This window comes from Coregonus lavaretus (assembly GCF_964263955.1).
Source record: "Coregonus lavaretus genome assembly, chromosome: 1".
Taxonomy (NCBI): domain Eukaryota; kingdom Metazoa; phylum Chordata; class Actinopteri; order Salmoniformes; family Salmonidae; genus Coregonus; species Coregonus lavaretus.
The window spans coordinates 61361711-61505889 of NC_139988.1; the positions used below are offsets into that span (position 1 = coordinate 61361711).

Sequence of the window (144179 nt, forward strand, 5' to 3'; positions counted from 1 at the left end):
TACTTCCTAAATAGAGTGGACACGACTCATTAATCTAGGTAACATATTTATATCTGAATGTTATACAATGTTGTGACCTGCTGAACGTGCCCAGTGTACATAGTCCCGTCTGTCCTTTGATCTTCCAGTGATGAGGCAGTACAGCTCTCTCTGTCAGCAGAGCTTACAGTCACGTCCTCTATAGACTAAGACATCCATGCAGTAGTTTATAGTCTAGAGGGTAGAGTGTGCTGTAGTGTGATGATTGTGGCTGCTACTGAATAATTCCTCAGTAAGAGTATGGTATAAACAGTTGTAGGCATCCTCCTGTAGCTCAGTTGGTAGAGCATGGTACTTGCCATGCCAGGGTTGTGGGTTCGTTTCCCACGGGGGGCCAGTATGAAAAATGTACGCACTCACTAAAAACTGTAAGTCGCTCTGGATGAGAGCATCTGCTAAAATGTAAAAATGTACTTACTTATAGCTTTAGTGATGTCACAGTATTGGGCTTGCCCTGCGTATTCACTATTACTGAGGTAATATTGTCAAAGTTGGAATCTCGGAAACCAGAAACAAATCTTGCAAGAGACTACAGTTGGTTTGGAGTATTCATTACGCCTTAGTTCCAGTAAGGTGCTGTATAGTTAAATACCAGTGCTGAGGTGCCATGTCACATTGAGAGTGCTGAGTACTGAGCCCTCACCACCACTGCTGTTAGTCTCAGTTCACTGCCACTGTGATCTAACACCTTTGTCATTTAGGGATAACCACAGCTCCGTTGGTAATCACATTGGGGACATGAGGGAGACAGACCCCCTCCCTCCTTTCTCCCTCTCTCCTGTCTATCTCTCTCTTTGTCTCTCTTTTGTTCTCTCTCCCTCTCTCTCTCTCTTCCTCTCCCACTCTCTCTCTCTCTCTCTCTCTCTCCCTCCCTCCCTCCCTCCCTCCCTCCCTCCCTCCCTCCCTCCCTCCCTCCCTCTGCCCATGCTCAATCGCTCCTTTCTTTCTCCTTCATTTCTAATCTCATCTCATCTCCTAAACCATGAATGGGTGTGATCTCGCTCTTGCAAAGTCATCCCCACCACTTTCAATTCAGATCCCGACCCACCTTGAATAGGTTTCTGTCGAGTCATGAATATTCCTGAAGTGTGTTGTAGCATATGAAACAAAGGCTTACAGTGGCTTTGTGACATTTCATTTGGGGATGGATCAGACAGCATTTGCTAAATATTTTCCCTCATCAGAAACTGAAGGAAAAGTGAATATGTTTGCTCAAGGTTTGCTGAAGGTGTTCCTTTGTCAGAAACAATTGAATGTGAAGGGTGGAGGTGTGTTGTGTTTCTCTAAGTGATTCCTATCTGTTGTGATAGTTCCCTGGCTTATTACACAGAGAGAATGCCTGGTACTTTATCCTGCAGGTATAAGTAAGGGATAAACGCTGACGTTCTGTACATTACTGTAGCAGAGTAAATTTTTCCAAGGTAATGTACAGAACAGAGGCGTTTATCCCGCTTATACCACATTTGCCAAATAAAACAATATGAAAGCATACATTTACCGGTAGAAATATATATATATTTTACTTTTATATTTTACTTTTATAAGCAAATTCATACTTTCTCATCTTTTGGTTGCTAGAGACTCGACCCATAGTCGTTAGTTCTTTATGTTCCGTTGCCATGTTCGCTGGCAACATTCTTATCCCTCGCTTGTTAACTATCCAGATAGCTATGGCTAACACAGTCACGACCTCTGCAGACAGAATAAGAGCAAAGTAGCTGTTTTCTATTGACATTCATTTGGATATATCCATATCAATGAGCTGATAATGCCCAATTTTGCCTGGTATAGCTAGAAAGGTTTGCCTTCTCGTCAGGACACTCATCAACACTGACTGTTAATCACGAGGAGATCGCATTCCATATCAAACACTAGGCTAGAAACCTGCCAATATGACAACCAAATTCAAAAACATCAGTTGCTGAAAACAGCTGGTCAAACTAGAAACGTGGGAGGATTTGACAACTTTACCGGCAGAGGGGACCGGAGAAATTCATGTTCATCACTCACCACGTTAGGTCATCAGATGCAAAAAAAATATGTTTTATCTGCAAAGACAAATCAATGCTAGCTAGCTAGCTAACTAAGTTTTTTCTTTGTTGGACCTGTGTTTACAATGTATCCAATTTCAGCTTGTGTAGCTGTTGGTTTAGCTTTCTGTAACTTTGTAGCATGTACGGTCTGCATGTGTAGGCACATATTGCGTCATGATTGCAAGGTGTCCCAATATCTTTTCCAACCCTTCCGATATCTTTTCCAACTGTCCCGTTATCTGGTTTTAATGTCCATTCTAGAATGCCCTTCTCGCCAATCAGAAACGAGTATTCAACAATGCTGTGGTATAATGCTTTTTAATTTGGTATAAGCATGTATGAGCCTTTATATAATCTTATAATAAGGCTAATTATATGTTTTGCCTCTCTATGTATTAACATTTAAACTGACTCAAATTGCTGTTATTTAGTCAGGATCATTATGAGATGACTAAAATACATTAAAGAGGGGGCATACATGTTTAGGACGGCATCATAATACATTAAACCTGACGGCTGTAAAGTGTAACTGAATATTTTGGTAAAAGGTATGGTCTCCATATTAGGACAACTTCAAGCAGGATGTGATATGGACACTGTAAAAGAAGAAGTCACACCATCTGTCGAGGTAGAACAATGTCATTAATAATCCAAAGTGTCCCACTTTTGCAGCAGACGATCGATTTGTCATGATGCTATTCCTGTAGCCTCAGTAATGTATTTAGTTAGTGTTTCACTCTAATGGTCCATTGCGGGGCAGACAGAGGCAAAGTGTGTGTGTGTGTGTGTGTGTGTGTGTGTGTGTGTGTGTGTGTGCGTGTGTGCGTGTGTGTGTGTGTGTGTGTGTGTGTGTGTGTGTGTGTGTGTGTGCGTGTGTGTGTGTGAATGTGTGCGCTCAAGTGTGCGTGTGTGTTTACATACAGGGCTTCTTTTATGTTACTGCTGTGTGTGTGCTGTTCTTTTCGCTGTCATGGTTTCTCAGCAGTTGGTCATTATCCATGACCCACATGGAGATACAGATAGAGTGCCTCTGCCTGCTCATCTACCCACATCGTAGGGCAAAAGCTACAGCTTACTAATGATTAACATATTTCTATTTCATAGGGAAGGTTTTCCAGACATTGATTGAGCCTAGTCTAGGGCTGGGCGATATATTGCCTAAAAATCATATCTAGGTTTTTTCAAATGTATGGGCAATTCACCATATATATCTCGGTTTTCTTTAACGTTTTCTTTAAATAACTTTTGTTGCACAATTAAAGGTCAATACACTGCATTTCAAACAGTCAGGAATAATCTAATGAATTCAGGGCTTGTAAAATTATACCAAGGCTAAATATAAGGCTTCCACAACCATAAGATCCACTAATAATTTAATTATTTTATCAAAATAGTTTAACCTGCTTTTTTGCAATAATAACTGATATGGCTTTCAAGTCTGTCAATGAAAATACCCTTTTTGTTGCATATTTAACCAGATCCATGCACAATACACTAATAATGACCAACTTCTGGTAGCAGGCATTATAGAAAATTAACACAGGTCTCATAAACAATCTCTCAAGCACATGCTAGTGAGTAGCCAGCTAATCTTTATATTTAAAGTCTAGCCAACTTGGATCTATTTGCTTGCTAACAAGGTAGAACAGTTTAATTGTTATGAATACACCGTTCTGTCTGTCTCCAACTGTTTGAACAAAATAGCCTGTTCACTTTGTTTAGATTGTTGAAATCAAGTGGCTACCTGGATAAGAACATGCTTATTTCTCAGAATTAGTATTTTAATGCTCATTGCACATTTATAAAACATAGACTAGACAGCTAGCACATAACAGTATGTGGCTAAAATGCTGCTAGCAGTACTAGGTACTGCAATGCCGCATGCGAAAGAAACGGAGCATACATTTTCTACTATCATGTTCATTGATACTCCCGTTTTAGTATGGTCTGCTCTAAATTTGGGGAGTTGAGACATAAAAAGGCCATCGTTAGAAAGTGAATCGACCAATTCTGTTGAACCAAACCTCAAATGCAAATAGTGAGTTAAAATTTTATTCGGCACATGCTTCGTAAATAACAGGTGTGGACTAACAGTGAAATGCTTACTTACGGGCCCTTGCCAACAATGCAGAGAGAAAGAAAATGGAGAAATAATAGAAAGAAACACGTAATAATAACTTGGCTATATACAAGGGGTACCAGTACCAAGTCGATGTGCAGGGATATGAGGTAATTGAGGTAGATATGTACATATAACTAAGAATAAAGTGACAGATAGTTAACAGTAGCAGCAGCGTATGTGATGAGTAAAAAAAAGTTAGTGCAAAAAAAGAGTCAATGCAGTGTAACTATTCGGTTAACTATTTAACTAACTATTTAGCAGTCTTATGGCTTGGGGGTAGAAGCTATTCAGGGTCTTGTAGGTTCCAGACTTGGTGCATTGGTACCACTTGCTGTGCGGTAGCAGAGAGAACAGTCTATGACTTGTGGCTGGAGTCTTTGACAATTTGTAGGGCCTTCCTCTGACACCGCCTAGTATAGAGGTCCTGGATGGCAGGGAGCTTGGCCCCAGTGATGTACTGGGCCGTCCGCACTACCGGTCAGATGCCAAGCAGTTGCCATACCAAGCGATGATGCAGCCAGTCAAGATGCTCTCAATGGTGCAGCTGTAGAACTTTTTGAGGATATGAGGGCCCATGCCAAATCTTCCCATAGATGTGAATGGGGGTGTGTTCAGCCCTCCGTTTCCTCTAGTCCATGATCAGCTCCCTTGTCTTGCTGACGTTGAGGGAGAGGTTGTTGTCCTGGCACCACACTGCCAGGTCTCTGACCTCCGTATAGGCTGTCTCATCGTCGACGGTGATCAGGCCTATCACCGTTGCGTCGTCTGCAAACTTAATGATGGTGTTGGAGTCGTGTGTGGACACGCAGTCTTGGGTGAATGGGTAGTACAGGAGAGGACTAAGCACGCACCCCTGAGGGGCCCCCGTGTTGAGGGTCAGCGTGGCAGATGTGTTGTTGCCTACCCTCATCACCTGGGGGCGTCCCGTCAGGAAGTCCAGGATCCTGTGGATCTGTTGGGATGGTATGCGAATTGGAGTGGGTCCAGGGTTTCTGGGATAATGGTGTTGATGTGAGCCATGACCAGCCTTTCAAAGCATTTCATGGTTACAGATGTGAGTGCTACGGGGCAATAGTCATTTAAACAGGTTACTTTGGAGTTCTTGAGTTGAAACTGCTTGTTGTCAGAGAGGAAGAAGTGTTCTTTCATCTTTGTTGTGAGTGGCAGGTGGAGGGGTGTCTGTGTGTGAGTGGGAAGGTGCACAGTGTAAACAGCACAGAAGGAGAGAAGGAGACAAGACCAAAAAACAGAAAATAAATGTAAACCTTGATTCTTGCGATACAGGCATTTGGAACATCGCACCAAAACATACATTCAAATTAATCTAATTAATTTGATATATCGCCCAGCCCTAGCCTAGTCCAGGGCTCGTATTCATAAAGCATGTCATAGTAGGAGTGCTAATGTAGGATCAGTTTAGCCTTTTAGATCATTGCACTTTTAGCACTCTGAGATGCTTTATGCGCATAGACTAAAAATCAGTATAGATGGAGAATCTCCATTAGGAATGCTTCTAAATCTAAGTCTAGGATTAATCTGTGTACAGGAAACCAGACCTATAATGTGTGTAATTATAGTGGTTCATGTCTATCTCTGTTCTATTCTAGTGGCACATGCGCAGGACACACACCATTCCAATGAGAAGCCTCTGATTCAGTGCTACAAGTGTGGGGAGCCATGTAAGGGTGAGGTGCTGCGGGTGAAGTCCAAGCACTTCCACCTGAAGTGCTTCACCTGTAAAGGTAAGTACAGAACCAAACCCTGGAGATCATTTGAGGGTGATGCTATGACCTTTGCTCATCATGGAGTAGAGTAACGGGGGACTCAGATTTTGAGCGATAATCAGCAATCAAGTCATTGAGCTCTCCCAGGGTGGGTGTAGCCTTCAAACAGCATGCATGATGGCAGTTTAGTTGTTAGCCAATAGTGCTGAGTGATAAGTGCTTTTTGAGTTCGGTTCGGTTTCGGTTCAATTATTTAAAAAATCATTTTTTTTTTTTAAACATGAACATGAAATGCACTATGCATTATGTGGGTTGAATGCTGTAACATAATAAATAAAACAATTAATAAAAGTCCCATGATGGTAGTGAATGCCCATTACTGCTAATCAATTTATTCACATACTTTATGCTGCGTTTAGATGGTACGATGTAGACGGTAGACGGCAAACCAGATGTCATTGTTTTCAATGAGAGCACGACGGTAAATGCTGTTGAGGCTGGCGGTGAAGGCCTTCAGCCGCCACGGTAGACGGGACTTGCCGCCAGAGTTCAAATAGTTAAACTTTTGCTGTCTGCCGTAGCGTTGTTTTCTACCGGATGTTGATTTGCACTGTTTGTTTACTGAAATCCCCATAGTAATGCATACCGTCGCGCTGGCTTGGTTTTGCCATCACCCTCTTTCTTGCTTTCTTGTCCTGCTTTACCGACTGGTATGAAGTTTTTTGCGTCCCTCGTCTAGACACAGCATTACCTTAATAAAATATTACAGTTGTGTATATTACATTTGTTTTATTTGATTACTTTATTATTTAATTCCAAGTCATCATCTCATCTTAATAGAGCTGCTGCCTATGCTGTCTGACAAAATCACTATTTTAGTAGTTTTTCAAAGTAAAAAAGGCATACTTTTATGACTGTTGAATACCAACTATCAATCAAATAGATCATGTATTTTCAGGTAGAGAAACCTCGAGCAGCAACTGATCTCTATCCCTCTTGATCCTGCATTCTTCTGTCTCTTTTATGTAGCAGGCGTAAAATAAAAACAGACCGGACAAGTAGGCGCGCAATGGATTATGGTCATTGTAGTTAATTACCACGTTTTCTGCGCTAAACTATGTAGAATATTGGCCCATTGGAAACTACAACTCCTTACTAGATCACACAGTTTGGGCTTGATCTGATTTACCTCTAGAGAAACTATGCATTGAGCTCACAAAAAAATAAAAAAATAAAATTCAATTTAAATAGTGAACCGATGTCGGTGAATTACTTGTTTAAGAACCAACAATTATCGCTCAGCACTATTAGCCAATGTCAAAGCTAGCTAGCACAAGCTTCCTCTCCCGATCGAAATTGTCTGGTCACTGATTACAGCCCCAAGTGTGAGCCCAGTGCAAGTGAAGTGACTAAAACCTGTTCCCAATGGATCACAGTGTGTTCTTGTTCACCCAAGGCCCAGAGGACTATAGTGTGTGATGGCCTGTTTGTCTCATGTTGTACCTTGATGTGAATCTGATACTAAACAGATTGAACATCCAATTAGTTAGTCTCTTCCCACAGCTGCTGTATATCATCTCAGACTGGGGATGGAGCACACTGAGTCTGGCAAGCGAGACTACCAATTAGTTAGTTAGCTAGTTAGCTAGCCAGGTCATCAGAATCTACTTGAAGGCAATTACTGTGGCATTCAGAGCCACATAGCTATAATATAATTTCAACAGTATGAACTGGCAGTGGTTACAGTAAGTCTGTTCATTTATCTTATTTCAGATAAACCTCCAGTTGCCTTGGCCACCCACAGAGGTGCCAGCCAGCCTACAGATTGACTGTGTTGGCTGAACCTCTACTGTTGAGGTTGTTAAGGCTAATCTCTGACGCGGCAACTGTTTTAGATTTGGCTTCGCTCACCACTGCCTCAAAGTACAGTTGCCTCACACACCGAGATTAGGCCCTACATCTGTCCCTGTCAAGTGTTGTTGGTGCGTGTGTGCGTGTGTGGGTGGGTGGGCTGGCAGCTGTCAAAGCATACATTAGAGCTTTCCTCTTAAAAAGTGAAAGAGCAACTGTCAAATCATGTAGCACTTTTGTTGATTCGGTTCCCTTAGCCCGCATCCCAAATTATACCCTATTCCCTTTACAGTGCACTACTTTTGACCAGAGCTATATGAGCCTTAGTCAAAAGTAGTGTACTGTATAGGGTACCATTTGGGACGCCAACTTTAACTTAATTTGCATTGTTGTTGCAACATGCTCCCTCCTACACGTACAGTGGGGAGAACAAGTATTTGATACACTGCCGATTTTGCAGGTTTTCCTACTTACAAAGCATGTAGAGGTCTGTAATTTTTTATCATAGGTACACATTTACATTTTAGTCATTTAGCAGACGCTCTTATCCAGAGCGACTTACAGTGCATACATTATTTATTTTTCATACCCCCTGTGGGAAACGAACCCACAACCCTGGCGTTGCAAACACCATGCTCTATCAACTGAGATACATCCCTGCAGGCCATTCCCTCCCTTACCCTGGACGACGCTGGGCCAATTGCGCGCCGCCCCATGGGTCTCCCGGTCGTGGCCGGCTACGACAGAGCCTGGATTCTAACCAGGATGTCTAGTGGCACAGCTAGCACTGTGCTGCAGTGCCTTAGACCACTGCGCCACTCGGGAGACGGTATGCACTTCAACTGTGAGAGACGGAATCTAAAACAAAAACCCAGAAAATCACATTGTATGATTTTTAAGTAATTAATTTGCATTTTATTGCATGACATAATTATTTGATACATCAGAAAAGCAGAATTTAATATTTGGTACAGAAACCTTTGTTTGCAATTACAGAGATCATACGTTTCCTGTAGGTCTTGACCAGGTTTGCACACACTGCAGCAGGGATTTTGGCTCACTCCTCCATACAGACCTTCTCCAGATCCTTCAGGTTTTGGGGCTGTCGCTGGGCAATACAGACTTTCAGCTCCCTCCAAATATTTTCTATTGGGTTCAGGTCTGGAGACTGGCTAGGCCACTCCAGGACCTTGAGATGCTTCTTACGGAGCCACTCCTTTGTTGCCCTGGCTGTGTGTTTCGGGTCGTTGTCATGCTGGAAGACTCAGCCACGACCCATCTTCAATGCTCTTACTGAGGGAAGGAGGTTGTTGGCCAAGATCTCGCGATACATGGCCCCATCCATCCTCCCCTCAATACGGTGCAGTCGTCCTGTCCCCTTTGCAGAAAAGCATCCCCAAAGAATGATGTTTCCACCTCCATGCTTCACGGTTGGGATGGTGTTCTTGGGGTTGTACTCATCCTTCTTCTTCCTCCGAACACGGCGAGTGGAGTTTAGACCAAAAAGCTCTATTGTTGTCTCATCAGACCACATGACCTTCTCCCATTCCTCCTCTGGATCATCCAGATGGTCATTGGCAAACTTCAGACGGGCCTGGACATGCGCTGGCTTGAGCAGGGGGACCTTGCGTGCGCTGCAGGATTTTAATCCAAGACGGCGTAGTGTGTTACTAATGGTTTTCTTTGAGACTGTGGTCCCAGCTCTCTTCAGGTCATTGACCAGGTCCTGCCGTGTAGTTCTGGGCTGATCCCTCACCTTCCTCATGATCATTGATGCCCCACGACGTGAGATCTTGCATGGAGCCTCAGACCGAGGGTGATTGACCGTCATCTTGAACTTTTTCCATTTTCTAATAATTGCGCCAACAGTTGTTGCCTTCTCACCAAGCTGCTTGCCTATTGTCCTGTAGCCCATCCCAGCCTTGTGCAGGTCTACAATTGTATCCCTGATGTCCTTACACAGCTCTCTGGTCTTGGCCATTGTGGAGAGGTTGGAGTCTGTTTGATTGAGTGTGTGGACAGGTGTCTTTTATACAGGTAACAAGTTCAAACAGGTGCAGTTAATACAGGTAATGAGTGGAGAACAGGAGGGCTTCTTAAAGAAAAACTAACAGGTCTGTGAGAGCCGGAATTCTTACTGGTTGGTAGGTGATCAAATACTTATGTCATGCAATAAAATGCAAATTATTTACTTAAAGATCATACAATGTGATTTTCTGGATTTTTGTTTTAGATTCCGTCTCTCACAGTTGAAGTGTACCTATGATAAAAATTACAGACCTCTACATGCTTTGTAAGTAGGAAAACCTGCAAAATTGGCAGTGTATCAAATACTTGTTCTCCCCACTGTATGTATATAGTTAGGAACATACGCCCACATACAAATACTGTTCACATACACAAACCCCAGATGATATCTGTGCGTGACTGTCTATTACATTTACATTTTAGTCATTTAGCAGACGCTCTTATCCAGAGCAACTTACAGTTAGTGAGTGCATACATTTTCATACTGGCCCCCCGTGGGATTCGAACCCCCAACCCTGGCGTTGCAAATGCCATGCTCTACCAACTGAGCTACACGGAACCCATTGCATGCTACGCTCAGAGAAAAGCTCACCTTGGCACTGTCTATGCATTTCACTTTCAATTACGAATGGCTTTGTTATAGCCCGCAGCCTCTCACATAGGGAGACAAACACAAGCCATGACAACACCAAACACCGTTACCTGGCATGCAAACCAGCCTGGCTTGTGTGGCCTAAACCTACTTTAGATGAGGTGGTCTGAGGACCAGTCAAATATAGATTCATCCCAAATGGCACCATATTCCCTACATAGTGCACCAATTTTGACCAGATTCTAGTCAAAAGTAGTGCACTAGAGAATAGGGTGCCATTTGGCACACGCATATATACTGTACCTCTGGCTGATGGTTCTCGCTCAATTCGATTTGGTAAAGAACTAATCTTGTCACACCCGCAACTCTGAGCCTTAATCCAATTAAACGTTATTCTTTCTCTCTCTGTCCTATTCATCCCTGGGATTGAATGTGGATTGTTGCATAAGGACGATTAGACCTAGTTATCTCAAGCATCAAACCGTCCCAGGCTTCTAGCCCTCAGCTCTCTGGCTTTTTCCAATACTGTAGGACTTTTGTATTTGCACAATGTATCGTACATCACTCATATGGTAATTGTATGGCTATGATTGTCACGTCTCCTCCCGTTGCCCCCCCCCCCCCCCCCCCCGGCTCTCTGATTCGCCGGTCTACTGAGCCACCGGTCTGAGCGCACCACCTCGGCAACACCGGAATGGAAACCCAACGCACCCTAATCACCTCCAGCTCACCTGCACCTCATCATCTTATCACCACCCCTATATAGCCCTGGACTGTTCAGTGTTGTGTTGTGTGTGATTGTTAGTGTCTTGTCGTGTACTCACTCTTTGTTCTCTTGCTCAGTGTTAAGTAAACCTTTACATTGTTGATTCCTGCGTCTGCGTCCTGCCTCTCCGTATACTCAGTACTCATCACAATGATTAAGTTGTCTCTGACCTGCCAAAACACTCTCTCTTTAAACTGAAAGAGTGTTATTAAACACAAACTGTTTTTCTGTCACATGTTCATTTATACAACTCAACCTCTCTGCATACTAATGCCATATGCAAAACAAAGTGTAATATAAAGTGTACTCTAATAGGTGAGACAAAGCCCACATAATATTGTGACATAATAACAGATCAGTGATCTTCAAGTTGAGGATAACAGGGTGTTGACCCATGATGGGATATAGGTCAATGGTAATTGATCAGATCCTACAACAGATAGAAATACAACAGCACCATATGTCCTCTCAGACCACTGTGGTTGGACCATTTAAAGGGGAAGTTCAGGATTTTACAACTTGATGTTAGGTGGTTCCTTAACCTAAAAGTAGTCTATGGGCCAAGAGAAACTGTAAACAACCACTACAAACTTCAGATAACTTTAGCCACCGCTAGCTAAAAATCTATGGGAGTGATAGGGGCAATTGAACTTCCTCTTTGAAATCATCCATCCAAACCTACTGACTAAAGCCATTTAATGATATCTGGGTATAGGTGCTGGTAGAGAGTAGCCTTGCATGCAGTCTCAGACCATGCTGCTTTAAGACGTCTGTTGGAAAGAGACTAGTTGGAGAGCTATGGATGATCTAGGCCCCACACGTTCAGTTTTTACCACTGATGTACACTGCATTTGATGCAACTGTTTTCATTAAACAGAGAGTTTGTCTGCACAATAATAATTACATAAACGTTGTGGAGACAGCACATAATGGTTGTTTAAAGATTTTTATGAAGACCTACTCTCCATTGTATCAAAAAAATATATGTTGTTTCACAACCATTGTGTCAAAGGTGTTGTACATCAGTTTTACAACCTGAGTGTGTTCGGGGCCATTCACACTGTTGACGACCAGCAGGCTGTATTGACTCTAGAGGTCTTGGCTGTGCTGACTGACTGAGAACTAACAAGACATGGTAAATCCCCAGCCACAGACAGAGAGAGCCTATTTTGAGTCTGCAGAGCTGCTGGTCCAATATAAATACTTTGAGGTTTAACTGTCATTCAATAAGTGAATGGCAGTTGTTGTGACTCTCCTAGTCGGAGATAACCTCATCCCCAGGCTCAATTCCCACTGGGCACACACTGGTTGAATCAACGTTATTTCAACATAATTTGTCAATGTATTGTGATGTGGAATCAACATGGAAAATACATTGGATTTGAAAAAAGTAATCAACCAGTACTGTTTTCATCTAATTTCAACCATTGTTGTAAACATTGAAATGAGGGTAAAACTTTAACTTAAATACATTGACTTAAATGTAGACTCAGCTATATGGCATAGATGCAGAAAGTAAACAGCATAGTGGATCAATTTCAGCAACAACTAAGACCGTTGAAGCATGACGCTTAACTTCTCTGCTGTTTTGGTCGCGTGGCTATCAAGCTGGGAACAGCTTGAAGCAAACCCCTGTACATGGGCAGATACTGTGTGACTGTGTGAGAGCGAAGTCTTGCATCTCGCTCATCTCAATATCTGTTGTGGCAACGTCATTTTGCTGAGTCTTCCTTTAACTTGACTAACAGGTTGTTACATCAATATAATTTCAACATAATCATCAGAACTATGTATCTGTTGAAATTGCGTTGAAAATTCCACATAGAAACGTAAAAAATATGTTTCATTCTATATTCAATTGGATGGTTGAAATTATGTTGAATTTTAGATTTAATTAGACATTTTATTTTACCTTGTTTCAATGTTGATAGTAAAATGGTATGTTTGAATCAACATCATACTATCAACCTAAATATAGAGGTATATTGAAATAGAATGCCTGAACAGTGCCTCCTACTGGTATATGAGGGATAATGCACTTCATTGAGAACAAGTCTACCATCCAGGTACCTACCTCTATTTATGCTGCTTAGCTTTGGAAACAAGCTGTGTTCATTTCAGCTGAGCTATCAGGTCAACACATTTAGACATTGATCAGTGTCCATACTCATTTGTGTAGACTACCTAAATAACATTGAGTAGATGAAAGTAACTAACTTTACACAAGCTGTATGTGAAAGTAAATTCGGAGTGAGGTTGTGTTTATGTAGGCTACATTGACATGGGCCCTGGTCAAAAATAGTGCACTGAATAAGGAGTCCAGTTGGAATGCAGACTTAGAGTTTTCCAATTACAAATACAATGAGCAATATCTGTAAATTGTCAGCGAAGGAACCTTGATGTTCTGGAATTAACTTTGCTCATATGGGAAATATTTGGATTAAGATTCAGATTATTGACACTTTGTTTTCAGTATAGCATAGTACAATATAGGGTTGAGCGATGTCAACCTTTGTCCTATCGTGATTATGTACTCAGAAAACATTGTGATATACGATGGTATCGCCCCTTACTGGCCAACCGCCCCCTCCCCCCCCCAAAAAAAAGTGTTAAGAAAATTAAATAAATAAAAAACTCTGCTAAAAGCACTGTTGGGCTATAGCGCGAAATCGCATGCTACAACTGGACGAATCATGACGAAAGATGATGTCTTTACTATTAGGCCCATAAAACATTTTGTGTAGGCGCGTGCACACATAGGAGGTCCCGTTAAAAACATAAAGACCCCCGAATGTCAAGGTACAGTGTATTCGGAAAGTATTCAGACTCCTTCATAAAAATATTTAATCCATTTTAGAATAAGGCTGTAACGTAACAAAATGTTTTTAGGCTATTCAAACTACTTTTTGAGATGGAACTCCAGATTAATTAATTGTTCGATAGGGAGCCATGCCTGCATAAAACGATGAAAGTATATAGCCCCAAATTATAGTCAAAACCTATCGAAGGGAGTGAGAAGGGAATATAGCCACTGTTTTTTGAAACAGCTAGACACAAGATAGTTAGGAAGTGTCCGTTATAAAAAAAATGAATAGGTTTAGAATATAAGGCCAGAGAGAGAGATAGAGAGAGAATATTTTCTGACTGGACATTTTGCGCTGCTTTGGTGGAATTCTCCGCTCTGTCTAGACTACATTCCTCTTTTGCATTCTGTTTACCATATTTATTAAAATAGGCAATAGCAAATAGGAATATTAAAATTACTCGGAATGTCATCTGTGTGCTGCCTGCTGACCGACTCCATTCTTGCCTGCCATCATCTGTTACATCACGATGTCGTCACCATCGACGATGTCAATCATCGACGATAGCCTATTATCATAATATCGACCAACCCTAGTACAGTAAGGTAACTCTGAGTACATAACAATGACATACTATATGCATTGGTTGAAGGTCAATGTTAATGTTAGGCCAATATGACACCAATGTCGATTAAAATGTGCAAATCAATTGGAGGTACACAACACACTCCCCGCCTCTCGTCATGATCGCTCTGGCCGTTACCGATAACCACTATACCTGATTTTTTTGACAGGGTCGTTATCATTAGAGTCGTCAGACAATTTTTTGCCCAAACCTAGCTCAAATTCTAGATGTCAGATTAAAACGAGGCTACAGCGTCCATAAGGTGACAATTAGACTTGGATCCATTTGGACTGAATACGTTTGTAGGTGCAACAGTTTTGATTACATTCATAATTTATCTATCTCACGTGCACATTTCCGTCCATTAAGAACCAATAATGTGCTACCTTTTTGTTGCATGTCTGACAATGCTAACATATTTTCAGCTGAATCTCAGAGTTCTAAAACCGGACCAAAGCACTTGGGTTGCACAGCAACAGTGCTAGTAGCTAGCTAACACCAGTCGGATGAGTAGGTTTATTTGAACAGTGAGAGACAGAATAACAGCAAAATAATCCAGAAAAACGCATGTCAAAAATGTTATGAATTGATTTGCATTTTAATGAGGGAAATAAGTATTTGACCCCTCTGCAAAACATGACTTAGTACTTGGTGGCAAAACCCTTGTTGGCAATCACAGAGGTCAGACGTTTCTTGTAGTTGGCCACCAGGTTTGCACACATCTCAGGAGGGATTTTGTCCCACTCGTCTTTGCAGATCTTCTCCAAGTCATTAAGGTTTCGAGCCTGATGTTTGGCAACTCGAACCTTCAGCTCCCTCCACAGATTTTCTATGGGATTAAGGTCTGGAGACTGGCTAGGCCACTCCAGGACCTTAATGTGCTTCTTCTTGAGCCACTCCTTTGTTGCCTTGGCTGTGTGTTTTGGGTCATTGTCATGCTGGAATACCCATCCACGACCCATTTTCAATGCCCTGGCTGAGGGAAGGAGGTTCTCACCCAAGATTTGACGGTACATGGCCCCGTCCATTGTCCCTTTGATGCGTTGAAGTTGTCCTGTCCCCTTAGCAGAAAAACACCCCCAAAGCATAATGTTTCCACCTCCATGTTTGACAGTGGGGATGGTGTTCTTGGGGTCATAGGCAGCATTCCTCCTCCTCCAAACACAGCGAGTTGAGTTGATGCCAAAGAGCTCGATTTTGGTCTCATCTGACCACAACACTTTCACCCAGTTCACCTCTGAATCATTCAGATGTTCATTGGCAAACTTCAGACGGGCCTGTATATGTGCTTTCTTGAGCAGGGGGACCTTGCGGGCGCTGCAGGATTTCAGTCCTTCACGGCGTAGTGTGTTACCAATTGTTTTCTTGGTGACTGTGGTCCCAGCTGCCTTGAGATCATTAACAAGATCCTCCCGTGTAGTTCTGGGCTGATTCCTCACCGTTCTCATGATCATTGCAACTCCACGAGGTGAGATCTTGCATGGAGCCCCAGGCCGAGGGAGATTGACTGTTCTTTTGTGTTTCTTCCATTTGCGAATAATCGCACCAACTGTTGTCACCTTCTCACCAAGCTGCTTGGCGATGGTCTTGTAGCCCATTCCAGCCATGTGTAGGTCTACAATCTTGTCCCTGACATCCTTGGAGAGCTCTTTGGTCTTGGCCATGGTGGAGAGTTTGGAATCTGATTGATTGATTGCTTCTGTGGACAGGTGTCTTTTATACAGGTAACAAACTGAGATTAGGAGCACTCCCTTTAAGAGTGTGCTCCTAATCTCAGCTCGTTACCTGTATAAAAGACACCTGGAAGCCAGAAATCTTTCTGATTGAGAGGGGGTGAAATACTTATTTCCCTCATTAAAATGCAAATCAATTTATAACATTTTTGACATGCGTTTTTCTGGATTTTTTTGTTGTTATTCTGTCACTCACTGTTCAAATAAACCTACCATTAAAATTATAGACTGATCATTTCTTTGTCAGTGGGCAAATACTTTTTTCCCTCACTGTATATAGACAAGTGATGACAGAGCGGCATGGACTAAGATATGCCGTCCTTGATGATCTTTTTGGCCTTCCTGTGACATCGGGTGTTGTAGGTGTCCTGGAGGGCGGGTAGTTTTCCCCCAGTAATGTGTTTGGTAGACCGCACCAACCTCTGGAGAGCCCTGCGGTTGCGGGCGGTGCAGTTGCCATACCAGGCGGTGATACAGCCAGACAGGATGCTCTCAATTGTGCATCTGTAAAAGTTTGTGAGGGTTTTAGGTGCCAAGCCAAATTTCTTCAGCCTCCTGAGGTTGAAGGGGCTCTGTTGCGCCTTCTCCTCATGGCTGAAATCATCTGTGTAAACTGTTGGCCTTGACACTTGACACCTGCGTGTAATAACCACAAATAAGATACGTCCTTGCCTGCTATTGCCAGTTAAATAGCCAACTAACGTTAGCCAGTAAGGACACTGTCTACCGTTGTCCTAGCTAGCAAGCTACCTACTGGTGTTGTCGCCCCCGTCTTCTCTTCTGTGGGGTATAAAGGCGGTTGGCATCCAACATTGCATTACCACCACCTATTGCACTGGAGTGCTCCTGCCTGTGTACCTAGCTTAAAAAGTCCTAACTTAAAAATTGACCAATAGAAGTATAAAGAGGGGTTCCTAGGTTTATTATTATTATTTTTATTTTTTTCCTTTATTTAACCAGGTAGGCCAGTTGAGAACAAGTTCTCATTTACAACTGCGACCTGGCCAAGATAAAGCAAAGCAGTGCGATAAAAACAACAACAACACAGAGTTAACAAAAACGTACAGTCAATAACACAATAGAAAATTAGAAAATCTATATACAGTGTGTGCAAATGTAGTAAGTTATGGAGGTAAGGCAATAAATAGGCCATAGTGCAAAATAATTACAATTTAGTATTAACGCTGGAGTGATAGATGTGCAGAAGATGATGTGAAAATAGAGATACTGGGGGTGCAAATTAGCAAAATATATAACAATATAGGGATGAAGTAGTTGGGTGGGCTAATTACAGATGTGCTGTGTACAGGTGCTGTGATCGGTAAGTTGCTCTGACAACTGATGCTTAAAGTTAGTGAGGGAGATAAGAGTCTCCAGCTTCAGAGATTTTTACAGTTCGTTCCAGTCATTGGCAGCAGAGAACTGGAAGGAATGGCGGCCAAAGGAGGTGTTGGCTTTGGGGATGACCAGTGAGATATACCTGCTGGAGCGCATACTACGGGTGGGTGTTGCTTTGGTGACCAATGAGCTAAGATAAGGCAGGGATTTGCCTAGCAGTGATTTATAGATGACCTGGAGCCAGTGGGTTTGGCGAAGAATATGTAGTGAGGGCCAGCCAACAAGAGCGTACAGGTCACAATGGTGGGTAGTATATGGGGCTTTGGTGACAAAACGGATGGCACTGTGATAGACTACATCCAATTTGCTGAGTAGAGTGTTGGAGGCTATTTTGTAAATGACATCGCCGAAGTCAAGGATTGGTAGGATAGTCAGTTTTACGGGGGCATGTTTGGCAGCATGAGTGAAGGAAGCTTTGTTGCAAAATAAGATTTAACTTTGGATTGGAGATGCTTAATGTGAGTCTGGAAGGAGAGTTTACGGTCTAACCAGACACCTAGGTATTTGTAGTTGTCCACATATTCTAGTCGGGCGGGCGGGTGCAATCAGCGTTCGATTGAAGAGCATGCATTTAGTTTTACTAGCGTTTAAGAGCAGTTAGAGGCTATGGAAGGAGTGTTGTATTGCATTGAAGCTCGTTTGGAGGTTTGTTAACACAGTGTCCAATGAAGGGCCAGATGTATACAAAATGGTGTCATCTGCGTAGAGGTGGATCTGAGAGTCACCAGCAGCAAGAGCGACATCATTGATATACACAGAGAATAGAGTCAGCCAGAGAATTGAACCCTGTGGCACCCCCATAGAGACTGCCAGAGGTCCAGACAACAGGCCCTCCTATTTGACACATTGAACTCTATCTGAGAAGTAGTTGGTGAACCAGGCGAGGCAGTCATTTGAGAAACCAAAGCTAATTAGTCTGCCAATAAGAATGCGGCGATTGACAGAGTCGAAAGCCTTGGCCAGGTCGATGAAGACGGCTGCACAGAACTGTCTTTTATCGATCATGGTTATAATATCATTTAGGACCTTGAGCATGGCTGAGGTGCACCCATGACCAGCTCGGAAACCAGATTGCATAGCGGAGAAGGTACGGTGGGATTCTAAATGGTCGGTGATCTGTTTGTTAACTTGGCTTTCAAATACTTTCGAAAGGCAGGGCAGGATTGATATAGGTCTGTAACAGTTTGGATCTAGAGTGTCACCCCCTTTGAAGAGGGGGATGACTGCGGCAGCTTTCCAATCTCTGGGGATCTCAGACGATACGAAAAGCCTGGTGGAAAGCATGGCCAGCCGTAGCAAAATGCTTGTTGAAATTCTCGATTATCGTAGATTTATCGTTGGTAACAGTGTTTCCTAGCCTCAGTGCAGTGGGCAACTGGGAGGAGGTGCTCTTATTCTCCATGGACTTTACAGTGTCCCAAAACTTTTTGGAGTTAGTGCTACAGGATGCACATTTCTGTTTGAAAAAGCTAGCCTGTGCTTTCATAAGTTATTGTGTATATTGGTTCCTGACTTCCCTGAAAAGTTGCATATCGTGGGGGCTGTTCTACGCTAATGCAGTATGCCACAGGATGTTTTTGTGCTGGTGAAGGGCAGTCAAGTCTGGGGAGCTATATCTGTTCTTAGTTCAGAATTTTTTGAATGGGGCATGTTTATCTAAGATGGAGAGGAAAGCACTTTTAAAGAACAACCAGGCATCCTCTACTGACGGAATGAGGTCAATATCCATCAAGGATACCCGGGCCAGGTCAATTAGAAAGGCCTGCTCGCTGAAGTGTTTTAGGGAGCGTTTGACAGTGATGAGGGGTTGTCGTTTGACCGCGGACCCATTACGGACGCAGGCAATGAGGCAGTGATCACTGAGATCCTGGTTGAAGACAGCGGAGGTGTATTTAGATGGTAAATTAGTCAGGATGATATCTATGTGGGTGCCCATGTTTACGGATTTAGGGTTGTACCTGGTATGTTCCTTGATAACTTGTGTGAGATTGAGGGCATCTAGTTTAGATTGTAGGATGGCCGGGGTGTTAAGCATATCCCAGTTTAAGTCACCAAGCAATACAAACTCTGAGGATAGATGGGGGGCAAGCAATTCACATATGGTGTCCAGGGCACAACTGGGGGCTGAGGGGGGTCTGTAGCAAGTGGCAACAATGAGAGACTTATTTCTGGAAGATTGGAATTTTAGAAGTAGAAGCTCAAACTGTTTGGAAACAGACCTGGATAGTATGATAGAGTTCTGCAGGCTATCTCTACAGTAGATTGCAACTCCGCCCCCTTTGGCAGTTCAATCTAGACGTAAAATGTTGTAGTTTGGGATGGACATTTCTGAATTTTTGGTGGCCTTCCTAAGCCAGGATTCAGACACTACTAGAACATCATGGTTGGCGGAGTGTGCTAACGCAGTAAATAACTCAAACTTAGGGAGGAGGCTTCTGATGTTAACATGCAAGAAACCAAGGCTTTTACGGTTACAGAAGTCAACAAATGATAGCGCTTGTGGAGTAGGAGTAATACTGGGGGCTGCAGGGCCTGGGTTAACCTCTACATCACCAGAGGAACAGAGGAGGAGTAGAATAAGGATACGGCTAAAGGCTTTAAGAACTGGTCTTCTAGTGTGTTGGGTACAGAGAATAAAAGGGGCAGATTTCCGGGCGTTGTAGAATACATTCAGGGCATTATGTACAGACAAGGATATGGAAGGATATGAGTACAGTGGAGGTAAACCTAAGCGTTGGGTAACGATCAAAGAGATAGCATCACTGGAGGCACCAATTGAGCCGGTCTCCGCATGTATGGGGGGTGGGACAAAGGAGCTATCAGAGGCAGGTTGAGCAGGACTGGGGGCTCTACAGTGAAATAGTACAATAAGAACTAACCGAAACAGCAATGGGCAAGGCATATTGACATGGGAGAGAGGCATAAAGCAATCACAGGTGTTATTCGAGAGAGCTAAGACAACAGCTGGTAATGGCGACGAAAGTTTGGGCTGAGGCTAAACAGATAAACAGGATGGGTTACCGTATAAAGGAACAGTCCAGCAGACATCAGCTGAATAGCTGAGTGATCATAAGGTCCAGTGAACAGCAATAGGTGAGTCCGGGAGCAGTTCGGTGGCTGCTACAGCACAGGCGAGCAGGAGGCACGGCTGTTGATTGCGTATTGCTAGCGGGCCGGGGCTAGCAGATGGATCCTCGTGGTCGTTGCAATGGGAAGCCCGTTGAAACCACATCAGACGATTACGTCGGCAGACCAGTCGTGATGGATCGGCGGGGCTCCGTGTCAACACTAGGAGGTCCCGTCCGGTTGACAGAGAGGTAGATAGCCGCGGGATGGACCTGCCTCGAGGCTAGCTCAAGGCTAACTGGTGCTTGCTTCGGGACAGTGGTGATTAGCGAACAACAACAACAGCCATTCGGTTACAGCTAGCTAGTTGCAATGATCCAGGGTTAAGGTCCAGTGATTCAGTGATTCCGGTAGAAAATTCGATATGCTCTGGGTCGATAGCGCGCTGTGCAGACTGTGCAGACTGGCCGATAATTGTCCAGGCTAGAGCTGGCTGGTAGGTAGTGCAGGCCATGGACAATGGTGAAGACCGCTAACGGTGGCTAATAGCAAGTAGCTAGTTAGCTGGCTAGCTGGCTCGTTTCAGCCGGAGGTTCTAGATAAAAAGGTATAAAGAAATAATAGAATCCGTTCCACATTGGGTGAGGCGGGTCGCAGGAAAGTATATTTAGGTAAAGGATGGAAAGTGAGATTGAGAAATATATACGAAAAAGAAAAAAGAAAGAAAAAAAACAGGCGATTTACATGAGGACACTACAGCATACACGACCGCACTGCTATTCCATCTTAGTAGGTCAAAGCTGTGTGCAGGAATGCCCACATACAGCATTGCCATGAATTGCGGGCCGCAATTACACCCTTCTCCATCTTGCTACTACGGAGGAGAGAACGGTGGAGACTGGAGAGACCGACTCTCAACTCTCAAGGAATACATCATTGCCCTCATCCGTCAGGTCCTGGGAAACATTTGGATGACCACCACTAAATCCACTCATCTGCAGCACCAGTGCGTCACCTTGGTTTATTCTAAGTCGTTTCCACCGAGGTGGATGACGAGGATGTCAGGGGGAGAAGTAGCACAGGCCCTCTGCTGGCAGAGCTTGCTCGATTGTCTTGTTAAAAAAGATCAGGGATTTTTTTGTCCAGTTTACTCTATATTGGCTTAGATGGGTTTCGCTTCCCTATTAAATAAATACTAATAACTACATTATTTCTGTTGCCATAGGTCATTATTGTGTATTTTTACTTGTCACGATCGTTTACGGATGAGACGGACCAAGCCGCAGCGTGATAAGCGTACATATTTATTAACGTACTGAACACGAACAAAACAACAAACAAATGATACGTGAAGGCCAAGGTAGACTAATAACATACCTATACGGAACAAGATCCCACACAGACTGGTGCCAAACGGCTGCCTAAGTATGGTCCTCAATCAGAGACAACGAACTACAGCTGCCTCTGATTGGGAACCACCCTGGCCAACATAGATCTACACGATCTAGAAACTCAAGCATAGAAAACTAAACATAGAAACTACACACCCTGGCTCAACATTTAAGAGTCCCCAGAGCCAGGGCGTGACAGTACACCCCCCCCCCAAAGGTGCGGACTCCGACCGCGCCCCATAAACATAACAGGGTAGGGGCCGGGTGGGCATTCCGCCTCAGAGGCGGATCCGGCTCCGGGCGTAACCACCACCTTCTCTCCACCTCCCTGTTGCGCCCCTGGTCTGGTCTGGCACCGCTGACTGGAGCTGGACCCGACGACGGTGGAACGAACTGTACAGGCTCCGGACTGGAGCCGCTGGCCGGAGCTGGACTGGGCACCGGTGGAGCGGATTGCTCTGGCTCCGGAGTGGAGCAGCTGACCGGTGCCGGACCAGGCACCGGTGGAACAGGCACGGGCCCTGCCGGACTGGACACACGCACCACTGGCTTGGTGCGGGGAGCAGGAACGGGCCGGACCGAGCTGACAATGCGCACCACTGGCTTCGTGCGGGGAGCAGGAACGGGCCGGACCGGGCTGACGACGCGCACCACTGGCTTGGTGCGGGGAGCAGGAACGGGCCGGACCGGGCTGACGACGCGCACCACTGGCTTGGTGCGGGGAGCAGAAACGGGCCGGACCGGGCTGACGACGCGTACCACTGGCTTGGTGCGGGGAGCAGGAACGGGCCGGACCGGGCTGACGACGCGCACCACTGGCTTGGTGCGGGGAGCAGAAACGGGCCGGACCGGGCTGACGACGCGCACCACTGGCTTGGTGCGGGGAGCAGGAACGGGCCGGACCGGGCTGGCGACGCACACCACTGGCTTGGTGCGGGGAGCAGGAACGGGCCGGGCCGGACTGGGAACATGCACCACTGGCTTGGTGCGGGGAGCAGGCATGGGCCGGACCGGGCTGACGACGCGCACCACTGGCTTGGTGCGGGGAGCAGGAACGGGCCGGGCCGGGCCGGACTGGGAACACGCACCACTGGCTTGGTGCGGGGAGCAGGAACGGGCCGGACCGGGCTGACGACGCGCACCACTGGCTTGGTGCGGGGAGCAGGAACGGGCCGGACTGTACTGGGAACACACACCACTGGCCTTGTGCAGGAAGCAGGAATGGGTCGGGCCGTACTGGGAACACGTACCACTGGCTTAGTGCGGGGATCAGGAACGGGCCGGACCGGACTGGCGACACACACCACTTGCTTGGTGCGAGGAGCGGGACTGGGTTCCCTTATAAACCCCCGCTCCTTCTGCTGCCTAACCAGCTCCTCTCGCCGTGCCTCTACACTCTCCTTCTCCCTTATCGCCTCCTGTAGCTCCTCCCTCTGACCAATTAACTCCTGCTCCCTCTGGACCAATAGCCCCCGTAACCTGGTGGCCTCCTCTCCTAGTCTGCAGATTCGCCCTGTCGCTGCCTCCTGCTGCCTCGTCGTCCACGCCGTGTGCCCCCCCAAAAAAATTACTTGGGGTTGCCTCTCGGGTGTCCGTCGTAGGCACGGTTGGCACCGTTTCTCCTCTCCTGCCTGGGCATTTACCTTCGCCCATGGCCCTTTCCCCGTGAATATCTCCTCCCATGACCACTATTTGCCCACCTGAGACATCGCTATTCTCTCTTCCTGGACACGCTGCTTGGTCCTCATTTGGTGGGATCTTCTGTCACGATCGTTTACGGATGAGACGGACCAAGGCGCAGCGTGATAAGCGTACATATTTATTAACGTACTGAACACGAACAAAACAACAAACAAACGATACGTGAAGTCCAAGGTAGACTAATAACATACCTATACGGAACAAGATCCCACACAGACTGGTGCCAAACGGCTGCCTAAGTATTGTCCCCAATCAGAGACAACGAACTACAGCTGCCTCTGATTGGGAAACACCCTGGCCAACATAGATCTACACGATCTAGAAACTCAAACATAGAAAACTAAACATAGAAACTACACACCCTGGCTAAACATTTAAGAGTCCCCAGAGCCAGGGCGTGACATTACTTTACTTCTATTGCTGTGTTATACTGTATTATAATGTTGTATAATAATGTTGCATAATCACCTTCCAGTGTAAGAAATAAAGGAAATTGACATGAGCGCCACAATGCTTACTCCACCCATGCTCTACCAAGGTTTACCTTTTTTATAAAAAAAATGTTTTGCTTACTAACCAGGCCACAAGTATATATTTTTTTATCCCGTTTTCTCCCTGAATTTGGTCCGCTGGCTCATCTCTGCAACTCCTCAGTGGGCCAATTGTGCGCCATCCTATGGGGCTCCCGGTCGGTTGTGACACAGCTTTGGATTGAACCCCAGGCTGTAGTAGTGCCTCTGCATTGCAGTGCAATGCTTTTGACCGCTGCGCCACCCAGGACCCAAAGGTTTTCCAGCACACAGCTTTGACCTACTACAGTAGCTATGTTGGCCTATTGTGCTTCAAACAATGTCTATCAGACCAATGCCTACATCTCACGTAATGACCTTTTACTACAGTGGGATAAATCAGGGTCACACAGTGATTCTACAAATCTGTACTTTGAAACAAAAGTATACACCTCACACATATGGTTATGGGCTTAAGAAAAAGAACACACCTGTACCTTGTCAGATATAGAGTTGAAATGTATGACATTTTTAGTTTGCATACCAATATTACACTTTAAATACATCACAGAAGACTGAAATATAACAAAACAGTTTGACATAGAAACACCGGATATTCGTCAGTTTTAATTACGGAATTATGAAAAATATAAATAACAAAAGAGGGCGCTTTTGGTCATTGACTGCAGGAAAGGGCTACAACATCGTTTTTTGTTTTTAATAGACACTATATACAGCCCAAAACATACAGCATACATGTGGAAAAATACGTATATTATTTACAACTGCCAAATACAGCAGTGCTAGCAATCCCATAGGGGAAGATCCCAGGAGGGGCCTTCTTAATAATTTATTTATATTCCATATCTCTATTGAAGGTGGAATATATTGTTCTTGTCTCTGGAAACACAATCAATACTTAACCTTACATATCCACAGAGGCATTGGCATTTTACTGTTGCCGTACCCTTTGTCAAAGTGACATACAGTAACCTAATCTAATGGACACACAAACACACATTTCTACACTCGTACACTTGGAAGATCAACAAATGGATGCAAAGGGATAGATGACTAGCATGACTAATTTACTTCTGTTGTGTCCCTGCAGTGTGTGGCTGTGACCTGGCTCAGGGAGGCTTCTTCATGAAGAATGGAGACTACCTGTGTACCCTGGACTACCAGCGAATGCACGGTACACGCTGCAACAGCTGTCGGGACTTTGTGGAGGGAGAGGTGGTCACTGCCCTAGGCAAGACCTACCACCCTGCCTGCTTCGTCTGCACCATCTGCAAGTAAGAATCTCTTTTTCAAAGGAGCCCTGGTCAAGAGCTAGCAGCATTACTCATTATCCATCTCAGTACTCTTATTGTTCACATTCATTATACTCTTCTTATCATCCTGCCTGCATTCACTTGTCTGCATAGATTGCTTTGGTCTTGAAAGGGGTCAATCGGCTCACTCCAACAATGCTGACACACATTCACCTCATCATACACTGTTAATCAATACACTAAATATTCCCAACCTGATGTACCCTAATGTGACCTGTGCTACACATCTGTCTGTATCCGTCTTGTGTCTGATTATTAGTCCATGCCTCTTTCTGTCTCTCCCACAGACGACCATTTCCTGCAGGGGATAGGGTCACCTTCAATGGCAAAGACTGTCTGTGTCAGTACTGTGTCCAGCCCACGTCCCCAGGACCTGGCAAAGACCTCATGGACTCCAACTGTAAGTAGCCTCTGCCACCACTATACTTACAGTACTGTATGTGGGTTAGTTACATTGAACTAATACTCAAACTCAAATACTAAAAAAATTACTAGGGCCAACCAATTTTTTTGAGATCATATGATGTGTGTAACCCATTGTCTGTGATAAACACCAGAACTCTGTAAACAATTCGTAACCAATATAAAGTATTCAGTAATAAGCACAGTAATATTACATATATACTGCAGCTCAGCCATTGCTTGGTCCTAGATCTGTTTGTGCTGTGTAGCCAAATCTGGGACCAGTTTAGCTGAGAAATATTTTCACAATCATTATACTCTAACCCAGTTCTACAGTACATGTTAACTGAGAGGGGAGGAGAAAGGAGGAGAGATCACTCAGACTCTCCCTCCCTCCCATCCTTTCCCCTCCCTTTCCTTCCTTTCTCTCCTCCCTCCCCAGGCTCCAGTAGGAATAGCCATATTTCTTTATGAATAACACAAAGACAGGCAACTGGTAAATTATGCATGACCATGCATTTCCTCTAGTAGAGCAGGGAATCTACTGCAGCTCCTGCATGGTTCCATTCCTGGGTTGTGTTCATTAAGGCAAGCCACATAAATCATTTTAAAGGCCCAGTGCAGTCAAAAACGTGATTTTCCTGTGTTGAATATATATTTCCACACTATGAGGTTGGAATAATACTGTGAAATTGTGAAAATTGTGATAATGCCCTTTTAGTGTAAGAGCTATTTGAAAAGACAGCCTGAAATTTCAGCCTGTTTTGGTGGACTTGAGTTTTGGTAAATAGAAAGAGAGTTACAAACCTCTCTGCCAATAACATCTAGTTTTCAGTTTTCCCCTCCACACTCAGACCACTCCCAGACAGTCCTAGCAAAATTCTTGCTTGAGAAATTGCTCTTTGCAAAGAAGCTATTTTTGTTTGTTTTAAATTAAAATTGTCAAAATAATCAGAGTAAGGTACTTAATTCCATTTATGCACGCTCACCTCCACTTTTAAGCTCCGCCAGCCCAACAACTTCCTGTGTAGTGCCTGTTTCAATCTTCTGTACTGACAGCTGTCAAAACACAGTAAACACAAAATGTATTTCTACACCTATTGCCTTCTTGACCTCCCCCCTATATCGTGGAAAACTCAGTTGTTGCTTCAAAATGAAAAGAAAAATGGATTTACGATGTACATATCGAGTTACATCGACAACTACGAGGGTGGGTATTCTCAACTAGCTAGCTACCATATATCCCAACGCACCATATTTCAGCCGGCACATTTCAGCCTGCACAAACCATTTGATAAGTGTTAGCCAATTTAACTTTTACTGCAGTGGGCTAAACCAGGGTCACACAGATGATGTTGATGTTAAGATGTGTCTGTGACTTGAACTCTGTGAAGCATTTATTTGGGCTGCAATTTCTGAGGCTGGTAACTCTAATGAACTTATCCTCTGCAACAGAGGTAAATCTGGGTCTTCCATTCCTGTGGCGGTCCTCATGAGAGCCTGTTTCATCATAGCGCTTGATGGTTTTTGCGACTGCACTTGAAGAAACTTTAAAAGTTCTTGAAATGTTCCATATTGACTGAACTTCATGTTGAAGCTGGTTGAGCGATTGCCAAGAGTGTGTAAAGCTGTCATCAAGGCAAAGGGTGGCTATTTGAAGAATCTCAAATATAAAATATATTTGATTTGTTAAACACTTTTTTGGTTACTACATGATTCCATATGTGTTATTTCATAGTTTTGATGTCTTCACTATTCTGCAATGTAGAAAATAGTAAAAATAAAGAAAACCCCTGGAATGAGTAGGTGTGTCCAAACTTTTGACTGGTACTGTACATCACAGAATACTGAAATATAACAAAACCGTTTGACATAGAAACATGATTTTTGGCAGTAAAAAATAAAATAAATCTTTATTAATTATGAAAAATATGAATAACATTCCACCCATGAGGTCAAAGAGGGCGATTTGGTCATTTGACTGCAGGAAACGGCTACAACCGACCTCCTCATTGACACAACTGCAATAAATGGCCCTGAAGTCTGATCCCCAGACCCAATGGCAAAAACTAGTTCACAAACACTAGTTCACATCAAAAAATACTTTAAATTGTTAAATCAATTAGGAGTGCATTTGACAATGGGTCAATGACTTTAACCATCAATAAAAAAAATAACATTAATAAACAGTTATGGTTAAACTTGTGGATAGTAATTTGTTTTGCCAAATTGTAAGCCTATTAGGCTTGGTTGAATAATGGTTTATAAATGCACTTAAAATTATTTCATAATGTAACCTTGCAAGGGTTTCACTGTTGAGGAACATTCTTCTAAATTTTGAATAGGATGCATTGATTCAATTATGTATTTATCCTAGGAATTAAGGCATCATGTCAAGATCCACCCATCTGCGCATCACGCTTGAAATAACGACAACCTTGAACGGGCCCACATTTGTTGACACTGAGGTCACGTGACAGTGCGCGAAGAACGGGTTGAGAAGAAGGTCAGTGTGCAAAATCCAGACATGGGAGATTGCCACGAAAGAAACAAAGTGTTGTAGACAAGATAAAAACGTCAACACAGGAGATAGAAAGTACGTTTTCCATGCAATTTGTTTTGCTTTTTTGTATAAATGAATTCTGCTGGATGACATAGCATAGGTAGTGAGCTAGCTAGAAAGCGTTGCCAGCTAGCTAGCCTAGTGTTTGTATTTGTATTTATTATGGATCCCCATTAGACCCCATTGGGGTCCAGCAAAACTAAGGCAGTTATACCATTTTAAAAAATATTACAATACATTCACAGATTTCACAAAACACTGTATGCCCTCAGGCCCCAACTCCACCACTGCTACATATCTACAATACAAAATCCATGTGTGTGTATAGTGCGTATGTTATCGTGTGTGTGTATGCATGTGTCTGTGTCGATGTTGTGTTGGGGACTGTGAAGAGACCTCTTGTGGGGTATGCATGGGTGTCCGATCTGTGCGCCAGTAGTTCAAACAGACAGCTCGGTGCATTCAACATGTCAATACCTCTCACAAATACAAATAGTGATGAAGTCAATCTCTCCTCCACTTTGAGCCAGGCGAGATTGACATGCATATTATTAATGTTAGCTCTCTGTGTACATCTAAGGGCCAGCCGTGCTGCCCTGTTCTGAGCCAATTGCCACTTTTTGTGGCACCTGACCACACGACTGAACATTAGTCCAGGTGCGATAAAACTAGGGCCTGTAGGACCTGCCTTGTTGATAGTGCTGTTAAGAAGGTAGAGCAGGGCTTTATTATGGACAGACTTCTCCACATCTTAGCTACTGTTGTATCAATATGTTTTGGCCATGACAGTTTACAATCCAGGGTTACTCATTTATCTTTGTTTCATAGTGTAGTTTCTTCTTCTTTTTATTCAGTTTAGTCACATGATTTCTCAATTTGCAATACGTTTGCAAATCAGTTGTGCAGCCAGACTTATTTGCCATTCCTTTTGCCTCATCCCTCTCAACCATACAATTTTTCAATTCGTCATCAATCCATGGGGATTTAACAGTTTTTACAGTCATTTTCTTAATGGGTGCATGCTTATTAGTAACTGGAATAAGCAATTTCATAAATGTGTCAAGTGCATTGTCTGTTTGCTCCTCATTACACATCATAGACCAACAAATATTCTTTACATCAACAACATAGGAATCACTACAAAACATATTGTTTGAGGTCTTATACACTATATTATATTTGTATATTTGTAACAAGCATGGATCTGGATACTGCTTTCAAGCACATTTCTGCAGCATTAGTAAAGATTTGATCAATACATGTTGATGATTTCATTCCTGTGCTGTTTGTAACTACCCTGGGAGGTTGACTGATAACCTGAACCAGGTTGCAGGCACTGGTTAGTTTGAAGCCTTTTCTTGAGTGGGCAGCTTGATGAAAGCCAGTCAATATTTAAATCACCCAGAAAATATACATCTCTGTTGATATCACATACATTATCAAACATTTCACACGTTATCCAGATACTGACTGTTAGCACTTGGTGGTCTATAGCAGCTTCCCACAAGAATGGGCTTTAGGTGAGGCAGATGAACCTGTAGCCATATTACCTCAACAGTATTTAACATGCGATCCTCTCTAAGCTTTACAGGAATGTCGTTGTGAATATAAACAGCAACACCTCCACCACTGGCATTTCTGTATTTTCTGTAAATGTTATAACCTTGTATTGCTACGACTGTATCATCAAATGTATTATCTAAGTGAGTTTCAGAGATAGACAGAATATGAATGTCATCTGTTACTAGCAAATTATTGATTTCACAAACCTTGTTTCTTAAGCAACATATGTTAACGTGGGCTATTTTGAGCACTTTTCTGGAATGCTTACTTGTTTTCATTGCTTTACTGGGAAGCTTAGCACAAGTAGATATGCTCATGTTATTTATGTTAGTGCAGGGTGAGCTTCACACAGTGGACTTCCTACTAGGGCACACCGCCTCAGTGCTAACAGTATAAATCTGGTTCATAGGCACATGATTACTGCATACAATAGCTGTAGGATCAGCAGAGGCATTCAGGGAAGTTAGCGGGACATTAATTAGGTTACTTACATTGTGTCTACCAACGCCCCTGGTACAGTGAGGGAAAAAGTATTTGATCCCCTGCTGATTTTGTACGTTTGCCCACTGACAAAGACATGATCAGTCTATAATTGTAATGGTAGGTTTATTTGAACAGTGAGAGAAAGAATAACAACAAAAAAATCCAGAAAAACGCATGTCAAAAATGTTATAAATTGATTTGCATTTTAATGAGAAAAGTAAATATTTGACCCCTCTGCAAAACATGACTTAGTACTTGGTGGCAAAACCCTTGTTGGCAATCACAGAAGTCAGACGTTTCTTGTAGTTGGTCACCAGGTTTGCACACATCTCAGGAGGGATTTTGTCCCACTCCTCTTTGCAGATCTTCTCCAAGTCATTAAGGTTTCAAGGCTGACGTTTGGCAACTTGAACCTTCAGCTCCCTCCACAGATTTCTATGGGATTAAGGTCTGGAGACTGGCTAGGCCACTCCAGGACCTTAATGTGCTTCTTCTTGAGCCACTCCTTTGTTGCCTTGGCTGTGTGTTTTGGGTCACTGTCATGCTGGAATACCCATCCACGACCCATTTTCAATGCCCTGGCTGAGGGAAGGAGGTTCTCACCCAAGATTTGACGATACATGGCCCTGTCCATCATCCCTTTGATGCGTTGAAGTTGTCCTGTCCCCTTAGCAGAAAAACACCCCCAAAGCATAATGTTTCCACCTCCATGTTTGACGGTGGGGATGGTGTTCTTGGGGTCATAGGCAGCATTCCTCCTCCTCCAAACACGGCGAGTTTAGTTGATGCCAAAGAGCTCCATTTTGGTCTCATCTGACCACAACACTTTCACCCAGTTCTCCTCTGAATCATTCAGATGTTCATTGGCAAACTTCAGACGGGCATGTATATGTGCTTTCTTGAGCAGGGGGACCTTGCGGGCGCTGCAGGATTTCAGTCCTTTACGGCATAGTGTGTTACCAATTGTTTTCTTGGTGACTATGGTCCCAGCTGCCTTGAGATCATTGACAAGATCCTCCCGTGTAGTTCTGGGCTGATTCCTCACCGTTCTCATGATCATTGCAACTCCACGAGGTGAGATCTTGCATGGAGCCCCAGGCCGAGGGAGATTGACAGTTATTTTGTGTTTCTTCCATTTGCAAATAATCACACCAACTGTTGTCACCTTCTCACCAAGCTGCTTGGCGATGGTCTTGTAGCCCATTCCAGCCTTGTGTAGGTCTACAATCTTGTCCCTGACATCCTTGGAGAGCTCTTTGGTCTTGGCCATGGTGGAGAGTTTGGAATCTGATTGATTAATTGCTTCTGTGGACAGGTGTCTTTTATACAGGTGACAAGCTGAGATTAGGAGCACTCCCTTTAAGAGTATGCTCCTAATTTCAGCTCGTTACCTGTATAAAAGACACCTGGGAGCCATAAATCTTTCTGATTGAGAGGGGGTCAAATACTTATTTCCCTCATTAAAATGCAAATCAATTCATAACATTTTTGACATGCATTTTTCTGGATTTGTTTGTTGTTATTCTGTCTCTCACTGTTCAAATAAACCTACCATTAAAATTATAGACTGATCATTTCTTTGTCAGTGGGCAAATGTACAAAATCAGCAGGGGATCAAATACTTTTTTCCCTCGCTGTATAATGTACATTTGCTGAAGCATTATGACTACTCAGCGTCACAATGGTAGGGATTAACTGAGTTGGGCTTGGGTCATTGATAAGTCATTTTCTCAATGTTGGCAAGCTAGTTAACTGTAGCTAGCTAATGTTAGCTTTTCTGGTGTTTTTGTTAGGCCTACCAACTAGGCTAGCTAGCTAGTTACCATCTACAGAATAGACTTTCCATGCAATTTGTTGAGTTTTTTGTAATAGCTAGTACGCTTGCTAGCTAGTTTTCTAACCTTTACTAGCTAGCTATGCCATGGTCGCTACTCACTAGGCTAGCTAACTAGCTAGCTAAAGTTAGCAGGGCTCGATGGTCTAATCTTCCCTGAACCTTGTTTTCATAGTATCGGTACCCCAAGGTATTATGTGAGACACACCCAGCATGTTAACGTTAGTTAGCTAGCTAGCGCTTGTGTCAAAACACTATGAGGAACATTTGTTCCTTTTCAATCTAGCTAAACACTAGCTAACTTATTAGTGTTAGTAAGCACTATTATTGGTAGCTGGATAACACAACTAGTTAGGTAGGAGGTCTAAACTATAGAAATCATGATGATGATAACTAGTATAGGGTAATGTAAATTGTCATAGCTACATTGTTCTTCTCTACCGCAGATTAGGTCTTACTCCAGGATGGGAAAATGCTTATGAGAAAAAAACAGATAAAGACAGAGACAGAGTTGTTGATTTCCATTGTTACTTGTAATGTTAAAAGGGAAGAAAAAGACAATCCCATTTTTTCTAAATTAGCTATCTAGGCTACTGCACACTACCACTAGAATAGTTGTTTTTATGTTATCGAGTAGGCCTTTATCTTTGTTTAATCAAATTGTTAATCTAACAATAAAAATCCTTGTAATTTTGTAAGAAATGTAAGGTGTTTTTACGTGTTGCAATAAAGTATACCCTTGGGGTACCTACACCACTAAAAGAGAAGCTCATCTTTTGTTTGTATGTATTTTTACTTGGGAAAGGGGATACTTCAACCAAAATGTGTCTTCCGCATTTAACCCAACCCCTTTGTATCGGAGAGGTTGTGGGGGGCTGCCTTAATCGAAGTCCACAGCGCCCAGGGAGCAGTTGGGGGTTAACTGCCTTGCTCACGGGCAGAACAGCAGACTATTTCACCTTGGGGATTCAAACCAGCTACCTTTTGGTTACTGGCCCAACGCTCTTAACTGCTAGGCTATCTGCCACCTTACTTACTACTTGTATAGAAATTGCTCATAGGTAACAAAAAGTTACACTTAACTTTAAATAGCAAAATCCTGTGTTACAACTAGCGACGACCTTGTACTTATGCCAATATTACAGATATGTACTCTGGTGTATTAGTGTGATTATTTTCTCTCTTGGATTGCGCTGTCAGAAGCTGACGATTAGATTGTCAGGATGGTAGGTACACAATAATTACAAGTAAGTATCCCTCAAGATACACTTCATTTTAACTAGCTAAATCCTGTGTAACACCTAGTAATTACAATGTAGGTATGCGGATATTAAATGTACTCTGTGGTGTACTAGTGTGTTTATTTTCTCACTAGGATGGTGCCTTCAGAAGCTTTGCAATTGGGGTCAGGTTATAAGGATTGGTAATTAACTATATCAGTACACATTGATTACAAGTATCCCTCAAGATACACTTCATTTTAACTAGCTTAATCCTAGTTTATCCTTCCACTTGGAGGGTGCTTCCGGAAGCCTTAAAATAAGGGCCAGGTTCTCAGGATGGGTAATGTACTATATAAGTATACACTAATTACAAGTAAGTACCCTTCAAGATACACTTAATTTTAACTCGCTAAATCCTGTGTAACACCTAGTAATTACATTGTACTTATGCAGATTTTACATGTACTCTGTGGTGTACTTGTGTGTTTATCCTCCCACTTGAGGATGACACCTGTATGGTAGACCACAGTCAGTGAGGTTGACGTATATATCTTATCTGTTTTTGTAAACTCAACCAAGTCAACTCAGATGGTACACTTTTTGGGGGCAAGTGCTAGCTACAAGATTGAGTGGACATTTTGAGGTGTGTGCATTCACGGATAGGTAATTAGAGACTATGTAATCTCGGGACACCCAGCGCATCTGTCCACAACAGATTACAACCTTGTGATAGTTATTACTGAATTGAATGCAGCTGAGAAGAAACTAAAATCTGGTGAATTAATGGAAATTTGCCCATTTGTAACAAGCATGGTATCAGTTATTCGTTGTTACAACTCTGTAACTACAGACTGCAATTACCACCAGTTACATGTTATTACAGAGAAAGTATGAGTTAATACAATTAACTACAATGCTTCACCTGCCACCTGCTAATTACACATGTAATTACAATGTAATAAAGACTCCTTAAAATGAAGCGTTACCGCAATTTATCTTGCTAGCTATTTTTATTTTATTTATTTCACCTTTATTTAACCAGGTAAACCAGTTGAGAACAAGTTCTCATTTACAACTGCGACCTGGCCAAGATAAAGCAAAGCAGTGCGATAAAAACAACAACACAGAGTTACATATGGGGTAAAACAAAACAAAGTCAAAAATACAACAGAAATACATATAATATACAGTGTGTGCAAATTTAGCAAGTTATGGAGGTAAGGCAATAAAATAGGCTATAGTGCAAAATAATTACAATTAGTATTAACACTGGAATGATAGATGTGCAAGAGATGATGTGCAAATAGAGATACTGGGGTACAAATGAGCAAAATAAATAACAATATAGGGATGAGGTAGTTGGGCGGGCTAATTTCAGATGGGCTGTGTACAGGTGCAGTGATCGGTAAGGTGCTCTGACAACTGATGCTTAAAGTTAGTGAGGGAGATAAGTGTCTCCAGCTTCAGAGATTTTTGCAATTTGTTCCAGTCATTGGCAGCAGAGAACTGGAAGGAATTGCGGCCAAAGGAGGTGTTGGCTTTGGGGATGACCAGTGAGATATACCCGCTGGAGCGCAGACTACGGGTGGGTGTTGCTATGGTGACCAATGAGCTAAGATAAGGCGGGGATTTGCCTAGCAGTGATTTATAGATGGCCTGGAGCCAGTGGGTTTGGCGACGAATATGTAGTGAGGACCAGCCAACAAGAGCGTACAGGTCACAGTGGTGGGTATTATATGGGGCTTTGGAGACAAAACGGATGGCACTGTGATAGACTACATCCAATTTGCTGAGTAGAGTGTTGGAGGCTATTTTGTAAATGACATCGACGAAGTCAAGGATCGGTAGGATAGTCAGTTTTACGAGGGCATGTTTGGCAGCATGAGTGAAGGAGGCTTTGTTGCGAAATAGGAAACCGATTCTAGATTTAACTTTGGATTGGAGATTCTTAATGTGAGTCTGGAAGGAGAGTTTACAGTCTAACCAGACACCTAGATATTTGTAGTTGTCCACATACTCTAGGTCAGACCCGTCGAGAGTAGTGATTCTAGTCGGGTGGGCGGGTGCAAGCAGCGTTCGGTTGAAGAGCATGCATTTAGTTTTACTAGTGTTTAAGAGCAGTTGGAGGCTACTGAAGGAGTGTTGTATGGAATTGAAGCTCGTTTGGAGGTTTGTTAACACAGTGTCCAATGAAGGGCCAGATGTATACAAAATGGTGTCGTCTGCGTAGAGGTGGATCTGAGAGTCACCAGCAGCAAGAGCGACGTCATTGATATACACAGAGAAAAGAGTCGGCCCAAGATTTGAACCCTGTGGCACCCCCATAGAGACTGCCATAGGTCCAGACAACAGGCCCTCCGATTTGACACATTGAACTCTATCTGAGAAGTAGTTGGTGAACCAGGCGAGGCAGTCATTTGAGAAACCAAGGCTATTTAGTCTGCCAATAAGAATGCGGTGGTTGACAGAGTCGAAAGCCTTGGCCAGGTCAATGAAAACGGCTGCACAGTACTGTCTATTATCGATCGCGGTTATAATATCGTTTAGGACCTTGAGCGTGGCTGAAGTGCACCCATGACCAGCTCGGAAACCGGATTGCATAGCGGAGAAGGTACGGTGGGATTCGAAATGGTCGGTGATCTGTTTGTTGACTTGGCTTTCAAAAACTTTTGAAAGGCAGGGCAGGATGGATATGGGTCTGTAACAGTTTGGATCTAGAGTGTCACCCCCTTTGAAGAGGGGGATGACCGCGGCAGCTTTCCAATCTCTGGGGATCTCAGACGTTACGAAAGAGAGGTTGAACAGGCTAGTAATAGGGGTTGCGACAATTTCGGCGGCTAGTTTTAGAAAGAAAGGATCCAGATTGTCTAGCCCAGATGATTTGTAGGGGTCCAGATTTTGCAGCTTTTTTAGAACATCAGCTGTCTGGATTTGTGTGAAGGAGAAGCGGGGGGGGGGTTATGGGCAAGTTGCAGCGGAGGGTGCAGAGCTGGTGGCCGGGGTAGTGGTAGCCAGGTGGAAAGCATGGCCAGCCGTAGCAAAATGCTTGTTGAAATTCTCGATTATTGTAGATTTATCGGTGGTGATAGTGTTTCCTAGCCTCAGTGCAGTGGGCAGCTGGGATAAAGTGCTCTTATTTTCCATGGACTTTACAGTGTCCCAAAACTTTTTGGAGTTAGTGCTACAGGATGCAAATTTCTGTTTGAAAAAGTTAGCCTTTGCTTTCCTAACTGCTTGTGTATATTGGTTCCTAACTTCCCTGAAAAGTTGCATATCGCAGGGGCTATTTGATGCTAATGCAGTACGCCACAGGATGTTTTTGTGCTGGTCAAGGGCAGTCAAGTCTGAGGAGAACCAGGGGCTATATCTGTTCTTAGTTCTGTATTTTTTGAATGGGGCATGTCTATTTAAGATTGAGAGGAAATTACTTTTAAAGAACAACCAGGCATCCTCTACTGACGGAATGAGATCTATATCCATCCAGGATACCTGGGCCAGGTCAATTAGGAAGGCCTGCTCGCTGAAGTGTTTTTGGGAGCGTTTGACAGTGATGAGGGGTGGTCGTTTGACCGCGGACCCGTTACGGACGCAGGCAATAAGGCAGTGATCGCTGAGATCCTGGTTGAAGACAGCGGAGGTGTATTTAGAGAGTAAGTTAGTCAGGATGATATCTATGAGGGTACCCATGTTTACGGATTTAGGGTTGTACCTGGTAGGTTCGTTGATAATTTGTGTGAGATTGAGGGCATCTAGTTTAGATTGTAGGATGGCCGGGGTGTTAAGCATATCCCAATTTAGGTCACCAAGCAGTACGAACTCTGAGGATAGATGGGGGCCAATCAATTCACATATGGTGTCCAGGGCACAGCTGGGGGCTGAGGGGGGTCTGTAGCAAGCGGCAACAGTGAGAGATTTATTTCTGGAAAGGTGGATTTTTAGAAGTAGAAGCTCAAACTGTTTGGGCACAGACCTGGATAGTATGATGGAGCTCTGCAGGCTATCTCTACAGTAGATTGCAACTCCACCCCCTTTGGCAGTTCTATCTAGACGGAAAATGTTATAGTTGGGGATGGAAATTTCAGAATTTTTGGTGGCCTTCCTAAGCCAGGATTCAGACACTGCTAGAACATCAGGGTTGGCGGAGTGTGCTAACGCAGTGAATAACTCAAACTTAGGAAGGAGGCTTCTGATATTTATGTGCAGAAAACCAATACTTTTACAGTTACAGAAGTCAACAAATGATAGCTCCTGGGGAGTAGGAGTGATACTGGGGGCTGCAGGGCCTGGGTTAACCTCTACATCACCAGAGGAACAGAGGAGGACTAGAATAAGGATACGACTAAAGGCTTTAAGAACTGGTCTTCTAGTGCGTTGGGTACATAGAATAAAGGGGGCAGTTCTCCGGGCGTTGTAGAAAAGATTCAGGGCATTATGTACAGAAAAGGATATGGAAGGATATGAGTACAGTTCAGGTAACCCTAAGCGTTGGGTAACAATGAAAGAGATAGCGTCATTGGAGGCACCAATTGAGCCGGTCTCGGCGTGTATGGGGGGTGGAACAAAGGAACTATATGAGGCAGTTTGAGAGGGACTAGGGGTTCTACAGTGAAATTGTATAATAAGAACTAACCCAAACAGCAATAGGCAAGGCATAATTGACATGGGAGAGAGGCATAAAGCAGTCACAGGTGTTATTAGAGAGAGCTAAGACACAACTGGAAATAGCGATAACGTTTGGGCTAAGACTAAACAGAATATACAGGACAGGGTACCGTGTAAAGGAACAGTCCAGCAGGCATCAGCTGTGCAGCTGAGTGATCATAAGGTCCAGTGAACAGCAATATGTGAGTCCGAGAGCAGTTCAAATTGGTGCTTCAGCACAGCTAGCAGGGAGCACAGTTGTAGTTTGCGTGTGCTAGCGGGCCGGGGCTGGCAGATGGATCTTCGTGGTCATCGCAACGGGAAACCTGTTGAAACCACATCAGACTATTTCGTCGGCAAACCAGTCGTGTTGGATCGGCGGGGCTCAGTGTCAACACTAGGAGGTCCCGTCCGGTTGACAGAGAGGTAGATAGCCGGGAGATGGGCCTGAGGCTAGCTCAAGGCTAACTGGTGCTTGCTATAGGGCAATGGTAATCAGCCAACAACAGGTTGCAGCTAGCTAGCTGGTTGTGATGATCCGGCGCTAGGGTCCAGTGATTCCGGCAGAAAGTCCAATAAGCTCTGGGTCGATAGCACGCTGGGTCGATAGCACGCTGTGCAGACTGGCCGACGAATTGTCCAGGCTAGAGCTAGAGCTGGCTGGTGGATAGTGTAGGCCACAGACAGTGGTGAAGACGCTAACGGTGACTAATAGCAGGTAGCCATTCAGATTGCAGCTACACTAGTTTCAGCTTACGGTTCTTGATGAAAGTTATAAAGAAATAATAGAATCCTTTCCACGTTGGGTGAGGCGGGTTGCAGGAAAGTATATTTAGTTAAAGAATGAAAGTAAATATTGAGAAATATATACAAAATAGACCAAAAAAAACAAGAAACGGGATATTTACACAGGACGATGAAATAAAAGCGACCGCACTGCTACGCCATCTTGGATTCTATACTTTACATCATATTCTTAGTTATCTTTCTAGCTGGCTTAACTACCTGTTTGTTATTAGGTCAGTTCCCCTTGATTCTGATATTGATATTGATATGCAGTAATGTTTTAAAAAGCATAAATTCTAATTATTTGTATTTCTCAGTTTTCAATAAAGATCAGGTGACAGGTGAGATCAGCATGAGGGTGACTTGTTACAGGTCAATAAGGAAATCCAAGAGTCCACACAGTTTGACAGTAGGATGAATATAGCAAGCACAAAGTTTTACTGTTCTGGTTGTTATAAACAAGTTTGTGGGTATTTATAAGTGTCTAAAAAATTATGGCATGCTTAGGCTACTTGGAAATTGATTAGATAGTGTAGTCAACATAGTACAGTTTAACAGTCATATTCAAAATAATTCACTGATGTGAGAATTTAGGATAGGCTCCCCAGAAACTAGTTTAAGGATTGGTTTGTTGACATTTGAAAGCACTGTTATTGGATAGAATTGTTGTTTTATCCGTTCATTATCTTCACAGATTGTGTTAAAGGACTCACTCCCTGCCATCCTAGCCCACTGCCACAGCTCCTGTGTTGTTGGGCCTACTTTGTGCAACCACACAGTTGCACTGCTCTACTAGACAGCACATTACTCTCAATTTGGGATTGGTGCGGTTCCCCCTATACATAGCTGCACCGAGAGTGAGAAGAGGTGGCACAAGCCAAGAAAAATGGTACGGCTGTGTGGATGGTTATTGAAGGCTAATATGAATAATATAAATTAGTAATGTGATTGTGATGATCTAAGTGCCCCTTGGTATTCCTAGGGTGTGAAGCCAGGCACTGTTAACAGGATGGTGGTCCTATCAGCAAGACCCAAAGAGAGGAGACTGGTTGAGGGAGTGAGGTAAAATGTTGAGCATTTATCATAATCTGAGCTAATCTTAGACAACTGCTTTACAAATAAATAAATAAATTAGATTGTGTAGCCAATATGCCTCTGTTACAAGAGCTACATGAGATTATGCCAAACCAGAAACAATCCCTAGTGGTCCCTACACTCTAGACACTTGTGTAGATCCAAAAGAGATAGGTAAAAGGAAGATGGCAACAATTCCACCCAGCCAATCAATGGGCAAGGTGGCGTTATTACCAACTTGCTTTTACCCATATCCAATCCTTTTGACTCTACACAAGTGTCAAGGGAGTAGGAACTAGGTGTTGTTTCCTGATAGGGTCTATAACTGACATACTTTTTTGTCTATCACATGATTACGGAGACAAATGTCCGGAGACATTTGAAACCCCACCTCTTTAAGGAATACCTGGGATAGGATAAAGTAATCCTTCTACCCCCCCCCCCCCCCTAAAAAATAATAATAATAAAAATAAAAAATTTGTAAAGTGGTTATCCCACTGGCTATAGGGTGAATGCACCAATTTGTAAGTCGCTCTGGATAAGAGCGTCTGCTAAATGACGTAAATGTAAATGTAAATGTAATTACCTTCTATAGAGGTGTAACCGGGGAGCTGCCTGACCTCTGTCCTACAAGTGGCAGAGGTGTACAGGGACTTTACCAATGCTACAGCCCCTTTGGTCACTACAATGGACATGTCCAGTTAGAGGATTCTGCCATTGGTGAAGTCCAGGCAGGCTGCTGCTACAACAGCTATCAACATCACTTCGCATGAAGATGCCCCCCCTCCACCACTTCTGCCACTTGATGGTTACAGCCTTAACCCATCTGTGTGCTCATTTGTCCATAGAGAGCATGAATTTATACACATGAGCTCACTGGCAACTACATTGGAAACGGCCCACAAAGTTGACAGTGCTACGAAAGAACAGAGCTTATTGCTGGAGCGGCATCACCTTCGCAAGCCACGCATAACATCCTCCTGCTTCAGAGATGTCTGTCATGTGAGGGAGCAGAGTTCTGCAGAACACCTGGCTGACAGAATCCTCAGTGGAACTCGTCAGTCTGCAGAGATGAAGAGAGGTCTGCAGATGAAGTCTGCTGCTGTGGAGGAATACTATGTTCTCCGGAATGTCAGCTATTACCCCTGTGAATTTATTATCCACCCAGATGCCCCTTGGCTTGGGGCATCACTACTTTGTAGTGTATGCCCTGGAGGACATGCTGATCCAGCGCATCCACAGAGACCGCCAAGTTTGGGAAGCAATCAACGAGAAGGCTGACCATTAATTTTTTTCCTCTTACTTGCAGAAATACCTAATGATCTCCTAGGTCAAATGTTAAAAGATTTAAAAAATATTCGCTATATCTGCGATCATTTCTAGCTTCTTTCTATGAAAGATAGCACAGTGGTTAACTGTTTTATCCCCTGAATCCAACAATGTTAGATATTACTGCACTGTCGGAGCTAGAAGCACAAGCGTTTCGCTACAACCGCAATAACATCTGCTAAACACGTGTATGTGACAAATAACATTTGATTTGACTTGATTTGATGTAGATAAAATTATCGTGACGTCAAATGTTTTGGGGAAACATGTTGATTTGTTAGTGAGAACACTGGACAAAATAGTGGAGTGCAGGCCCACATAATGGAATTTATTTTCAAGAGAGGGTCTGAATGTAGCTGTTAAACACAGGCTGTTGACTTGCAACACTGAACATACAGTGCATTCGGAAAGTATTCAGACCCCTTCACTTTTTCCACATTTTGCTACATTACAGCCTTATTCTAAAATTGATAAAATTATTTTTTCCCCTCATCAATCTACCCACAATACCCCATAATTACAAATAAAAAACAGAAATACCTTATTTACATAAGTATTCAGACCCTTTGCTATGAGACTCGAAATTGAGCTCAGGTGCATCCTGTTTCCATTGATCATCCTTGAGATGTTTCTACGATTTCATTGGGGTCCACCTGTGGTAAATTCAATTGATTGGACATTATTTGGAAGTCGCTCACCTGTCTATATAAGGTCCCACAGTTGACAGTACATGTCGAAGCAAAAACCAAGCCATGAGGTCAAAGGAATTGTCTGTAAAACTCAGAGACGGGATTGAGTCGAGGCACAGAACTGGTGAAGGGTACCAAAAAATGTCCGCAGCATTGATGGTCCCCAAGAACACAGTGGCTTCCATCATTCTTAAATGGAAGAAGTTTGGAACTGTCACGCTCTGGCTCCGGGACTGTGTAGTTTGAGCCAGGGTGTATTCATTTGGTTGTGTTGGGTATAGGGTGTGTTCATTTGGTTGTGTTTGGTTTTGGTTGTAGTGTCTTGTCTCGTCATGTGACTCCCAATCGGAGGTAACGAGTGTCAGCTGTCGGCTCGTTATCTCTGATTGGGAGCCATATTTAAACTGTCAGTGTTCACCTTAGGGTTGTGGGTTTTTGTTCCATGTTTCAGTCTGTGTACTGAGGACTTCACTATCCGTCATTGTTTATTGTTTTCTCGTTCGTGCACTTTAACTTTAATAAAGTCATGTTCGCTACAAACGCTGCGCTTTGGTCCACTCCTTCCGTAGACGGCCGTGACAGAAAAACCCACCAAAAAAGGACCAAGCAGCGTGTCCAGGAGCAAGGAGACTGGACATGGGAGGAAGCGCCGGGTAAGGAGATCGAGAGGCTGGCGATGGCCCAGGTGGGCAAATCGTGGTCCTGGGAGGACATGCTCGGGGGCAAGGGACCTTGGGGGAGGATCAAGGCCCTGGCGAGAGAGGAGCAACGGCGTCAGCAGGGCCATCGTCGGAAGGACGAGAGGCAACCCCAAAAAGTTTTTTGGGGGGGGCACATGGCTTGGGCGGCTGGGCAGCAGGAGGCTGCCACAGGGAGACGTGGAGAGAAGGCTACCAGATTACGGGAGCCATTGGCGAGTAGAGGGAGGGAAGTAGTGGAGGCACGGCGTGAGAGACTGAGGTGTGTTACCAGTCCGGTCCGGCCCGTTCCTGATCCCCGGTTAAGGCCAGTGGTGTGTGTTCCCAGTATGGACCGGCCTGTTCCTGCTCCACGTACCAGACCTACGGTGTGCGTCGCCAGCCCAGCCCGGCCTGTTCCTGCTCCACGCACTAAACCTACGGTGTGCGTCGCCAGCCCAGCCCGGCCTGTTCCTGCTCCACGTACCAGACCTACGGTGTGCGTCGCCAGCCCAGCCCGGCCTGCTCCTGCTCCACGCACTAAACCTACAGTGTGCGTCGCCAGCCCAGCCCGGCCTGTTCCTGCTCCACGCACTAAACCTACGGTGTGCGTCGCCAGCCCAGCCCGGCCTGTTCCTGCTCCACGCACTAAACCTACGGTGTGCGTCGCCAGCCCAGCCCAGCCCGGCCTGTTCCTGCCACCCGCACCAAGTCTACGGTGCGCGTCGCCAGCCCGACCCGGCCTGTTCCTGCCACTCGCACCAAACCTACGGTGCGCGTCGCCAGCCCGGTCCGGCCTGTTTCTGCCACCCGCACCAAGTGTACGGTGTGCGTCGCCAGCCCGACCCGGCCTGTTCCTGCCACTCGCACCAAACCTACGGTGCGCGTCGCCAGCCCGGTCCGGCCTGTTCCTGCCACCCGCACCAAGTCTACGGTGCGCGTCGCCAGCCCGACCCGGCCTGTTCCTGCCACTCGCACCAAACCTACGGTGCGCGTCGCCAGCCCGGTCCGGCCTGTTCCTGCCACTCGCACCAAGCCAAGGGTGCGAGTCGTCAGCCTGGTCCAGCCCGTTCCTGCTACTCGCACCAAGCCAGGGGTACGAGTCGTCGGCCTAGTCCAGCCCGTTCCTGCTACTCGCACCAAGCCAAGGGTGCGAGTCGTCAGCCTGGTTCAGCTCGTCCCTGCTACTCGCACCAAGCCAAGGGTGCGAGCCGTCAGCCTGATCCAGCCCATTCCTGCTACTCGCACCAAGCCAGGGATGCGAGTCTTCAGCCTGGTGAGGCCTGTTCCGGCTCCACGCACCAGGCAAAGGGTGCGTATCGTCTGCCAGTTCCGGTCCATTCCTACCTCACGCGCCAAGCCAGGGGTGCGCGTCGGAGGTCCTGATCCAGCAAGCTGGGTCAGATCGGACCGGGGGCACTACGGGGGGAGTGAAGTGGGGTGGTGGTCAAGCCCGGAGCCGGAGCCGCCTCCGAGGAGCAACACCCACCCAGCCCTCCCCTATTTTGGGGTGTAGGCGCGGTCAGAGTCCGCGCCTTTAGGGGGGGGTACTGTCACGCTCTGGCTCCGGGACTGTGTAGTTTGAGCCAGGGTGTATTCATTTGGTTGTGTTGGGTATAGGGTGTGTTCATTTGGTTGTGTTTGGTTTTGGTTGTAGTGTCTTGTCTCGTCATGTGACTCCCAATCGGAGGTAACGAGTGTCAGCTGTCGGCTCGTTATCTCTGATTGGGAGCCATATTTAAACTGTCAGTGTTCACCTTAGAGTTGTGGGTTTTTGTTCCATGTTTCAGTCTGTGTACTGAGGACTTCACTATCCGTCATTGTTTATTGTTTTCTCGTTCGTGCACTTTAACTTTAATAAAGTCATGTTCGCTACAAACGCTGCGCTTTGGTCCACTCCTTCCGTAGACGGCCGTGACAGGAACCACCAAGACTCTTCCTATAGCTGGTCGCACGGCCAAACTGAGCAATTGGGGGAGAAGTGCCTTGGTCAGGGAGTTGACCAAGAACCCGATGGTCACTCTGACAGTGCTCCAGAGTTCCCCTGTGGAGATGGGAGAACCTTACAGAAGGACAACCATCTCTGCAGCACTCCACCAATCAGGCATTTATGGTAGAGTGGCCAGACGGAAGCCACTCCTCAGTAAAAGGCACATGACAGCCCGCTTGGAGTTTGCCAAAAGGCACCTAAAAGACTCTCAGACCATGAGAAACAAGATTATCTGGTCTGATGAAACCAAGATTGAACTCTTTGGCTTGAACGCCAAGCGTCACATCTGGAAGAAACCTGGCACCATCCCTACGGTGAAGCATGGTGGTGGCAGCATCATGCTGTGGGGATGTTTTTTAGTGGCAGGGACTGGGAGACTAGTCAGGATCGAGGGAAATATGAACCGAGCAATGTACAGAGAGATCCTTAATGAAAACCTGCTCCAGAGCGCTCAGGACCTCAGACTGGGGCGAAGGTTCACCTTCCAACAGGACAACAACCCTAAGCCCCTAAGCACACAGCCAAGGCAACGCATGAGGGGCTTCGGGTCTCTGAATGTCCTTGAGTGACCCAGCCAGAGGCCGGACTTGAACCCGATTGAACATCTCTGGAGAGACCTGAAAATAGCTGTGCAGCGACGCTCCCCATCCAACCTGAAAGAGCTTGAGAGGATCAGCAGAGAAGAATGGGAGAAACTCCCCAAATGTGCCAAGCTTGTAGCGTCATACCCAAGAAGACTGGAGGCTGTAATCGCTGCCAAAGGTGCTTCAACAAAGTACTGAGTATATGGTCATAATACTTTCTAAATGCACTGAAGCAGACGCAAAAACAGGGCAATCAGTTACCAGTCTAATAGTACTGAAATTGACAGCATCACTAGTCCTTTGCCCATGCTTTGACCAAGGGCCCATTCTGGTAGTTGATGAGGAGGCAGGCAACTGTGTTTAGCTGGTTGATGCTCCCAGTGATGGAGAGAAGACTGACATTGTCAAACAGCTTGTGCTCGTTCACTCTGCGAATCAGTCGCTCCACATGGATCAGCCCAGCAATGGATTGTGTCTCCTTGACTTCTGCTGTTGGCATCTGTACCCTCCTTGAGAGGAAAGCCAGTCTGTAGACCTTGCAGGGCACACAGTCGTCCACAAGGAAACCTTTGTCCACGATTAAGGCCATCCCTGCTTTCAGCACAGACACAATGCCTGACTGCTTCAGGATATCCTTGTCGCTGACAGAACCTCTGTAAAGGGCTGAAACAAAGGTGCCATGACAATCATCGCCTTGAAGGTGCAGTGGGACTTCACGCTGAAGCAGGAGAAAATTTGGTGTTTTTACAACGCACCTCTGTGCAGTCTATCACCACTTGTGTGTCTGGGTATTCCTTGAATTCCTCTGTCAAGTGAGCCTTGACTGCTTCCTCGGATATCCAGATACACACTGACCCAAGAACTGTGTTGTCACGATGCAGCTCACAGTCGACTGGTGGATGTTGAATCTGTGGGCCAGATCGCTCTACTTAAGACCCAGTGAAAGATGGGTCATGAAAGGGAAAAACATGTCTATGGACTGCAGGGACTGTGACTTTTGGAAAAAGATTAAGATGCATGAATATGGAAAATTATAACTAAAACCATCAACCATCCAGAGGGCAGATAAATCATGCACCTATAACTTCCCTCCCTAACCCAGGAGGATTCATTATCATGATTGGTTTAATGGCTTAAAGTAGAATCAAGTAGCATCAAGCTTGTCAAAGTGGCATTTAGCCTTTCTGTGTTTGTCTATGGTCAGTTGTAGCTTTGATGATTAATACTACTTTAATTTACCTTTGCATTTCCTGGTAGTGTGACCTCCTCATTCCTCTTTGTAGCTGCCCTTGCTCTGGTCACACGTACCATGTTGTGGGATGCCAGTTCGATGAGCTTCCAGAAGGCCATTAGGTGGGCATACTTTGTAAACCTACACTCACCGACCAGTTTATTAGGTACACCCATCTAGTACTGGGTTGGACCCCCCTTTGCCTCCAGAACAGCCTGAATTATTTGGGGCATTCTACAAGGTGTCGGAAACGTTCCACAGGGATGTTGGTCCATGCTGACACGATGGCATCACGCAGTTGCTACAGATTGGACGGTGGTACATTCATGCTGCGAACAGCCCGTTCCATGTCATCCGAAAGACGCTCTATTGGGTTGAGGTCTGGGGACTGTGTAGGCCACTCAAGTAAACTGAAGTCACTGTCATGTTCCAGGCAATGTTTTTATTGTCCAGTGTTGGTGATCGCGTGCCCACTGGAACCGTTTCTTCTTGTTTTTAGCTGATAGGAGTGGAACCCGGTGTGGTCGTCTGCTGCAGTAGCCCATCCATGACAAGGATCGATGAGTTGTGCATTCCAAGATATCATTCTGCACACCAATTACCTGTTTGTGGCCCGCCTGTTAGCTTGCACAATTCTTGCCAATGAGCTGTTTTTGCCCACAGGAATGGCGCTGACTGGATGTTTTTTTTTTGTCACACCGTTCTTGGTAAACCATAGACACTGTGTGTGTAAAAAGCCCAGGAAGAGGGCGGCTGTTTCTGAGATACAGGATCCGGCACGCCTGTCACCGATGATCATACCACGCTTAAAGTCATTTAGGTCACTCGTTTCGCCCATTCTAATGTTCAATCGAACAGTAACTGAATGCCTCGATGCCTGTCGGCCTGCTTTATATAACAAGCCACGGCCACCTGACTAGTGAGTCTGTAGGAGCGATCCATTTTAATAAACTCGCCGGTGAGTGTATGTCAGAAGTGGGAAATATTATGATGAATGATGTTATTGATATCTAATCCTAGGTGCTGTTCACTGCCTCCAGAGGGCAGTACTACCCAGGAGTATACAACGCCTCGATCACACCTACAGCGTCATTGCGCAAATGGTACGCAGCATCATCTGGATATGTGTACAACAAAAGTTCAACATTCACCTTCTGCTACCATTTCTGTCAAGCCGTCTACGCATACAATTTTATGCATACTGTACGTTCGATAAATCCAACGTATGCACCACACAGAACGCACTGCAACGCAATGCTGCAAGGCAAACGCAGCGTTCCATTGGAAATGAATGTACTTCTCGTGTACCAAAACGCAATGATGCTGTCGGTGTGATCGTGGCATAAGACACAAGATCCTTTAATTGCCACCAGGGCAACAAATTAACACCAGACAAATGCAGATAAATTAAGGAATGATGAGAGCAAAATTATGTTAGCCTGCAACAAAGATCAAGGCAATCCTTTTGTGCAAAAATTAAAAAGCCTTTATTAACAAAGCCTTTCTTTAGGTTGGTTTTTACTTACTTTGTTGCATGCTTATTTTTACACATTGTTTCTACTCAACCCACAACATAGTTTTGGTCTGTCTATTTAGACCTTGTTTTCAATGACCTTTTGATACCATATATTGTTAATTTTATAGAAGCAAAGCAGCACTCTTTATCCTCTCTTCTCTACATTATTATTACCATTATCATAACCTACCTTGTCTAGAACCGTATGCCGGTGTCGGAGGCAGCAAATTGCTCCAAACAGAATCGCAGACGGACAGACATTTCCTCCACGTCTCCTCAGTTGCTCTACCTCCTTACGGAGATCTTCGCCTTGCTCCAGTGCCAGGTCGGCAGCTGAACAATAATCATGATACAGGTGTTGGAAGTCATTCATCCACCTTAGCCAGTTCATAAGTTGGTCGCTCTCTCCTTTGCCATACCCCAGGTCTTGGCGCTCGAACTGAGTAGTCATTCCACTGGAACAGGGTGGGGAGAGCTCTCTTCTTGAGTAGCCGACGTCCAGTGGGAGTTGAAGGCTTGATCAAGTCATCACTTTGGAAGTGGCGGCTGCAGATCTTTGTATGGGAGGTGATGTTGAATCTCTCACGGCAAATTTTCCAGTGCAGTTGTGAAAAGTGTGAAAGCTCAACACAGAGTTGAACTTGGAGGAAGCCTTGCTTGAACACATTTTTTGAGGTTAGGCTATATTGGAACAATAATATAACAAAATAAATATAAGATTTGTTTGACTACCTGACAATTGATGCTTTCCCCTGCTGGCTAGCGTGTAACTATCTATCGTATCGAAGATGATGAGAATGCACAATACCGGAAATCCGGGGCTGGCTGGAATTTTTGCGGAAATACATAGGCTAGTGGGCATGCATAAAGTGAATTATTACCAGAAATGATTTGATATTGAGATTTTAAAAAGGCTGCATTGGACCTTTAAAAATAGCTTAATGGACCAAGTCCAGGCAGTGCCTTCCTGTTTCAGTTTGTTTTCTTCTGTTAGGTGTCCCATGAACATGACCCTGGTTTCTCTCTGTGTTGCCAGTTAGCTTATATACAGGGTTAGCCATAAATAAGGGATGCTGATTCTCCTTATGTCATCATCTCAACCTCTTTATACTCAGCGTGTCATCCCACATGTCATGGGATGACACTGGGATCCTATGACATGACTGGGAGCTTAGGAAGAGGTGATTTATTTATTTGTAGAACGCCTGGATAAGCTTTTGGTAATTAAGTGTTGCAATGATGGTGTTAAAATATAATATACCTCAATGGAAGATTGAAGCACCCATTAATAAGCCATGGCTATTGAGCCTCTGCCACCACCTAGTGTATAGGTTTTGAATATATGTTAATCCATTGTGTGTGTGTGTGTTTTTGCCAACGTATGTCCGTGCCAACGTGTGTGTGTTTTACAGGCTGTACGGGCTGTGGTAGAGACATTAAGAATGGTCAGGCTCTCTTAGCTCTGGAGAGACAGTGGCACCTGGGCTGCTTCAAGTGTAAGGCCTGTCAAAAGGTCCTCACCGGGGAGTACATCAGCAAGTAAGTCTAACACAACTATTATACACACAACATGCTTACACACAAAATGGAATACACACATAGTATACTTGCAGACAAAGTAAAACCCACTATTCTATTCTACTCTATTCTATTTTTATTCTATACACATAACATACACACATTATACTTGCAGACACAGTGAAAGATATTATTCTATGTTATCCTATTCTAATGCAGTCTATCTGTATTCTCCTATCTCTTTGCACAGGGATGGCACACCCTATTGTGAGAAGGACTACCAGATCCATTTTGGGGTCAAGTGCGAGGCGTGCCAGCAGTTTATCACAGGCAAAGTGCTGGAGGTAAACCAATCACCAATCACCTAAAATTCATCATCCCTTAATACATAGGGAGAGGAAAAATATAGTTTACTCAACTAAAGTTACTTTGAAAAAGTAGTTCACTACATCTAAACTACTTCGTAATAAATGATCATATCTAAATCTGAAATGTCATAGACTACAAATTGCAAGAACAGATAACTCTGGAGTAAGATGTTAACAGAATGTGTAATTTAGCATATTAAATACAAAAACAATGTTTCAAGTGAGAATTGGACAGGGGTGATGCTGAAAAAGAAAGGAAATTATTGTCTACTTCACCCATATTTTATTTTCTATTTGCAAAAAAAGTAGTGTGTAGTTCCAGTAGTTAGCTACACCACTACATGGCAAAAAAAAGTAATTAACTACTGAAATCACTACCTAGATTTGAATTTAGTTCAACTACCACCAAGCTACTGCAAAATGTAGTTAAATTACTAGTTGAACTACATGTAGTTCACTACTCCCCAACACTGGTTAGTTGAAATGTTACTGATAGTCTGTAGATAGTCTGTAGAGCATCTAAATAAAGTGTTACCGCATTATCACCTGTAGCCCAACTGATGCAGCATAGTGGCTATAAAGAAATAGGCTAAAGTATGCTTATTGCTGTGTAATGTCAAATGCATCTCTATCAATAAGGACTAGGGTGGGTCAATTTATTTTGTAGATTTTCTCAATTGAAATTAAGCTTTAAGTGAAATATTAGCTTTTGTCTAAAGCTGAAAAAGACAGAAAATTCTAAAGCTAATTTGACCTATGCAATAACAAGACTTTTCAGCATAAGCAGCTTGACTACTGCTAGAGTACTGTAGCTTTATTGATCTACTGTACTTCAACAACAGATGTAATGTAAACGTGCTTTTTCATGCAAGACATCATCCCATTCCACTAATTTAAACATTATGGGGAGGTTTTCCTGGACACAGATTGAGCTTAGTCCTGGACTAAAAAGCAAGATCGATGGAAAATCTCCAGGCAAAAAGTATTTATAGTCCATGACTAGGTGTAATCTATACTGAACAAAAATATAAATGCAACACTCAACATTTTCAAAGATTATACTGAGAGTTACAGTTCATATAAGGAAATCAGTCAATTGAAATAAATAAATTAGGCCTAATCTATGGATTTCAGATGACTGGGAATACAGATATGCATATGTTGGTCACAGATACATCAGAAAACCAGTCAGTATCTGGTGTGACCACCATTTGTCTCATGTAGCGAGACACATCACCTTCGCATAGAGTTAATGAGACTGTTGATTGTGGCCTGTGGAATGTTGTCCCACTCCTCTTCAATGGCTGTGCGAAGTTGCTGGATATTGGCAGGAACTGGAACATGCTGTCGTACACGTCGACCCAGAGCATCCCAAACATGCTCAATGGGTGACATGTCTTGTGAGTATGCAGGCCATTGAAGAACTGGGAAATGTTCAGTTTCCAGGAATTGTGTACAGATCCTTGTGACATGGGGCCGTGAATTATCATGCTGAAACATGAGGTGATGGCGGCGGATGAATGGCACAAACCTTGAGACATTTTTGAACAGCCCCCCATTAACATCGACGGGGCTGAAGTGGACTATCATGGTCCAAACACACCAAGACAGTAGTGAAGAGGGCACGACAACACCTTTTCCCCCTCAGGAGACAGATAAATCACTTTCCCAAAAATAAATAAGGTTAGCAAGTAGATTGATGGGCGCTTCTTTTTACTCAGGACAGCTTGCTTGTGCTGTGTGAACGTATCAATTTCTGTACTGCTCAAGTGCTCGAGAAGTTGTCACTTGCGGGAGTTTAGTTGTGCTTGAATGAACGGCGAATCATATTGCTCAAATACAAATAGCACAACCTTTCTGCATGTAGTCTTCAATTGTAGACTGTGACAGAGCAAATGTTGAACTGGAATGCAAAAATGTGCTGAGAACTGGCCTGGTTGGTGCTGCTGCTTTCTTTGAAAGTGGTGAGAAGTAATGGGCAAATGCGGTCTCGCCACACGTTTTCCGGCAGCTCTGATTTAAAGCGTCTATCTGTCATAATTCTTTTGACTTGTAAATTATTTACACACACCCATTGATTCTTGAAGAAAATAACTTATACAGTGATTTCGGAAAGTATTCAGACCCCTTGATTTTTTTCCACATTTTGTTATGTTACAGCCTTATTCTAAAATTGATTAAATTGTTTTTTCTCCTCATCAATCTACACACTTTACCCCATAATGGCAAATGAAAAACAGGTTTTTAGAATTTTTACCAAATGTATAAAAACAAAAACTGAAATGTCACATTTACATAAGTATTCAGACCCTTTACTCAGTATTTTGTTGAAGCACCTTTGGCAGCGATTACAACCTCGAGTCTTCTTGGGTATAACGATACAAGCTTGGCACACCTATATTTGGGGAGTTTCTCCCATTCTTCTCTGCAGATCATCTCCTGCTCTGTCAGGTTGGATGGGGATCGTCGCTGCACAGCTATTTTCAGGTCTTTCCAGAAATGTTCGATCGGGTTCAAGTCCGGGCTCTGGCTGGGCCACTCAAGGACATTCAGAGACTTGTTCTGAAGCCACTCCTGCGTTGTCTTGGCTGTGTGCTTAGGGTCGTTGTGCTGTTGGCAGGTGAACGTTCGCCCCAATCTGAGGTCCTGAGCACTCTGGAGCAGGTTTTCATCAAGGATCTCTCTGTACTTTGCTCCGTTCCTCTTTCTCTCGATCCTGACTAGTCTCACAGTCCCTGCTGCTGAAAAACATCCCCACAGCATGATGCTGCCACCACCATGCTTCAGCATAGGGATGGCGCCAGGTTTCCTACAGACATGACGCTTGTCATTCAGGCCAAAGAGTTCAATCTTGGTTTCATCAGACCAGAGAATCCTATTTCTCATGGTCTGAGAGTCCTTTAGGTGCCTTTTGGCAAACTCCAAATGGGCTGTCATGTGCCTTTTACTGAGGAGTGGCGCCGTCTGGCAACTACCATAAAGGCCTGATTGGTGGAGTGCTGCAGAGACGGTTGTCCTTCTGGAAGGTTCTCCCATCTCCACAGAGGAACTCTGGAGCTCTGTCATTGGGTTCTTGGTCAACTCCCTGACCAAGGCCCTTCTCCCCCAATTGCTCAGTTTGGCCAGACGGCCAGCTCTAGGAAGAGTATTGGTGGTTCAAAACATCTTCCATTTAAGAATGATGGAGGCCACTGTGATCTTGGGGACCTTCAATGCTGCAGACATTTTTTGATACCTTTCCCCAGATCTGTGCCTCGACACAATCCTGTCAAGAAGCTCTACGAACAATTCCTTCGACCTCATGGCTTGGTTTTTGCTCTGACTTGCACTGTCAACTGTGGGACCTTATATAGACAGGTGAGCACCTTTCCAAATCATGTGCAATCAAATGAATTTACCAGAGGTGGACTCCAATCAAGTTGTAGAAACATCTCAAGGATGATCAATGGAAACAGGTTGCACCTTAGCTCAATTTCGAGTCTCATAGCAAAGGGTCTGAATACTTACTGTACCAGTCAAAAGTTTGAACACACCTGCTCATTCAAGGGTTTTTCTTTATTGTTACTATTTTCTACATTGTAGAATAATAGTGAAGACATCAAAACTATGAAATAACACATATGGAATCATGTAGTAACCAAAAAAGTGTTAAACATATCAAAATATATTTGAGATTTGAGATTCTTCAAATAGCCACCCTTTGCCTTGATGACAGCTTTGCACACTCTTGGCATTCACTCAACCAGCTTCACCTGGAATGCTTTTCCAACAGTCTTGAAGGAGTTCCCACATATGCTGAGCACTTGTTGGCTGTTTTTCCTTCACTCTGCGGTCCGACTCATCCCAAACCATCTCAATTGGGTTGAGGTTGGGTGATTGTGGAAGCCAGGTCATCTGATGCAGCACTCCATCGCTCTCCTTCTTGGTAAAATAGCCCTTACACAGCCTGGAGGTGTGTTGGGTCATTGTCCTGTTGAAAAACAAATGATAGTCCCACTAAGCAGAAACCAGATGGGATGGCGTATCGCTGCAGAATGCTGTGGTAGTTGTGCCTTGAATTCTAAATAAATCACAGACAGTGTCTCCAGCAAAGCACCCCCACACCATAACACCTCCTCCTCCTCCATGCTTTACGGTGGGAACTACACATGCAGAGATCATCCGTTCACCCACACCGCGTCTCACAAAGACACGGCGGTTGGAACCAAATATCTCCAATTTGGGCTCCAGACCAAAGGACACATTTCCACCAGTCTAATGTCCATTGCTCGTGTTTCTTGGCCCAAGCAGGTCTCTTCTTCTTGTGTCCTTTAGTAGTGGATTATTTGCAGAAATTTGACCATGAAGGCCTGATTCACACGGTCCCTTCTGAACAGTTGATGTTAAGATGTGTCTGTGACTTGAACTTGATGTGGCAAATTCATCCTTATACTGATCAAAGAACCAAAGTATTTCAGAGTTTTTGTAGAATTAAGATATACTTTATTCCAATAGACAAAGCCGAGGTAGTTTGCAAATCATCTCCCTTCTACCTCCCAGCTCTCAGTTTATATAGTCATTTTACATACATTTTAGCTTAACCCCTCCCTCCTGGGTTCTCCCACCACTGTCTCCAGTTTCCCCCTCTTGACCGCTCCGCCCACTTCCTTAGTCTATGATAGTGGCAAAATCTGACTTCCCCTCCTTTGTATGCACAAATAACAGCCCTGTCATGTAAAAATAATCATGTTCAGTTTGAACTCTGTTCAACCCTGGCTCACCCTGGTTTGACCTGGAGATTGATTTTTGGACATGGCAGGTCCACAATCAAGCTCTCAAACATACCCAAGCCCAACCCCTCTATCCCCTCCCGTCATGCTGTAATTTATCAAGAAGATGCCCAAGGAGAGACAAAGGGTTTAGCCTGAACTCTGTTCAACCCTAACTCCATTCCCGTAATATGCCTTAGGATAGAGGCAAAGGATAACACTCTGGTTTCAGTCACTGATAAATCAGGACAGCCTTGGATTAGGTAAGAGCGAGGAATTCGACCCAAGGTCAGATCCCCATTTCACACACACACAAACCCAGTGAGAGGAACCAATTAAGTTCTTGCCTAGCAACAGAGATGTACCCATGTTTAACCCTGGCTCCACGTTCGTCATGTTGTGATTAACTTTGTTTATCTACATTTTTTTTTTACATTTTCAGTCATTTAGCAGACGCTCTTATCCAGAGCGACTTACAGGAGCAATTAGGGTTAAGTGCCTTTGCTCAAGGGCACATCGACAGATTTTTCACCTAGTCAGCTCTGGGATTAGAACCAGCGACCTTTCGGTTACCGGCACAACGCTCTTACCCACTAAGCTACCTGCCGCCCAAATGAAAGATCCTCATCATTCCCCCCTTTGGGACTTAATAGTCCCATATCAATACATCCAAATACTTCAAATGTATATAGTGATTAATATATTAATACTGTGACATAAAAATCAACATGTTCATGATATAAGGCACAATCCTTGCATTAACTTTATATTTTTCAAACAGTAAGATTCAAAAGTTTTTACTCAAAATAAACCATATACATGTATCCTAACACATTAAAACTAACGTAGCGTTGTTTTAACCATAATATCTATTTAAGGCAGTTATCTTGCGATTGTATACGCAATACCTGGGCATGTTTGAGAATAGTGTCAACATCTTTAGCTCACATAACTTCTTTACCCATATCACAAGTAGTATAACAATCAAAATAATCAATATCAATATCTAATACATTAATTGCAGTTTCAACATCTTTATTTATTAACATATTAATAACTTACTCAAATCAATTAGTCAGCTTACAACTCATAATCATAATCAAATGTATTATCTAAAACATATTTAGAATGACAATTCTTAGTGATTCACATTGGTCCTATCACTCAAAGTTAAAACCCTCAACTTAGCACCCATTGACACGGGCAGAATGTACATTTATATTAACATACAGTATAATTATCCATAATTGTAGCATTAGCTTCCTCATAAGGAGAATAACCACAGATCAGTATCTCAATGCATTCTTAGTCTAAATTACTATAAATGTAGCAGTGTGTAGACCTTAATCAACCTGATACCCCAAATAACAACCCCCTCTTTCCCCGGCACTCAATCTTCTGGCGTCTCTTCATTATGTTCTTCAGATAGCTTCATAGTTCAACTTGGATTGCCCATGACAATGTCCCAATTTCAATGTCTCACCTGAGCCGCCACCACCTCTACCCCCATTATGTATTGTCCATTTGCCAACCAGTATACCAGCATCATGAGAGATGTTGTATTTTAACAGATCTCTCTTCATGCCCACTCCACATGGACTCCTGTCACACTCCTGAGAGAAAATGCATGAGAGAAAAGGCAGTTGATAGCTTTGATTGGATGCTGGTTCTTATTCAGGTCTCTTGGTAGAAGTGGTGCTGGACAGGACCCTATTCAACCCCTTTGTTGCTCCTCTTCAGCCGGTTGAGGTTCACACTGTTCTTGACCGAATTATCCCTGCTATGAATCAAGACACTATCTGTAGTAACCTTGAGAGAGGACAGATCATAACAGTTTAGTTGAGTTAATTTCCAATCCAAGAAATCCATAAAAACATTGACTATATGATCAATTATTATGTTTTACCAATTATTCTTAATACCAATTTCTAATATACGCCCCTTATCACCCTGTCGACTTCACCACAGAGTCACGGGATCAGCAAGTTAGATCTCAATTTCTGTTAGGGGAACTAGACAAAGACAGAGAAATCAATGGTTGTGAAGTCAGGTGCGTCTTGAATGTCTGAAAGATCTTGAAATTCTTGGAGGTCTTGTATGATCTTGGATGTCTTGGAAGTTCTTGGAGGTCTGTCCCTCCGTCGAGAGAATCAGCAAAAGCACGTAGCTCATCAGTAGCATTCCCATTGCCATCCTCCCCCATCTCCTGATTCAGGCCAGCTCCAGCATCCTCAGCTCCCTCATCTCTAGGTCGTCGTGTTCCTTGTGGTACTCTGGTGCAGGGGTTTAGATGATACCAGGTCGAGCTCCCCTCTATCCGTACAGCCGTCGGTGAAGCCTGGGTGACGATGTATGGTCTCTTTGGCTTGGGACCTTCTTCCGTCACTAGGGTCTCCGGATCATGCAGAGTCCCTCTCAATCCATCGACATCGGTCTGCGAAGAGTGTCCTTCTGGCAGTGTACCAATAGGGAAGCTCGGAGTCACTACTGCAAAGACACACAGACACAGATACACACAAAAGAAGACAATGCTACCCAATGGCGGGGCCATCTTCCTCTTCTGCGGTTGGAACTCTCCTATAGTGGGACACATGGATCCAGGTATCTGTCTCTGCCACTTTCACCGTCATCAAGGTAGCCAGTAACACCTGGTACGGGCCCCTCCACCTAGGGTCTTTCCAGCTCTTTCTTCTGTAGTCTTTTCCTGCCACAAAGTCTCCAGGGTGCAGACAACGCTCAGATTCTTCTGCTCGGTTGGGCAAAGAAGCCTTCACCCATGGGAAGAAAGTCATAAGAACATTCTTAGGTGAGACAAAGTATGCTACTGTACCATGTGTTCTCATCAGTCAGGAGAAGCCCTGAGCTTAGGAAGTGCACATTCTTGCAGCTTGTTGTAGTCCACTAGTTTCAGAGACAGGCCCCCTTTCTACTTTGTCTCTGGTCACAAATATATTTGCACATAACACATTCCATCTAACCCATAACACATTAATTACCACTGCTCATATTCTTAATACAATTTGTATATTTAGCAAAATGCCCCAGGGGACCAGTAATTCCCCCCTTTGGACACATGACTCACATCGTGATTCATGAGTTCAAAAAACAAACAAACATTGCCTGTTAAACCAAAAATAATAAATGAAATTAGAATGACAACCTTTGATAATATCTTAACTTAATTGTATCCCATAAGGTAATTCAAGGAAATAGTAAAATTGACACATTTCCCTCATTCAGGACTAGCGCTCTCTCTCTGTCCTTGTCATGGTCCGAATCATATATACGACCATTAACTATAAACTTCTTCCTAATTATCAAGATTACAAATGACCCTCAACTCGGTATAATAAATTACCTTAAATTAATAATTTAATGTCTCTTGGCTTTTCAGAGTGGGTGATCAAATCACACTAGAATGTCAGGACAGAGGTCAGAGCTCATTCAAATCCTTCAAATAAGTTTTCCATTCTATAGTAGACTAATCATTAACAACAGTCAAAATATTTCATACATTACATATCCCAAGTGTACAGCAAGACTTCATTACAGTTCATTTAAAAAGAAATCACATGCGTTTACGTGGAACTCACTCATAAAATAAAACTTCTAAAATTCCATGTGTGTGTCCCTTTAAGATTGAACTAACTGCTCCCCCAGCCCACAGACTCGGGAATCTTTCCACAGAGAGAGATAATTAAACCCCCGTTCTCCTGGAACAGAAAGTTGACATGTTGTTAACATTTGGTTATAATCAGCAATCCAAAAATAGTAATTACACCCAAAACATGATGCCGATAATTACACTGTACTACCTCACATCAATAATCGTTTGTTTCAATCTAATTCCTCGTGACTACTCCAGAATAAGATTACATAAAATCTCTCACAATATAAAAATCACCCAAGGTTCTCTGAGTTTGCAAGGAGCATCCCTAATTGATTACCCTTAGACTCCACTGTCTCTAATTCACACAAGGATTATTCAACCCCAAAATTGGCTCCATTTGCTCCCATGTCAAATTATCGTGGTATCGTCACTGGATCAACGACATAGGAAATATCTGTTTCGCCTTATATTGTTCCTGTCACCCCTCTAAATGTCATATTTTATTCAGTCGCCAATATAATCAATTACTCCGCATAAAGAATCAGTGATATTTGATCCCAGGCATCAATTTAAAAAATAGTTTGAGACGTTGTCTCCTCCGTTTCCCTTAACATACATACTGTACGGGACTTCCATCAATCCTGGAAGAAAGAATCCTACTCAAGACACATCAGATAATACTGTGTTCAATTAAGGGAATAAACACCTTTTATAATAAACAAACCCATAACCCCTTTCCGATAATCTAATCTCCACAACCTGTCGCATTGATTTAGTTTAAAATATAAACATGTTGATTAACAAATCTAGAACCTTCAAAAAGTTGGTGCTGCCCCATCAGCGTAATAGTCAAAACTACCTGCCATCCACTGTTCAACGTACCAGAAACAGATTATCGTTTTAGAATTCATTAACTGTTTGCATAAATTACTGGTGTTACGCAAACTATAGAATTGAGTAATAATAATTAGAAATTGTCAAATAACTTTTCAGATTCACCTATTCAGACCTCTGCTTCAAATATCCCACTGTGTACCTTACATCTCAATATAGCCCAGCGAGCATGACTCTCTTTCACCCGCAGACTCAATCATGGCATTAGTAAAATCTATCCACAAACCACCAATAACTAAAAACATATTTGCATTCACATTACTAGAAGGCATTATTTTAATTCCAGTCTACTCAAACAATTCAATTCGACATTTCTCATTTCCCAATTAACCTACTTTACTTTTAAGCCAGAAAACCCTCTACAATCTCTATCATCCTCTACTTCTGTCTTTCCGTCCAACGTTACTTTACCAGGTGAACAATTCTTTTTTAAATTATAGTCAAAACAAACAAAACCTCCATTCACAGGGAGGCCACTTTAATTACTATGTTATCCTAGGCCGCCATGGGTTGGTAGGACAATCCCTTCTTCTATGTCCTGATTGATTGCACCCCCAGCAGACACCTAGAAATCTTCCCGGTTCACCATTTTGGTATGTCTGGTCCTTTCTTGTCAGCTCTTCCAGCTGCATCTGTCTCAGTTTTCTCTGAATGTCTCTCCCCTGCTCTGTCAGTTTCTGTTCGTCCTTCATGTATTTTTCCATTGCATGGATAACATGGTCACAGAACTCCTTGCGTGACCTTGACATTAGTCTCACCACATCTTCCAGTCTGCTTCTGACAGGCGTTGGCATCGCTCCCATCAATCATGTCCTGAACAGTGTTGTCATCAGTGGATCCCCCTCTGGGTCTCTTTCTGTTCCTTGTCGCCACCTTTTCAGCTGGTCATCCAGGTAACTTGCCGGGTTTTCCTTATCCCCCAATGGTTCCCCTCCCCGTGCTTTAGGGTCTATTTTGGCTGGATACTCTGTTCTCAGAGTTAGCCATAGTTGTGGCCTGTAATTATCAAATGTCTCTCCATCCAGCATCACACTTTGCACCGCCCTCCATCCAGCATCATGTCCTCCATTTTGGCCACTCCTACCACCCTGGCCAGCAATGCCTTCAAGTCCCCCACCGCCAGTAGTTTCCCCATTGTTTGTTCTTCAAATATTCTAATCCATTTTCCTGCTCCTTCATGCAGGTTAGGCAGTCTAGTCACCAGGCCTTCCAGGTCCTGAGATCCCCAGGGCACATAGTGAACCTGTGTCCCCTTTACCAAAATGGGACATTGAGCTTTGTATTTATCTGGCTTTTTTATTGTCTTTCTGTTTCTCAATTGTCTTTTTGATTTGCCTCCCATAGCCCCTTGCTGTGACTCTTGGTCAGAGTCAGCACCCTGTCTTAGTTCTTCACTTCCCTCATTACTTGTATCGTCCCACTCACTTCGCCTGTTATCACTTCATTCACTTATCTCATAATTTCCTAGTTCTGTGTTATGATGAGTTTCTCGGGTATCAAGTAATTAAGGATGTAAGGATATACTTAGATACTTTTGATGGGGAGTTCATATGAGTATTTAATAGGTATCATGTTTCGTTATAACAACAGAAGACATAGCTTTGCCTCTTGCTTTTCCGAACTCCTGAACAAAGAAGATATATCAGCTTATATACACTCTGTTACACGTTTCTTCAACACATCTGGTACCCATCAGTGGGCACTCCCTTCTTTGATGTTATTACCCTTTACCCCAAGTCAGTATATCCTGTCCATCAATCATTCTAAGATCACTTTGACATAAGGAATGCAGACTCTGTGGCACCAAGTCACTTATCCACTAACTCTAACCTGGTTTCCCACAACACTATATAAACCTCATATCAGTCTGCTATTATGCCCCTCAGTCCCCCATAGCCGTCCATGTCCAAGTGTGGTTCCCTTCCTTTCTTTGGGGTGGAAGCCTGTGGCCTCCTTTCTCCTCCTTTTAACTCTAAATTCCCTGCTATTGAAACTAGGCCTCCCAGAACATTTTCAAAATGTCTCTCTTTCCCTCTCTTCTTCCTTATCTTTTCCCCATTCTCTCCTGCTCTATAGTTCTGTATTATGGTTTCCATTTCCTCACAAACTGCCACATCAAACGTCCCTTCCTTTGGCCATTTAGTTGCCATTTTTCTGGTAATTTTTTCCCATTTATCAGAGATTTTTCCAATCTCTTCTTTACTCACTGGTAACCTTCCCTTCATAATTTTTACTGGTGTTTCTGCCATCCCTACTCCTTGTATTCTTGGCCTTCCTGTTGCTAATCTTATGTTTTGTTCAGTGTTTATGTTAGGATGCAAGGTAAATTATTTCTGTTAGCTTTCTCAGCTAAAAGCTTTTCTATCCCTCAGTTAATGGTATCTCTCTCCTTAATATATCTTCATACTCTGCTTCTTTCCAACAATGCGTTTTTATCCCTTGTGTTTTCAATACTCTTTTTATTCTCTTTGTCCCCTTGCTTCACTTCCCATTAAGATAACACACTCGCTTTCCTTTGCTTCTGTATTATATTCTTATTTTTCTTTGTTCCCTTATCTTATCTCAAACCTATAAAACCACTTTCTTCTCCTGTGCTTAGGTATTTTCCCAATGATTTATTCAGCCTCGGGTCACTAGACCCCAACCTATTTTATCACATATTCCTACGTTCTATTTTCTTAATCTAGGTTTTTCGTATCTAAATTCCTATACCTTCTTTTCCTGTCTTTCAGTATGTCTATATCATACGTTATTATTTTTATGTTTGCTGTCACTGTGTACTCCACTATTGTATATCCCCTTATCCTATACTTAAATGCAGCTGGTTCCCGTTCTAATCTTCATCTTGGCATTTATTCCCTAATTTCTCCTTCTTAGTTTTTCTCTTTTACTTGTCTATATCTGGACGCCTAGTTCATATCCTAAATTCTCCTACCTTCTATGTTATTACTATTTTCTACGCCCACCACTGTTTTAATAATCATGGTCTGACTGTTATCTTTTCTCCCGGTCTGCGCCTCCACCTTCGAATATCATGTACCAATTTGGGTAAATCTATTTGTGCCTATTTGTTTCCTTATTACTGTCGCTCGTTTTGGAATACCCACTGAAATTCTCTCAATACTATAGACACTTCTAATTGAGGTTCTCTTATTGTTTTCTTGTACCTAAATTCTTATATCTGTTCTCTCCTTCCTCCCATATGTACAGTTGAAGTCGGAAGTTTACATACACCTTAGCCAAATACATTTAAACTCAGTTTTTCACAATTCCTGACATTTAATCCTAGTAAAAATTCCCTGTCTTAGGTCAGTTAGGATCACCACTTTATTTTAAGAATGTGAAATGTCAGAATAATACTAGAGAGAATGATTTATTTCAACTTTTATTTCTTTCATCACATTCCCAGTGGGTCCGAAGTTTACATGCACTCAATTAGTATTTGGTAGCATTGCCTTTAAATTGTTGAACTTGGGTCAAACGTTTCGGGTAGCCTTCCACAAGCTTCCCACAATAAGTTGGGTGAATTTTGGCCCATTCCTCCTGACAGAGCTGGTGTAACTGACTCAGGTTTGTAGGGCTCCTTGCTCGCACATGTTTTTTCAGTTCTGCCCACAAATTTTCTATAGGATTGAGGTCAGGGCTTTGTGATGGCCACTCCAATACCTTGACTTTGTTGTCCTTAAGCCATTTTGCCACAACTTTGGAAGTATGCTTGGGGTCATTGTCCATTTGGAAGACCCATTTGCGACCAAACTTCCTGACTGATGTCTTGAGATGTTGCTTCAATATATCCATATAATTTTCCTTCCTCATGATGCCATCTATTTTGTGAAGTGCACCAGTCCCTCCTGCAGCAAAGCACCCCCACAGCATGATGCTGCCACCCCTGTGCTTCATGGTTGGGATGGTGTTCTTCGGCTTGCAAGAACCCCCTTTTTCCTCCAAACATAACAATGGTCATTATGGCCTAACAGTTCTATTTTTGTTTCATCAGACCAGAGGAAATTTCTCCAAAAAGTACGATCTTTGTCCCCCATGTGCAGTTGCAAACTGTAGTCTGGCTTTTTTATGGCGGTTTTGGAGCAGTGGCTTCTTCCTTGCTGAGCGGCCTTTCAGATTATGTCGATATAGGACTCATTTTACTGTGGATATAGATACTTTTGTACCTGTTTCCTCCAGCATCTTCACAAGGTCCTTTGCTGTTGTTCTGGGATTTGCACTTTTCGCACCAAAGTACGTTCATCTCTAGGAGACAGAACGTGTCTCCTTCCTGAGCGGTATGATGGTTGCGTGGTCCCATGGTGTTTATACTTGCGTACTATTGTTTGTACAGATGAACGTGGTACCTTCAGGCGTTTGGAAATTGCTCCCAAGGATGAACCAGACTTGTGGAGGTCTACAATTTTCTTTCTGAGGTCTTGGCTGATTTCTTTTGATTTTCCCATGATGTCAAGCAAAGAGGCACTGAGTTTGAAGGTAGGCCTTGAAATACATCCACAGGTACACCTCCAATAGACTCAAATTATGTCAATTAGCCTATCAGAAGCTTCAAAGCCATGACATCATTTTCTGTTTAAGGCACAGTCAACTTAGTGTATGTAAACTTCTGACCCTCTGGAATTGTGATACAGTGAATTATAAGTGAAATAATCTGTCTGTTAACAATTGTTGGAAAAATTACTTGTGTCATGCACAAAGTAGATGTCCTAACCAACTTGCCAAAACCATAGTTGGTTAACAAGAAATTTGTGGAGTGGTTGAAAAACGAGTTTTAATGACTCCAACCTAAGTCTATGTAAACTTCCAACTTCAACTGTATACCTCATATGCGTCCAATCCACCTTTATTGAGTTGGAAATAGATCTAACGAGTTTAATCAAATGGATTACGTTTTCCCATAATGGAATTCCTTTACTATCACCTTAGCTCTGCAATGTTAGACAGTCATATAATGCTTAACCTTATCTCTCTCAAATGATCCATAAACGGCATCAACTCAGATAATGTTTATTTATTGTTTCCCACCCCTGATGTACGTCTACGCTTGGGTGCGTAAGTTAGTATATAAATATTATTCCACTTGTTACTTCATCAAATCTCTAGTAATCGATTACACGCACATAAAATTCACCATATCGTCATATATTCACATCAACCAATCAATTCGCGTTTTTAATTATTCTCCATTGCCACACATCCACTTATCACAATCTACTCCCAGCAGAACCAAAAACAACTTTTAGTTACCCGGACCCACTTTCTAACATAACATCCCGCTCTCAATATCTCCCCGTGATATTCTATGATGGGCAGTAATGTACTGAACCCCAAGATAACGTTATATCAAAAACATATTATCCAAATCTCAATCATTTTATTATACATATTTCTACATGTTATTATCCAAACTTCAGATTAAAACTAATTCCCATATTAACACAACTCTCATATCACATTCACACAATACTATTTCCCAACACACTTAATCAATATTCGTCTAACCTGCAGGAATATTTTCTTCTATATACGGGCCCAAACTTGGAATGTCAAATTTATCACATTAACATTTTACTATAACCAATTTTACAATAATCCTAAATCTCCTCTGAGGTTTCCAAATATAACGGCCGAACCACACCCTAAACGATTTGCCGAAATACAATGTCTAAACGTCATATAACCATACCGGTACAGATGAGCAGCCGCTCGTGCCGACATGAATCGAACAGAATGGCCAGCAGGACGAACAAATGAATCAGACGAATTGAACAAATGCCCCAGATGAACAACCAAGTGACCCCGATGAATTGAATGCCCGAATTTAGTCAGACCAGTTGACCAAGATGAACGGATTGCTTTCGCAAACTCGATCGGGTCCAATAAAACTAGTCTTGTACAAAACGAGTCAGACAAAACAATCGAATCAACCAGATTGATCAAACTGACCACATGAGCAACCTGAATGAGACAAATGAACAACCCAACTTAATCAAACTGAATGAATCACAGCTGTCTAAGTAAACTATCCATCCGCACGGGCTGAGCAGAACTACTACTCCACCTAGCGCTCTCTCTATGTAGCGCAGCCTCCCTTGCAGCTCTTCTATTTCCTAACTATTCCCTGTTTGTTCAGTCCTCTGGTTCATACACCAAAGCTGTATCCACGGTCCTTATATACAAATACTATTCCCCATTTGTTCAGTCCTATGGTTCTTACACCAAAGCTGTACCTATGGTCCTTATATACAAATACTATTCCCTGTGCGTTCAGTCCTATGGTTCTTACACCAAAGCTGTACCTACGGTCCTTATATACAAAAATAAATAATCAACAACATTGCATGCATGCTTATTTCTCATTCCAACAGAAACTCTGTACTTTTCCTAAATTTAGCCCTTAATACTGGAGAGACCCGGTACCTGACATTCAGAATAAGCTGAGCGAATCACACAATTCCTATGTCTCAAGTAAGAATGTTGCTTACCTCTTCTACAGCGGCCAATGTTGTGTGTGATTCGTACGGCCTCCTTCAGATGCGCAGCACCCCCTATGGTCTCTTTTTCCAGTCCCTTCGTGGTCGACAATTATGATGTGGCAAATTCGTCCTTATACTGATCAAAGAACATGTACGTTTACATTTTAACCATTTAGCAGACGCTCTTATCCAGAGTGACTTACAGTTAGTGAGTGCACACATTTTCAAGAACCAAAGTATTACCACTTTGAAGATGCAAAATATTTTTTATTGTGAAACAAACAAGAAATAAGACAAAAAACAGAACTTGAGCGTGCATAACTATTCACACCCCCCAAAGTCAATACTTTGTAGAGCCACCTTTTGCAGCAATTACAGCTGCAAGTCTCTTGGCGTATGTCTCTATAAGCTTGGCACATCTAGCCACTGGGATTTTTGTCCATTCTTCAAGGCAAAACTGCTCCAGCTCCTTCAAGTTGGATGGGTTCCGCTGGTGTACAGCAATCTTTAAGTCATACCACAGATTCTCAATTGGATTGAGGTCTGGGCTTTGACTAGGCCATTCCAAGACATATTATTATTATATATTATCATATTATAAATGTTTCCCCTTAAACCACTCAAGTGTTGCTTTAGCAGTATGCTTAGGGTCATTGTCCTGCTGGAAGGTGAACCTCCATCCCAGTCTGAAATCTCTGGAAGACTGAAACAGGTTTCCCTCAAGAATTTCCCTGTATTTAGCGCCATCCATCATTCCTTCAATTCTGCCCAGTTTCCCAGTCCCTGCCGATGAAAAACATCGGGATGTTGTTTTCGGGGTGATGAGAGGTGTTGGGTTTGCGACAGACATAGCGTTTTCCTTGATGGCCAAAATGCTCAATTTTAGTCTCGTCTGACCAGAGTACCTTCTTCCATATGTTTGGGGAGTCTCCCACATGCCTTTTGGCGAACACCAAACGTGTTTGCTTATTTTTTTCTTCAAGCAATGGCTTTTTTCTGGCCACTCTTCTGTAAAGCCCAGCTCTGTGGAGTGTACGGCTTAAATTGGTCCTATGGACAGATACTCCAATCTCCGCTGTGGAGCTTTGCAGCTCCTTCAGGGTTATCTTTGGTCTCTTTGTTGCCTCTCTGATTAATGCCCTCCTTGCCTGGTCCGTGAGTGTTGGTGGGCGGCCCTCTCTTGGCAGGTTTGTTGGGGTGCCATATTCTTTCAATTTTTTTATAATGGATTTAATGGTGCACAGATCATGTGACACTTAGATTGTACACAGGTGGACTTCATTTAACTAATTATGGGACTTCTGAAGGTAATTGGTTACACCAGATCTTATTTAGGGGCTTCATAGCAAAGGGGGTGAATACATATGCACACACCACTTTTCCATTATTTATTTTCTATAGTTTTTTAAAACAAGTAATTTTTTTCATTCCACTTCACCAATTTTGACTATTTTGTGTATGTACATTACATGAAATCCAAATAAAAATCCATTTAAATTACAGGTTGTAATGCAACAAAATAGGGAAAACTCCAAGGGGGATGAATACTTTTGAAAGGCACTGTACATGTGTAGGGTTAAATGGTGGTGCAATTTACGTTTTTCCCTTTTTTTGGGGTGACCAAAATGTACAATCCGCACTCCGACCTGTGAAAGGCAGCAATACATAACACAGTGTCTAGTCTGCCGGAAAGCCACACGAAGAAGAAGAAGGGACACTGCTTCGAAGTTAGCTGCTTAGCGATTTCGACGCATGCCTCGGAGTTCCAGTATCAAACATAACAGCACTACTAACTAACTATTATGTTAAGGTAAGAATTATGTAAGGTAAAAAGTTGTTGCTTTGTTTGTTGAAACTGTCTCTGGGCAGTGACTGTTGTTAACGTTAGCTTGCTAGCTAGCTACCGTTAGTTGAAACAGATCAAAGAGGGTTAGTTAGCTAATAGACCTTGCTTGGTTGGCTTTTTGTGCAGATCATTCCGTTTGTGTTTAGCTAACAACATTAAACATTGAACATAGCGGTAGTAGGTAGCACCTAGCTAGCTAACATTATCTATGTTAGCTACATAGCTAGCTAGGTTAGGTAACGTTTGGACATTGATAGCTAGCTAGCAAATTATTTCATAAGATACACAGCTAGCTAGTTTGATAGGGCCTTCAGTCATTGTATTCCCTTTTTATCTATGTTAATGTTGTAGCTAGCTAGACAACGTTAGATAGTTAAGTTAGCTAGTGAACGGTGCCATCTCAGATATTTATAACTAACCCAAGATAGTTAATCTGTGTTGTTTACAGTGGGAGGAAATTAAACATAGTGGGCAGAACAAGCAAGGAGTTGGGCAAAGCCAAGCACAAGCTAGCGAGATTCTATTGGCGTGTTTTTGCATGTATTTGCAAATCATTAGGGAACGCCTCCTCTGTGAAGTGTGCGTGTGCACAAACTCAATTAGACCTTGCACTCCTTCAAAACAATGCCATTTTTCTTTAACTTTGGCAAAACTTAGTGCACTGTGTTCGTAACAGATTCTAGTTTTAGGAACAGAAAAATGTATTGAGATCAGATGTTTCATCGATGAGACAATTTGCAGAATGTTGGCCCAGTTTCACCAAGTTCCATCCTGTTAAGAAAACTTTCTAAATGAATGCTTCAGCTTTATAGCCCTTCTGTCTGTGGTGCCATTGTATCGCCAATATTAGCAGACACTACTTTTAGCTAGATAGTTAGCTAGCATTAGGTCACAGACAACAAACTAACCAAGTTATCTCGCTACCTGGCTAGCTACAGACTTTCTACAATGCGACACCGTTAACTAGCTACAGGCTTGCTATTTAGCCTTACATTCCTCCACTAGTAGCATCTTCGCTCCGGGAGATCTGTACCCATTGGATACACCAATGCGTATCTTACAGGTCTCCCGGAGCAAAGAGGCTATCCTGTTAGCTGACGTTACCAAAAATATATTTTCTTGTCAGCGAACACGTCTAGGTCATAAAAGTTATGATGTTAGCTACATAGCCAGTTATTTAGCTAGCTAACTATTTATGAGTTGGCCAGAAATACAAATATCTGGCTATGAATTGCTTTGACCTAGCTAGTTAATGTTATCGACCAAAGAGACATTCAAGTCTTAGCTACGATACCTAGCTAATGGTAGCTAATGCACTTTTGTACATTGTGCTGTTCCGTACATTTGACCTTATTTTAGCGCCCCAAAAACGTAATACTTCCAGGTCAACTGTAATATGAATACCATTGTAAAGCACAATTTCTCCCCTTTCCAGCAAAGTCAATGACGAGACCTTCATGCTGCCCGTCTCTGCATGATCGAAGAAAGCAATGGAGTTCCGCTGGGTCTTTTTTTAAATGGCGGGTGGGGAAGCGAAAGCTACTGCGTCATAGTGAAAGGGTAGATATGTTGTGTGTCAAACCGGCTTCTTTTACCCGATTTGTCCAACTTATCACCTCTAAAATGTAAATAAAACACTATAAAGTGTTTATATAATGTCTCATTACATACCTATTTTAAGATTTGTGTCGAATTTGAATAGGGTTTTTAGAGCTGCGCTAAATTTATCTTCACAATAAAACTGTGGGTGTCACGGTTTTTAAGAGTCATGATAGCTCAAGTGATTACGTGAAAAATTAACAATTGATTGAATTAACTATTGATGAACTCACGAGTAATTAACTTTACACTAACCATTACACTCACCATTGATCATTTCTTGTTTTTAATCTGCGAGAGAAGCGCTACACCTGGTGGAAAGAGGCTGTACGTCACAGAATGACTGAATAATGCGTCACACGTTAACATACAGCGTCAGCGGGGTCAGTTTTGTCAACTTTTCTCCAATACTATTGGCCATTACCATGTCAATCAACGCTGAATCGAAACGTAGTTCACACCCCGGATTTTGATGCCAACACAGTCGCTACAGTCACATTAGTTTTCATTGCAGCCTCGTTTGAATGCCACGGTTGCCCACATATGTACAGAACTGAGTTAGCTACCGTTAGCTGTAAACAGCCGAGTTGACTTCTTATTTTAAAAGGCCTTGATGAGTAGAATAACTAGCTAGCTAATTAACATTAGAATTTGAAACCATCCAGTGATTAAATGTCTATAATTTACGAAGTGTTATTTGTTTCAGTGTAGATCTGATTGGTTTTTTTACCACATTTTGTAGATCAAGGATATCCACCTGTAATCCGCCAACACATTTGAAAGTACAGTACAACCCCAATCAGAGTAAGTACAGAATATTGTTGTTGTTGTAAATTGACCCTTTTCTCAATATTGTAATATTGTAATAATATGGTGTTCTACTAGAAACCTGCCTTTATCTATGTATGTGGGTGTGTGTAATCTCCCTCCAATGCGACACCCCCAGGTGCGAGTGTGTGTGTGTGTGTGTGTGTGTGTTTGTGGATGGATAGATGGATGGATGGATGGATGCATTCACAGACACAGCAATCAGCTTGTTGGGGGTGAACTGGGAGCACAGTGCTGTATCGGTAGGACAGAGGAGACGACAACAGAGAGGGCTTCGTCTTGAGCCCTATACTACGAATCAGGTTTGAAGAGTTAGCAAGGTAATTTTAGTCAACTCTGGGTTCAACTTTGCCTGGAAAATTCAATGCAATTCAACGTCGGGCAGAAATGAGCGTTTGAATCAGGATGTATTTTTATCTTGTGCGCATGCTTCAGGTGATAGAAATCTGAACGCACTACCAGCACTTTGGAAAGTTTATGTAATTATACTTCCCTATTGATACTGTATATTGTCTCACATTCCTACCTGCAAAAGGACCAACCTGAAAAGTATGTTAAAATATAATTGTATTAAACATTCTGGCTTGTAGAGGTCGTGAGAGGAAACTTTCCTGATTCAAACGCTAATTTCTGCGCAATGTATAATTCAATGCAATTCATTTGCAACTCCATTTATCCTGAATGAAATGTCTGAGCCACAAGTTGAGGATCAATGAAATCAGATACCTTCCCTCTCGCTAAGATTGAGTCACCATCCCCTTCATTTGAGGAAGACGACTGATTCAATATTTTATTAATCCAATGTTTCTTTGTGTAAAAATGTTTATGTTGAAGTACCTATCACATTACACATTTAGTAAGGACAGCATTTGCTTTCTAAACTGTATGTCTTTTTAGCGATTGTATTTTGAAATTTGCAAAAGGCAAATTGACAGCTGCAACCAATCAAACATACAGTATAATCCATAGATGGCAGTTCCCATTCAAGTCAAGACTGGCAGCTATTGCTAGTGTACCCATGAGTTTAACAGTCAAATTGCCAGGGTTAAAGATTCCAAAACCCTTCTATGGATTATACCACAACGCAACAAGCAGTTTTACAGATAGGAGCGATCGGAGTGGGGAAAAGGTGCTAGTGCATGGATAACCACAACAAAGATTGCATTAAAAATAAATAATAAGATAAAGATGGTACTTCTAAAAGCCTATTTCACACCATAGCCTGCTGAATTTGCGAGATAACTGTTTTTCATTTAGATTTTTTCACAAATAGAAATGTGGCACTGACTCGCGCATGGATTGATGATTCAGCAATGTTTCAATGAAGAAGAGTTTGGCATTCAACTAGCCATGTGCGACATGCATATGCAGTTACAAGCCTGCTAGAGTTAGCTGCAGGCGGGCGAGCATATCCACCGTTGTAGTATGGATGAATCCTGGAATGTGAAGTTAACAAGCTCGATAGCTTTATAAAAGCCTGAGTAGTATACCACTCTGGTGACGCACAGAGACACACACTGTGACACACACACTAACCACCATTCCCTTGTATCTCTCTGTTAGTCTAATGGCTGGTGTTAGTGTAATGGCTGGGATGCCAGTGAGATGTTCAACTAGGAGGCGTACGGAGTCAACTCCACCTATGGCTTCCTCTCCATGTAGATGTGAATATCCTCCCCTCGGCTCCTCAATGGGCTCCTCAATGGCTCCTCAATGTCTAAGTAATGCATTCTTTGCCTCGACAAGCACCTCATTTCCAACCAGAATACCTGTATTTATACTGGTATGCCTTACTGATAAGACCATGTCAATCTAGCCCTCTCTCCCCCCTCAGTTTTCCTCTGGAGAGGCCTGCCTCAGATGAATGAGACCAAGGGCAAGAAGGCAAGACTGAGTACAAGTACAGTCCAATGGTCTAAGAGAGAGAGGCGACATGAATGAGTAGTGCCGAGGGCAGGTGGGTCACGAGAGAAATCACAGACATACACTAATACATGATCACATACAAACGTGTAACAGAGTTAAGAATGTGCTGTAAGCTCACTCCACAGCTAGCTTGAAATGTTGCAGATGAAGCCATCCAATTGGTGGCTCAAACCATTGGTACGTTGTCAAGGAGGACAGTTGTGTGTTTGCGAGCAGAGGATCACTGTTTTAATATAAATAATTAAAGAGCAGCAGTAAAATAAAATAACAGTAGGGAGGCTATATACAGGGGGTACCGGTACAGAGCCAATGTGCGGGGGCACCGGTTAGTCGAGGTAATACAGTTGAAGTCGACAATTTACATTCACTTAGGTTGGAGTCATTAAAACTTGTTTTTCAACCACTTCACAAATTTCTTGCTAACAAACTATAGTTTTGGCAAGTCGGTTAGGACATCTACTTTGTGCATGACACAAGTAATTTTTCCAACAATTGTTTACAGACAGATTATTTCACTTCTAATTCACTGTATCACAATTCCAGTGGGTCAGAAGTTTACATACACTAAGTTGACTGTGACTTTAAACAGCTTGGAAAATTGCAGAAAATGATGTCATGGCTTTAGAAGCTTCTGATAGGCTAATTGACATAATTTGACTCAATTGGAGGTGTACCTGTGGATGTATTTCAAGGCCTACCTTCAAACGCAGTGCCTCTTTGCTTGACATCATGGGATAATCAAAAGAAATCAGCCAAGACCTCAAAAAAGAAATTGTAGACCTCCATAAGTCTGGTTCATCCTTGGGAGCAATTTCCTAACGCCTGAAGGTACCACGTTCATCTGTACAAACAATAGTATGCAAGTATAAACACCACGGGACCACCCAGCTGTCATACCACTCAGGAAGGAGACGCGTTCTGTCTCCTAGAGATGAACGTACTTTGGTGAGAAAAGTGCAAATCAATCCCAGAACAACAGCAACGGACCCTGTGAAGATGCTGGAGGAAACAGGTACAAAAGTATCTATATCCACAGAAAAATGAGTCGTATATCGACATAACCTGAAAGGCCGCTCAGCAAGGAAGAAGCCACTGCTCCAAAACCGCCATAAAAAAGCCAGACTACAGTTTGCAACTGCACATGGGGACAAAGATCATACTTTTTGGAGAAATGTCCTCTGGTCTGATGAAACTTTACTATTTGGCCATAATGACCATTGTTATGTTGCATGCTGAAGAACACCATCCCAACCGTGAAGCATGGGTGTGGCAGCATCATGCTGTGGGGGTGCTTTGCTGCAGGAGGGGCTGGTGCACTTCACAAAATAGATGGCATCATGAGGAAGCAACATCTCAAGACATCAGTCAGGAAGTTAAAGCTTGATCGCAAATGGGTCTTCCAAAGCTTGTGGAAGGCTATTCGAAACATTTGACCCAAGTTAAACAATTTAAAGGCAATGCTACCAAATACTAATTGAGTGTATGTAAACTTCTGACCCACTGGGAATGTGATGAAAGAAATAAAAGCTGAAATAAATCATTCTCTCTACTATTATTCTGACATTTCACATTTTTAAAATAAAGTGGTGATCCTAACTGACCTAAGACAGGGAATTTTTACTAGGATTAAATGTCAGGAATTGTGAAAAACTGAGTTTAAATGTGTTTGGCTAAGGTGTATGTAAACTTCCGATTTCAACTGTATGTACATGTGGGTAGAGATAAAGTGACTATGCATAAATAATAAACAGAGTAGCAGCAGCGTACAAGAGGTGGTTGGGGTGGGGTAGGGGTGCAATGGAAATAGTCCGGGTAGCCATGATTAGCTGTTCAGGAGTCTTATGGCTTGGGGATAGAAGCTGTTAAGAAGCCTTTTGGACCTAGACTTGGCAATCCGGTACCGCTTGCCGTGCGGTATCAGAGAGAACAGTCTATGACTAGAGTGGCTGGAGTCTTTGATATTTTTTAGGGCCTTCCTCTGACACCGCCTGGTATAGAGGTCCTGGATGGCAGGAAGCTTGGTGATGTACTGGGCCGTACGCACTGCCCTCTGTAGTGTCTTGCTGTCGGAGGCCAAGCAGCTGCCATACCAGGCGGTGATGCAACCAGTCAGGATGCTCTCGATGATGCAGCTGTATAACTTTTTGAGGATCTGAGGACCCATGCCAAATCTTTTCAGTCTCCTGAGGGGGAATAGGCTTTGTCGTGCCCTCTTCACGACTGTCTTGGTGTGTTTGGACCATGACAGTTTGTTGGTGATGTGGACACCAAGGAACTTGAAGTTCTCAACCTGTTCCACTACAGCCCCGTCGATGAGAATGGGGGCATGCTCAGTCCTCTTATTTTTTTTCCTGTAGTCCACAATCATCGCCTTTGTCTTGATCACGTTGAGGGAGAGGTTGTTATCCTGGCACCACACGGCCAGGTCTCTGACCTCCTCCCTATAGGCTGTCTCATCGTTGTCGGTGATCAGGGAGTACAGGTGGGGACTGAGCACGCACCCCTGAGGGGTCCCCGTGTTGAGGTCCAGCGTGGCAGATGTGTTGTTACCTACCCTTACTACATGGGGTTGGCCCGTCAGGAAGTCCAGGATCCAGTTGCAGATGGAGGTGTTTAGTCCCAGGGTCCTTAGCTTAGTGATGAGCTTTGAGGGCACTATGGTGTTGAACGCTGAGCTGTAGTCAATGAATAGCATTCTCACGTAGGTGTTCCTCTTGTCCAGGTGGGAAAGGGCAGTGTGGAGTACAATAGAGATTGCATCATCTGTGGATCTGTTGGGGCGCAATGCAAATTGGAGTGGGTCTAGGGTTTCTGGGATAATGGTGTTGATGTGAGCTATGACCAGCCTTTCAAAGCACTTCATGGCTACAGACGTGAGTGCTACGGATCATTTAGGCAGGTTATCTAAGTGTTCTTGGGCACAGGGACTATGGTGGTCTGCTTGAATCATGTTGGTATTACAGACTCAGTCAGGGACATGTTGAAAATGTCAGTGAAACCACTTGCCAGTTGGTCAGCGCATACTCGGAGTTGCACTGTTTGTGGTAGGTGCACTTGATTCAGAAGCCCAGCGCACCGGGTAGGCAAAGTGTTCCCATTTTAAACCATTGAATTTGTCTGAAAAGACAAATGCTGCCTACCCGGCGGACCGGTAGATCTGTGGCTAAATCGAGTGCGCCTACTGCTCTGGCCAATCGGATAGCTCAAATCACTGTGCCTACAGCTTCCACGACCTCAGCCACAGCAAAGTTTGATACTAGCCTACGTGAGAATTCATAACTTTTAAAACCATGACCAGAGAGATACTTTCAAAGAATACAGCAAAGAGCTGCTGTTTTTATGAGTGAGTTCATGTTTAAGTTTTTATTCAGGACTGTCAACACTGTTTTTATTCAACACTATTACAAAACATAAAACACACTTTTCCCTACTTCCACTCGCGCTGCAGTTGCAATGAATGAGTAGCCAAGTGTATCGATAGCCCTGCGTTTTTATTATTATTAGCAGCTCGTCGTGTCTATTTTAATTTAGAGGAATATTTCACTTTCTCTGGTCATAGGAACAACATGAATTTGTGCATCAGGTGGAAGACGGTGTCCCCTCTATCTGGTCAGTCTCACTGGAGGAAAGAAAGGAGAGAGCAGGGATCGTGAGAGGCGGACCCTCTGCTGCTCTCTCCCTCCCTCTGCTGAGACTAATTCTGTGTTCAAAACAACTGGGAACTCAGAACTCTGAAATCTCCGACTTCCGACTTCAGTGCGTTCAAGACAACCGGGAATTCTGAAAAAAACAAGATCCGACTGGGAAAAATTGTTTTGAACGGTCATCCAACTCGGAATTCCAAGTCGGAAACTCTGGCATCTTTCTAGAGCTCCGACTTTCCGACCTGAAGATCACTGACGTCATTATTTGACCCCCCCCCCCCCCCCCCCGAGTTCCCAGCACCTTGAAAGCACCATGACCATCAGATGAAGGTACCACCAGTCCAGTAAAATAAAAAAGCTAATTATTTACAAATTATTACAATTTATGCTCAGCTGTGCCTCAAAAGTGCTACACCATTTGATCTATTTTGTTATCAAAGCTCGAGTTTTGAAATATAATATGGTCTGAGAAGAACAATATTGGCAGGCCAAGCATATTACCCACCTCCCCTCTCCCTGGCTACCGTGTGTAGAAATGATCCAACTCTGTGAACACATTGACTATACTTCAATGGAACGTGTACCTGTTTGTTACGTGTACCTGTTTGCTTTATTTTCCAGTTTAAAAAAAGTTTAAGTGTTGCTACAGTTTGCAAACGAAGTAATTGTGACAATATTTATGTTTTTCAGGTGATCATGGTGACGGTCTATACTAGAGATGGGCAACTCTAGTTCTCGGAATGCAATTAGTTTAATCAGGTGTGTTAGCTGGGGCTGGGGAAAAGGTGTGACACCAATCAGGCCTCCGAGTACCACGATGAGGATGACCAGAAGAAGATTGAATCAACAGACTCGACACAAGATCCAGGATGATCAGATACAGGGCTCTCCTGGAGAGTTACCATCTTCTAGGTTTTCTCCAACCCTAATCTAGTGCACCTGATTATAATAACTAGCTGGTGGATAAGCTACAGGAGGGTAACTCTCCAGGAGATCTGAACCTCCACCTAGTCCCCCCACCCTTTTCTTTTGTAAGTTCTCTCCCTCTACTATAGCCATCTTTGGTAATTGGACTGAAAGGGATGTGAACACAGACATCTTGTAGCTACCACATTTAACAATGTGTGATTCATTCACCATTACATGATCATTTAAAATAAAGTGAATAATTTTTGTTTGTGAAATATTGTTATGTTATTTTTATTATATTTTTTTAGTCATTTAGCAGACGCTCTTATCCATAGCGACTTACAGTAAGTGAGTGCATACATATTTTTTCTTCCATACTGGCCCCCCGTGAGAATCGAACCCACAACCCTGCCGTTGCAAGCACCATGCTCTACCAACTGAGCTACACGGGGCCCTATTATTTATGTCTTGGTATTCTAATACTTTGTGTAACTGGTCTCATCACCTGTTGCTTGCATTTCAATAGTGAAGTTGTTTATTAATTACACAATTGTAACAGAAAGTGAGCATAAATCAGGCAACATCAGTCAACAGCCATCTTAGTGCAGAACAACATTGCATAGACACTTCTATGATTTTGTGATGAGACTCCAAATAATATTGAAGACATGGCCAAAGAGTAGCTAATATCGACGATCAAGGTAAGAATAGACATAGCTATAACGTTCTACTTGTGTTCGATGAACATGTTGCGTCATTATGCTATTATACAGTACCAGTCAAAAGTTTGGACACACTGTCACGTTGTATAATGATTTGAAGACAATCGCAGGAATACGTATTAGGGGTTTTAATACTCCACCCAACACAAACACATATATATATACAAAAGCTGTAACCCAAACAAAGAGCGAGGTGTAACCGCTACACAGTACACGGGACGAGAACCGTAAACAACAAGAGCACAATACACGGTAATCACGAGACCAACGGACATGGGACAATTACCGACAATGGGGAACAGAGGGCACATATATATGCACATACTGTATATACACATACTAATCAGAGGGAATGGGAACCAGGTGTGAGTAATGACACAAGACAGTCCGGGGTTGGTGGTAATGATCTAGTTCAGTGACACCTGGAAGGCCGGTGACGTAGACCTCCGGAGCTGGTGAACGGAATGAGCAGCAGCACTAGCAGCGGGACGACACCGGCCTCGGGGACGCGGTGCGGGTCGGTCAAGGCGCCGATGGTGAAAATCCCTGGTCAGCGAAGCGTCCAGGATGTCCACCGCAGGAACCCAGCACCGCTCCTCTGGGCCGTACCCCTCCCAGTTGATGAGGTACTCGAGATGCCCTGTTCGATGCCTCGAATCCAGGACTTCAGGGACCAAGTACGCCGGACCTCCCTCGATGTCTAGAGGAGGAGGCGGGGCGTCACTGGGTCCAGCCTCAGCGAAGGGACCAGGCACCACTGGCCTGAGGAGAGGCACGAAAAGTCGGGTTAATTCAGTAATCAGCAAGTAGTTGCAAACGGTGCGTTACCACGTTAACCCTCCTCAGGACTTTAAACGTCCCCAGCAACCATGGGCTCAGCTTCCGGCAGGGCAGGTGGAGGGGCAGGTGGAGGGTGGAGAGCCATACCCGGTCGCCTGGAGAGAAAATAGGTGCCTCAGTGCGGTGGCGGTTGGCCATTTCCTTGTGCCGACGCACGGCCCACTGGAGACGAGTGTGCGCAGAATTCCAGTTCTCCTCATCGCGCCAAAACCACTCGTCAATCGCAGGGGCCTTGGTCTGGCTCGGATGCCAAGGTGCCAGGGCTGGCTGATACCGCAACACGAACTGGAAAGGAGTGAGGTTACTGGTGGAGTGGCGGAGGGAATTCTGCGTGTACTCAGCCCAAGGTAGAAAATTTGCCCACTACACCGGTTGGTCCTGACAGTAACACCTCAGGAACCTGCCCACCTCCTGATTGACCCTCTCCACCTGCCCATTAGCTTGAGGACGGGCGTTCCATGAACGCTTTCCATATACGTGAGGTGAACTGAGGGCCACGGTCTGACACAATGTCCTCCGGGATCCCGTAGTGCCGGAAGACATGCGTAAAAAAGAGCCTCCGCGGTTTGCATGGCCGACGAGAGCCCAGGCAGAGGAAGGAGGCAACAAGCTTTGGAAAACCGGTCAACAACGACAAGAATGGGGGTGTTCCCCTGGGAAGGGGGAAGGTCAGTTACAAGGTCCACCGAGAGGTGAGACCAGGGTCGTTGTGGAACTGGCAGGGGAAGGAGCTTTCCATAAGGGAGGTGTCTGGGTGTCTTTGACTGGGCACAGATGAAGCAGGAAGAGACTTAAAGCCGGACGTCCCTAGCCAAGGTGGGCCACCAGTACTTCTCGGTCAGGCAGGTGATGGTACGGCCTATCCTAGGATGACCCGACACAGGGGCCGTGTGCGCCCAGGTAAGGAGGCGGTCCCGCACACCCGTGGGCAGGTAGGCGCGGTTCTCCGGGCACTGTGCAGGTGCGGGTTCCATATGCAGGGCCTGCCGTATGTCGGCGTCCACATCCCACACCACTGGAGCGATGATACAGAATGGAGGGATGATGGGGGGGTGATGAGGAGGCAGGCGTGTAGCCTGGGTCTTAGAAAAAACCAGATGCAGATCCTGGTATTTCTCCGGTAAATCCACTTGAGGGGCGTGGTCCAGACTTTCCACCGTAGTGGTGTTGACAGACACCGCGAGACACCTTCCCTGACACTCCTGCAACCAACCCAGCAGTCTCCTCTCGGACCAGGAAATAACAGGGTTATGCCAACTCAACCAGGGGAGACCTAAAACAAAGGGGCACGTGGGGGTGTCTATAATCAAAAAGGTGATCTGTTCTAAATGAGTGTCATGGGTCAGCAGAGAAACGGGAACAGTGATGTGATGTACGAGCCCTGTCCCTATTGGACGATTATCCAGGGCTCTAACCGGAATGGGTGACTGTAGGGGAACCAAAGGAATGCGTAATGCAGTGGCCAGTGCCACAAAAGATTCCCAGCAGCTCCGGAATCAATCAGAGCAACGGGAGTGAGGGGCTAGGGTATTCAGGGAATTTAATGGAATTTAATGGAATTTAACTGGTTGAGGTGACAGAAAAGGAGAGGAGATCTTGCTTCCTACCGGGGTTGGAGCATGGGAATTCTCTGGCTTGTCACCTCCTCGCCTATTAGTGGATAGAGGGCAGGTCGGGGAGAAATGACCCCTTTCTCAACAATAGGAGCAGAGGCCCAGATTCCTCCTTCTCCTACGCTCTGCCTCGGGCAAACTTGCAGAGCCCACCTCCATCGGCTCTGGCCACAGAGCAGGTGTAGCCATGGGCTCCGGATTCCGCGCAGATCTTCGTCGGAACCGCAGGAGGTTGTCCATCCGGATTGCCATGCTGATGAGATGGTCAAGTGACAGGTTGTCATCACGGCAGGCTAACTCCTTCTGTACATGCTCCTGCAGTCCTCGGTGGAAAACGGTGACCAGAGCTGATTCGTTCCATCCCGTGGTGGCCACGATGGTTCCGGAACTCCAGGTTTAACTCTGAGGCGGTCCTAGATCCCTGACGTAGTCGGAGTAGAAGCTCACCCCCCTCTCGGCCCTCCACAGGATGATCAAACACCGAGCGGAAGAGGAGGATGAAGCGCTCGTAGGACTCGACCTCGGGTCTGCACGTTTCCCAGACCACGGCACCACAGTCCATGGCCCGTCTGGTTTGTGCCGAGATGACTGTGGCAACCCTGTCTCTCTCGGAGACAGCCTGGGCGTAGCGAGCGAGGTACAGGTTGCATTGCAGGAGGAATCCCTTGCATCTCGCTGGCGCACCGTCAAAGCACTCCAGGAGGGACAGGGTTATTCTGCGGACCGGCTCAGATGGGACGGAGGCAGGTTGTGGTGGTCTGGGGGCTGGTGCCGGAACCGGTGATGGAGGCTGGAGGGACAGCACATTCCCCTCCAATTGCAGGATGGTTGCCAGCACCCTGTCCATGGCACTGCCAAGTCTGGAGAGACAGTCCTCGTGATGCTGGACTGTCTCTACGATGGTCGCCAGCTCAGCATTTCCCGCTGTCTCCATTTAAGAGGGTCGATAATTCTGTCACGTTGTATAATGATTTGAAGACAATCGCAGGAATACGTATTAAGGGTTTTATTACTCCACCCAACACAAACACGTATACATTGAGGGAAAAAATAATTTGATCCCCTGCTGATTTTGCACGTTTGCCCACTGACAAATACATGATCAGTCTATAATTTTAATGGTAGGTTTATTTGAACAGTGAGAGACAGAATAACAAACAAAAAATCCAGAAAAACGCATGTCAAAAATGTTATAAATTGATTTGCATTTTAATGAGGGAAATAAGTATTTGACCCCTCTGCAAAACATGACTTAGTACTTGGCGGCAAAACCCTTGTTGGCAATCACAGAGGTCAGACGTTTCTTGTAGTTGGCCACCAGGTTTGCACACATCTCAGGAGGGATTTTGTCCCACTCCTCTTTGCAGATCTTCTCCAAGTCATTAAGGTTTCGAGGCTGACGTTTGGCAACTCGAACCTTCAGCTCACTCCACAGTCCTGTTGAAAAACAAATGATAGTCCCACTAAGCCCAAAACAGATGGGATGGCGTATCGCTGCAGAATGCTGTGGTAGCCATGCTGGTTAAGTGTGCCTTGAATTCTAAATAAATCACAGACCGTTTCACCAGCAATGCACCCCCACACCATAACACCTCCTCCTCCATGCTTTACGGTGGGAATTACACATTAACACATGCGGACATCATCCGTTCATCCACACCGCGTCTCACAACGACAAAAAATCTCCAATTTGGACTCCAGACCAAAGGACACATTTCCACCAGTCTAATGTCCATTGCTCGTGTTTCTTGGCACAAGCAGGTCTCTTCTTAATATTGGTGTCCTTTAGTAGTCGTTTCTTTGCAGAAATTTGACAATGAAGGCCTGATTCACCCAGTCCCCTCTGAGCCGTTGATGTTGAGATGTGTCTGTGACTTGAACTCTGTGAAGCATTTCCGGATTGACTGACCTTCATGTTTTAAAGTAATGATGGACTGTCATTTCTCTTTGCTTATTTGAGCTGTTCTTGCCATAATATGGACTTGGTCTTTTACCAAATAGGGCTATCTTCTGTATACCACCCCTACCTTGTCACAACACAACTGATTGGCTCAAACGCAAATCAATTCCACAAATTAACTCTTATCAAGGCACACCTGTTAATTGAAATGCTTTCCAGATGACTACCTCATGAAGCTCGTTGAGAGAATGCCAAGAGTGTGCAAAGCTGTCATCAAGGCAAAGGGTGGCTATTTGAAGAATCTGAAATATAAAATATATTTGATTTGTTTAACACTTTTTTTGGTTACTGCATGATTCCATATGTGTTATTTCATAGTTTTGATGTCTACACTATTATTCTACAATGTAGAAAATACTAAAAATAAATTAAAACCCTTGAATGAGTAGGTTTGTCCAAACTTTTGACTGGTTCTGTAGGACTCACTTAGCCGTTCTAGCGGCTCTACTCTTCTGATTGTGTCCTTGTTCAGAAGTGATGCCGGAATGCCTCCTTCCTCGCTCCGTCTGTGACCCAGATGAGGTGACCTAGATGCCCCTGTAGGGCATCGGAACTGGAGGACTGTGTCCGGTACCCAGGGGGACTCCACCCGCCTCTCCCAGTTTGCCCTTGGGGCAAGCAGCCGACCTCCAGCACATCAAGAGGGTTGCTGGGGCACGCCCCTCTTAGCCATGTCTGCTGCTTGTAAGGGTGTAAAAGGCTGGCTCCCATTTCCCTGCCCCTGCTGTTTCGGCGGGGGAAGAGGGGGGCCAAGACGTTGCTGGAGCGCTATCGAGACATTCGGCCCTGTCTTCCAGTTCCTCTGATGTGCGGCATTAGGGCGCGCAGTTTTGTAGTCTGCTGTATGATGTTGTCAACCCCTGGCCCAAAGGGTGAACCTGGCATGAGTGGCAGTTTAGACTGTGCCAGCCAGAGATGGCGGCGTGAAGTCACCACTGAAGCCAAAAGCGGCCGAAGGGGTGCCACCATGAAGATGCACCACCCTCAAAGGGGAGAATACGGTCATCAGAGGAGGAGGAGTTCTCCAAAAGCAATGCAGGCCAGATAACTGTTGGGTTCTCTAACCGCTCTCCGTGCGTGATCCAAAGTTGGAAAAGTTAAGCCAACAGTGTATTAAAATATGTCAATAGTACACACTGCGCAATACTGTATAATAGTCAAGATTACTACGTACCTACAGTATCAGCCTTGTGTCATACACTCTCTGAAGGAGAGGAGATGTGAATGGAGTGTGAACAGCCTGACCGTGGGGGGAGAGCACAGTAACTCACAAACGTTTATAGTGTATTCCTAGCTTTATATGTGTGGGTTGGTTGTAACTCACACCACATTTAAGCTTATTCTTGTTTATGTGTGGGGGTTCAAGTTGGCAGGATGTAAGGGAAGTGTGCTTAGCAATTTAGTACTTAGTCCTCCAATGGTCAACTCTCGTTAAGCTAGCTACTTTGCATAGCTTGTTCACCGTGGAACACACAAGAGTCTAGACAAGATGGCTGCGCCCTGTGAGAAATAAACGTTGTGCGCCATGCGACACGTAGCTCACTCTCCAGGGAGAACTGCAAGCCCGCCAGAGGGAAATATACACAGACTCCCGATCTTGCCAGGGGTAGGTGCGGAGCCCGAGGGCTAAACCTAAACCGGGAGGTTTCCGGTGGACAAACCAAGACAAAGCCAACTAGAACAAGCCCTCAGCACCGCAATACGAGTATCTCCCAGGTTGGTACACTGTCACAAGTCATTAAACGAAGGACAAACCCAAACAAGATGGCACAAGCCAAACCGGGTGGGGGGACAGCAACACATCCAGATAGAGAGGCTAGCTAGCTAGCTGCTCTATGCAATTGATATCTGGTTATACAGTTGTAGTCAGAAGCTTACATACACTTAGGTTGGCGTCATTAAAACTCGTTTTTCAACCACTCCACAAATTTCTTGTTAACAAACTATAGTTTTGGCAAGTCGGTTAAGACATCTACTTTGTGCATGACACAAGTAATTTTTCCAACAATTGTTTACAGACTGATTATTTCACTTATAATTAATTGTATCACAATTCCAGTGGGTCAGAAGTTTACATACACTAAGTTGACTGTGCCTTTAAACAGCTTGGAAAATTCCAGAAAATGATGTCATGGCTTTAGAAGCTTCTGATAGGCTAATTGACATCATTTGAGTCAATTGGAGGTGTACCTGTGGATGTATTTTAAGGCCTACCTTCAAACTCAGTGCCTCTTTGCTTGACATCATGGGAAAATCAAAAGAAATCAGCCAAGACCTCAGAAACAAAATTGTAGACCTCCACAAGTCTGGTTCCACCTTGGGAGCAATTTCCAAACGCCTGAAGGTACCATGTTCATCTGTACAAACAATAGTACGCAAGTATAAACATCATGGGACCACGCAGCCGTCATACCGCTCAGGAAGGAGACGCGTTCTGTCTCCTAGAGATTAACATACTTTGGTGCGAAAAGTGCAAATCAATCCCAGAACAACAGCAAAGGACCTTGTGAAGATGCTGGAGGAAACAGGTACAAAAGTATATATATCCACAGTAAAACGAGTCCTATATCGACATAACTTGAAAGGCCGCTCAGCAAGGAACTAAGATTGTACTTTTTGGAGAAATATCCTCTGGTCTGATGAAACAAAAATATAACTGTTTGGCCATAATGACCATCGTTATGTTTGGAGGGAAAAGGGGGTGGCTTGTAAGCCGAAGAACACCATCTCAACCGTGAAGCATAGAGGTGGCAGCATCATGCTGTGGGGGTGCTTTGCTGCAGGAGAGACTGGTGCACTTCACAAAATAGATGGCATCATAAGGAAGGAAAATTATGTAGATATATTGAAGCAACATCTCAAGACTTCAGTCAGGAAGTTAAAGCTTGGTCACAAATGGGTCTTCCAAATGGACAATGACACCAAACATACTTCCAAAGTTGTGGCAAAATGGCTTAAGGACACTAAAATCAAGGTATTGGAGTGGCCATCACAAAGCCCTGACCTCAATCCTATAGAAAATGTGTGAGCAAACCTGACTCAGTTACACCAGCTCTGTCAGGAGGAATGGGTTAAAATTCACCCAATTTATTGTGGGAAGCTTGTGGAAGGCTACCCGAAACGTTTGACCCAAGTTAAACAATTTAAAGGCAATGCTACCAAATACTAATTGAGTGTATGTAAACTTCTGACCCACTGGGAATGTGATGAAAGAAATAAAAGCTGAATACAATTATTTACTTTTATTTAACTAGGCAAGTCAGTTAAGAATACATTATTATTTACAATGAAGCCCTACACCGGCCAAACCCGGGCCAATTGCGCGCCGCCCTATGGGACTCCCAATCACGGCCAGTTGTGATACAGCCTGGAATCGAACCGGGAGTCTGTAGTGACGCCTCAAGCACTGAGATGCAGTGCCGTAGACCGCTGCGCCACTCGGGAGCTACTATTATTCTGACATTTCACATTCTTAAAATAAAGTGGTGATCCTAACTGAGAATTTTTACTAGGATTAAATGTCAGGAATTGTGAAAAACTGAGTTTAAATGTATTTGGCTAAGGTGTATGTAACTTTCCGACTTCAACTGTACATCTGTGCTTATACATTCTAACGTAGAGCTCTTACCAAGAGAATCCTCTCAGGAATGCGCAGAGAAAAAGAAGAGGTGGAAGTAGTGCGATGGCAGCTATTTAAGGGGGTCAGGCGCAGCACTACCCGGTACAGGGGACTATTCTGAAATCCTTACTCGGAATGTATCCTGCTGCGCTAAAGGATACCATATTGGAGTGATCCAATATAGTGCTACATAACCATATATTACACACACCCTGCAAAGGTAAGTAATTGCTCTATGCAGTCTAGAATTTGTATAACTTGTTGATTACATTTGTTGTTCATCGTATTTGACTTGTTTCTGATTTGTTCTTATTCTATGTGTACATTTCCAGTACAGTTTGTGTATATATAAGTACTAGAAATACATGGTTACGTACATGTTTATATATGATTTTGTGTTCAGTAACTCATTTCCAGAATTTATTGTATTTCATTGTTTATGTGGTGAGTGAACTATGTAGTTTGTGATTCTCTGGGCATAGATATTTTACAGTAAATTGCATTCTAAATATTGTTTTCTTTATTTTAGAATTATTATTTTGGGCATTAGTCTGGTCTTATTGTATGATATACATTTCAGTATGTTTTATTCTCTGTGTGTATCCTTTACTATTTTTCCAAGAGCTACATTTACCTGAAGGGAAAGTGACCCTGAAAAGCAGAGTTGTTTTGACAAGACAGTAAATGAGAGAGTACTCGTGGGGTATTAGACCCTTCGAGTACTTCCATTTGCAGCCAATGATTTTCTAAGTTATCAGATCCTCCGTAGCAACAGGTGACATGCCATTTAAGGAGTCATTTTATTACCACGATTACATTGTGCTCTGAGAATGGCCTTAACTGCTGCAGACAATATGCAAATCAGGCCATGGAGTGTTACTGGGTATGGGACCTCAGTAATGGGTCAGGTACCAGAGTATCAGACAGACTATGAGGACTTTAGCCTTGTTTATCCACTTGCTACACAGAGGGATGAGACATAGTATTTTCCTATTACTATCATCAAGAGAAGCCTTATTACAGGATTACTGTAAGCCTGGCAGGCAGTGACATTATCCAAACATTTGATTTCCCATAACTCATAGTCTGTTTGCATCTCTGTCTGCAGACAGGCTGGCCCCTACTATGGCAGGGGGGAAAGAGAGAGACAGAGAGGAATAACAGCAGCAGATGGGAGAGTGGGCAACCAGAATGATTTGTGTCACTTACATTGAGGCAGACCGACATGCTGCTTTGTTCAATTCTGGATACACTGATGAAATGGAGCCATCGCTACTCTGTTTCATTCCCAATGGATTTGGCCATTACAGGTGGCCAGTGTCTGTGAGTGTGTGTGTGCACAAAAACAATTCATATTTAGAGGAACTCATTCATGTTAGTGACTATTTGGCGTAGTCCTGTATTCAGAAGATTAATCAGGAGATTATGTAAGAGCATTTCACAATTCTGCTAAAGATTAATCGTTTTCGTGTAGACATATCGACACTAGAGTTTCGATTAGTGCGGTTTGTGTGTGTCTGGAAGGTGGTCCTGGTCCAACAGGGATGGTTAAAGACTCCTTTCCCAGGCCATAGCCCCATATCTGTGGCACTGTTAGTGTGCTGGTGAGTGGGGAGAGTGGTTGGTGAGGGCTGTGTGCTGCTCCATTTGAGTATTTATCTCTTCTGGTCAGTGTCCCGTTCCTAAATGCTTTTGTGAAATGTCGCTGTGTATGCAAAGCACCTAGTTATGCAGTTTTGAATTACTGTAGTCCTCTGCGATATCAGGGGAGGATACTTTTGACTTAAGTACTGTACAAAGGGAGGATAGCTCCTATATTTGAAGGCAGGTTGACTGATCATGCTAGACAGTGAACCCTTTGTAGTGTGCCTGGATGAATGGGTGAATTAAAGGTTGATTTAATCAGTTAACTGAATACAGTTTGTATACAACATTGATGTAATGCAAATGTCTCTTGACTGCTCTTGCAAAGAAATATACATACACTGGACATTACACTAAACCATGCCCTGGATGGAAGAGTGAGTCAGCATGGCCACAGGTGAATCATATATTCCAGTCCTTAATGGTATCTGTGCGTGTGTTTTGTGTGTTGTTTCCAGGCAGGGGACAAACACTACCATCCCAGCTGTGCACGATGCAGCAGGTGCAACCAGATGTTCACAGAAGGAGAAGAGATGTACCTGCAAGGTGATTAGCTAGATGGGCTGACGTTATGATTGGAGCATTTTAAGGGTTATTACGGTATAGCTGGGTTGGTTTAGCCTGGTATCAGATCTGCTGTATAGCCAACACTTAAGTGTGACCATAAATGTTGGCAAGATAGCACAAACATATCTGGGATCAGGTTAGGTTTGGATGTCTTTGTTTACTTAGACCATCTGTCTCTGTTCTATTCCACAGGATCAACCGTGTGGCACCCTGGCTGTAAGAACACAACCAGAACAGAGGAGCGACAGAGGGAACGGGTAGGAATCTATCTGGACATTAATGACCTCTTGTACCTTGACCTTGTTTGCATTGTGCAAGTGTCTCTTCTGTGTCAGCCAGTCCCAATTTGCTCCCCATACCCCTTCCCATTGGACCTAAACCTTCGATGTGTGCAGATTTGTAAGGTGTAAGTAATAAATAAAATCAATGTTTATTGGTCGCGTACACAGATTTGTAGGTGTTAAAGCAGGTGCAGCGAAATGCTTATGTTACTAGCTCCAACAGTGCAGTAGAATGTCTTGCAAATACAATACAAATACACAAATAATCAAAAAAATCCAATCAAGAAATAACAATCCGAAGTAGATATATTAGAGTGAGCATGTTTGAGAATATAAATACGTGGTGTCAATAGACAGTATATAATTTGGAAAAGAAAATGGTATGTACAGTAGTAGGTACAGTATATAAGGATGAGTTATGTTGAGATTACAGTATATACAGACACAGTGAGTAAACAACAGTATATAAACAGAATGAGGTGACCAGCGTTCAATTACTTTATACATGGGGCATTAGTCTCAAGGTGCAGGGCTGAGTACCAGGCAGGTAGCCGGCTAGTGATGGCTGTTCAACAGTCTGATGGCCTGGTCATAGAAGCTGTTTCTCAGTCTCTCAGTCCCTGCTGATGCACCTGTACCGTCTCTGTCTGCTAGATGGTAGCAGAGTGAACAGACCGTGGCTCGGGTGGCTGAGGTCCTTAAAGATCTTCTTGGCTTTCCTTCAACACCGAGTGCTGTAAATGTCCTGGAGGGCAGGCAGCGTGCCCCCGGTGATGCACCACCCTCTGGAGAGCCATGTGGTTGAGGGCGGTGCAGTTGCAGTAGCAGGTAGTGATGCAGCCCGACAGATGAGTATGGTGGAAGCTCCACCACTACACGGCCTATACCAACCCAGACCCCTCAGATCTGCAAACATCAAAAAGTTGGGGCTAAAGGGAAGGGGTAGGGAGCAAACCGAGACTGGCTCCGTTTGTGTTGTTACTGGTTTTTAGGAGGCTAAAATGTATTCAGTGAGCACAGCATCAGGCTGCACAGATACCTACAGTATTTGCAGACACCTAAAGACACCTCCACTTTAACCCTATGTCCATCTTATGTCTACATCTGTATGTAGTGTGTGTCCCTCACCCTGTGGTGGTTGTGTGCGTGTGAGCTGCAGGTTTGGGGTCAATTCCATTTAATTTCAGTCAATTCAGCAAGTATTGAATTAACTGAAATTCCAATTGAAAAGCATTGAGATTTTTTTTCTTGCAATTAAAATGTCAGTTAACTTCCGGAATTGACTGAATCGAAATGGAATTGACCAGAACCCTGGTGAGCTGTGACCTGGACAGCTGAATGGGCTCCATCTAAGTCAGGTTGGAGAGGAGGCACAAGGCACAGCACAGCCCTTGTGTGTGTGACCTCCTGTGAAGCCCCCCCCCCCCCCCCCCCCTTCCTTGACAGCTGTTTCCTCCATCACTATTACTCCTTGACAAAATAGAAGGGCTGGTACTGTATTCTCTATTGGCTATTCGATGGCATCAGCCTGTGTTACTTCCTTCATGATGTTGCATAGGTCGTAGGACATGATTTAGTGTGTGCTGCCCCCGTGCTGGAGCCAGCCTGCAGTGCTATTATCTCTGTCTCTCATTTGGATCCATATCTGACCCATTCACCAACAGCACTTAGACTCAGGCCCATACAGTCACATATTATCTCCTTAGCAAGGGCTAAAGGCAAGAACATATTTGAGGAGTAGACATAAACAGGGTTCAAATTATACATTAACTCTTGGGGATGCCCAATGTCTCTTGAGGGCACCCAATTTGTTATGGGGGTGCCCAGCCCCCCCTGTAATTTGAGCCATGGATATAAATATCAAACGACATATAGTGATGGTTGTTTTCACCCAAACAACTCTCTTTAAAAAGCTCCCATTTATAGTAACCATGTGGTTGTGAAAACATGATTATAGTCAATCAATACATGAATTCAGGACTGTTGTTTCCATCTGAAGTCCATTTCCCATGGGAATGCATGTGGTATTTACAGTGTTAAGGACATTACTAAGTCACAATGCAAATGCCCTCATTCACTTTGCAAGAGGCAAATGAATGACATCATTGCAAGATCATGTGTTTGTATTTTATTTAAAGATTGAATCTACTTGTCATGTGACAATGTGGTGGAATTTCAAAAACAAAGTTAGGTGTTAAACTGTGTTTTCTTTATTTTCTTTATTTAACCTTTATTTATCCAGGCGAGTCAATTAAGAACAAATTCTTATTTACAATGACGGCCTGATTAATTCTTATTTTCACCTCCTTTTGATGTGATTGAGTGGACATATTTCACTCATCATTTGCAAATGGAGGCAAACATAATACTGTAGCAACTTTAATCCAACACCTAGAAACCTCATCAAGAGGTTCGGCTCTCTTGGCGTAACAGCTAAGGTGTTGGGTCACTGGACCCGGGTTCGAGTTCCAGTTGGGGCTGCCCCCCAAATTCACTGCAATACGAATTGAAAAAGGATGAGATGCCATGAGCCAACTGAAAGATAACTAAACTAGTCCAGGGAGGTCCTTGAATGTGGACAGAGAGATTGACTTATCCCTTTTTTGTTCTCCTCTTGCAGCCTTCAAGGTCGTCATCCGAGAGTATCTGTTCCAGACCTGGTTCAAGCATACCCGGCTCACCAGGTCATACCATATATGTGAGTTCTGTCTACCATACAACTACTCTCACACACGTACTGGGCTGGATGTACTGCTTTTTTTTTTATATACGCCACTTCTCCCCTAGGGAAGCTTAAGATAAATTGTGATTCCATGTGTAAACTTTGTCTTAGTCGTAGACCTTATTCTTACCGGTACATCGATTTTCTGTTCAGCCTTACATCCAAAGCGGAAGGAGCCCTAGGCTTATCAGACTCTCTTATAGTTCCTCTACAGACCCTGACCACTGGGGTTGTTAGAAATAGAGGGACTTTTTAGCTGCCCTAATACTGGCTAGTGTTAACTCTTTGCAGTAGATGTGTGCTTTTAGTTGTGTATAACGTCTCTCGCTCTGTCTCTTTGTATGTGTCGATCTGTCTCTGTCTGTCTGTGTCCCTAGGCAAAAGTAGACGATGAGATCCTTGATTACAGGGACCTAGCCGCCATTCCCAAAGTCAAAGCCATTTATGATATAGAGCGCCCTGATCTGATTACCTATGAGCCTTTGTACACCATGTCCCTTGATGAGAGGGAGGAGAGGAGAGAGAGTGTGGGAGAGGTAAATAGCATGCAACCATGCATGAACGTGTGTGTGTGTGTGTGTGTGTATACAGTGAGGGAAAAAAGTATTTGATCCCCTGCTGATTTTGTACGTTTGCCCACAGACAAAGAAATTACCAGTCTATAATTTTAATGGTAGGTTTATTTGAACAGTGAGAGACAGAATAACAACAAAAAAAACGCATGTCAAAAATGTTATAAATTGATTTGCATTTTAATGAGGGAAATAAGTATTTGAACCCCTCTCAATCAGAAAGATTTCTGGCTCCCAGGTGTCTTTTATACAGGTAACGAGCTGAGATTAGGAGCACACTCTTAAAGGGAGTGCTCCTAATCTCAGCTTGTTAACTGTATAAAAGACACCTGTCCACAGAAGCAATCAATCAGATTCCAAACTCTCCACCATGGCCAAGACCAAAGAGCTCTCTAAGGATGTCAGGGACAAGATTGTAGACCTACACATGGCTGGAATGGGCTACAAGACCATCGCCAAGCAGCTTGGTGAAAAGGTGACAACAGTTGGTGCGATTATTCGCAAATGGAAGAAACACAAAATAACTGTCAATCTCCCTCGGCCTGGGGCTCCATGCAAGATCTCACCTCGTGGAGTTGCAATGATCATGAGAACGGTGAGGAATCCGCCCAGAACTACACGGGAGGATCTTGTCAATGATCTCAAGGCAGCTGGGACCATAGTCACCAAGAAAACAATTGGTAATACAGTACGCCGTGAAGGACTGAAATCCTGCAGCGCCCGCAAGGTCCCCCTGCTCAAGAAAGCACATATACAGGGCCGTCTGAAGTTCGCCAATGAACATCTGAATGATTCAGAGGAGAACTGGGTGAAAGTGTTGTGGTCAGATGAGACCAAAATGGAGCTCTTTGGCATCAACTCAACTCGCCGTGTTTGGAGGAGGAGGAATGCTGCCTATGACCCCAAGAACACCATCCCCACTGTCAAACATGGAGGTGGAAACATTATGCTTTGGGGGTGTTTTTCTGCTAAGGGAACAGGACAACTTCACCGCATCAAAGGGACAATGGACGGGGCCATGTACCGTCAAATCTTGGGTGAGAACCTCCATTGAAAATGGGTCGTGGATGGGTATTCCAGCATGACAGTGACCCAAAACACACAGCCAAGGCAACAAAGGAGTGGCTCAAGAAGAAGCACATTAAGGTCCTGGAGTGGCCTAGCCAATCTCCAGACCTTAATCCCATAGAAAATCTGTGGAGGGAGCTGAAGGTTCGAGTTGCCAAACGTCAGCCTCGAAACCTTTTAATGACTTGGAGAAGATCTGCAAAGAGAAGTGGGACAAAATCCCTCCTGAGATGTGTGCAAACCTGGTGGCCAACTACAAGAAGCGTCTGACCTCTTTGATTGCCAACAAGGGTTTTGCCACCAAGTACTAAGTCATGTTTTGCAGAGGGGTCAAATACTTATTTCCCTCATTAAAATGCAAATCAATTTGTAACATTTTTAACATGCGTTTTTCTGGATTTTTTTGTTGTTATTCTGTCTCTCACTGTTCAAATAAACCTACCATTAAAATTATAGACTGATCATGTCTTTGTCAGTGGACAAACGAACAAAATCAGCAGGGGATCAAATACTTTTTTCCCTCACTGTATGTGTAAGCATGTGCGCGCGTGCATATGTGTGTGCGTGTGTGACGCATCATGTTAAAATGATCAAGCCCTCATTCTGAAGTTGCAAGCTGTGCCGGGTAAGTATTGGTTTGTGAGAAAACAGCTGTGTTGCATTAATTCATATCCATTTTCTAAATTTCTCCCCCCTAGAAAGTAATGTGTTAGACAATAAATATGTCTGTTGTTTCAGGGAGGAAGGCTAACACTTTGTGTACATTTCGTATCTAGTAATAATAATAATAATAATAATAATACATTATATTTATACAGCGCTTATCAAGGACCCAAAGTCTAATGTTAACGTCACATTCAGGTTCTTGACAAACTCAGCCATATAAAGGAAACCTATTATTGACACATGAGAGTGCTCAGTCATTTTCTGTGTCCACAGCTCCATACTGCGAGAAGGGAGCGTTCCCCCATGCCAGATGACAAGGTAAGACAGCCACCAACTATTCTCATTGATGATAACATGGTGTTGGTGTGTGCATAGAGTATGTTATATGGTGTTTCTTTGCTTACAGTATGGTCATGATTGTAAGCTAAGTTAGCTTGAAAAAGAATACAACAATTTATTTTCTCTTTCAGTCCTCAAGAAACATGTCACCTACACCATCCGCTGAGGTGAGTGCAACTCAGTACTGCGTTACACAGTAATACACTGTACATGTTTAGCTGCAAACGTTCAGATTGAATTACAATGAAAAGAAGCTCTTGACTATCAGTTGATAGTGATTGACAGGTGATGTAACTGTGTTGTCCCTGTAGGGCTGCTATGACATGAGGGAACGCATCCTTCAGAGGTCCACCAGTCAGGGCTCCATCGGCTCACCTGTCTACAATCGCCATAGTTACACCCCGCTGTCACGCTCACCGCAGCATTTTCACAGACCAGGTGAGTGTATGCGTGTCTCAGTGTATCACGACTCAGGATATGACCCAGATGCAGACACAGGAGGCGGATGGTTCGGTTCTCAGAATATTTATTATCACAAAGAGTCAGGTAAAAGGGCAGGTCAAGGACAAGCAGAGGTTCGTAATCCAAGGCAGAGTCAACAAGGGACAGAACGGCAGGCAGGCTCAGGGTCAGGGCAGGCAGAAAGGTCAGAACTGGGAAGACTAGAAAACAAAACTAGAGAGATGGTAACACACGGAAAACGGGAGACAAAGGGCTGTGAGACAAAGGTTTAATCCTAGACACATGGAAAGTGGGATGTATACGGAGGGTACGGGTCAACAGAAGACAAACAGCAGAGGGGCTATGAACTTCAGAGATGGGGAATGGAGCAATAAAATGGGGGGAAAGTTTTTGAGACTCCACCCGGAGGGGCAAATCACGGGTGGACAGCCATACCCTCTGCCAGGGCCGATAGCGGGGAGCCGGGGTCCGGTGGCGATCTGCCTGTCGCCGATACCTGGAGGTAGTCTTAAGAAGAGCGGACCGGGCTCTCTTCCAGGTACGCCGACTGCGGCGGACGAACATCTGGGCCGAGGGTATGCTGACCTTTTCCTCTTGCTCAGGGAAGAGCGGGGGCTGGTAACCCAAGGAACACTTGAAGGGCAAGAGTCCAGTGGCCGAGCAGGGAAGGGAGTTGCGGGCGTACTCCACGCACACAAGTTGCTGGCTCCAGGTGGTAGGGTTGGCAGAGACGAGGCAGCGAAGAGTAGTCTCCAGGTCCTGATTGGCTCGTTCCGATTGGCCGTTAGACTGGGGATGCAACCCGGAGGACAGGCTGGCCGATGACCCAATGAGGGTGCAGAATGCCTTCTAGAACCTGGACGAGAACTGAGGACCCCGATCGGAGACCATGTCGACCAGAAGTCCATGGATCCAGAAGACGTGCTGCACCATAAGCTGGGCCGTCTCCTTGGCTGAGGGGAACTTGGGAAGGGGAATGAAATGTGCAGCTTTGGAAAACCTATCCACCACAGTAAGGATGGTGGTGTTGCCATCTGACGGAGGGAGACCTGTGACAAAGTCCAGGGATATATGGGATCAGGGGCGATGAGGTTGTGGTTGAAGGAGGCCAGCCAGAGCTTGCCGCAGAGTCTTGTTCTGTGAGCTCACCATGCAGGCAGCGACGAATGTGGAGTAGTCCGTAACCATGGTGGGCCACCAAAACATTGGCGGATGAAAGCCAGGGTCCGACGAGAGCCGGGATGACAGGTGAGTTTCGAGGAATGGGCCCATTCCAGGACCGGGGACTGGGACAAATCTGGGACGAAAATCCGGTTAGCTGGGCCCCCTTCCCGGGGTTCAGCTAGGAACACTGCTCCTTGTGGACCCGGCTCTCAATACCCCAGACTAGTGTAGCTGCTAGACAGGAGGTAGGTCAGATGGTGTAGCAGCGGAACTATACAGGCGGGAGAGGGCGTCAGGCTTCACATTCTTGGACCCAGGCGGTAGGCGATGGTCAAATTGAATTGAGTGAATAACAGAGCCCAACGAGTCTGCCTTGAGTTGAGGCGCTTGGCGGTGCGGAGATATTCCAAATTCTTATGGTCGGTCCACACTAAGAATGGATGTTCTCCTCCAGCGCCATCTTGACCGCAAGAAGTTCCCAATTTCCCACGTCATAGTTCCTCTCAGCGGAATCGAGACGATGGGAGAGGAAAGCACAGGGATGCAGCTTTTGGTCCTGGACAGAACGCTGGGACAGGACGGCCCCCACTCCAATGTCCAAGGCGTCAACCTCCACCACGAACTGACAGGATGGATTAGGATGGGGGCTGTGGTGAAACGGTGCTTCAGATCCAGAAACGCCCGGTCAGCAGCTGGGGAGCACATGAATGGAACCTTGGGAGAGGTGAATGCAGAGAGGGGGGAGGCTAGGGTGCTGTAGCCCCAAATAAAGCGGCGGTAGAAATTAGCAAATCCCAGGAAACGTTGCAGCTGCACTCTGGATGTGGGTTGGGGCCAAGCCAACACCGCTCTCACCTTGTCAGGATCCATCTGAATGTTCCCTGCAGCGATGACATATCCCAGAAAGGGGATAACATTTATCCGCTTTAACAAACAGACTAGAAAACAAAACTAGAGAGAACACGCTGGGACAACATTACGAACTGGCAACAGACAAACATAAAACGCAGGTATAAATACACAGGGGATAATGGGGGGTGGAGACAAGCACAAGACAGGTGAAACTGATCATGGTGTGACAGTGTGTGTGTGTGTGTTTCAGTGTCAAATCAAATTTTATTTCTCACATGCGCCAAATACACACAGTGTGTTGTGAATGTATTGTAATGTTTTTAAAATTGTTTGAACTGCCTTAATTTTGCTGGATCCCAGCAGCTAATGGGGATCCATAATAATTACAAATACAACAGGTGTAGACTTTACAGTGAAATGCTTACTTACAAGCCATTAACCAACAATGCAGTTTTAAGAAAAAATAAGTGTTAAAGTATTTACTAAATAAACTGCAGTAAAGAATAAATAAATAAAAAGAAGAATGAAAAAAAGAAGAAAATAGAAAAATAACACATAATTAAAGAGCAACAATAAAATAACAGTAACGAGGCTATATACAGGGGGTACCGGTACAGAGTCAATGTGCGGAGGTACAGGTTAGTTGAGGTAATTGAGGTAATATGTACATGTAGGTAGAGATAAAGTGACTATGCATAGATAAACAGAGAGTAGCTGTTCAGGAGTCTTATGGCTTGGGGGTAGAAGCTGTTAAGAAGCCTTTTGGACCTAGACTAGGCGCTCCGGTACCACTTGCCGTGCGGTAGTAGAGAGAACAGTCTATGACTAGGGTGGCTGGAGTCTGACACCGCCTGGTATAGAGATTCTGGATGGAAGAAAGCTTGGCCCCAGTGATGTACTGGACCGTACACACTACCCTCTGTAGTTCCTTGAGGCCGAGCAGTTGCCAGACCAGGCGGTGATGCAACCAGTCAGGATGCTCTCGATGGCGCAGTTGTATAACTTTTTGAGGATCTGAGGACCCATGCCAAATCTTTTCAGTCTCCTGAGGGGGAATAGGCGTTGTCCTCCTCTCTTCACGACTGTCTTGCTGTGTTTGGACCATGACAGTTCATTGGTGATGTGGACACCAAGGAACTTGAAACTCTCAACCTTCTCGGCCCTCCTTTTCCTGTAGTCCACGATCATCTCCTTTGTCTTGATCACGCTGAGGGAGAGGTTGTTATCCTGGCACCACCCTGCCAGGTCTCTGACCTCCTCCCAATAGGCTGTCTCATCATTGTCGGTGATCAGGCCTACCACTGTTGGTTGTGTCGTCAGCAAACTTAATGATGGTGTTGGAGTCATGCTTGGCCATGCAGTCATGGGTGAACAGGGAGTACAGGAGGGGACTGAGCACACACCACTGAGGGGCCCCCGTGTTGAGGATCAGCGTGGCAGATGTGTTGTTACCTACCCTTACCACCTGGGGGCGGCCCGTCAGGAAGTCCAGGATCCAGTTGCAGAGGGAGGTGTTTAGTCCCAGGGTCCTTAGCTTAGTGATGAGCTTTGAGGGCACTATGGTGTTGAACGCTGGGCTGTAGTCAATGAATAGCATTCTCACGTAGGTGTTCATTTTGTCCAGGTGGGAAAGGGCAGTGTGGAGTGCAATAGAGATTGCGTCATCTGTGGATCTGTTGGGGCGTTATGCAAATTGGAGTGGGTCTAGGGCTTCTGGGATAATGGTGTTGATGTGAGCCATGACCAGCCTTTCAAAGCACTTCATGGCTACAGACGTGAGTGCTACGGGTCGGTAGTCATTAAGGCAGGTTACCTAGGTGTTCTTGGGCACAGGGACTATGGTGATCTGCTTGAAACATGTTGGTATTACAGAGTCTGTGTGTGTGTGCGCGAGCGTGCACGCATGCATGCATGTATGGTTTGTATTGTTACTCTTTACAGGTTACACAGGTGAAATAATTGAAAATAGTCTGAGATGTACACTAGGCACTGCCTCAACACTCTTCCTTTACTATTTTGACAATAACAGAATACCACTTGTTCACAACTCACAGGAGTAACATTCATGCCTGTCACTCTTTCTTAACCCCACCTTAATCTTAACTCCCCACTGCAGCTGCTCTGTTGCTCTCCTCCTATATCTTTACTCTTCACTGACCACTCTGATAACACTTTATAATAACTGTCATGAATAAGCAATTATAAATGCTTATACATGTTTAATAATGTAATAATTAAATATTTAAGTATTATTAAAGTGGAACTGACAGCGTTTTAACTTCTTTGCAGATTTGAAACAGAATCATAATATCAGTCAGAAATATAAAATCCCCAGTTTGTTACAAAACCAACTTTTAAAAATAGGTTCTATTTGACAAAACATTTCATGATGTAGAGTAAGGCATTGTTGGCAGAATAGATGGATGCAGTTCAATGCGTAATTAATATTATTCACCAATACTTTTCTTGGTAGTCCAACAAATATTGCTATCAGGTTGTAAATCACAGCTGTCCTGGTACATTGTTTGCTGCCTCCAGCCATTCGGGATGCACTGTTTCCGTTTCAATTACTCAATATTTTGGACAAAAACTGAGAAATGTAAAGAAGACTGGGAATGTCAATGCAATCAAACTAGCAAGGGCAATGATCACAGGCCAGTCATAACATGGCTAATAGGCTAGCTTTTATTTAGCGAGCTGAAAACACGGAGCCTAATGTTAGCTAGCTAGCTGCTGGGTGGATGTCATGTCATTGAACGAGTGGGTGAGTGCCCCCTCCTCTATAGTTTTTTGGTGGCTAAAGCTAGAGATGCATGTGTCATTTGGTTAGCTAGCAAGAAATGTGAATAACTTTGCTAGGTAGCTATGCTGAACTTGAACGACTGTTATCCACAGTTAGCATATCTCTTAGTTGTCAATCAAATGTATTTGGCATCGATCAATTGGGCGGGCAGGAAAGTTCCCAAAACGTGGGTTGAGACAAGCATGCATTGGCAGGCAAGCTGCAGAAGGGCGAGCAGGCTACTATTCCCATCATTTATCAGTGCAATTTTGACGGCCAACAACAAGCTGAAAAAGTTTGGGAGGGTTTAACTACTGTTCCCTCGTTAGATTTGAGCAAATCTCACTCTTGCTAACATTAGTTGTTGATCTTGCTGTTGTTGATGTGCATAGGCAACAGAGATCGTTAGCCTACCTGTTCATGGTTGTTTGATCAATAGGACAGTAAAGTTTCCAAATGTAAGTGGACTCCCGTGGTATTTACATATTTGCAGAAATCCATGTGTATTTTGTGGCTTTTGGCGACTGCTTTCTAATGATGTAAAGTCGCACTGTTGCTACAGCCTGTAAACACACAGTCCAGTTCAAAGTGAATGATGGCAGGCCCATGTGGGAAATGGCTTATTTGTATATAGGCCTACTGTAGCTCTGATTGGCTATGGCGCACCGGTCTGTGTAGAGTCCGGTCCTTCACAAGACAGATGTTTTGATTCTGTTTTAATTACTGCAGTGTCTGTTAATTGTCCAAATGCACGTCCGCTTTCCCACTCTATATTGCTATTGAATTTTCACAAATGCCTTACTGTACGTCATTCCCAAACATGCTATGAAAGTATGAAAATGTGAAAATGACCATATCTAAGTGCTCACTTGTCAGAAAATGTAAATACAAATTTGTCATATTCTTCCTGGACAAATATTAATAAGATTTAATGTTGCTAAAATGCTGTCAGTTCACTTTAATGTAGAGATAATACTAATGTTTCCCTTATTCCTTATCCCCATCTCCCTCAAATAGTCCTTCCTCCTCATTTCAAGTTTCTTAATTTCTAGTTTTGACATGATTCCTATTTTCTCCCTTTTCCTCTTTTCTTCACCCTCTCTCACCTCACCTCCTCCTCTCTCCCTCCCTAACTGTGGTGGTGTGTATCCACTATCCTTGTGTATATCTGTGATGGTGTCTACCGACTGTCTCACTCCCTTTTCGCCTCCACACCTCCGTCTTCCTCCTCCAACTCCGCTCTACATCTCCCCTACCTGTAATGATGTCTTCCCAACGGCTCTGTCCCACCTGCCCTCCCTCACCACCTCTCTCCTGCAGAGGCTCTGACAGGCATGCAGAAGCTCTGCTCCGCCCTGTGCAGTAACAGTGTGGGCTCCTCCAGCCATAGTGACTCCCATCCCACCTCACCTTTCAGACACCACTTCTTTCCCCATAGCCAAGGTAAGACAGGGCCCTAGACCACATGGTCCCTCCACTGTCCCCACTCCCCAGGCAAGCTATGTCACCTCAGACTCTATGGCTTAACTCATGTCATTTCCATAATCTCCTGCCCCCATATACTGTAGCCGTGCACATTTGATGTGAAACGTCTGGCAGAGCTGAGTACCCTGGTCCCAAATCTGTTTGTGCTTTTCTTGCCAACTGACCATAGTCTGGCAAAGAGATCTGGGACCAGGCTAGAGACATCTCATCTGCTGTCAAAGTCGTAAGATGACACAGACATGCAGCCCAGCTCACTTACACCAATCAAATGTCCAGAGACTTTTACTGCACCTCTGGACATTTTGACCCATGTCATGCTTTCTTTTTGTTCTGAGAGTTTGTATTTGGCAGTGGTGATGGCCATGCATGCACTTTTACATTTTCTTTGTCACCCAAGTCACATTACTGGCATTCTGCCTGTTTAATGATCAATGTCCATTATGTCTGGCTGCATGCTTTGGATAGGTCTCGTATTACCTCATGGCTACAGTATGTAACTAGGGCTGTGGCGGTCATTACATTTTGTCAGCCGGTGATTGTCATGTAAATACAATGCCTTGCAAAAGTATTCATCCCCCTTTGCGTTTTTCCTATTTTGTTGCATTACAACCTGTAATTTCAATGGATTTTTATTTGGATTTAATGTAATGCACAAAATAGTCCAAATTGGTGAAGTGAAATGAAAAAAATCACTTGTTTCAAAACACTGTAGCCCCTAAGATCTGGTGCAAGTCACATAATTAGTTAAATAAAGTCCACCTGTGTGTAATCTAAGTTAAGCACCATTAAATCCATAATTAAAAAATGGAAAGAATATGACACTACAAAAAACCTGCCAAGAGAGGGCCGCCCACCAAAACTCACGAACCAGTCAAGGAGGGCATTAATCAGAGAGGCAACAAAGACACCAAAGATAACCATGAAGGAGCTGCAAAGCTCCACAGTGGAGATTGGAGTATCTGTCCATAGGACCACTTTAAGCCGTACACTCCACAGACCTGGGCTTTACGGGAGAGTGGCCAGAAAAAAGAAAAAAATAAGCAATCACATTTGGTGTTCGCCAAAAGCCATGTGGGAGACTCCCCAAACATATGGAAGAAGGTACTCTGATCAGATGAGACTAAAATTGAGCTTTTTGGCCATCAAGGAAAACACTATGTCTGGCGCAAAACCAACACCTCTCATCACCCCAAGAACACCATCCAATGTTTTTCATCGGCAGGGACTGGGAAACTGGTCAGAATTGAAGGAATGATGGATGGCGCTAAATACAGGGAAATTCTTGAGGGAAACCTGTATCAGTCCTCCAGAGAATTGAGACTGGGATGGAGGTTCACCTTCCAGCAGGACAATGACCCTTTATTAAATTTTTATTTATTTAATTTTATTTAACCTTTATTTAACCAGGTAAGCCAGTTGAGAACAAGTTCTCATTTACAACTGCGACCTGGCCAAGATAAAGCAAAGCAGTGCGATAAAAACAACAACAACACAGAGTTACATATGTAATAAAATAAAAAAAACGTACAGTCAATAACGCAATAGAAAATCTATATACAGTGTGTGAAAATGCATCCAAGATGGCGTAGCAGTGCGGTCGTGTACTCTTGTGTGTCCGTGTAAATAGCCTATTTTTTTGTATTTTTCGTACATATTTCCCTATCACACTTTCATCCTTTTACTAAATATACTTTCCTGCAACCCGCCTCACTCAATGTGGAACGGATTCTATTATTGACTTACCTTTCATCTAGAATCTCCAGTTGAAACTAGCTAGCCAGCTAACTAGCTACTTGCTATTAGCCACCGTTAGCGGTTTTTCACCCAGAACATCAGATTTTCTGCCGGAATAACTGAATCACTGGACCTTTAACACCGGATCATCGCAACTAGCTAGCTGCAACCAAATGGATGTTGTTGTTGGCTAATCAGCCTTGAGCTAGCCTCGAGTCATGCCCATCTCCCGGCTATCTACCTCTCTGTCAACCGGACGGGACCTCCTAGAGTCGACAAGGAGCCCCGCCGATCCATCACGACTGGTCTGCCGACGTAATCGTCTGTGGTTTCAACAGGCTTCCCGTTGCAACGACCACGAAGATCCATCTGCTAGCCCCGGCCTGCTAGCACACGCAAACAACAGCCGTGCTTCCTGCTCGTCTATGCTATAGCACCAATTCGAACTGCTCTCGGACTCACTTATTTCTGTTCACTGGACCTTATGATCACTCAGCTGCACAGCTGCTGCCTGCTGGACTGTTCCTTTACACGGTACCCTGTCCTGTTTATCTCTTTAGCCTCAGCCCAAACTTTCATCGCCATTACCAGTTGTTGTCTTAGCTCTCTCGAATAACACCTGTGATTGCTTTATGCCTCTCTCCCATGTCAATATGCCTTGCCTATTGCTGTTCCAGTTAGTTCTTATTATACAATTTCACTGTAGAGCCCCAAGTCCCTCTCAAACTGCCTCAAATAGCTCCTTTGTTCCACCTTCCATACAGGTGGAGACCGGCTCAATCGGTGCCTCCAGTGATGCTATCTCTTTCATTGTTACCCAACGCTTAGGTTTACCTCCACTGTACTCATATCCTTCCATATCCTTGTCTGTACATAATGCCCTGAATCTATTCTACAACGCTCGGAAATCTGCCCCCTTTATTCTCTGTACCCAACGCACTAGAAGACCAGTTCTTAAAGCCTTTAGCCGTACCCTTATTCTAGTCCTCCTCTGTTCCTCTGGTGATGTAGAGGTTAACCCAGGCCCTGCAGCCCCCAGTATCACTCCTACTCCCCAGGAGCTATCATTTGTTGACTTCTGTAACCGTAAAAGCATTGTTTTTTTACATGTTAACATCAGAAGTCTCCTCCCTAAGTTTGAGTTATTCACTGCGTTAGCACACTCCGCCAACCCTGATATTCTAGCAGTGTCTGAATCCTGGCTTAGGAAGGCCATCAAAAATTCAGAAATGTCCATCCCCAACTACAACATTTTCCGTCTAGATAGAACTGCCAAAGGGGGTGGAGTTGCAATCTACTGTAGAGATAGCCTGCAGAGCTCTATCATACTATCCAGGTCTGTGCCCAAACAGTTTAGCTGCATGTGTGAAGGAGGCTTTGTTGTGAAATAGGAAGCCGATTCTAGATTTAACTTTGGATTGGAGATGCTTAATGTGAGTCTGGAAGGAGAGTTTACGGTCTAACCAGACACCTAGGTATTTGTAGTTGTCCACATATTCTAAGTCAGACCCGTCGAGAGTAGTGATTCTAATCAGGTGGGCGGGTGCAAGCAGCGTTCGATTGAAGAGCATGCATTTAGTTTTACTAGCGTTTAAGAGCAGTTGTAGGCCACGGAAGGAGTGTTGTATGGCATTGAAGCTCGTTTGGAGGTTTGTTAACACAGTGTCCAATGAAGGGCCAGATGTATACAAAATGGTGTCGTCTGCATAGAGGTGGATCTGAGAGTCACCAGAATTGTCGGCCCGAGAATTGAACCCTGTGGCACCCCCATAGAGACTGCCAGAGGTCCAGACAACAGGCCCTCCGATTTGACACATTGAACTCTATCTGAGAAGTAGTTGGTGAACCAGGCGAGGAAGTCATTTGTGAAACCAAGGCTATTTAATCTGCCAATAAGAATGGGGTGATTTGACAGATTCAAAAGCCTTGGCCAGGTCGATGAAGATGGCTGCACAGTACTGTCTTTTATCGATCGCGGTTATTATATCGTTTAGGACCTTGAGCGTGGCTGAGGTGCACCCATGACCAGCTCGGAAACCAGATTGCATAGCGGAGAAGGTACGGTGGGATTCGAAATGGTCAGTGATCTGTTTTGTTAACTAGGCTTTCAAATACTTTCGAAAGGCAGGGCAGGATGTATATACGTCTGTAACAGTTTGGATCTAGAGTGTCACCCCCTTTGAAGAGGGGGATGACCGCGGCAGCTTTTCAATCTCTGGGGATCTCAGACGATACAAAAGAGAGGTTGAACAGGCTAGTAATAGGGGTTGCGACAATTTCGGTGGCTAATTTTAGAAAGAAAGGGTACAGATTGTCTAGCCCAGCTCATTTGTAGGGGTCCAGATTTAGCAGCTCTTTCAGGACATCAGCTATCTGAATTGGGGTGAAGGAGAAGCGGGGGGGGGGGGCATGGGCAGGTTGCAGCGGAGGGTGCAGAGCTGGTGGCCGGGGTAGGGGTAGCCAGGTGGAAAGCATGGCCAGCCGTAGCAAAATGCTTATTGAAATTCTCAATTATCGTAGATTTATCGGGGGTGACAGTGTTTCCTAACCTCAGTGCAGTGGGTAGCTGGGAGGAGGTGCTCTTATTCTCCATGGACTTTACAGTGTCCCAAAACTTTTTGTAGTTAGTGCTACAGGATGCACATTTCTGTTTGAAAAAGCTAGCCTTTCCATTCCTAACTTATTGTGTGTATTGGTTCCTGACTTCCCTGAAAAGTTGCATATCGCGGGGCTGTTCGATGCCAATGCAGTACGCCACAGGATGTTTTTTTGCTGGTCAAGGGCAGTCAAGTCTGGTGTGAACCAGGGGCTATATCTTGTTCTTAGTTCTGCATTTTTTGAATGGGGCATGCTTATTTAAGATGGAGAGGAAAGCACTTTTGAAGAACATCCAGGCATCCTCTACTGACGGAATGAGGTCAATATCCATCCAGGATACCCGGGCCAGGTCAATTAGAAAGGCCTGCTCGCTGTGGTGTTTTAGGGAGCATTTGACAGTGATGAGGGGTGGACGTTTGACCGCGGACCCATTACGGACGCAGGCAATGAGGCAGTGATCGCTGAGATCCTGGTTGAAGACAGCGGAGGTTTATTTAGAGGGTAAATTAGTCAGGATGATATCAATGAGGCTGCCCATGTTTACACATATGGTGTCCAGGGCACAACTGGGGGCTGAGGGGGGGTCTGTAGCAAGCGGCAACAGTGAGAGACTTATTTCTGGAAAGGTGGATTTTTAGAAGTAGAAGCTCAAACTGTTTGGGCACAGTCCTGGATAGTATGATAGAGCTCTGCAGTAGATTGCAACTCCGCCCCCTTTGGCAGTTCTATCTTGACGGAAAATGTTGTAGTTCGGAATGGACATTTCTGAATTTTTGATGGCCTTCCTAAGCCAAGCTTCAGACACTGCTAGAACATCAGGGTTGGCAGAGTGTGCTAACGCAGTGAAAAATTCAAACTTGGGGAGGAGACTTCTGATGTTAATATGCAAGAAACCGAGGCTTTTACAGTTACAGAAGTCAACAAATGATAGCGCCTGGGGAGTAGGAGTGATACTGGGGGCTGCAGGGCCTGGGTTAACCTCTACATCACCAGAGGAACATAGGAGGAGTAGAATAAGGATACAGCTAAAGGCTTTAAGAACTGGTCTTCTAGTGCGTTGGGTACAGAGAATAAAGGGGGCAGATTTCCGGGCGTTGTAGAATAGATTCAGGGCATTATGTACAGACAAGGATATGGAAGGATATGAGTACAGTGGAGGTACACCTAAGCATTGGGTAACTATGAAAGAGAGCATCACTGGAGGTACCGATTGAGCCGGTCTCCGCGTATATGGGGTGGTGGGACAAAGGAGCTCTCTGAGGCTGGTTAAGCTGAACTTGGGGCTCTACAGTGAAATTGTATAATATGAACTAACCCAAACAGCAATAGGCTAGGCATATTGACATGGGAGAGAGGCATAACGCAATCACAGGTGTTATTCGAGAGGGCTAAGACAACAACTGGTAATGGCGACGAAAGTTTGGGCTGAGGCTAAACAGATAAACAGGATGGGGTACCGTGTAAAAGAACAGTCCAGCAAGCATTAGCTGTGTAGCTGAGTGATCATAAGGTCCAGTGAACAGCACTAAGTAAGTTCGGGAGCAGATTGTAGGTTGCTAAAGCACAGGAGCAGGAGGCACGGCTGTTGATTGCGCATGCTAGCGGGCCGGGGCTAGCAGATGGATCTTCGTGGTCGTCGCAACGGGAAGCCTGTTGAAACCACATCAGACGATTACGTCGGCAGACGTGGGGCTCCGTGTCGACACTAGGAGGTCCCGTCTGGTTGACAGAGAGGTAGATAGCCGGGAGATGGGCCTGGCTCGAGGCTAGCTCAAGGCTAACTGGTAGGTCGGGAAGTGGATATTAGCCAACATCAGCCATTCGGTTGCAGCTAGCTAGTTGCGATGGTCCGGTGTTAAGGTCCAGTGATTCCGGCAGAAAATCCGATATGCTCTGGGTCGATAGCACGCTGTGCAGACTGGCCGATAATTGTCCAGGCTAGAGCTGGCTGGTAGGTAGTGCAGGCCATGTGGTGAAGACCGCTAACGGTGGCTTATAGCAAGTAGCTAGTTAGCTGGCTAGCTGGCTAGTTTCAGCCGTAGGTTCTTGATAAAAATAAAGAAATAATAGAATCCGTTCCACATTGGGTGAGGCGGGTTGCAGGAAAGTATATTTAGTTAGAGGATGGAAAGTGAGATTGAGAAATATATACGAATAAAATACACACCAAAAACAAAAAAACTGGCTATTTACACGAGGACACAACACAATACACGACCGCACTACTTCGCCATCTTGGAAATTGACCCTAAGCATACTGCTAAAGCAACACTCGAGTGGTTTAAGGGGAAACATTTAAATGTCTTGGAATGGCCTAGTCAAAGCCCAGACCTCAATCCAATTGAAAATCTGTGGTATGACTTAAAGATTGCTGTACAACAGTGGAAACCATCCAACTTGAAGGAGTTGGAGCACTTTTGCCTTGAAGAATGGGCAAAAATCCCAGTGGCTAGATGTGCCAAGCTTATAGAGACATACCCTAAGAGACTTGCAGCTGTAATTGCTGCAAAAGGTGGCTCTACAAAGTATTGACTTTGGGGGGGTGAATTCTGTTTTTTTGTCTTATTTCTTGTTTGTTGTGTAAATCAAATGATTCAAACCCCCCCAAAATAAATTTTAATTCCAGGTTGTAAGGCAACAAAATAGGAGAAATGCCAAGGTGGGTGAATACTTTCGCAAGCCACTGTAACTGACGGTCTCACGGTAATTGACCGTTAATGAACATAAATACATTTAGCATCTCCTGGCTTCCACGCATAGCCTACAAGCCACTGATGCGGACCTTTGGAAATAAAATACCTCATGCCTTATTGCTTAAATAGAGCACTGAGTACCAAGTTATTAGCGACTTGCAGTTAGCAAGTTTGGTAGGCTACTAATGACCATCAGCGGCATCAGTGCGCAGTATTGGAGAAGCCTAGTTACCCTGACTAAACGGTCATGTGGAATTTGACTGCGGTCATGACTCGTGACCACTAGTGTGGCGGTAATACGGTCACCGTAACAGCTCTATATGTAACTAACCTCCATAGTGTGACTAACTGATTTGGTAACACAGGATTCTTCAATCATTCTCAAAATTTGATTACTCTTTCAGTCCCCTTGCGTCCATTTTTATGCTTTATCCTAATCTCACATGCCAGACTTTACAGCTATATGCAATACTCCCTCGTCTGGCTCTGCGAGATTAGCTTTTTCCAAACGTATGTTTTCCATATCGTTGCCCTGCTTACGTTTTGTTCTTGGTTCTTCTCATTGGAGGCACTGATCCACCTAGCGGGCGGAGCTCCTCTATACCCCAAAGGCCAGACAGCCGGCCTGTCACTCCGCCTCTCTCTCTGACCCCTAAACATTTCCACCTCCCAGGTAGGAGACACACGGAGCGCACCCTATCACTGTCACTGCTACTGGTCACCTGAGACCTTTTATATCTCTCTGTCTCTTTTATTGCTCTCACTCACTTCACTTCTCTCTACCACTTTTCCATTTCAATAACGCTTTTGGTTGAGTCCATTAAAGGATGCTTGCACTTAGTGTGCCCTTTTCACCAGTCACATCACGAATATAAGACTCTCTGGATAAAATAATTGATTTTAATGTAAATTTGTATGTAAATGCTGGTGCTTATTGTTTCACTGTGTTTTACAGTGTGATTGTGAAGACACCCTCACTCTGTCTCTGTGGTATTTTTCATGAGTCATTTCACAATGCCCTCTGTGTCACTGGAAAAGTGTTTGATACGTATACATGAAATGCAAAAGACTGAGTTTTGTCTTTCTCCCTTTCAGATCAGGGGATCAACATTTACAGGAAACCACCCATCTACAAACAACACGGTACATTCACTCTTTGCGACCTGGTTTCACCAGCATTAACAGCATCATTATTGTTATGAATACTTATACTGATACTATTATCCCCAAATAGTGTCATGAGCCTCATTGGCTATAACAATATCGATAAGCTTAGCTTAGGTTGACTCATAAAACTCAGTCCCTGTGGTTATATCTGTGGTGCGGGCGGGTTTAGGGTCATGAAATACTGTGTGGATCAGCTGTTTGTTCACCCGCCTGCAATTGCTAATAACCCATCCGCAACTGCCCGACTATATGTGATAAAGTGAATATCTGAGGCCCACACCTGACCCTAACCCGCTAATATAGAACATGTGGCTAAATGTAGGCTAAAAGCTGATAGTATCAACCACATAAAATATGCATCCAAGCCGAACTGAAATCTTATCAAAAACATGTTGGGTCATTTTAACAGCTTTTAATTTCTTTAAAACTGGTCAAACTGTTGTCATTTGGAAATGTTGCACAAAAAATCGTTCCCATTTTTGTATTTTTTATTGCATTTTCTCCCCAGTCCCTATAAACATCTTTGCAGAGATGAAAGAGGAAAGAGAAAACAAACTTTACCGATGTCAACTAGATTGAAGCATTCATTCTATCGATTTATGACATTATTCTGGTGAGCAAGGGTTAATTTAGTCTTCTAGGCAACAACTAATGACAGATGAGAAGCTGCATGTATCTAATTATAGACAAGTTGACTAAAAAATAGCTTCCCAAAATGTTGGAAATTATAAGCAGAAACATGGGCCTATCTAAAAAGGACTGTACAATGCATTTTCTATATTTACAGGTCAGGATCAGGTGCAGGCCTCAGATTTTCCCTTTATCACATATAGTCGGGCGGTTGCGAAAGGGTTATTAACAATTTGCGGGCGGGTGCGGGTGAACAAACAGCTGACCCGCACATCACTATTAGCTATACAAAGCAGCACCTAACCTCTAAAGGTATAGGGTCCTTTCAATTATGGTTTATTTGTTTGGATAGAAATCACGTTGCTCTGTACACCATTTACTGTGCCCACTTCCAATGTCAATGTGTCAATACTTTTTGAAGTCTCTCTCTGACCAAACACTTTCTGAACACTTTCTGAGCATCTAACGCCTAAGCAAAATATCAAGGCATGTGAGCGAGCCTACAGCATATCCAAAAATCTAAAAAGAAGGTTCAAGATGGCAACTTAATTCATATCATTTCTATCAACAATAGAGCCTACACTTTCTATCGCCATTTTAAACTTCTAACGCGGTAGGGATAATAAGGAAGGGAGTGGTTGATGACACACAAGAGCAGCCGTTCACCAACACCTCCAACCGCTATTCGGATGTCGGCCAACGCAGGTTAATGCTCAATCTGATTGCATCGAGGCCTAAATTGCCCTCCTGAACCGTCTTTCAAGATTTTATTTTTACATTCCTAGGACGGAGCACACCTTCAGCCGTGCAGATAATATTATATATATTTGTTAGAGCGCCAGCACACTACAGCATTTGGAAAGTATTCAGACCCCTTGACCTTTTCCACATTTTGTTATATTACAGCATTATTCTAAAATGGATTACATTTAAAAAACAGAAATACCTTATTTACATAATTATTCAGACCTTTTGCTATGAGACTCGAAATTAAGCTCAGGTGCATCCTGTTTCCATTCATCATCCTTGAGATGTTTCTACAACTTGATTGGAGCCCACCTGTGGTCAATTCAATTGATTGGACATGATCTGTCTATATAAGGTCCCACAGTTGACAGTGCATGTCAGAGCAAAAACCAAGCTATGAGGTCAAAGGAATTGTCCGTAGAGCTCCGAGACAGAATTGTGTCGAGGCACAAATCTGGTGAAGGGTACCAAAAAATGCCTGCAGCACTAAAGTCCCCAAGAACACAGAGGCCTCCATCATTCTTAAATGGAAGAAGTTTGGAACCACCAAGACTCTTCCTAGAGCTGGCCGCCCGGCCAAACTGAGCAATCGGGGGAGAAGGGCCTTGGTCAGGGAGGTGACCAAGAACCCGATGTTCACTCTGACAGTGCTCCAGAGTTTCTCTGTGGAGATGGGAGAACCTTCCAGAATGACAACCATCTCTGCAGCACTCCACCAATCAGGCCTTAAGGGTAGAGTGGCTAGACGGAAGCCACTCCTCAGTAAAACGAACATGACAGCCCGCTTGGAGTTTGCCAAAATGCACCTAAAGGACTCTCAGACCATGAGAAACAAGATTTTCTGGTCTGAAGAAACCAAGATTGAACTCTTTGGCCTGAATGCCAAGCGTCACGTCTGGAGAAAACCTGGCACCATCCCTATGGTGAAGCATGGTGGTGGCAGCATCATGCTGTGAGGATGTTTTTCACCGGCAGGGACTGGGAGACTAGTCAGGATCGAGGCAAAGATGAAAGGAGCAAAGTACAGAGAGATCCTTGATGAAAACCTGCTCCAGAGCGCTCAGCACCTCAGACTGGGGCGATGGTTCACCTTCCAACAGGACAACGACCCTAAGCACACAGCCAAGACAATGCAGGAGTGGCTTTGGGACAAGTCTCTGAATGTCCTTGAGTGGCAAAACTGTTTTTGCCCTGTCATTATTGGGTATTGTATGTAGATTGATGAAGGAACAAAACAATTTAATCAATTTTAGAATAAGTCTGTAACGTAACAAAATGTGGAAAAGGGAAAAAGGTCTGAATACTTTGCCAATGCACTGTATATAACCTATGTACAATTCTGAATAATAGGTGTAAGTGTAAAGTTACGGGATTATTTTGATCTTTACCATGTAGAGATTATCACACAACATTTCAGACAGATGATGTTGAAATGTTCAGCTGTAGTTCAGGGGACTTACTTAGACACTGATAGTCCAGTTCCCCTGGTTACCAACCTAGTTTCACCCTCACCAAAAAGAAAGTCTGCTGATGAAATCATCAGATCCGCTACATTTCCTGCCGCCAATGTCCCCCCTCTGGATGACACATCATCGAGCGAGTGCGACCACTGGCCCCCCTACGCTCCCTCCCTGGCCCTGGCTGCCTTAGATAGAGTAGGCTCCCTATGAGCATGCTTGCACTGCCCCACCTCCCAACCCTTAGAGGCTCACTACCCGTAACCAAACCCTGAACTTCGCCCTCTCCAGAAACAACCACTAGTCCCTACCCCCTAGACATTTGTGGAGAACTGAGAGGATTTGATAGGTTTGAACAATATGCCAATAGCTCCCTCTGATAGACTAGGTGTAATATCTGCCATATCCTCTCAGATTTCCACAAGTGTCTAGGATGTAGGGGTTGGGGTTCTTTATGAATAGGACAGAATATCACTCTTATTCACTTGTAGCTTAAACCCACCACAAAGTTTTGACGCAGGAACACAGACTTTTACAATTAATTTGCTGAATTTTGCGCAATGCTGAATAGTGTCTCCTTTAAAGGCTATTGTTGTTGGCGTCATGTCACTTCTTGCTTACTAGATCGATTGATTGATTGATATACAGGTAACTGCCAAAATAAAGGAAACACTTTAGTAAATGAGGGATAGAAAGTATATTGAAAGCAGGTGCTTTCACACAGGTGTGGTTCCTGAGTTAATTAAGAAATGAACATCCCATCATGCTTAGGGTCATGTATAAAAATGCCCAGTTGCCCATTATAATTTTTTATATTTTTGAAGGGGGTGTGTGTATGTGTCTCAGTCACCATATGATCTCAATCCAATTGAAAACTTGTGGTAAATTCTGGAGCGACGCCTGCGTTTTCCACCACCATCAACCAAACACCAAATTATGGAATTTCTCATGGAAGAATGGTGTCGCATCCCTCCAATAGAGTTCCAGACACTTGTAGAATCTATGCAAAGGCACATTACAGCTGTTCTGGCGGCTCATGGTGGCCCAACGCGCTATTTATATCGGTGTTTATTTTATTTTGGCAGTTACCTGTACCTACACCATTCACAAATGACTTGGACAGAGCTAACTGAGACTGGCCTCAAACTGACTTGTCTTCCTGCACAGTTTTTTTTGTGTGTTTTAAACTAATAGTAAAAAGCTAATCTTGTGAAGACTGTTGTAATGTCTGTGTTAACATTCAGTGCAGCTGAGTAGTTGTACTGCCTTGGTGTTGTCTGTGTGTATGTCTAGTCAACTCTGTCTCTCATTTGTTTTCTCCCACACTCCTGTTGCTCATATCTTCGTTCTTCAACCCCACTGCAATGGCTGGAAAGAGAAATCCTACAGCACTTTTGTAAATCCTTTTAAAAATCCTGTACAGTACTTTTGTGAATGTGATATCCACGGATGGAAGCATTCTATAATGCATTCTGTTATAGTTTTGGACAGTCTCGTTTTACTGTATCTAGCACTGCTCCTCGGTCAAGATGCCTTTAGTTCACACACAATGATAAGGACCTGTGTGTGTCTGTGTCTGTATCTGTGCGTCTGGGAGTGTGCGCGCGCATGTTTTGTTGGCTCATTTGTGGGTTGTGTATGCCACTCATAGGATCAGAAGGAGGAAGGAGACGGTCTAGGGAAGAGGAGGAAGAGGAGGCCCTGAAGAGAAAGCAGCTCCAGGAGGAGCATATCAACAAGGTTAGAGAAGGCACATTCATACACCTATTCCCACAATAACACCCACAAACATACACTGGCCCAGGTAGGCAGCTCTGCTCTACTATTGTATGTTCGTAAAACGTTATTTCTGCAGGTATAATGCTTTAAACTTATCAGAAGCATGTACAAGCCTTTATATTGTCTTATAATAAGGTTTATACTACGTTATGTCTCTGTATGTATCAACATTTTAACTGACTCAAAATAGCTGGTATTTAGTAAGGATCATTATTAGATCAAAAAACATAAGATGGTCATACATCCTCATGACAAGTCGTACAGTGCATTATAACTTGATCATAATGCGTTATACCTACAGGCTTTAAAGAGGCACTGAACACGCCGTTTGGCATGTGTGTTTTTCAGTTGCTCATTAGAAAAACTAGATTTCAGTCTCGGAGGTATGTTTCCTGACCGATTCCGCGTTTGGTTAATTATGTTTGTCCCCCATGAGACACTGTAGATGCAGAAGCCTATTTCACTTTCTCAAAATCCACAGAATGAACCTAAGAAAATCCGTAATTCATTTAGATGTTTTTGCCGAGGTGTTTGGTGCAGTATTTCTCAAGTAAAAAATATGCAACATGTTGTCTTATGTAAACAAAGTCAGGCTGCTTGGCAGGTCTGTCTCACTGTCTATGCTATTGGATAGAGAGCAATCACCGCAGCTGTTCACCCCATCTTAGTGGGCAAATATAAATGTACGTCAAATCAAAACCCAACCTTAATTTAGCCGTTGTGACGGATGTTCCAAACTCCGTTTTAGACAAGACTGACTTTATGACCAAAATTATCCTATTTACACATTTCTGACACTAGAATAACTGTTTCTGACTCATATCGATGCCACAGAGGCCATTTTCAAAGGGATTCGTTGCTTTTTAAAGGCAGTTGCTCTTTAAGTTAAGTTTTACGACAATGTTCTGTGTGTCCACAGATCCAGTCTGGTTTGGGGAAGCTGATAATGAAGGAGGAGAATGAGAAAGAGCAGATCAGGGAACGTCGCGCACGCAGCCAGTCAGCTCAGCGCTATGACCCCCAGCAGACCAATTGTGATGGAGGTATGTTCTGACCAACCTCACCATATAGTAACTAGCACATTGTTTAGAAAAACCACATCAAATGAGCTGTAAAGAGGGAAGCATCGTAAAATCATGAAATAAGGGATGCTGGGAGTCTCAGAATGGATTGCGCCTTGCGTATGACTTGTGCCTAACATGCTGACCATACCACCCACGTTGCATGCGCAAGCGTTGCAAAATAAATGTACACATACATGTTATTCAATCATTTCATCAAAATTGCTTGCACGCTTCAACGAGCGTCTGCGTAGCCAGGCGCGAACTTGGTTCTATTTTTGAAGCTTGACTCGCTGCAAGTCCCGCCTCTCCAATCTCCTCATTGGTTTTTAGGAGCATATACCCACGTGGGTGATTGAAAGATGAATTGAGGTCCACACGCCAGTCCAGTTAGTAGCGGTAATGCACCTTAAAATTGGTTGCCAACCACCATATAAAGTCCACAGGAGAAGAAGAAGAAGACTGAAGAAGGAGAGATTACTAGAAACTAACTAGGTATCCCTTTTTATCTGTGGATTAATTGTCGGAGAAGAGAACAAACGATTTTGAATGACTAAAAATGGGTTCAAATTCAACAACGATCCAGAAAAAAATGAACTTGAGCATTTCAGGTAAAATAACAACCCAATGTTTATATCCCAGGACAAATTAGCTAGCAACAGCAAGCTAGCTAGCTAAATGTCCATGAATTTTCATGTGTTTCAACCTGTCTCCAAATTAATATAGTTGGTTCAGAGTTCGTTTTCATATTTCAACCTGTGTGTCCTGATCGTGTCTGGTGTGGATGGACAAAACAAACATGCGCGCGCATGCCCGGTCTAGTCAGTATGTAATAAAGGTGAGAATGGTCAGTTAAGTTCATACCAATGATCCAAAACAGCAGATCATATTGAATGTTAAATATTGAATGTTAAAATGGATTCAATGAACAATCTGTAAAATATGGTAATCAGCGCGCTATCCACCCTGAAACTGCTGAGTTTCCTCAGGAAGAACAGGCGCTGATTTCCCTTCGCACAGATAGCATCCACATTGGCCTCAAAACTCTGTTTGCTTTCAAGGAAAGTGCCAAAGTATTTGTATTGCTCAACGATCTCCACTGGCTCACCATCAATCAGAGTCTGCATTGGTGGCAGGGAGCTCCTCCGGATATCAATAGCCATATCCTTGGTCCATACTCCTCCACCACTGGGCCATGGCTCACCTCCTCATCCTGTAAAAGACTCACGATAACCACGTAATCTGCAAATGTAATGATATGTCTAGAGTCGTGATTACTCTGACAATCATCAGTGCACAAAACAAACAACAGAGGGTAAAGGACATACCCCCAGGAGGATACTGTGCCGGATAGGGAACTGTTGACTCTCACCCTTTGAGTTTGGTTGGTTAAAAAGTCAATCAACCAGCTGACTACTGTACTGTATGTTAAAATCAAGATCAAAATTGGACAAAGGCCTCTCTGCTAAGACGTGGTTGTATACAATAAAAATCAGAAGGGAAGTCAACAGATAGTAGTCTGGCATGGGTCTTACTTCCCTCAAGATGTTTAAGGACATAGTTAAGAAGAGTGATGGTTGTATCTTCCACCCCTCTCAATACCCACCCCTATCAACATAACAAACACCATTTTGGGGGTTTTCCGCTGCAGAATGTTTTGAAACCTTTTGATATGGTGTGCACCAATAAATACCATCCTGGTAAGGTCCAACCTCAAAAGCAACCCTATCAAATAAACAGCATGAACCATTCAAACTATAGGACAGCCAAATTGATCTTAGTTTCAACCTTTCAGATGATTCCAAAACCTCATCGCTGCCTGGTTATGGACGGAATGGATTACACCGGGTAAGATCAGACGCTTCACATATCAGATATCACAACTATTGATTCACTCCAACAATAAAATCGATCTAATCAATAATTGATTAATGTGGATGGGTTCCACTTATAGGCTTTGACTGATAAAGTGTTGTTGATCATATTGTTCATAGAAACGTGTGATCGCTGTTGTTACAATACTGTCTCTGCCCCTACAGCCTCAGTCTACAGATTTCACTCAGTACAACAGCCATGGGAACATGTGTGGGGGAGGAAGAGGTGAGTGTTGCTCAACAAATAAATATGTGGTTATATTCACAGCTACTTCTACATCTACATACAATTTCAATATTCTTAAAGCTACAATCTGGGATTAGTTTTTTTCAGCAAAATGACAGCCCTGCCACTTGTTTTGGTATACAGTTGAGGAATGGGGCTTGGGAAATGTAACCCCTCCCAGATCCCAGATTGTACCTTTAACTGATTATCTATAGTAAATAAGCCACCCAATTATTGAGCAGTCAGATTTGGAAATAATGTAGTGTTTCTTTCAGATTTAAATGATAAATTGTACAGGAAAAACATTAACTGTGAGTCTCATTTTCTGTCCCATTTTGTCTTGCAGAGTTTCAGGTATGTCTCTCATTTGCTTATCCACAAATGCCTTTCATTATGCGTTTTCATTTTGCATGTGTTTGCTCACTCTATACCCAGGATCGCAAACTTCATGTTATCCTGAATGTCAACCCACTCCTGCTAAATGCCTGCATCACTGTTGGCTATCCCAAACTGTATTGAATGCATTGCAGTGACCCTGAATGCTCCTGTCAAGGAACACATACAACACTGCTCAGACATGTTTCAGTCTCACTGTGACTAGATAGAACCACTGTACTGTACATACAATGTAGAATGATCTTTGTCTCATTGCCTGTTTTATTAGTTGTTGTTCCGAAATGTCTCCAGTTGTCACTAAATGTCTCATTTAGTTACATATTCAATTGCAAACTGTAACAGTCCTCTTGACTGTGAAACGTTGAGGTGTCACAAGTGTAGTTAACCTAAGAGCCAATTGATAGGAATTGTATCAAAAGAATGCCAATCTTTGAGAGCCATAACCTATTACCGACAGCCAAAAGTACTGCAGTGACCATAAGTACCAGTATGCCGCTCTATATGATGGGAATAAGATACAGTAGCTGGGATAGTAGTAGATAGCCATGGTAGATGTATCTCGGTTCCATACCACTATATTACATGTGTGTGTATGTTCTATCCTGTAGCACATAAGGGATGGCAGTGCTGCAGTAACAAGAATGGACAGGGGAGTATCTATGCCTAATATGTTGGAACCAAAAGCAAGTATAATTTTTTTTTAAATATAATTTATTTATAAAGATTTTGAATTTACCTGATGTATGTGCCCTATCCTTATTAATATATTTCACTGAAATTCCAATTTTTTAAATGTATACTTTACTACAAAAATGAATATGCTGTATGCTACAAAAACGAATATGCTGAGTCAGTAGAGAGTGAGCTCCAAGTGAGCTTGGCACATCGGAAACACAGCACACATTGGGTGATATAATAGAAGGAATAGTGAGGTAAACCTCATCACCTATAACAGGAGGAATATGATTGGTGGTGTGTCTCATAATATCACCACTAACTACCTACAGTATGCAGCTGGTAGTGAGTTCCTTCATGGGTTCCTGTAACCAAAGGCAGCCCCTCTAAAGTACTAAATCTCCCATGAGGCTATGGCTGTGCTGCAGTCCAGACAGGAGCTAGTGAACTGAGTCACCTCTCGCTTAGCATGTCGGCTTCTCCATGCTCATTCGCACATGGCTTCAATACAGACTGTATGTAACATACAGTGGAAAATCCAACACCAAATGTGTCTTTGAAACAACTTTATGAAGGAGAGACACCTTCATTGTTGGATTTTCATGATTGGTGTGGCTACTATGAGTTGGTCAGATAGAGAAAAAAAGCACAAGAATCACTCCTTGTTGCTTATTTAGAGCATTTCAGTAAGATCTTGCAAAACTCTCACTCTAAATTCCAATGGATCTCATCTAGGTGTGTTTATGTACTAGGCCTAACATAAGTTAGCTGTAAAGCCCACAGTATAGCTGCTTTCCAGGACTCGATATCTATGTCTTGACAATTTCATTGAAAAGAATTGTCTAACACTTACAGTTCTGTATCTATTTTGTAACTTAACACATTTTTGGGTCACAGTTAGTTCTCTGAAAATGTGGATCTGTAGACTAATATAGTCTATTTATCTAGTCAGTTGGCTGGATATCCTTTGGGTGGTGGACCATTCTTGATACACACGGGAAACTGTTGAGAGTGAAAAACCCAGCAGCGTTGCAGTTCTTGACACAAACCGGTGCGCCTGACACCTACTACCATACCCTGTTCAAAGGCACTTAAATCTTTTGTCTTGCCCATTCACCCTCTGAATGGCACACACACAATCCATGTCTCAATTGTCTCAATCCTTTTTTAACCTGTCTCCTGACATCAATAAGGGATCATAGCTTTCACCTGGATTCACCTGTTCAGTCTATGTCATGGAAAGAGCAGGTGTCCTTAATGTTTTGTACACTCGGTGTAGATGTTTTGGTAATAAGCAGAGCACTAATGCACGTACCTACACAACGATACTGGCATCATGCACCTCCCTATCAACTGATACCCTTATAGTTGAGCTCCCAGGGTCTATAGCCCCATCAGCCCTCTATTACAGCCCTCACTCACAATCTCCTGTCACACCTGTTGTCCATACCCAGTGTTGCCCTGTCTCAGACAAGACTATCAGTTTTGAACATACTATAACTGTAAAAATGATGCCCTATCGAATCAAATGTGGATACCCGATTTCTGCGGTATCTCAAAAATATGATCATGCGCTGTCTGCAGCGATGAATGTGTGGATTCATGTACTCAATAAAATAATTACAGCCTAAGTATTCTTTCCCCTTTTGGAAATACAGTGCATTCCGAAAGTATTCAGACCCCTTTACTTTTTCCACATTTTGTTACATTACAGCCTTATTCTAAAATTTACTAAATTGGTTTTTTCCCTCATCTATCTACAGACAATACCCCATAATTACAAAGCAAAAACAGTTTTTTGGAAATTGTCGCACATTTATTGAAAATAAAAAAATGAAATATCACATTTACATAAGTATTCAGATCCTTTACTCAGTACTTTGTTGAAGCACCTTTGGCAGCGATTACAGCCGCGGGTCTTCTTGGGTATGACACTACAAGCTTGGCACACCTGTATTTGGGGAGTTTCTCCCATTCTTCTCTGCAGATTCTCTCAAGCTCTGTCAGGTTGGATGGGGAGCGTCCCTGCACAGCTATTTTCAGGTCTCTCCAGAGATGTTCGATTGGGTTGAAGTCCGGGCTCTGGCTGGGCCACTCAAGGACATTCAGAGACTTGTCCTGAAGCTACTCTTGCTTTGTCTTGGCTGTGTGCTTAGCGTCGTTGTCCTGTTGAAAGGTGAATCTTCGCCCCAGTCTGAGGTCCTGAGCGCTCTGGAGCAGGTTTTCATCAAGGATCTCTCTGTACTTTGCTCCTTTCATCTTTGCCTCGATCCTGACTAGTCTCCCAGTCCCTGCCGCTGAAAATCATCCCCACAGAATAATGCTGCCACCACCATGATTCACCGTAGGGATGGTGCCAGGTTTCCTCCAGACGTGACGTTTGGCATTCAGGCCAAAGTGTCTTGGTATCATCAGACCAGAGAATCTTGTTTCTCATGGTCTGAGAGTCTTTAGGTGCCTTTTGGCAAACTCCAAGCGGGCTGTCGTGCCTTTTACTGAGGAGTGGCTTCCGTCTGGCCACTCTACAATAAAGGCCTGATTGGTGGAATGCTGCAGAGATGGTTGTCCTTCTGGAAGGTTCTCCCATCTCCACAGAGGAGCTCTGGAGCTCTGTCAGAGTGACCATCGGATTCTTGGTCACCTCCCTGACCAAGGTCCTTCTCCACCGATTGCTCAGTATGGCCAGGCAGCCAGCTCTAGGAAGAGTCTTGGTGGTTCCAAACTTCTTCCATTTGAGAATGATGAAGGCCACTGTTCTTGGGGACCTTCAATGCTGCATGTTTTGGTACCCTTCCCCAGATCTGTGCCTTGACACAATCCTGTTTAGGAGCTCTACGGACAATTCCTTCGACCTCATGGCTTGGTTTTTGCTCTGACATGCACTGTCAACTGTGGGATCTTATATAGACGGGTGTGTGCCTTTCCAAATCATGTCCAATCAATTGAATTTACCACAGGTGGACTCCAATCAAGTTGTAGAAACATCTCAAGGATGTTCAATGGAAACAGATGCACCTGAGCTCAATTTCGAGTCTCTTAGCAAAGGGTCTGAATTCTTATGTAAATAAGGTATTTGTTTTTAATTTTTAATGTGCAAACATTTAAAAAAAAAAAAGTTTTTTCGCTTTGTCATTATGGGGTATTGTGTGTAGATTGATGAAAAAACATGTTTTAATAAATTTTTGAATAAGGCTGTAACGTAACAAAATGTAGAAAAAGTCAAGGGGTCTGAATACTTTCCGAATGCACTGTATCTCAAAAATCTAGTATCCAGGTTTGATTGAATTGGGTCCTCAGTCAGTTTTGATGGCCCCTTGGTCTATCTTTCAACAGTCTCCTTTTGAAGCTTAATTCAATATTGACTTCATTTACTGACTAGTGTCTCCCTTTGAAGGTCGTACCATATGAAATGCTCATGATAACCAGTAGAGGGCGAGCTAAACTTCCCAGGGAGGTGGACAGAACAAGACTGGAGGTATCATTTGATTTCTGCATGTGTGTGCATGAATGCTACACAAATACTTAGTGAGGAAAGTACAGAATCCATAGATCCATATAGCTTCTTGAGAGTTTTTCAATGACCTTATAGGAGCGTAAATGCTAACCACAACATCCCCCCTTCCCCTCCTCCCCCTCCTTCTTTTCTCAACCTCTCTTCTCACTCTAGCGCCACTTAGCCCCAGAAACGTTCTTTGACATCTTTGGGATGGAGATCCAGGAGTTTGACAGGCTTCCACTGTGGAAACGCAACAACATGAAAAAGAAGGCCAAGCTCTTCTAGCATTCAGAGCAGCATGCACTCATCCCATCCTTTCAGATAGCACTACCACTGTAATATAGATGTAGGATTTGTTTCGATTTTTCCCTACCTTTTTTCTGACATGTTCAAGAAGGCAATGCAATGGACTCTTTTTTCGCTATGCCTCCTCTACGGACTGAATACATGATTTAATAACTAATAGATACATTTGAAAGCTACAAGGAAAGAAAATAAAACAATTTCTTCCATGTTCAAAAATAACAAAGAATGAGAAAGAATTATGAATCAAGTCATGTTCTTTTTGACTGCTGCGGTTTTAATTTCTTGCTTTGCTTTGAATGGAACTGCTTTCCTTGACCTGCTTGTTTCCTCATATTTGTTGCTGTTGATTCCTTTGGAGCTTTGTTAGTAGAATCTCATGGCACCATATGAAACATGCTGTTCACATGCAAAACTGGAATGTCTGTCTGTCAGCTTCACATGTCAATGGTCAGCTTACCCTCATTTGGCTGTCAAATCAAGTCAAATCAAATGGCTCACAGAGTCTTCATCATGGTAAATATTGGGTCTTGCCATTCCTTTATGGCTCTTGTACATACCAGCTAGCCTATGTTACTCTCACTGGCATCAGAGTCTGGAAAAGCTATTATTCAAAACAATATAATGTGGTTTACATATAGATCCGGGTCATATTCATTAGGGCATGAAACGGAAAACATTTTAAACCGTTTTACAACAGAAAACGGAAATGAGCCTTCCAAGTGGCCTCCCTGTTTCAGTGTGTTTTCATCTGTTTGATGCCTAATGAATACAACCTACAGTTTCGCCTCTCAGGCTCCCATTGGAGTAGCAATTCTTATTTTACTAACAAATATTCAACACAAAAAGACACAACATTTAATGTAAAAAAAAAAAGACTGTTTTATAAATGAAACCCACACTGCCATTTGTTGTATTGAAATATAAGCAAAAAATAAAGCTTTAAATCACTGTCTATGATAATCCTCGGCTACTCCAAAGGTATCGCCTGTATTAGTTTACCTGTTCTCCTCTAAGCTATTAAACTATAATAAACACTGTGGTTCATGTATGTTGTTCAAGGAACTACAGTGTGTGTGATGTAATATGAGGAATCTCCTGTCAAGTTTTATGGGACCAATCAGACAGTGTATTCCGTTGACCTCCTGGACTTCAGCCAATAAAGAGGCAGACACCCATGGCACTGTCTCTTTCTCTCTCAAACACGCACATACAGATACACAAACACCCAGGATTATAGTAGGCCTATAGTTTTAAAGTATTGTATGAATCAAAGTATGAATGGAGGAAATACGGTATTGCTAAATATTATCTATGTATCAAATTGGATCACTTCTGTTCGCTTATTGTTAGAATTAACTGAATTCCAACTAGTTATTGGGACAGACATGAATGCCATTCTGGATATGCGGGACAGATCTAATAAGACCAACTACAATCCAAAGGCAACCAAGGCTCTCCAACAGATGTTCTCTGATTACAACATTTTGACATATGAGCCTCTCTGATCATCATGCTTTTAACTGCCAGATACAAATTCCTGAATTTCCTAAAAGAGCCACAAGATGGCGCCTTAATGTTTCCTTACTACAAAATCCTACTTTCTGTGTACAATTTGAAACGGAATTGAATTCATTTATAATGATTAACAAAAATTCAATCGATGATCCTATGATTTTATGGGACGCCATTAAAGGTTTTATTTAAAACAATGCAACTGCATTTGCATCTGGGCTGAATAAATCACAATTAAAGAAGATATCAGAATTGGAAAAGTTGTTAACAACTTGAGCATTCTCAACAAACACTTTTTTCAGACGAGGTAGTGACTACTCTCTTCAAAGTCAGAAGAGACCTAAAATACAGAACTAAATCAATTGACAAGACAGAGAGGAGAATTTGCCATCCATCGAGTTAGACTTAACCATTACTTCCATGGTAATTGACCCAGTCGTCTACTGGATAACAAGCTTTGCAGTAATGATCAATTAGTGAATATTGCAACTATCAGAACCCAAATTAATCAACCAAAAATGATCCCGTTTCTATAAAGAACTGTACACCTCTGATTGTAAATTCACACCAAGCCAGATCGAGTCCTTTTTAAAAGATATCTCCTCTTCTCTCAACTGAGGAAGCCGGCTTGCTGGGAGCCCAAATCCCTCTACATGAACTCAAAGGGGCATTGGATAACATGAATAAAGGTAAATCACCTGGTTCCTCCTGAGGTCTATTTAAAACGGTGGAACCAATTACGCCCACTGTTACTTGCAATGATTAACACAGCCGTTCACAAAGGTTCATTTGGAAGGGATGTAAATGCAGGACTAATTTTACTTTTCATTTTTTTTAAGGTAAGGACACCACCCAGTGCTCTCATTATCACCCTCTTTCTTTGATAAACACAGATATTCAACTATTTTCTAAAATTCTGTCGTCCCGTCTTGAAACGCACTTAGCCAAATTGGTACATCTGGACCAAAGCGGGTTTGTAAAAAAACGATTATCCTCAGATAACCTCTGTTGTCTATTACATATTTTACATGCTTCAAAAGAAACCAAAGCTCCTTGGGCAGTTCTATCTCTCGACGCAGAAAAAGCTTTTGATAGACTAGAATGGTCATATCTTTGGTCGGTTTTGCGACATATGGGACTTGGCTCCAATTTCATTAATATGATTAAAATACTACAGTATATGCCAATCCCTCAGCCATAGTAATAACAGGCAATACCGGCTCTGTTCTGTTCAGAATAACTAGAAGTAACAGGCAAGGTGATCCCATCTCACCTCTGCAATTCGACAATTGAAAAAATATACACTAATATCTCTCAATTATATGGATCACGTCATCTCATTATACGCTGACGATATCTTACTTTATCTAGACAATGCATCTCAATCTCTCCCAAAAACTTTAAAGATCATAGACAAATTCAGCTCCATCTCAAGTTGTAAAATAAATCTAACCAAATCTGCCCTACTGCCTCTCAAGACCCCGATGGAGGACTCCATCTCCACTTATGGAATCCCAATCATTTCCCATATAAAATATTTGAGAATAGATGTTTTTCCTTCCTTAGACAAATCAATTAAATCTGACCTCAGAAGATGGACTAATATCAAAGCTGCTTTAACCGGCAGAATATCTCTTGTCAAAATGAATACATTGCCAAGGCTGAATTTCTGTAGTTCAATGCTTCCCTTGTCTCTCCCGTCTGTCTATTGGGATAAAATCCATAGTGCGTTTCAAAATGTTTATAGCAAGGTAAGCGAGCCCAGATCAAATGAAAGTTTGGTATGGATAGTCCTCCTTCGTCTTTCCCTCTTTGCAAGTTTGCTAATTTTATCCAGGCTCACTTACCTTGTATTTCCTGGCACTAGCAATTCGTCCCATCCTAAATTGGTTTAGATATGATTATTCTGCCCCCTGGCTGTGTATAGAGAGAAATATGGTGTCTCCTACTGCCCTGGGAGAGGTGGTCTTCACTGAAATATCACTTAAACAATGTAAATTATGCTTAGGTCCTATTATTGCACACACACAATTTCTTTTTGGCACAACATTGAAAAACAATGTAACTGGGAATCAAAATGGCATGCCCATACTCCAATATTTCACAATAATGCCTTGCAATCTGGAAGGCGGCCTTTTGCATTCCCCCAATGGTCCAAATGTAGAATCCGTACCCTTGCTGATTTCATGGACAGTAATGGTTTGAGAACATTCCAAGATTTGAAAGACAAATACACATTACCAGGCAAATCCTTTTATGTATATTTACAACTTACAGTAGGTCAGCTATGCTGGCCTATGGAGTCCCTTGGGGAAACCCATCTACCGAACCATCCAATGATGGGATTTATAAATACATTATCTGGGCTCCCGAAAGGACTGATCTCTATAATATATTAAAAAAATTGAAAAGCTCATATTCTGAGCTAGCCAATAAAAACGATAGTTACCGGAGTGTAACTCCAGTTCTATGAGTGGAGCGGAGCCCCATAGGGGAGATCTGCCCCTATTGGTTTAGGAGCCAATAGGAGTACAGGTGTCCCTATAAGAGGGGATGCCTCCCCTCAATCAGCCTCCCGAGATATTTATCTTCAGCGAGACTAGAGAGGGTCGGCAGGGCCTTAAGTCCTATGGGGCTCCGCTCCACTCATAGAACTGGAGTTACACTCCGGTAACTATCGTTCTATATCGTGGAGCTCCGCCCCATAGGGGGGGGAGCTCTGCTCCTATTGGTTTAAGGCGGAGCGCAACGCTCCAAAATGTACTCCCTGCCGAGCCCAACACTTCCCATCGAAATTAAAAGGTCAGGCTGCAATGGCTGCAACCAAGTCCCGCAGTACTGCAACCACTGTATGACAATACAAGTGTCACAATATACTGCGTCATCGGTTAAAAACCCGCCCCACCTAGTCCAATGGCAACACCAATGACTAGTGGGCAGATCACCAGAATACGGGCCATACTAATCTGTACTAGCAGATAGATGGTACCTCAATATCCTGTCACAATAATACCGACCACTAATGGAATGACACAAAGTGTCACTCTACATTGTGTACACGGTAGCCCGCCCCACTCAATCAATGGAATCCCAGAGATTAGTGGGCAGATCCCAGAACATGATTCATGCTAATCTGAACAAGCAGATGGATGACGTCACATTCCGTCAAAATTGTCATGACCGGTCTAATAGTACCGTAACCAAGGTTACTACTATTATCCCTCATCATTCCGCCTCAACCCAGTTATTCACTGGTGGGCAGATTAATACATGCCTTCTACTGTACTGAACATGTCAGTCAGGAGTAATGCCGAAATATGTCCTTCTGTCAGAAGCGGACCTGAAAGAGACCTGTCTCCTCAGTCCTGCATTCCTCTCTCCTAACTCAAGTCCTCCCCTCAGTCATGCTGAGTACAGACTGAGCCAAAGAGTTAGAAGACATATCCAAGAGATAGAAACTGATAAATGGAGACGGTGACGACCACGACACCACTGCACAGATATCCTCTACCCCTGTTCCTCTGAAAAGGGCAGTAGAAGCCGCTACTCCACGAGTGGAGTGAGCACTTATACCCTGAGGCAATTGTCGCCCCGCTGCCGCATAAGCTGTCTCAATGCCTTCGCAAAGCCAATGAGACAAGCGCTGTTTTGAAAGTGGTCTACCTAGTGCAGCCGCACCGTGACACACAAACAGCTGAGGCGATGACTTAATCGCTGCTGTGCGCTCAACGTAACACGCCAAAGCGCGCACTGGGCACAGGCGATGGAGCCTTTCCTCACTCCTCTCCCCATGAGGAGGAGGAGAAAAAGCCCACAGCTCCACGGTCTGTGATCTATATGAGCTCTTAATAACCTTCGGCACATATGCTGGGTTAGGACGTAACACCGCTCTGCTCAGATCGCCATTAATGGCAAGGCAGTCGGGTCTCGTCGAAAGAGCACACAAATCACTAACACGCTTAGCCGTAGTCAAAGCAAGCAACAGTGCCATCTTCATAGACAGCATCTTGAGGGGTATTTGATTCAATGGTTCGAACGGCGACTTACATAGCGCTTCGAGTACCAAAGCCAAATCCCACTGAGGAAGCGTGTCTCTAGGCATTGGCCTAAGCTACCGCGTTCCTAATAAGAAACGTTTCACTAGAGGGTGACTGAAGACAGTGTCTCTGCCAAACCCCTCGTGACAAGCTGAAATCGCCGCTGCAAACACCTTAATGGTGGCGGGCGATCGCTGCTTATCAAACATAAACTGCAGGAAAGAGAGAACACTCTCAACCTGACTGCTCATGGGGTCTACATTCTCTGTGACGCACCACTGTGAAAAACCGTTCCATTTACTGGCATACACCCTGGAAGTGGAACTGGCACGTGAACCCTGTATGGTCCTGATTACTGAATCAGATAACCCACGGCGCTCTAGCCTGTCCATCTCAGGAGCCAAGCCTTCAGTGGTTGGCCGATTATGGGCAATCGCCCTATTGAGCCTCCCGCCTGAGACAACGCGTCCCGTCGATGTGGAATTGGCCAAGGTGGCGCAATCAAGATCATCTCCGCAAACCATGGAGCCCCTGGGCAATCGGGAGCTATCAATATTATTGACAGCCCTCCTGATCTCACCCTGGCTAACAGTGGGAGAATGCAGGACAGCGGAGGGAATGCATACAGAAGAACTCTCGGCCACGGATGGTGCGCGAACGCGTCCCTTCCCAGTGGCGGTTCGTCCTGTTCCCTCAGAGAGAACCATAGGGGACAATGCGCGTTCATGCGTGACGCGAATAAATCCACCTCGGCTCTCCCGAACTGTGCCCAAATTTGGAGAAAAATGTCCGGATGCAGACGCCACTCGTCGTCTCGAGGACCCCCTCGAGACATGAGGTCTGCTCCTACGTTCAAGTAGCCCGGAATGTGTGCTGCTCTCATTGAGCGAAGGTGCTCGTGAGCCCACAGCCACAATTCCTCCGCCGACCGGTGGAGAGCAGGAGACCTGACTCCTCCCTGGCGATTTATGTGGGCTACTGTGGTCCGGTTGTCTGACCAGATCAACACATCGCGACCCCGAAGGGTAGACTCGAAGTGGGTCAGAACCAGTCGAACCATTTCCAACTCCAAGAGGTTGATGTGGCGACTCGAAAGAGGCCAAACACCTCTTATTGCTTGGGTCTGACATGTCCCTCCCCATCCAGTCAGAGAGGCATCTGTAAACACTGGAATGTAGGAGGACACTTTGCCTATCGGGACTCTCCAATAGTTCAGATCTGCACTGAGCGAGAGAGGAACCACCACCAACCGATGATGTTGACACACTGGATCTAGTCTTAGTTGGGCAAACCATCGCTGCATCCTGCGCATGCGCAGGAGTCCCAGCGGAACCACGGAATGGGCTGACGACATGAGACCCAAGAGTGACATGACTGACAGCGCCGTTACCGTGTGATTCGGACGACACTTTCTCAGGGCTAGCAACAAGGCTACCCTTCGAGGTTCCGAAATTCGAGCCCTCATCATTACAGTGTCTAGCTGTATCCCCAGGTAGACAATCTGATGACTGGGCCAGGGCGCGCTCTTTTTCCAATTCACAGCGAACCCCAGACGTGTGAGATGGATCACTGTCTGTGTCGTGTGAGTGAACGCCAGCTCTGCTGACGGGGCGAGAACCAGTAGGTCGTCTAGGTAGGCTAGTAGCCTTATTCCCTGATGACGCAACGGTTCCAATGCCGCACCCACACACTTGGAAAACGTGCGAAGTTCCAGGGCGTACCCGAATGGCATCCTCGTGTATTCGTATGCCACCCCTTGAAAGGCGAATCGCAGAAACTTTCTGTGACGCGGCTGCACCGGCACATGAAAGTACGCGTCCTTTAGGTCTATGCTTGTACAAAAGTCTCCTTTCTGGACACATTCCAGTAGACGTTTTGTCGTGAGCATTCGGAAGGGCCGTTTGGTTACGCTCTCGTTGAGAATGAGTAAATCCGATATCGGCCTAATTCCCCCCGTCTTTTTGGGCACCAGGAAGTAGGGCGAATATAGCCCTTTGTTCCTTTGCTCCTGGGGAACTACTGTGACTGCCTCCTTCGCCAAAAGTTCCGTAATCTCTGATACCAGAGCGTCCACTTTTTCGGGCGTTTTCACCGATGGATTTGGATGGCATAACCCTTCTGCAACGTCTGGTCTAGCCAGCGTGAAAGGGTACAGCTTCGCCGCCACTCCCAGCAATGCAGAGAAAGCGGGCGAGCGCGAAGCTGTGGTACATTCAGTAGGAAGGACCTGTATTCCTCGATGGCCCTTGTCGCCACTGTTCCCCAGCACTGAGGTGGTGGAACAGCCCAAGGTGGGCCTCCCGTGAAAGGGAGAGGAAACATCAGTGCGTTCTGAGAGAAACGGGGGCGCCAATACGTTGGTTAAACCCGTAACCATAGTATTCCGGCCCTCCGTGAACGCAGCGCGGGTCTGAACTGCACTGACCGAGGCTATAGCCTGCGACAGAGCACCATCCCCAGAAAACGATTGCGTCATCATTCCAGAATCTGGCTGTGACTGCAGTTCGCTATGAGAGCCCTTCACTACAGTACTCCCAGGAGTCTGTAATGTGAGGTCTCTATGAGGTAACCCAAGGCGGCGCCTTGATACCTTCTTAACATTCACCTTATGTGTGTGCTCAGCTCTGCACCCTTGGTGGGCTGAGCTACACTCAGCGTGGTGAGCATCAGCGCGTTCTGAGAGAAACGGGGGCGCCGATACGTTGGTTACACCCGTAACCGTAGTATTCCGGCCCTCCGTGAACGCAGCACGGGTCTTGAATGCTTTGCATCTATTATGTTACTTAACTATGATAGCTCCTTGAATCTCTTAACCAATCTGGCAGGCAGCACTGCCGTAAAAAAGGATGTTGGCTCTTAGATGGAAATCACCTCACTCTCTCCCAATTCACTAGTGGATACAGTTACTATTAGAAGTTATAACATTAGAATAATCGACAGCGAGAATGAAGGGTGCTAGTGAAGGAACAATTGAGCCCTCGACAAATAAACTTGACTCTTTAAAGCAGTGGTCACCAACTGGTCGATCGTGATCTTCAAGGCATTCCTAGTCGATCACCAAACATTTCTGTAGAAAACCCAACGATAAAGGCTTGCATTCCTTTTTTTGTATTTGTGTTGTGCTGTTGGAGGTAGGTACAATTGACTCAGAAGCCCTGCGCACTAGGTAGGCAAAGTGTTCCCATTTTGAACCATTTCATTTGTCTGAATAGACAAACTCTGCCTACCCGGCGGACTGGTAGATCTGTGGCTAAATTGAGTGCACATACTGCCAATAGGATAGCTCAGATCACCATGCCTACAGGTTCCATGATCCTGGCCACAGCAAAGTTTGATACTAGCCTACGTGAGATTTCATAACTTTTAAAACCTGGACCAGAGAGAGACTGTCAAAGAATACAGCAAAGAGATGCTGTTTTTATGAGTGAGTTCATGTCAAAGTTTTTATTCAGGACTGTCAACACTGTTTTTAATTCAACACTATTACAAAACACAAAACGCGCTTCTCCCTATTTCCACTCACGCTTCAGCTGCAATGAATGAGTAGCCAACTGTATCGATAGACCTGCGTTTTTATTATTATTAGCAGCTCGTCGTGTGTATTTTAATATTGAGGAATATTTCACTTTTTCTGGTGATAGGAACAACATGAATCTGTGCATGAGGCAGTGCGACTCGATTTTTCTCCATCAGGTGGAAGACTGTGTCCCTCTCTGGAGGAAAGGAAGGAGAGTGCAGGGACCGTGATAGGCGGACCCTCTGCTACTCTCTCCCTCTTTCCGCTGAGACTAATGCTGTGTTCAAAACAACTGGGAACTCGGAAATCTCTGACTTCCGACTTCAGTGCGTTCAAGACAACTGGGAACTCTGAAAAGAACGAGATCCAACTGGGAAAAATAGTTTTGTACAGTCATCAAACTCTGAATTCCAAGTCGGAAACTCTGGCATCTTTCTAGAGCTCCGACTTTCCGACATGAAGATCCCTGGCATCATGATTTGACCTTGTTCTTTACCGAGTTTCCAGTTGTCTTGAAAGCACCATGACCATCAGATGCAGGTACCATCAGTCCAGTAAAATAAAAAAGCGAATTATTTAAATGTATGCTCAGCTTTGCCTCGCAAGTGGTACTCTAACTGATCTATGTTGTTATCAAAGCTTGAGTTTTGAAATATATGATCTGAGAAGAACAATATTGGCAGAATAGGCATATAGCCAATATGCTGTGATAATGTATTAGGCCTACCGCACAAACCTACTTTTTATTAGGTTAATGTTACATTTTTAAAGTCATGTTAAAAACAATTCTGAGCGGTAGATCTCGGCTTGCTTTTTGACTGCGAAAGTGATCTTGACTCAGAAAAGGTTGGTGACCACTGCTGTAAAGAATAAGCTCAGCTAAAGCCCAACACATACAAATAAAAAATGCATAAAGCCCAACACATACAAACAATATGTACAGTACCAGTCAAATGTTTGGACACACCTACTCATTCAAGGGTTTTTCTTTACTTTTACTATTTTCTACATTGTAGAATAATAGTGAAGACATCAAAACTATGAGAAAACACATATGGAATAGATTTTAGATTTTAGATTCTTGAAAGTAGCCACCCTTTGCCTTGATGACAGCTTTGCACACTCTTGGCATTCTCTCAACCAGCTTCATGAGGTAGTCACCTGGAATGCTTTTCCAACAGCTTTGAAGGAGTTCCCTCATATGCTGAGCACGTGTTGGCTGCTTTTCCTTCACTCTGCAGTCCAACTCATCCCAAACCATCTCAATTGGGTTGAGGTCGGGTGATTGTGGAGGCCAGGTCATCTGATGCAGCCATCCATCACTCTCCTTCTTGGTCAAATAGCCCTTACACAGCCTGGAGGTGTGTTTTGGGTCATTGTCCTGTTGAAAAACAAATGATAGTCCCACTAAGCGCAAACCAGATGGGATGGCGTATCGCTGCAGAATGCTGTGGTAGCCATGCTGGTTAAGTGTGCCTTGAATTCTAAATAAATCACAGACAGTGTCACCAGCAAAGCACCCACACACCATCACACCTCCTCCTCCATTTCTTCTTTCAAAGTTCTTGACATTTTCTGGATTGACTGACCTTCATGTCTTAAAGTAATGATGGACTGTCGTTCCTCATTGCTTATTTGAGCTGTTCTTGCCATAATATGGACTTGGCCTTTTACTAAATAGGGCTATCTTCTGTATACCATCCCTACCTTGTCACAACACATCTGATTGGCTCAAACACATTAAGAAATTCCACAAATTAACTTTTAACAAGGCACACCTGTTAATTGAAATGCATTCCAGGTGACTACCTCATTAAGATGGTTGAGAGAATGCCAAGAGTGTGCAAAGCTGTCATCAAGGCAAAGGGTGGCTACTTTGAAGAATCTCAAATATAAAATATATTTTGATTTGTTTAACACTTTTTCATTACTACATGATTCCATATGTGTTATTTTGATGTCTTCGCTATTATTCTACAATGTAGAAAATAGTAAAAATAAAGAAAAATCCTGGAATGAGTAGGTATGTCCAAACTTTTGACTTGACTACTGTATATATACCTATTTTTATATGTTTTACTTTCTTTGCATTCAGGCCCATGTGGAAGGGATGGTATGGAGACGGTTTTCTTTTCCTGTTTATACCGAATTTATTATCACTTAAACTCTATGTATTTCTTACTGGGTTTTTTTTCTTCTTCTTTTGAGTGGCAGCCTACAGGTACATGTTTTAGAAACATATAATATGAAAGAAATAATGTACCTGTAACACCCCCTCCCCCAAAAAAGGACCAATACATAAATACATAAACCTCTGTTAGCTTATAGCCTGCTTACATTACCTCATAACAACATTATTTAGTCATTTGCCAGGGATCCATTCACACAAGTATACAAAATGTTAGACAATATGTAGGGTTTACCGGACACAGGTTAACCCTAGTCTTGAACTAAATAGCATGCTCAATGGAGAGCTGTGGCATCATTACATTTACATTTTAGTCATTTAGCAGACGCTCTTATCCAGAGCGACTTACAGTTAGTGAGTGCATACATTTTCATACTGGCCCCTCATGGGAATCGAACCCACAATCCTGGCGTTGCAAGTGCCATGCTCTACCAACTGAGCTACACAGGGCCCATGATGATGGATGTCACATTGTCATCTAGTGATTTCCATTGGCAAAGATTGACCAATCCAAAACTAAAATCATGGAAAAGAGTTGACAACAATGACACTGGAACTTGGAAGACAGATGCCTGATGACCTGCATGGTCTGTCTGGAGTCATTTACAGCATAGTGTCTTTGAGTGAATTGTGACAGACAGCTCAAGATGATTGTAACAATCCCATGCCTACAGTTGAAGTCGGAAGTTTACATACACCTTGGCCAAATACATTTAAACTCAGTTTTTCACAATTCCTGATATTTAATCCTAGTAATAATTCCCGGTCTTAGGTCAGTTAGGATCACCACTTTATTTTAAGAATGTGAAATGTCAGAATAATAGTAGAGAGAATGATTTATTTCAGCTTTTATCACATTCCCAGTGGGTCAGAAGTTTACATACACTCAGTTAGTATTTGGTAACATTGCCTTTAAATTGTTTAACTTGGGTCAAATGTTTCGGGTAGCCTTCCACAAGCTTCCCACAATAAGTTGGGTGAATTTTAACCCATTCCTCCTGACAGAGCTGGTGTAACTGAGTCAGGTCTGCCCACACATTTTCTATAGGATTGAGGTCAGGGCTTTGTGATGGCCACTCCAATACCTTGACTTTATTGTCCTTAAGCCATTTTGCCACAACTTTGGAAGTATGTTTGGTGTCGTTGTCCATTTGGAAGACCCATTTGCGACCAAGCTTTAACTTCCTGACTGAAGTCTTGAGATGTTGCTTCAATATATCCACATAATTTTCCTTCCTCATGATGCCATCTATTTTGTGAAGTGCCCCAGGCCCTCCTGCAGCAAAGCACCCCCACAGCATGATGCTGCCACCCCCGTGCTTCATGGTTGGGATGGTGTTCTTCAGCTTGCAACATAATGATAGTCATTATGGCCAAACAGTTCTATTTCTGTTACATCAGACCAGAGGACATTTCTACAAAAAGTACAATCTTTGTCCCCATGTTCAGTTGCAAACCATAGTCTGGCTTTTTTATGGCGGTTTTGGAGCAGTGGCTTCTTCCTTGCTGAGCGGCCTTTCAGGTTATGTCGATATAGGACTAGTTTTACTGTGGATATAGATACTTTTGTACCTGTTTCCTACAGCATCTTCACAAGGTCCTTTGCTGTTGTTCTGGGTTTGATTTGCACTTTTCACACCGAAGTATATTAATCTCTAGGAGACAGAATGCGTCTCCTTCCTGAGCGGTATGACGGCTGCGTGGTCCCATGGTGTTTATACTTGCGTACTATTGTTTGTACAGATGAACGTAGTACCTTCAGGCATTTGGAAATTGCTCCCAAGGATGAACCAGACTTGTGGAGGTCTACAATTTTTTTTCTGAGGTCTTGGCTGATTTCTTTTGATTTTCCCATGATGTCAAGCAAAGAGGCACTGAGTTTGAAGGTAGGCCTTGAAATACATCCACAGGTACAACTCCAATTGACTCAAATGATGTCAATTAGCCTATCAGAAGCTTCTAAAGCCACGACATCATTTTCTGGAATTTTCCAAGCTGTTTAAAGGCACAGTCAACTTAGTGTATGTAAACTTCTGACCCACTGGAATTGTGATACAGTGAATTATAAGTGAAATAATCTGTCTGTAAACAATTGTTGGAAAAATTACTTGTGTCATGCACAAAGTAGATGTCCTAACCGACTTGCCAAAACTATAGTTTGTTAACAAGTAATTTGTGGAGTGGTTGAAAAACGAGTTTTAATGACTCCAACCTAAGTGTATGTAAACTTCTGACTTTAACTGTAGGTGTGGTATGTATGAGATAGGCCATTCTATAAACAGAGGAAGAGAGACAAGCAGACAGACACATGAGCTGGACGTGAATGAGACTAGTCTATAGTGATTTAAGACTCACTGACACAGGACTAGAAGTCTTTGGTTTATTACAACTTCCCTTTGCAATTTCGTCAGCTCTTCTTCATTGGTATAACTTATCATCTCACTTAGAATAAGGCCTTGAAGATAAAGACTCAGGATCAGGTGTGTGCTACTTTTTATTCTGTCCTCAGGAGATGCAGTTGAAGCACCAGGAATGTCTGAAGAGGCAAAGAGAGGCTGTGAAGCTCCGAATGAAGAAAATAAGCGCAAAGCAAACTGAAATCATTGTAAGTAAACAGCATGGGAATTCATCTGTGTGAACAAGGTCACAAGCGTCACAATACCATGTCAGACATATTGAATGCACACATGAGTGTTCCAGTCAAATTGACATGGTCTGAGGGGCTTTGGTCCTTCTAGTAATTATATTTCTATGGTCACATGTCACATGTATATTTCTATGGCAGCTATTTGTGGTGAAAAACACGCACAACATGGTAGCATATAAACTGTAAGATGGGATATGTTGCAATGACTTTGGCATTGACTGGCTCTGTGTCCCACAACCAGAAAAAGTCCTCAGCGATGAGGGAGAGTATAAGGAAGAAGTATGAGGACATCCAGAGGGTTCTGAATGAGGACCTGAGGATGACTCTGACCCAGCTGGAGATGGAGGAGAGAGCTGCAGTCACAGCCCTGGAGGACCTGATGGAAAAGAATTGTATCATCATCCAGGAGATAGAGCAGGATCTGGCTAGGCTCACCGCTGAGCTGGCCCAGAAGGACATTCTTCTGCCTGATTCAATGGTGATTTGGCTCTTCAGTTCTATTTAACATAAACTCATGTGATGGATATTGTTGATGGATGTAACTATGATATGTAGAAATTGTTTACTGCCTGTTGTATTCACGATCACTGTCTTTATTTCCTCCACATCGACTCTAGGACACAGATATAGAAGGCAGGTATGTAATTTGATCCAAATACATTTGTTGTTTCTAATACGCCATTTAACTATCTTGTGTCGATAAAAACAGCTGGATGTACTGCTGTTACACCAACAACCAAAACACTTTTCCGCAAAAGCCTACAGTGTCAAATTAAAATGTAGTGGTTTAAGTATTTCCATTACCCATTTAGGCAAATTGCGCATTAAGAAATTGGCAACAGGCTGTATGCCCTCCCACCTATCTGTTTCATGTCTCAAGTAGCCTGTGAAAGCCAGCATGGATAGAATGCAATAATTGACAAATATTTGCCATATACTAACAATTCTCATGCGCCAACGTATCGCCATGGTCCGTGCCATGGTGAAACTTGAATTCGTGTAGATCTTAAGTCATTGGTGGTGAAACTTGCCAGCCAACCAGAAAAGCAAGGCGAAGCAATTCCGGCATTCTTGAAAGTCAGGACAATCTGTGTCTTGCAAATAAAAAAATGTGTATAGTTGAAAAAAATTCATTTTGCAAGCAGTAGACATTTAGTAAATGTGAAGTGGAGCTTTATAGTTACGTGATGACGTCGTCTGCCCCGCATACCTTCAAAATTATTCATTCGGCAATCATCATGTATTCGAAAAACACCTTTTCCATCATCATTTGTCGCAATAAAGTTTGACAAAAGAGAAATCCACCCCTGTTGAACAGATAAAAATGTTATCGATCTTTAGAACATTTATCCTATATCTGCCATTTCCATTACACATGTCGCTATTTTTTTTGTTGAGACATAGTTTTTGTCGAATAAACCTGGGTCAATGGAGACCTGGCTACTGTTCATGTGAGGGCACTGAAGTAAATGTCAACCTAGTCTCAGAGCATTTCGTATTATTCTGTATGTATATCCGGGACACCCCATTTCGTAAGATATGTTACATTTCGTATGGTATGTATTCATTTGTGGATGTCCATCACCTATTTCGTATGACATGTTGCGAATTACAATTTGTGTTATATGTTACGAATTTGCAAAGCATATGATTTGTTACGAATTCTAGCTAGGTGGCTAAAGTTAGCTAGGTTAGGGTTAAGTTTAGGAGTTAGGTTAAGGTTAGGGTAAGGGTTAGCTAAAGGGTTAAGGTTAGGGGAAAGGTTAGCTAAAAGGGTTAAGGTTAGGGTTAGGGGAAGGGTTAGCTAACATGCTAAGTAGTCGCAAAGTAGCTAAAAAGTAGTAAGTAGTTGACAAGTTGCTAATTAGCTCAAATGCTAAAATTGTCCATGATGAGATTTCAAACTCTCAACCTTTGAGTTGCTAGACGTTCGCGTTATACGCCCACCCATACAACCCAACCAACTACCCTACTTTTGTTTTTTCCTTAAGTAACCATCTGTCTTATGTAACCATATCAAACGTAACATATCATACTAATTTGATGGAGCCAGATTTACATTTACTATGTTACATTTAGTCTATGAGACCAGGCTGGAAATGTTGGTAATTGTCCTCTCTCTTCCAGAGTGATGGATCTGCTGAGCAGGACAGACCCCAGCAAAGTGAACCTGGATGAGCCTAAAGCTGACCAGATTCTCAGTCTCACCAACAACATGCTGCTACTCATCCGGTCCCAGACCCCCATTACCAAGAGACTCATCAAGAGCTGTGAGTTCCCTTAGTATTCCATGACGTCTTTTAATTATTATGATTTAATTCTCAAGATTCTCTATGATTTCACTAGGCTGGTTTCCATTGACACACGTTTATTCAACAAAAGCAATGTCGCAAAAAATTTTTTGGGGGAGAAGTATTTGATACACTGCCGATTTTGCAGGGTTTCCTACTTACAAAGCATGTAGAGGTCTGTAATTTTTATCAGAAAATCACATTGTATGATTTTTAAGTAATTAATTTGCATTTTATTGCATGACATAAGTATTTGATCACCTACCAACCAGTAAGAATTCCGACTCTCACAGACCTGTTAGTTTTTCTTTAAGAAGCCCTCCTGTTCTCCACTCATTACCTGTATTAACTGCACCTGTTTGAACTTGTTACCTGTATAAAAGACACCTGTCCACACACTCAATCAAACAGACTCCAACCTCTCCACAATGGCCAAGACCAGAGAGCTGTGTAAGGACATCAGGGATAAAATTGTGGACCTGCACAAGGCTGGGATGGGCTACAGGACAATAGGCAAGCAGCTTGGTGAGAAGGCAACAACTGTTGGCGCAATTATTAGAAAATGGAAGAAGTTCAAGATGACGGTCAATCACCCTCAGTCTGGGGCTCCATGCAAGATCTCAGCTCGTGGGGCATCAATGATCATGAGGAAGGTGAGGGATCAGCCCAGAACTACACGGCAGGACCTGGTCAATGACCTGAAGAGAGCTGGGACCACAGTCTCAAAGAAAACCATTAGTAACACTACGCCGTCATGGATTAAAATCCTGCAGCGCACGCAAGGTCCCCCTGCTCAAGCCAGCGCATGTCCAGGCCCGTCTGAAGTTTGCCAATGACCATCTGGATGATCCGGAGGAGGAATGGGAGAAGGTCATGTGTTCTGATGAGACAAAAATAGAGCTTTTTGGTCTAAACTCCACTCGCCGTGTTTGGAGGAAGAAGAAGGATGAGTACAACCCCAAGAACACCATCCCAACCGTGAAGCATGGAGGTGGAAACATCATTCTTTGGGGATGCTTTTCTGCAAAGGGGACAGGACAACTGCACCGTATTGAGGGGAGGATGGATGGGGCCATGTATCGCGAGATCTTGGCCAACAACCTCCTTCCCTCAGTAAGAGCATTGAAGATGGGTCGTGGCTGGGTCTTCCAGCATGACAAAGACCCAAAACACACAGCCAGGGCAACTAAGGAGTGGCTCCGTAAGAAGCATCTCAAGGTCCTGGAGTGGCCTAGCCAGTCTCCAGACCTGAACCCAATAGAAAATCTTTGGAGGGAGCTGAAAGTCCGTATTGCCCAGCGACAGCCCCGAAACCTGAAGGATCTGGAGAAGGTCTGTATGGAGCAGTGGGCCAAAATCCCTACTGCAGTGTGTGCAAACCTGGTCAAGACCTACAGGAAACGTATGATCTCTGTAATTGCAAACAAAGGTTTCTGTACCAAATATTAAGTTCTGCTTTTCTGATGTATCAAATACTTATGTCATGCAATAAAATGCAAATTAATTACTTAAAAATCATACAATGTGATTTTCTGCATTTTTGTTTTAGATTTGTCTCTCACAGTTGAAGTGTACCTATGATAAAATTACAGACCTCTACATGCTTTGTAAGTAGGAAAACCTGCAAAATCAGCAGTGTATCAAATACTTGTTCTCCCCACTGTATGAGACATTTTCTAAAGATTGACAACATTTGTATCCATTCGACAGGGGGGATTTTTATTTTGTCTAACTTTCTTCATTGCGACAAATAATGATAGAAACATCATTTCAAATAAATGATGATTGCCAAATAATTTTTAAGGTACGCGGGACGTGATGTCATCACGTAATTATAAAGCTCCACTCTACATTTCATTCTAAATGTCTACTGCTTGCAAAATAAAAAAATTCAACTATAAAAAATAATGTTTACTTGCAGGACAAGGATAGTCCTGACTTTCAAGAATACCTGAATTGCGTCTCCTTGCTTTTCTTGTTGGCTAGATGCAAGTTTCACGATCCAATTATTTCAGATCTACAGGAGTGCCAGTTTCACCATGGCACGGACCGTGGCGATACGTTGGCACATGATAATTGTTAGAATATGTCACATTTGGCTTTCGTGGACTAACTGAGACATGAAACAGATAGGTGGGAGGCTGTAGACAATGTATTAATGCAGAATTTGCCTAAATGGGTAATGGAAAAACTTCAACCACTTCATTTTTATTCGACACTGTAGGTTTTGGCGAACAAATTTTTTTTGGGGGGTGGGGGGGTGACTTCATTACATCCAGCTGTTTTTATTGACACAAGATAGTTCAATGGAAACGCACCGTAGCAGGCAATTTTAGCATCTATTTTCTATGCAAGCTTTCTAAATGTCGACAAAAAAATCACTGGGAAAGTTAATGGAAACATAGGTAATTACAACTGGATGTGGAGAGATAGGCAGGGCTTCTTTTTGTACCATGGATCCTCTACACATAGTGGTCTATCAGAGTACTGCGGAAATTCTAAAACAATTCAAAAAGTGTATTTCATTATAGATACATTTGTTACATCTATAATTTATAAGTGCAGGTATGCCATTATAACATGCAGCATGTTTTTGTACTTAAAAATGCATGTTATTAAAACTCACAGCACAAAGTGGTTATGCCTTGCCACATCCAGCCAATTATAATATTGTATTTTAAATATATAGTATTTTCTCATGGGAAAAATACACCTCTGTCCCCAGATTCCACAGAGGTGTCCCTGGACCCAGAGACTGCGCACCCCAAGCTGGTCATCTCCCTGTGCGGTGACAGTGCCACCTACACAGACACCTGGCAGGAACTACCAGAGCTCCCTGGCCGCTTTGACACCACCCTCAACGTGATCAGCCTGCAGGGCTTCAGCTCCGGGCGTCACTACTGGGAGATAGATGTGGCTGGGAAGACTTACTGGGAACTGGGCCTCACCTACCCCACCATCTCCCGCAAGGGCCGGTCCGAGGACTGCTGGCTGGGCCGCGGCTCTGACTCCTGGGCCATTGAGTTCTTTGACGGGGAGTACACAGCCTGGCACGGTGGGGTGCCCCACCAGCTGCCTGTCACAAAACACTTGAGCCGTATTGGGGTCCTGTGTAGTTTCCCAGCGGGCCTGGTGTCTTTCCTGGGGGCGGACAGTATGACCCCTCTGTTCTCGTTTTGTGCGGGGGCGTTCAAGGACTGTCTCCACCTGGCGTTGTGCCCAGGTCACGACCACAACGGTACAAACGCCAAACCCATTTTGATCTGTAACGCACCTCCAACTCCTAGTTCTTTCCAGAATGCCCAAGAATGCTGACTCTGCTCTTTATGATGCTTCTACTGACTCAATTCTCAAAAAGGCCGATTCCGGCCCGAGTTAAGCACGTGTAAATGGAATGTAATTCCCTTTTTATGCACTTTTCTCTTTACGCTTATTCTGACCTTGAACTTAGATCTGAGAATAGCACACTATTCACCCGATATTCTTTTGGGGTGGAGATCTAATACATTAAGGTGTGGCAGAGGTGTGTCTACAGATACGCCCTATTCTGACCTTGACTTAATGCCCTAATAATTCCACCACTTTTACGCGAGAGGAAACCATAAACCTACCGGTTCCTAGTGGAAAAAGCATCTACTTAATATTTTCCGATAGAAATAACATAATTCTCCATGCACTGTAATTTACAATTTGATAATAGTTATTGATAAGAGCTAGGTAAATGAGTAATCTGTTTGGATAAGGGGATTGTAAATATTAATTACACTTGTTTTAGATATATTTTATTTTATAATCACTGGAGACAAATGTGAAACCAGTTATATGGCAGCAAACTGAAGCATATCAACATATCAACTTTCCCACAGTAAAGATTATGAAAGGCTGGGTTAGATTATTAGGGCCATTATGCAGAATTTAAATTGTACGGCCTTTTAACTTGCAGGGATTGGCACTCTCGAATATCTTAATTATAGGCTACCCCGACTTTGTCTGTTTCCTACTTCTATCATGTTAGATATTAGCCACTATCAGTATTGACCGTCAGTAGGCCTAATAACAATACATCTGCCATTCTGCCCTTGAGCAAGGCAGTTAACCCCCAACAACAATTGCTCCCCAGGTGCCGATTATGTCGTTTAAGGCAGCCCCCCGCACCTCTCTGATTCAGAGGAATTGGGTTAAATGTGGAAGACACATTTCGGTTGAATGCATTCAGTTGTGCAACTGACTAGGTATCCCCTTTCCCTTGAAGAACTGAATGTGGCAATTTTCAGAATGAATCAAAACACTGTCTTCTTTCTTTCGTGATTCATAAATACACTACATGACCAAAAGTATGTGGACACCTGCTTATCGAACATCTCATTCCAAAATCATGGGCATTAATATAGAGTTTGTCCCCCCTTTGCTGCTATAACAGCCTCCACTCTTCTGGGAAGGCTTTCCACTAGATGTTGGAACATTGCTGCGGGGACTTGCCTCCATTCAGCCACAAGAGCATTAGTGAGGTCGGGGACTGATGTTGGGCGATTAGGCCTGGCTTGCAGTCGGCATTCCAATTCATCCCAAAGGTGTTTGATGGGGTTGAGATCAGGGCTCTGTGCAGGCCAGTCAAGTTCTTCCACACCGATGCTCAACAAACCATTTCTGTATGGACCTCGCTTTGTGCACGGGGGCATTGTCATGCTGAAACAGGAAAGGGCCTTCCCCAAACTGTTGCCACAAAGTTGGAAGCACAGAATCATCTAGAATGTCATTGTATGCTGTAGCGTTAAGATATCCCTTCACTGGAACTAAGTGGCCTACCCCGAACCATGAAAAACAGCCCCAGACCATTATTCCTCCTCCACCACACTTTACAGTTGGCACTATGCATTCGGGCAGGTAGTGTTCTCCTGGCATCTGCAAAACGCAGATTTGTCCGTCAGACTGGCAGATGGTGAAGTGTGATTAATCTCTCCAGAAAACGCGTTTCCACTGCTCCAGTCTAATGGAGCAGTGGAAACCACTCCAGCCAACGCTTGGCATTGTGCATGGTGATCTTAGGCTTGTGTCCGGCTGCTCGACCATAGAAACCCATTTCATGAAGCTCCCGACGAACAGTTCTTGTGCTGACGTTACTTCCAGAGGCAATTTGAAACTCGGTAGTCAGTGTTGCAACCGAAGACAGGCAATTTTTACACGCGGCGGTCCCATTCTGTGAGCTTGTGTGGCCTACCACTTCGCAGCTGAGCCGTTGTTGCTTCTAGATGTTTCCACTTCACAATAACAGCACTTACAGTTGACCAGGGCAGCTCTAGCAGGGCAGACATTTGACGAACTGACTTGTTGGAAAGGTGGCATCCTATGACGGTGCCATGTTGAAAGTCACTGAGCTCTTCAGTACGGGCCATTTTACTGCCAATGTTTGTCTATGGAGATTGCATGGCGGTGTGCTCGATTTTATACACCTGTCAGCAACAGGTGTGGCTGAAATAGCCGAATCCACTAATTTGAAAGGGTGTCCACATACTTTTTTTAGTGTTTTTCCGCTAGATGGGCCAGCTGAAAAGTCAAAATTGGCTATATTGTAAAAATTCATGAAAAACATTTGCTTTTTGGGCTTAATTTAAGGTTACGGTTAAGCATTATGGTTCGCAATGTGGTTAAGGTTAGGGTTAGGTTTAAAATCTGAATGTATGACTTTGTGGCTGTGCCAGCTAGTGACCACTCTGCAGAGCTGCCTCCAGAACAAGATTCATGACGAAAAACACTAACCTGCTCTTAGTAAACCACAGGGTCACAGAGGTAAGATGTTTGTCCTGAAATGTACTTCATGCCCCTGGACTCAAGAGTAACCTACACAGCTAACGTGATGTGAATCCAAAGTCTATACTCAAACAAACGACAATCTCTGTGTAAATAGGATCTGTGAGCCCCAATGTTAATATCCAATAGTAAATGACTAGGCCTATGTGCTAATTATATATGCAAACAATCTAGATATACAGACAATCTAGTTCAGTCCCCCTTGCATTGCTGAATCACTTACAGTTAGAGTTGCAGATAATGTGTATGTTTGTTTATCAGATGTGTTACATAATTTAAGGTGAGCTCTCATGAAATGAGAAAAACTCTGACTGACACCCCCTTAGTCAATAGAACTGTAGTGTGCGATGAGAGACCTAGATGCCAAAGCACTCTGTCCATACAAAGGTTAGTCTTCTCACACAAATGGTTGCAAAATTATGTGGGTGATCTGACAGAATCACTCTCATAGCCGCACATTGATCACTGCCATCATGAACTCCAAGCTGCTCTTCTTCTGCCTGTTCCCTGTAGTGCTCATCCTACCTGTTCAAGTAGGTATTCCACCCTTTTGACTTTTTTTTTTTTGCCGGAGATATCAGGAATACTTGTTATAGGGTGATAGACTTTGTAGCAAGTTTAGAGTAAACGCCTGTCGAATGTGTTTGCTCTCCTTTACAACATGTCTCCAGTTGTTTAATCATTTATTTAGCTGCGTTCAATAAAATCTAAAATAGAATAATGTCGTCAGTATAATTCCTGGATAAAATTATCATTTAGAACAGTTTTTGTAAACATTGCATGAGTGCTTGCATTAGGCCTACTCTGCTTTTTTGTTGGCCATATCATTGGTGAAATGTACAGTAGATGTATTAAATGTGCCTACTACTGTCCATAATGTTACTTGGTTGAAATAAGAATGATGAAATATTTTATTCAGTTAAAAATGAGAAGCATAAAAAACATAAGAAACATGAGAAACGCAACAACAAAAGATTGAAAAAAAAACACGGAATACATCAGGATATTCTGAAGATTCAGCATCACTCAGTCAAGGGAAATATAGTATTCTTTCTAACAGATACTGTATTTACATATACTGTATTTCAGGAAAAAAATCTGAAAGTATGTAAACATTATAGTTTTGAAAACAGCTTTCCAAAAAGATTGGTCTCTCGGCACAACTTACCCCGGGTATGGGGTAAGTTGGGCCGCGGGACAGTGTAAGTTAAGCCGCCTACAAATGTCTGTACTGAATTAAATATTACCACTACCTTTCTAAAACCATGTCTATCTTTATTCCCCAAACACAATTCAACACAATCATGCACTT

General features: G+C 43.7%; 2 protein-coding genes across 2 annotated transcripts; both read left to right on the forward strand.

Moving 5' to 3' along the window:
• Window positions 1-25555: 25555 nt before the first annotated feature.
• On the forward strand, window positions 25556-120846 carry LOC311128879 (actin-binding LIM protein 1-like; the record flags this gene model as incomplete). The annotated part of the gene is made up of 24 exons (XM_084161099.1): window positions 25556-25677; window positions 26004-26116; window positions 49714-49840; window positions 50070-50163; window positions 87527-87614; window positions 87828-87892; window positions 89363-89407; window positions 90537-90614; window positions 91016-91174; window positions 93218-93262; window positions 93415-93450; window positions 93595-93721; window positions 99864-99986; window positions 107622-107726; window positions 108149-108196; window positions 111098-111247; window positions 112706-112794; window positions 113753-113876; window positions 115690-115742; window positions 115934-115994; window positions 116341-116348; window positions 116999-117073; window positions 120460-120540; window positions 120733-120846. The coding sequence occupies exons 1-24, from the start codon at window positions 25571-25573 to the stop codon at window positions 120844-120846; spliced, it is 2115 nt and encodes a 704-aa protein (XP_084017225.1). The 5' UTR covers window positions 25556-25570.
• Window positions 120847-127768: 6922 nt separating this feature from the next.
• On the forward strand, window positions 127769-140374 carry LOC311133632 (E3 ubiquitin-protein ligase TRIM58-like; the record flags this gene model as incomplete). Its single annotated transcript, XM_084167154.1, has 6 exons — window positions 127769-127807; window positions 134631-134726; window positions 135010-135246; window positions 135386-135405; window positions 136896-137038; window positions 139785-140374. 6 exons carry the CDS (start codon window positions 127769-127771, stop codon window positions 140372-140374), a joined length of 1125 nt encoding a protein of 374 aa, XP_084023280.1.
• Between the last annotated feature and the right edge of the window lie 3805 nt (window positions 140375-144179).